General features: G+C 43.4%; 8 protein-coding genes across 9 annotated transcripts; 4 read left to right on the top strand and 4 right to left on the bottom strand.

Moving 5' to 3' along the window:
* Window positions 1–34151: 34151 nt before the first annotated feature.
* Window positions 34152–36798, bottom strand: tmem18 (transmembrane protein 18). The gene is made up of 5 exons (XM_080547192.1): window positions 36674–36798; window positions 36139–36256; window positions 35825–35879; window positions 35421–35514; window positions 34152–34983 (listed from the first exon to the last, which is right to left on the bottom strand). Exons 1-5 carry the CDS (start codon window positions 36764–36766, stop codon window positions 34885–34887), a joined length of 459 nt encoding a protein of 152 aa, XP_080403318.1. The 5' UTR covers window positions 36767–36798; the 3' UTR covers window positions 34152–34884.
* Window positions 36799–39438: 2640 nt separating this feature from the next.
* Window positions 39439–43708, bottom strand: LOC308152107 (required for drug-induced death protein 1-like; the record flags this gene model as incomplete). Its single annotated transcript, XM_080525017.1, has 2 exons — window positions 39439–39576; window positions 43403–43708. 2 exons carry the CDS (start codon window positions 43706–43708, stop codon window positions 39439–39441), a joined length of 444 nt encoding a protein of 147 aa, XP_080381143.1.
* Window positions 43709–45739: 2031 nt separating this feature from the next.
* On the bottom strand, window positions 45740–75825 carry LOC308152096 (structural maintenance of chromosomes protein 6-like; the record flags this gene model as incomplete). The annotated part of the gene is made up of 26 exons (XM_080525006.1): window positions 45740–45845; window positions 46804–46901; window positions 47220–47372; window positions 47536–47641; window positions 49980–50105; window positions 50271–50416; window positions 52856–52993; window positions 53695–53865; window positions 54003–54083; window positions 54674–54809; window positions 55051–55211; window positions 57598–57712; window positions 57913–58114; window positions 59904–60082; window positions 64522–64686; window positions 65791–65879; window positions 67739–67885; window positions 68145–68243; window positions 71239–71358; window positions 71609–71710; window positions 72637–72717; window positions 72869–72930; window positions 73370–73506; window positions 74978–75083; window positions 75304–75421; window positions 75667–75825. The coding sequence occupies 26 exons, from the start codon at window positions 75823–75825 to the stop codon at window positions 45740–45742; spliced, it is 3303 nt and encodes a 1100-aa protein (XP_080381132.1).
* A 1845-nt stretch (window positions 75826–77670) lies between these two features.
* gen1 (GEN1 Holliday junction 5' flap endonuclease) lies at window positions 77671–84504 on the top strand (the record flags this gene model as incomplete). Its single annotated transcript, XM_080524995.1, has 13 exons — window positions 77671–77831; window positions 77969–78170; window positions 78636–78812; window positions 79092–79202; window positions 79324–79397; window positions 79582–79667; window positions 80260–80410; window positions 80553–80589; window positions 80678–80758; window positions 81032–81162; window positions 81306–81367; window positions 82091–82240; window positions 83012–84504. 13 exons carry the CDS (start codon window positions 77671–77673, stop codon window positions 84502–84504), a joined length of 2916 nt encoding a protein of 971 aa, XP_080381121.1.
* A 1601-nt stretch (window positions 84505–86105) lies between these two features.
* Window positions 86106–86585, top strand: msgn1 (mesogenin 1; the record flags this gene model as incomplete). The annotated part of the gene is made up of 1 exon (XM_080547494.1): window positions 86106–86585. One exon carries the CDS (start codon window positions 86106–86108, stop codon window positions 86583–86585), a length of 480 nt encoding a protein of 159 aa, XP_080403620.1.
* A 4263-nt stretch (window positions 86586–90848) lies between these two features.
* LOC308152073 (uncharacterized protein) lies at window positions 90849–93128 on the top strand (the record flags this gene model as incomplete). The annotated part of the gene is made up of 5 exons (XM_080524983.1): window positions 90849–90928; window positions 91081–91278; window positions 91868–92008; window positions 92401–92541; window positions 93038–93128. The coding sequence occupies 5 exons, from the start codon at window positions 90849–90851 to the stop codon at window positions 93126–93128; spliced, it is 651 nt and encodes a 216-aa protein (XP_080381109.1).
* Window positions 93129–98047: 4919 nt separating this feature from the next.
* On the bottom strand, window positions 98048–101761 carry mrps10 (mitochondrial ribosomal protein S10; the record flags this gene model as incomplete). Its single annotated transcript, XM_080531252.1, has 7 exons — window positions 98048–98693; window positions 99132–99221; window positions 99786–99894; window positions 100649–100788; window positions 101213–101279; window positions 101458–101510; window positions 101690–101761. The coding sequence occupies 7 exons, from the start codon at window positions 101759–101761 to the stop codon at window positions 98613–98615; spliced, it is 612 nt and encodes a 203-aa protein (XP_080387378.1). The 3' UTR covers window positions 98048–98612.
* A 2524-nt stretch (window positions 101762–104285) lies between these two features.
* Window positions 104286–135374, top strand: tulp4a (TUB like protein 4a; the record flags this gene model as incomplete). 2 transcript variants are annotated; one of them, XM_080550605.1, is made up of 14 exons in its annotated part: window positions 104286–104537; window positions 114982–115110; window positions 115572–115733; window positions 116201–116381; window positions 123886–123993; window positions 125764–125930; window positions 126297–126521; window positions 126900–127134; window positions 128455–128599; window positions 129083–129227; window positions 130915–131008; window positions 131157–131654; window positions 131868–134716; window positions 134910–135374. In XM_080550605.1, 14 exons carry the CDS (start codon window positions 104286–104288, stop codon window positions 135024–135026), a joined length of 5307 nt encoding a protein of 1768 aa, XP_080406731.1. In that variant the 3' UTR covers window positions 135027–135374. The 2 variants fall into 2 exon arrangements, with proteins under 2 accessions (XP_080406731.1, XP_080406730.1); XM_080550604.1 differs by having other exon boundaries at window positions 131157–134716.
* Window positions 135375–144179: the final 8805 nt, after the last annotated feature.

The raw sequence follows: 144179 nt of genomic DNA, 5'->3' as shown, positions 1-144179 counted from the left end.
GTGTGTACCTCATCAGATCATTGTGACTCATCAGAGTGTCTGTCAGAAGATAATAGCCATGTCAAGTAGGATTATCAGGTGCCACAGAACTCCTCAAGCTTAGATGAAGAAGACGTGATTGTGATGTTGTCATTGGCGCACATGTTGTGTGTGTTTCCTTGCTATTAGTATTAGCAGATTAATTTGTTCTGTCGCCTTTGTGGGAAGTTTTTCCCCACATCTGCGTAGAAGATGGAGACGAGGGCTGAGTTGACTGATGCCTAACGGGCTGCTAGAGAGATAGATCAGGAGTCGTGCAATAAAATGAGACTAAAGTATTTGTTTGTTTTGACAACGTTGGGTTTCCATCCCCACCGCCCCCCGAATGTTCCGGAAGCCTGCACTCTGTCTTCTTCGTGCTTATTTATTTTGGAGCGTGGCCGAATGCAAAATAGAGACAGAACAACACTGGTTGTCTATTACAATCACAATCTATTACAATCACAATATGAGTCTTTATGGAGAACACATCTTCTCTGGATGTGCTTACATTTGCTGGCTGTAACAGGCAGACAGCAGCCATTGTTGTCCATACAATAAAAAGAAAGGTTTGACAGTTAGCTCAGGCATCAAAACTCAACCTTCTGTCCTCATCAAGTCCTGCTTTAACCCTTGACCTCTCCAAGTACCCAGGATGTTTGAGGTGTGGTTTCTCACCTTTGTTAGACATCTGTTAATCCCTCTGTTCAGGTGTGTCCAGAATAGCCACTTCGTATTGACTGATGTATAGATGAGTCACTTATTTCAGACAACTAATTTACTTGTTGTAAGTCGCATGGGATAAAAGTGTCTGCTAAATGTCAACATTTTAAATGTTAACCTAAACCTCATCAGTTGCAGAAACGCATCACCCACGCCTGGCAGGTAGAAATGAATTGACATTAAACAAGTGACGTGAAATTGAGTGCCACCATTTCCTCATTGCCATGAGAACTTGGGTTCACTTGTCAACAGGTGCGGAGCAGCGCACCTGTTACGCACGTACAGTAACATGTCCGTCAGCAGACAGGCCAACTGTGTCAGGAGAACTTTGTGTTGTTGGAGGCCAGGCTGTTACATCTTGTTTCAACATTTACATTTTTGGCATTTAGCAGACGCCTTTATCCAAAGCGTCTTACAACAAATACATTTGTCTAAGTAAGTGAATCATCTATCCATCAGTCATCGCATGGAAAAGTAATCTATGCTCGGGCCAGGGGTCATTGGCAGTGAAAATAGGAAGAAGGAAGACTTTTTAAAATTGTTTTATTTTATTATTATTATTTACAGTAGAGAAACTCTACAGGGGGGTAGAGTTTGAGTTGTGACGGAGAGGTTTCAGGAAGGACAGTTAAGGTGTAGTAAGATGGGACTTCAGTCTACGGCGTGAACAGGGGAGGATGATGGAGGCGGAAATCGGAGGAACAGGCTTATTGCAATGTGTTTGATACCATAAACCTTCCATTCCATGCATTACAATGAGCCAGTCCTCCGATTTCTACCTCCACCAGCCTCCCCAGAGACACACAGCAAGGTGGAGGTAAAGGAGGCTCTTCCCAGCTCTGCTTTCATTCCCCGAACACTATCATACTGTACTTGCTTGGCTTGGCTGGGCCCCACCAAAAAAAGAGGGTGGAAACAAGTAGGAGGGTTGGGGGTCAAATGTGTGTGTGTGTGTGTGTGTGTGTGTGTGTGTGTGTGTTTGTGGTGTATGTGCATGCATGTGTGAGTGCAAATGTGTGAGACCGGGAGAGAGAGAAAGATAGAGATCAAGAGAAAAAGAGAGGGAAAGCGAGAGAGATAGGTGCCAAAAGTGAAATAGCCTCTTCATTCCATTCCACAACGCTGCATCTCAGATTCCAAAATCGCCATGACAATAAAAGGAACATTCCTCTGACCGCCTGCCCCCATATTCTCCGGAAAGATCACTTACTGAAGAATGCTCAAGTCGCAAACAAGCGTGTCCTCCTGAAAAAAGTATTTAACCATGTGTTGATTAGTTAGCCGAATTCATCATTGATTTGGAACAAGTTAGTGGAAAACTACAATAATTGTATGAGCATGTAATCATTCATTTCCTCGAGAACATTCTTTTTCACTCCACATGTACAAGGATGTTGTGGGGGGGGGGGGGTTCATACCATGGTGGGCTTGCTGGTAAGAGAAGTCAACATGTGTCCTCTTATGAACGACCAGGCTACAGGGCCATTTTTGTGGTTTGTTTTATAATCCCAGTTGAGCCATGATTCAAAACTGCTACTGCTAAGTACAGTATCAGTCATATTTCAAGTTTAGAGTGAGTTGTTGCTTTATTTTTTATTTTTTTACAAGAATTACATGTATATATTCTACATGTTGATGTAGTCAACAGCTCCTTGGCTCAAATGAGCAGTCTACTGACACCTATTTTCACTATCAACCTCTAATGTCCGATTCAGAGCTTGTTCTTTTCAGAAATAAGTCTATTCTGTAATACTGTTCTATTGCTTGTGAAAGGCATCACCTTTCTATTGCTTTTGAAAGGCATCACCTTACAAAGCTGTTGTGGACTGCTTGGCAGTTGCACTACAATAGGTGCCAGCTTCTACTTTAGCTAAATTGTCTTTGTAATTGCTTGTTGTTCAAATGTGGAAATAGCATCGTGGGAGGGATATGTTCAGCTTTGATATGGTTTTAAGCACGTCCTTGGAAAGCCTTGGTGCTTGCAAAAGTTCTGGATAGCATCATAGTTAGGAGATTTAGGAGTTAATTTTTCTTTAAAATGTTGATTTAATTTGGTCTTCATCTTTCCCTATCTGGATTAAGCCAGAGGGGTTATCTTTAAACCATTTAATGGTTGAGACAGCCTGTTTATTATCTTATACAAATACAGCAGAGAATTTCTGAAAGCACACATTTCATTTGTTATGAAAATGCATCTCATGACCTGAAAATATCCTCATTCCTCATTCCATTTTAATTACAGTGAGCCGTCCCCCGATTTCTACCTCCTCCAGCCTTTCCTACTGGCATGGTATAATACCGCATGAGACTATAATATAATATTATGATATGAATATTATATTATGACAGCCAACCTTCTAACATTGCATAACATAACATAATACGAGAAGCAAGAAAGCAGCAGAGAGTTGTGAGGACTGATGGATACTGCAGTGGCTCTATTCCAGCACTTTCTATGTCTGTGGAGAATCCCCTTTGATATTCTCCCCTCTAAATGAGGCATGGGATTCCTGTTGTGACCCTGTGATAGGGCTGAGATGGGCGGAGGTTGTTTGCAGAGGCCACCGGGGACCGCATTCTGAGGGGAACTACTGCTGACGTCAACGTGGCTGGAAGAGAGAGGGAATGCAATGCTAAGGGCTAATTTGTCATGATGATCTAGATTCTAGAGGACCAGGCCAGAGACTGCACAGCTGGGGCACTTTACAATCATCAGCAGTAAGTACAGATATCTAGACTTGGTGAAGGCCAGGTGAAGTAAGTGGTTAATAAAAAAATACTAAATAGTAATAATAAAACATTTTAAAATAATTATATATATTTGGATTGGATCAAACATCCAATAGTCTGAAATTGGATGTTTGAGGTCATATAGCTATTACACTTCTGTCTGTGAATTTGTGTAAGAGTCTTTGGTTATTCAGTTCCCTCAGTTTCTGAGGTACTAAATGTTGTGAGTTTTTTGAGTTTTTTGTGTTTTCATTCGAGTCAGCATTGCTATAGAGCCCATTCATTCTAAACAACTCTAAAATGCCTTACAAACATACCAATCCAACCCCTATAACACTGGTATTGTGTTATAATCCATCTTTGAACCTTTGTACAATGTGATGTCATCAAAACATATTAATTCAAAAATGGATTACGGCAATATAATATGACTTTTCAAAACTCTAAAGCAAGGGATGATCCCCCCATATATTTATTTTCTGTTTATGTGACATGGCCTCCCCCCCCCCCCCCCCCCCTTTTTGTTTTGTTTTGTTTTTTGTTTTGTCTTTCTTTTGTTTTGTTTGTTTTTTTGTTTTTTGTTTGTTTGAAAAAAAGAACGAACATTCTCTGTTATTGTTTATGGACAATGTACTGCATAACGAAGTGACGAAGTGAAGACAAAACTAGTTTTCTACTCTTACATGGGACAATAACGTCCCCCACGGATACTAGTTGTTGTTGTTATGTCCTGTTGTGTACATGTCTATGTGAAATTCAATAAAAATATTAACCATAAAAAAACAAGAAAAAAACAAACAAACTCTAAAGCAGATACTGTATGATTCAGAGAGGCATATTAGTGTGGTAGGAGTTGGGATTGGCATGTTTGCCAAGTATTTTACATATTTGCTGAATTAATGGCCCCTATTACAATAATGACTCAACAAAAGTATCTCAGTAGGGGAACTGAATATCCCAACCTCAGCTAAGAAGATCCTGTTAATTTGTATTTTGGGAGCACTGTCCCTTTAAACATCACGTTTCCAATGTTTTCCTCTGTAGTGGGCTAGAGGACGGGCTGGACTGGATCAACAGCGGTACGCCTGAAGTGAGAGAGTTGAGAAACATGGCAAGATGTTATGTAACTGGTTGAATCAATTTTATTAATGTTGACATGTAATTATACTGTACCATTTGGATTCAATCCATTTGGACTCAATTTTATATAATCCACACTTGTGTTGGAGTAAGAGAGAGTGTGACACAATGCACTGGAGAGCTATTATTTGGGGTAAAAGCAAACTCTTGCTCATGAATAAATTCTGGGGGATATGGAGTAGGAAGAGAAGGATAAAGGTGCAAAGTTGGTGATTATTCACTCTTTTTTTTGGGAAGTGGGGGGGGGGGGCGGGGGGGGACAGGGTAATCTGATCCTTGATCTATACCTAACTTTTTTTTTTTAATATGTTTTTAAATCTGCTTTATTGCGATAGAGACAGTAGAGATTGACAGGAAGGATGGGTGAGAGAGAGGAGGGATGACATGACATACAGGATAATGTCAATGGCCGGAATCAAACCATGGACCTTGCGATTACGCAGTATGCGCACCACAGAGCGCTCCAGGTTGGCGTTAACTTAACCATTTGAGACACTTTTAAAGTGAGCCAATCATCTCTGTCCCATAATGGGCAGGTTTTGCATTAGCACAGTGGGGAATAACACATGCCAACGTTGGCTGACCTTGTCATACGCTTTCATAATACCACTACAATTACATTTACATTTTGGGCATTTAGCACACGCCTTATTCCAAAGCGACTTACAACAAATACATTTGACTAAGTAAGTGAATCATCTACCCACTAGTCATAGCAGGAAAAGGTCATCTATGCTCAGGCCAGGGGCCATTGGCAGTCGTCGTGCTAGAAGCTTTTATTTTATTTAATTTTGTTGTTATTATTACACAGGAGGAACAGTACAGGGGGGTAGTAGAAGCAGCTAAGGTGTATCCTGAAGAGATGGGTCTTCAGTAATACCAGTCGTGGCATAGTGCTGGGACCACATACCCGAAGGTGACCATGAGCTACACACACGTACACAAACACACACACGCGCATGGACGCATACACACACACACACACACACACACACACACACATACATACATACACAGACACAAACCTACCAAGAAGCAGGAGCAGAGCAAAACCACAGTAGCCTTTTAAATGAGTGAGTCACTCTGTAAGTCAATCAATTGAGTGTATTGGTTACACCGCATTGTTAAGAAGGATTATGTTCTTGTCTGTGAAAGCATGGTAAGAGGGTTGTTTATTTATTGATATCGAAGAAGGACGATGATGAGGGTTTTTTCCTTCTGATCTCATCCTTAGGTCACTATAGAAACTGCAACTGCATTGTGGAACAGAAGTAACTTTCAGATTTTGTCAACAATCAAGGAACTTGATGCTGTGACTGTAAGTGGAGGAGGTGCTGGAGATGTCTGTATGTTTCTATCTTTTAACTGTGCTGGAAATGTTTGGATGTGTGCCGCTGTCTGTCATGTGTGTTCTTTGTTTTTAACATGTAACCTGATTTCTTTCAGCCCCTCCCCCCAAGAGGCTTTTGCAGAAGGTCTCTGTAAATGGTCTTATTTCAGACTCCATGTATATTTCCACGAGTTCACCTCAAGGGTGTGTTCTCTCGCCCCTTCTTTTCATCTTGTATACTGATAGTTGCAGAAGCTCCCAGGAGGGCAGCTACTTGGTAGTTGGTAAGTTTTCTGACGACACTGCGTTGTTGTCACTTCTCAGAGGTTCAGTCTGATCATGGGAATGCTCTCACTGATTTTACTTCTTGGTGTGACAAGAACAACTTTTTGGATTTAAATGTATCTAAAACCAAGGAACTGATCATTGATTTTAGACAGAACAGAGATATTGTTACAGAGTGCACCATACACAATGGAAATGTATGTATGTATATATGTATGTAGGCCTACGTTTTTTTACCAATCCTTTATTGAGTCTTTTTTTATTTGATCTGCTGGTTCCAGAGCCTGCCAGTCAAAGACGGGAATAGCCTGAACAGTATTGTAAAAATCTGTTCTAAGATAATTGGAGTGAAACAGAGAGACTTCCTTCTGAAATTCCTTCTGTAACCAACAAGTCCTCCGGAAGGCAGAAAGCATTTTAGAGTCTCCTGTTTTGGCGGGTGAATTGTCTCTGTTGCCATCAGAACGCCGCTTTGCCTTTCCTGCTTGTAGAACAAACCGCTATTCCAAATCCTTCCATCGCTTCTGCGGTCAGACTGTTAAACTCGGATAGGCGTATTCATCGATTGTTGAATTGTATTATTTCAAGGTACCCACGATACCCAATGATCTTCTTAGCTCCTGGTGCACTTATTGTTCTTGTTGTTGCTGTTTGTATGCCCCTAGTGGGACTAATAAAGTAATTTGAATTGAATTGAAGTGAATTGCTGAGAACATTAGCACCTAGGTAGCCTAGGGGTTATGGTGCTTTTCCATCTGGGTCCCGCTTTAGCGCAGTACGCATCAGTTCGAGGTCAGGTCGGGTCACTTTGATCTGTTCTGGTTTCATTATACACAAACCGACCCGGACTAGTAGGAGGAGTAGACGATAGTAGGCGGAGTTACGCGTCACACGCAGCCTGGCAAAAAGCTTCCGGGTGTACACAGCAACAGCCGTGATTTTTGGGGAGAGAAAGAGAAAGAGAGAGAGGAAGCTATGTACACATAATAAAGTCATGTTTTTTGAACCCTTAAAACCACTGCCTTCACTTGTCTGCTTTATGAACTGTAGTATCATCATCGGGAAACGCCGACAAGACGCGAATCTACCGGCATTTGACTCATGACACAGCCGGAGTTATTCACAGACAAACACGGTGCCGTTTGCGGGTTAATAACTTCGGTTTACCGGGGGTTAGGATAACAATTCAAACGTGTCCGGAAAGAGGAGAAGCCAGGGAATTCAAAAGTTTTTTAATGGAGTCGATCCTCCACTCCTATCACCGTGGACACAGCGCGGAGCGAATTCCCTGGCTTGACAGCACAGCAGCAGTGGTCGGGTGAACTCCCGGTTCATCGAGTTTACGGTTAAAAGCATAACTTCTCGGGGTGTCAGCGCGGTGGTTAAGGGCTCAAAATGACCGTAGACAGATGGTGAAGTTAGCAAAGGAGTATTGTGTTTGTAACACCTCCACAGCCGGTGTTATTCACAGACAAAGCCGGTGCATAATAGCGATTTTTGTGTTGTGCTTGTTGTAAATAAAAGTTATATGATTCATTGAAATGACATTAAACTAAGATAATACGATGGTCAGCATAATTTTCCGAATCTTTATTAATAAGCTATTACAGAAAATGTAGTGACATTTTCCTAGAGTGAGTGTGGTATTTCAAGATGGCGGTTAGTGAAAAAATAATATGGGATGGGACATGGGATGACGATTTTCCATTGACCAATCAACGGTGTGCAGCGTCACACGTCACACGCAGCCTGGTAAAGAGACCCGGATATGAAATTGTAAGACCCTGCTCCGATGTGGGACCGAAGCGACCTGGAACGACGAATGGAAAAGGGGAACGAAGCGGGCTGACCTGGGTCAGCACCAGGTCAGCACCAGGTCTGCAACGTAGTGGAAAAGTGCCAGCCAGCAATCGGTAGATCGCTGGTTCGATTGATGTGAGCTGGTGACTGAAGGGTTACTGGGGTACTGCTAGGGTTGCATAATCTAAGGTGCCTATTAGGGGTGCAACGGTTCTCGGTTTTATATTGAACGGTACAGTTCGCCTTTCATGGTTCAATACACTAGTGAACCGTGGCGGTTTTCGGTTTATGCTGCATTTCATTCAAAGTCAGAGGAGTTGAGAACATGGCAACAGTTTGAGGAAGCACCGGATTGCTACAAATCTGTGTTGTGGGGTCATTTTGGCATTGAATACAGCGATGAGGGAACAATAACAGTGAACAGAAATGCGTGTCGCAGAAATGCTTCACGCGTGTTGTATATGCGCATAATGCGTATATGGGTTTCAGCTGGTACAGCTGTCATGGATAAAGTGCATTTTTACTGAGGAGGGTCCAGCTCTGGCCGGAGGCGTTCTTCAAGTCCCAACCGGTGTGAAGACCATATTTGGTTTTTGTCGTCACAGAAGAAACCGTGCCCAGTAAACCACGTGTCTGAAGGAGATTTTAAAGGATAAGCCAATCAAAAAGAAGAAGAAGAAGAAGAAGAAGGTCGAAGTGTAAAGTAGGCCTATAACGCCAAGAAAAAAAACAATGGCACATGCAGCTCAGGTGAGAATTTCGAACTTTGCTAAAATATGATTAATGATTAATGAACATGTTATAGTTTTATATATGTATTTATTATTTAGGTTGTTGGATGTGTTACACATTTGGCTGTTTCGCACGTCATTTTGTTCATAAATTAGGCTTGCTAACTGGGTAATCCTATGTGGTTTAGCGTTATCATATTAGATTAGATTTCAATTTTATTGACATTGCTGAGTACAAGTACCAACAACAAAATGCAGTTTAGCATCTAACCAGAAGTGCAAATAGTGACATAAAACAAAGATAATTATGTACAGTTTATGTAATTTATGTACTTTCACTCATATCACAATGTTCGTGTAAGCATGGTCACATGGTTATTATTACAAGTAACGCTAAGGTAAAGATGAACTATATGCTATTTTCGAACTTTGTTAATGGATTCAAGAAGTTCTATGTAGGTTGCACATAGAATATTTTGAGCTCTGGGGCCTCATTTATAGAAAGTACTTCGATCAAATCCCCCCCCCCCTCACATCCCCCCCGATGTGCTGCCACCTTGTAGTGGTGGGGGGGCTTTAGGGGGACCCTCACCCAAGGGCTCTATCGTCCTTGGGTGGGGCAAACCTGACTAAGAGCAGCACATGGCCCTCCAGAAGTGGGGGTTGCGCGTGGGGCCAACCACTCCACAGCACAAAAAGTTAAACTGGTTACGGAAACATTAACGACAAAACGAAAACATCACGGCTTGGGGAAAGAGGGGCTTCCACAGAGGAGGTATATGACGCCAGACAGCCAAAGCCGAAGGGACGCTGTAAGGCCGACCCCCCTGCTAACCCCCAGGACCATCACCAAGATCGCTACATGGAACATCAGGACCATGTTCGAGACCGGGAGGACAGTCCAGGTGGCACAGGAGATGAGGACCTATGGCATCCCTCTCCTGGGACTGAGTGAGACGAGGTGGCTGCAAGCGGGGCAGAAAAAGCTAACATCAGGGGAGATGGTGCTCTACTCGGGACACGCAGAAGAGGGAGCACACCACACAGAAGGAGTGGCCCTCATGCTGGCTCCAGAAGCTCAGCGCTCTCTAATCGGCTGGGAACCAGTGAGCCCAAGAATAATCACTGCTCAGTTTGCCACCCAGAGAGAGAACATCAAGCTAAATGTCATCCAGTGCTATGCTCCAACCAACGAAGGCACAGAGGAAAACAAAGACAACTTCTATGACCAGCTACAAGTTTACAAGATGTAGGCTCAAGCTCTCGCTAATGCTATCAACAGAATTTCATAAGCAGGCAGAAATCTCGACAGTGGGCAATTAATGAACTCCTTAATATTGGACTATAACGGGACCTCCGAACGGGAACTCCGAACTCCGAATCTGACGATGACAGATGACAACGGAATTTCAGACATTGATCTCCACATCACTTTCATGGGACAGTCGTCTACAGACAGACCTTCTGCTGTGTTCTTGGGTAAGTTTTAGTGAGTTACATGTGTTGTATACTATTTTGTATTGTTTACTTAGGATAGCCAAACAGTTATTTGTTGTTTTGTGAGTAAGGTAGATAGAGCCGTTGTTAGCATCAGTTATCAGACCACTGAAACTGCTCACCACAATTATGCCACCCCTCTACAAAACTAATGAGATGGTGGGAGGAAGAAATACGTTGTCAAAGATAAAACATAATGAATAAATACATTTGTTGCAGACCTACTAAACATGCAACATAGTGTAATATGTTTCATGCACCATTTTAGTGTGTGTGTGTGTGTGTGTGTGTGTGTGTGTGTGTGTGTGTGTACCAGCTAGCCAAACAAGTGTTAGCTTGTTAGCTAGCTAGCTAGCTTTGTTAGAGATGTAATAGATTATAGAAAAAGTAAATGCTTTTGTAATGAACGGTAATCAGGGTTTTTCCTGCATAGAGAATTTTGAGGCGGCCGCCTCCGTCATATTTCTAGCAGCTCTCGACAAAACTCTGACAGTCGTATTTTCTACGGTGGATTTCTGTCATTTCTAACTGCAATTGCGGCACTGCGCCGACGTGGTGGTGGGGGCGCTGTTTCGCAAATAAGTTAGCTTTCGTTTTTGCTAGCGAAATAGCTGATAGTTGATATTGACTGCTCAAGGAGAATACATATTTGAAAGTACAGAATGCCTGAGAGCCTTATATTGCATTATATTACATTATATTTTGATTGGTCATCTGGTGCCTGAATATTGTGTTTTCCTTTACATAAATAATGACATTTCCACCATAAGTTGATGCAGAAAGGTCACAAATTGGTGCATATCAATTCACCAGAATGCAAGAAATTAAGTGTTTGGTGCTCGTTTAAGGACCCCCAGACAGCCCCGCTTCATGGGTCCCCCCCGATGTCAAACACCACTGGTACCACCTCTGCCTCATTTTGAGGCAGGAAAAACCCTGGTAATGTTATGTGGATTTGCTTATTTATTTATTTTTTTCAGATTTTATCCCTTTTTCACCCAATTTGGTATCCAATTGCACCCAACCTAGTATCCAATTATCCCCTGCCTATTGCGTAGGATCCGCCGCACGACCCCGTGGCTGGCAGCCTCAGAGGAGATAGCCAGGCAGACTAGCTGTCTGGCTCCTCGAGCCCAACACCGTTATTCCGGCACCCCGGGGGCGGTGTTGCGCGACGGATCCTTGCCCGGAAATAGTCCTATACCCCCCTTGGGAGCGGCCGCTCAATATGCCGCTCCCTGTGGGCCCCGGCCATATCCGGATCTGGCGAGACCGGGATTCGATCCCAGTCCCCGGTGGGCAGCTTGCACTAGAGGCTAATGCTTAGACCGCTGCGCCACCGCGGGGCTGATATGTAGATTTGCTGTAGAATAATACTGTGAATTGAAATGATTTCACTAGCCTACTTCAGTACAAGTACAGTACACTGAGTCTATGGAAAACCTACACTAGAGAAGTGTCCACACCTCTGACCTGAAATGTGTGTTACAGAATGAGGAGGTGAGAGGTTCTCTCTCACCTTGATGAGAGTCACCAGCACTTCAGGTATTTGTCATTGTCATTGTATAAGTAATTCTATTTTATGAAGATAGTAGTAGGCTATTTCGTAAAAGTGGTGTTGGTAACAGTGGGCAATCATTTGAAATGTACTGTCTTCTTTTTTTATTACAGCTTTGATGCCCAGATGGGATGGGAAGGAACTACGCCTAGATGCTTTATGGACTATAATGATAAATGCATGCACACGGACAACATTATTATTTTTTACCATTCTATTATTGTATTGCTCAATTGTATCTTGCCTAATTTTTTCCATTGCCATGAATTTTACTCTCTTGTACTTGTAATGGGACGTAATAAACTTTTGGCACACATGGCAATAAAATGATGATGAATCATGAATCTTGAATAATAATAATAATAATTATTATTATTATTATTTAGCTATTTAAATGTGTCAGCCCTGCAATTTTGCTTCCTGAGGGTTAGCTGACAACCCCACTGACAGATGACAGGTAGGTAATGACAGGTAGTGTAATGGGAGAGTGGTTGTCTTGAGGGTGTGGTTGTCTTGAGGGAGTGATTAGGGTGGAGTTAACCAGCTATTGTTCCCACCCATTACCTCTGTGAAAAACGTCTCTGAAGAAGTTTGAGGCTAGATATCTCAGTACGGTGGTTCAGGGGGTATCACCATTAAACTATCCATGACTTCTTCAACTTGTTTCAGATTTCAATGTATGACACATCATTTTAAAGCTTACAATCTACCCTTTCATAATCCGGAAAAAACAGAAAAAAGATTTTGCCCTAGTTGAGGACTTTTTAACCATGCCCTGTCACATATTTTCAAGAAAGATGAATTGAAGAAATGAAATATTCAATTTAAAGGAATTGAAAGTTCTTTGGAGTCGAATTCGAGACATTCAATTATATTTTATTCTCCCAACACAACATTCCCAGATGGACAATACCCCGAGCTTGAAAGATTGGACTCGGACACTTTCCAGTTTTGCTATTTGAAAGTGTTTATTTAATTTGTTTACTTTTGAAAGTGTTTTTTGTTTAGATATATTTATATTATACAATATACCAGTCATATTTTGGAATGTGTCTAAATGTTATAGTTCCATAAGTACAAACAAAATAAAGTAAAGCAACAGTTTGTAAATTAACAGTTTCAAAAACACATACCGAAACCGAACTAAAACGTGACCCAAAAACCGAGGTTCATACTGAACCGTGGGCCAACTGAACCGTTGCACCCCTAGTGCCTACCACTGCCATTGTGCCCTTGAGCAAGGCACTTAACCCCTAACGTCTCCAGGGGCGCCGAAGACGGCTGACCCTGTGCCTAGAACCCACTTCAATGACAATAAAAGTAGAATCTTATTTTATTTTGATCTTATCTAATCTATACTGTAGGTCCAGTCTCAGCCAGCCGCATGGATTCAGACTTGTAGATGATGAAGACTCCAGACTTGAACATGATGAAGACCCCAAACTTGACTCACACATGATGATTCCTTGACATTAAAACGTTCTGAGAGTGGTCACCCACTTAATTCTCGATATCAAACCAAACCAAAAGTGGTCTAAATGTGTGTGTCCTGCTAAGGAGAAATATGGTCAGTAGTTTACTTTCCATACTATCATGATCATGACTTCTGCTTCCGATTAGCGAGTCCCCATGACTCCCCCACCATGAAGCATACTGATTTCATTCACGAAATGTTCACACAGGTTTAAAGATCTGTAAAAGAGTTTCTATCACGTCTGGGCGGAGCACTCTCAGACTCTCTCAGATCTTTGATCCAAGAAAAGGATCTACATATTATAGGTGCGGACGAGGTAAACATGACTTGTCCCGAGAGCCAAGGAGAGGAGGAGATGAATGGGACTGTTTTAGATTCCTCAGATAACCATGAGCCATGAATCAGAGACTCTTCTCTCACTTTCTCTCCCTCTCTTTTTCTCTTGATCTCTATCCTTCTCACTCCCCATCTCAAACACTTGCGCTCACACATGCATGCGCATACCACACACACACACACACACACACACACACACACACACACCCAGAGATGTTTGGAGTCATCTATTGGTTTTACTTTCACTGTTCAAAGTGCTGAGCTAAGATCTCCGACAACATCTAAAGTTAGCCTATGTACAGCCTTCTTTCTATCTGCTTCTCTTGAGAACAAATAACTTAAAGACATTCAGATATTGTAAGTCTAAGAGGGTGTTTAAAAGTGAAACTCAATTAGTCATTGTATTCCCAGCACTGCTTGATTCGAAAGCATACAGCAAGTGGGGAACAGGGAATATTTCAACGTATATATTATACGAATATTTCTGCTGAATTAAACAAGCTGGTTAGTCTCCATTCTGACACATTTGTCTCTGTCTGGACACTCAAGAGCGAAAGACTCCAGTGCCACTTACATCAATTTGGGCTCATTGTCTGACCGACGCACGACTCAATCTGCACATTCTGAACGAATCATGGAATGCTGTCGGTTCAGATAAGGTGCCTCATTTCCTTTCTGTGTGTCCCCTTTTCTTTTTTTATCGTCCAGTCAGAGTTGAGAGAACGCCAAATCAGAGACTCCACTCCTCTCTCCCACACCCCCTAATACAATCTGTTCTCTACTGACAAATCAATCTAGGTGTCACAACTGATGTTTGGAATTGTTCTGTTGTTGCTGTTACTGTTTTAGCTGGTGCTTATGTCATGTCCCTCACAAACATCAACCAATTGGTGTTGTGTGTGACTACTCTTTCCTTAACCCTAACCCTTTCCCAGACCTTCACCCCCAAAGATCTCCCACTCCCAAAATAAGATATATCTGTTATGTATGCAATTGATATTGTCAATTCTAATACCTTGTTATTCCCATGCATTAGGTGGCGATTTATGCACACTGTTAAGTGTAATTGGTTACGATGTCCTGGTGCTAATAAAGCTAAAGTTAAAATGAACACCAATGCCTCAACCTGCGTTCGTGTGTCGCTCTCACTATAAGTGTATCACTATATTATTGTGCAAACACGATACTAGCAATAGAACTTGGGGAACCTGAGGTACTGTAGGTACTGTAGGTCTTGTTATGTCTGGGGTCAGTCTTGTTAAGCCTGGAGTCAGTCTTGTTAAACCTGGGGTAGGTCTTGTTAAGCCTGGAGTCAGTCTTGTTAAACGTGGGGTAGGTCTAGCTAAGTCTGGGGTCAGTCTTGTTAAACCTGGGGTAGGTCTTGTTAAGCCTGGAGTCAGTCTTGTTAAACCTGGGGTAGGTCTTGTTAAGCCTGGAGTCAGTCTTGTTAAGTATGGGATCAGTCTTGTTAAGCCTTTACATAAACAATCTGTACCATGTCTGACTTGTGTCTGAAGTCTGAATACTTGATTTATGATATTCTGTTACTTATATGCATGCTGAGGGCAATAAAGAGCAAGCTGCAGAGAAGAAAACTCTTTGTATGTTCTTCATAAACAAAGCAACTGCTGCCCCAGACGGGTAAACTTACCAAACTAAAGCGAAGAACCCCCTCCACCCTGCAGCTGTTTGGGTTTGAATCAGACACCACAGTGCTCTGGCTGCACAATCCATGGGGTTCCAACAGTGAGATCCATAGAGGAAGAGAAGGGATGGAAAGCGTTGAGTTTACAAGTTTACACTCAAAGATATCAATTTCAAACAGCTATGCTATGCCTGAGAGAGACATGTTATTCTACTCTATTGTAATGAAGCCTTGGAAAAAAAGAAATGTGCCTGGATCAGTAATATGGCCTACGATACAGACCGCGTTTGTTAATGGCACTCAAATCCTAGGCTGTAGATACTACCAGCTCTTCTCAAATGGTCTAGTGGTCAGGAATCCTCGTTTTTGTGGTCCTATGTGTCTCATGGCGCTAACTACACTTGGGCGTACCATATATACTGAAAAATGTATGCACTCACTGCAATGTATGTCGCTTTGCATAAAAATGTCAGCTGAATGGCATATACGGTGATGCTTGAAAGAATGTGAACCCCATGTGCAATTATATAATTTTTTTGTTTTTACCATGAAATCTTTATTTAATCAGAACCAGTCTTTTTTATCTGACATAGCAGGTTTATATTTACCAATTCCATATGAGGTTTAGAGGGAATCATGCATGTAGTAGGAAAACTAAATCATAAAGAAATTAGTGCAGGTGCAAAAATAGGTGAACCCCAAGTTGCCTTGCTTAAATCAAGTAGGTAAGGTAGAATCAGGAGGGTAAATAATTGGGTACCAAAAGGAGTTGAAGGAGAGATCTTTAGGAAAGAGTTTGATAAATAGAGATAAGAAACCTGGCCAGTTTTGTGTCATCCATACAGGTGAATGCAAAACACACCATGCCGAGAGGAAAGGAGATCTCAGAGGACATCAGGAAGAGGTTAGTGAGAGCACATCAGTCTGTGGAAGACTGTATAAGATTTGAACTCCATTAGTCCACTGTGAGGCAAATCGTTTACAAATGGAGAGCATTTAACATGACAGCAATTCGGCCTAGAAGTGGATATTTTCCAAAATATCCACAAGAGCCACAAGAAAAATAACAAATCAGGTAAAAACCAACCCAAACATAATATTTAGAGATTTGCAGACCTCCCTTGCTGCATCTCAGGTAACTGTGCATGCTTCAACAATAAGAAGAACACTGAATCAAAATGGCATTCATGGGAGGGTTGCTAGAAAAAAGCCTCTGCTGTCAGAAAATAACCAAACTGCCCTTCTTAACTTTGTCGGAGACCATCTGGACATGCCTGAAGGTTTCTGGAAGTCCATTCTCTGGACAGATGAGTCAGAAATGTACCTTTTTGGTCACAATCAAATCCACTATGTTTGGCGAAAACCGAACACTGTCTACCACCAAAAGAACCTTATCCCAACAGTCAAGCATGGTGGTGGGAATGTCATGATCTGGGGCTGCTTGTCCTCCTCTGGACCTGTCCGACTCCACATCATTAAGGGATCCATGCATTTTGAGGTATACCAGGAGATTTTCTTAACAGAACTTTCAACAAGACAAAGACCAAAAGCATTCAAACAAATCTACCAAAGAAAGGCTCAGGATAAAGAAGATTTGTGTTTTGGATTGGCCAAGTCAAAGTTCTGACCTAAATCCAATTGAGATACTGTGACAGGACCTTAAGCGGGCAGTTCATACCAGACACCCCTCAAACCTCACTCAATTGGCTCACTTCTGTAAAATTAATCATTTTAATATCTCAAAACAGATGTCAGAGACTGATTTGAGGCTATATGAGACATTTATTCAAAGTTATCACTGCTAATGGAGGTGCCACAAGCTATTGACTGAAGAGGTTCACTTATTTTTGAAAAAAATCTATAATTGCACAAGGGGTTCACACACTTTCAAGCATCACTGTATTTTGTATATATATTTTATATATCATTATAAGAAAACATGCTATTTCCCAGTTTTAATGTTTGATTTTCTAAGTACTTTTTAAACAGTCTTTAAACCCCTTTTTGGATGAAGTAGAACCTTACCTCTCAGAGAAATGTGCCGTGCCATCTCAGGCTATCCTTTTTTATTTATTATTTATTTACACATCAACATGTGTGTTTCGTCAACCCTGGTACCGACATATCAATTACTGTTTAAAAAGGTTTTGAATCCATATTTAAATGGATTTGGTATACGAGTGAATCAATGAATAGACATATACATAAGTTTAAAGCAGCAAAATCCTGTTTATTTTAGCTACACAGACCACACAATGTACCTAACCTAATGTTACACTAACCCTCCCCACCCTCCCCTACCCACCCAAATATCCTTGGTCAAAATAATAAACAGACCGTTTAACATAACATAACATAACAGTTTAACAAGTGCCATCTAAAATGGTAACACAAACCCATTGGTCTCAGGATACCTCTAAGCCTACTACTTCTTCTGCTTCCTCTCTTTCAGACAGTTGCTGAGACAAACTAGCCTGTTAACATATTCAGAGCTCAAGGCTACCCTCTTTTTTTGCACTATGTTGTCTGCAGGGGAGAAAAGTCTCTCACAAAGGACAGAAGTGGCGGGGTGAAGAAAAAAGAAACGATTAAAATGTGTTAAAAAAGTTAACACGTTATTTTTTCTGTAATTAATTAATCGCATTAAAGCCCCAGCCCTAATAATAATATATTATATATAATAATATATATATTAGTAATATGATTATGTGTGCCATGTCCCATTAGCGAACCATCGACAAAGTTAGTGTAGCATAGCAGATGGCTATGGTTAGCATTGCACAGTGAAGTTGCCTAACTGAGACCTTAAGTAGTATCAAGTATCAAGGGAGTTAACTCTCTTGGTGTTGTAACTAGCACAACCAGTTTGTAGGCGGAAGGTCGTGAGTTCGAGACCCGCTTAGGGCAAGCTACTCTACCCCGCCGTTCGCTACAGTATCAAAGGATAGATGATACTGTGCATGGATGTTACATCGGTCCGAAGCTTGCAAAAAGTGTCAACATGCTATCTTTTAGCTCGTCTTTTTAACAGCAGGCTAATATTAGCGCTTGCTAGCTGGGGTGTTGTTTAAACCTCCAGTCTGCCATGTATGAACATGGCGTAGTCACAGACAGTTCCACAGTACCTTGAGTCTCCTTCACATCAATAAGGCCCTTCCCTTTCATCATGCCGGGGTGTCAACACATTTAAAAGGGAAAGATATCAGGAAAATGTCGTAGAGTCAGATCTATTAATGCTGTCATAAATCCATGTAGTTTAATAAACACTTCACATAAACCTCCAATCCACAGGGTTTCACTCATAGTGTGAGAAGAATAAACCATCGCCTGTTTTAACTGGGGGCTAAGGGGTTGAAGTGTGTGTTTGTGGTGGTGGTAGTTGGGGGGGGGGGGGGGGGGGGGCGGACATAAAGCAAAGTCCACATGTTATTACTTCATTGGTGGAATATCATTAAATCAGCATTATCCTAAATGTGAGCCAAAATGCACACAAACACTCACTTTCCACGACATACAGATTAAACATTGTGAAACATCAGAGTTTCGAAGAGATTCATCGATGGCTGATTATTTTATAAAGAGTAACATCTGGCTATGGAAGAATAGATGGAAGAACAGATAGAAGAAAAGAGGAAGTCGGTAACAAAGAGAAGTTGAGGAATACAGAGAGAGAGAGTAAGTAAGAGATGTCTAAGGTGAGTCACAGTGATCTTTAAAACTTTTCTTTCTTTGGAACACAATTAATTCTATAATGATCAGACTCCTTACTTCCTGTCAAGTGACAATGAGCTGGCTAACTCATCTGTGCTGTTCTACTCATAGACCTATAACTTTCTAGCACTTTCTATCTCACAGGTGTCACTGACAGCACACTCCAAGACCATGACACCATGACCCCAACCCCCACTGCAGCTCAATACCCATCAGAGTTGTGAAAAACCTCCATCCCGTTGGTCAATCTCATCAGTGGAAAACCTTATACATGACGTGACATTTCAACATGTCGCTGGCCAATAAAGTGAACTGAATCGAACGATGTCCCAAGTGGTGTGGGTGACAAACTAACTGACAGTCTGATCAAAGGTGATGATTGAGAGGGGGGTGGGGTTGAGGAGAGGGTTGAGAGGAGAGGGTTGGGGGGAGGGGTAATGGTAGCCGAGGAGGCCTGCTGGACTTGGCAGTCTAACCCTTGCAGTTCATCATTGTCATCTGTTTTCAATGTCTTGACATTACGAATAATAACTCAATCCAATAAATATGTGATGTTCATGGATACCCTCTGTGTAAGATTATGAAATCACTCAACACCCAAGAAAAGATCCCCCTTTACCCCTCAAGTCGCAGAGTCACATTGCCCTGAAAATGCCAGATTTATACCGTTTATAAGGCTCTAATGAGCAAGAAAAAACAGGAGAGGATTTCACAAGCCCATAGGCGCTCGCTAACGTTTTGAAACTGCTGAAGGTTGGCAGACATTTTGCCGTGAAGAAATGGAAGGTAAATCTACAACCACGCAACTGAAATTCTTGAGGCAAAAAAATGTAGGGATAAAAATAGATAGAAAATGTACTTCCATCCATTGCATCCATAAATCACACGTGCCCCACAGCGTTGGGAGTGCATGACACCCCAATGACAACAAGGGGGCACGGGTGCGGCGACCACCCGGCCACTATGCCAGGCAAGAGACAGAACTAAATGTGCTCCCTCACAACCTCCATCTACCGCTTCCTCCCCCGTTCTCTCTCCTCCCTCCCCCTCCTCTCTCCCCCTCCCTATCCTTGAGTCTCCCCAGGCCGATACGCTATACACGCAGCAGACGGTTAAAGGCGTGACGCTCTCTCGCAGCATGACTCCCCATGAATCCCAGCCCCACCTGCAGAGCTGTCCTGATCTCTTCTTGTTCTTCTGACGAAGAAAGAGTAACGCGTCAGTCTGTTTTAGTGTTTAGTTGTACCTATTTTTTTGTAAAAAGAAAACATTCCCTGAAGATGTCCAGCGATGATGAGTCATGATTTATGTTCACAGCAGGACACCTGTCTGGGCATACTCTATATACTGTACATCACGCAAGGAGGAGTACCAAGAAAAATGTAAGTGTCGGGGGCGCTTGGTGGGGTAGCACACTAAGGCTTCAGCCATGTAATCGCAGGGTCCCCGGTTCGTTTTCGGCCGTCGACCTATCCTGCATGTCATCTCTCCTCTCTCTCACTCATCCTTCCTGTCAATCTCTACTGCCTCTATCCCCCCCCCCCCCAAAAAAAGAAACTGTTAAAAGAGAGAAATCTTTTTCATGGGCTATGGTTAATCATTGAATACACATTGTAATTCTTACAAAATGTTACAGGATAGCTGCAAAAAGGTTTAATACATGATCATGTATTAAATACTCAATACTTTTTTTGTTGTTTAAAAAAGTTTCAAAAAGAAAAGAAAAATATTTGAACTTTCAACACCAAGCGGTGACTCATAGAAACAGTGGTTCTTGCTGATCAGCTTATCTCCCGACCACTGAGTAAACTGCGTCACCAGGCCTGTTTGCTGAGGTTTCCATCTTGGGTGTGGAGGAGACTCTCCCACCCTGTCCATCTTCATCAGCAGGCCCACAGGGTAATTTCCCACTACATGCAGACAGCAAACATCCACAATCCAAAATACCTCCCGGAGACACAAAGGGTATTTACCTCTCGCAGAGGGGGATGAGGGGAGATATGAGAGGAGGGATGTCGGGACCTCGGAGGGTCTTCCAATCCTGCCACCCTGTCAAGCCAAACAAAAAGAAAACCGGAACATCCTAGTTGTGAAAGACAAATCGGTGGAAACTTCACTCAAGGGTAAAAATGGAAAACAATATGAAGTTGCTTGTGTACTCAACCATTCATCAGACTCATAGAGGAGAGGCCTGGTCCTTGTCTGTCTGGGTGTTTGTGATGGTTTCCTTGTCAGTCAAAGAAACAGATTGTGTGTGTGTGTGTGTGTGTGTGTGTGTGTGTGTGTGTGTGTGCTTGCGTGCCTGCCTGCCTGCCTGCCTGCCTGTCTGTCTGTCTGTCAGTCTGTCTGTCTGTCTCTGTCTATGGATGTGCAATAGCTCCCCTTTACACAACAATAATGACATCACATGATAAATAAACTATTGTTTTAAGATTAGACCACCTGATGCATCATGCTTGAAATTACACCTTTGAAATAGATACATATCAATAATGATGTCACCCTTGGCATCATGAAGCCTATTGTGGTTGCCCTCTAATACTTCGATTTTGTGATATTACCTGTCAGATAATACAACAATAGTCATGTTCTTAGTAATACAACAACAACAACAACAACAACAACAACAACAACAACAACAAGTTACCAGAGAGATACCACAGGGAAATGTAATGTCTCTTTAAGATGCACAACTGTGTTTAAGCTGTTTCAGCGTCCTTTTTTATCAACTTTCTCTTGCTTTCATTTGTAATATTTCATTTTATTATTCATCAACCAACCAGCCAAGGTTAAGACCTCTCTTCTCTTTTCAGTGTACAGTGCCGGGCTGTGTTGTTGTGAATCTATGCTTTCACTAGTATGAATTATTGATATCATACAGTATAAGAGTCCACATGCTGATGGATGATGTTTAGAAGTGGAATCACTTGCCGCTTGGGATTTCATGTAAAACTTTATGTGGTAAGATCAGATGTATTCAATTCAATTTATGTGGTCTGATGTATTCACTTACATGTTTATCGAGCTCATCGGCATAAACTTGTCAAGCAAATGCGTCAATCAGAGAGTGAGGAGACAGCTGGTGCCAAGGGTTTGTGGAGTTCAGCCCAAAGCATCACAGCACCTCATTCTAAAATCTAGACTATCTGAGAACAAGTCAAATAGTTGATCTCCTAGTGGATCTCCTTAGCTTAGCTGTCACAAAAAGCCAGCCTCTGCCGAAGCCCCTCCCCAACCCACAGTGGATGACTCAGCTTGTTTGAAGAGAGACAAGGAGAAGAAGGCCAAAGGATTAGGAAAGGAGAGTTGAAATGGGAAGGACGGATGAGGAGAAATTAGAGGAAAGGGGGGGGGGGGGGGGGGGGAGCAGAAGAAAGAAGAACAGAAAAAATGTTGAGGAGATAAGAATTGGTTAGAGAAAAGAAACAGAGATGAGAAGAGTAGAGAGTTATAAAGGGAGAAGAGAGGAGGGGAGAGGAGGGGAGAGGAAAGGATACACAATTCCCCCCATAGACTTGACCACAGGGAATGCCGTGTACCCGCTGGTTGGAAACCAGGCGTGGTTTACTAGCATGTACTGTACATCTCATCAACTGCCAAGCGACTTGGCTGGACACCCTTGTGAAATAAATACACGAGTTACGACATGCTGTTATGTTTCGCCAGGAATTCCCTACTGTTAAACACACAATAAAAAGCTGGCATGAAAGACACTGGCAAACACCAGCAGAGGAAGGAGAGAAGCCAGCATGAGTGGCCTAGAGAAGTATACTGCTTTTCTTAGCCCTGATCTGATACAATACTGATAGCCCATATCATCAAAATAGACCAATTGAATCAGATTCCTGAATTCTGAGCCAGAAGCCAAGATGTTCTATTTTGTTTTAATACGATATGATAAACATAAGTAAAGGTAAAACTAGCCATCGTTGGAGGTTAAGGAGTAAAACTCAAAGAGGTGGTTCGCTGAGATATCTTTGTTCTTCAGCCCATGCATTTTTTATTTATGTTTGAATACATTATTCATCTTTTCATGACATTTGCTGTTTACCCCACTTCCTGAAGCTAAATGTTTTCCTACATTGTCATTAATAAATTATTTTTATTCGGTTAGTACTCCTACAGGATTCTGTGTCAAGCGTCAGTGTTTTAATAGCCTCTACCATGTCACAACTACAACCAAGTGAGGCGGCAGGTAGCCCAGAGGTTAGAGAGGTCGGCCAGCAATCTTGAAGATCTCTGGTTCGATCCCTGCCTCAGGAGAGAGCTGGATGTGAGCTGGTGACTGGAGGGTTGCTAAGGTAGGTCTAGTATCCTACCACCAATGCCGTTGTGCCCTTGAGCAAGGCACTTAACCCCTAATTGCTATAGGGGTGCCTGTCTGGGGCTGACCCTGTGCAGTAGAGCCCAGAGCTCTGTTCTCCCTAGGAGTGTGCTGTGCTGTGTGTGTTGCACATTTATGATTGTAAATTAATTTATGTAGTCAGAACCTTAGTAGAACCTTATAGATCCCTAGATATATAATAAGCCTTTTAGCTAACGTCTTTATCCAAAGCAACTTACATTGCAGTGAGTGCATTCATTTTTCAGTATATATGGTCCCAGTGGGAACTTGTTACAGCCTCCTCCCTCTCTGTTGTCTTGCTGTTCTGTTTGTTGTCTTGCAGGATGGCAGTGGGTAGAGGAGGCCTGATTGGTAGTTGCAGCGCACCTGTGGCTATGCCTATTTAGGCTGTGCAGTTGACACTCAGGCTGTTTGAAATGGCATACTAGCATACTCAATGAGTATATACTGCATACTTAATTCATAATAAGTATGCCAATACCAGCCGACTGTTCACACTGGAGTATGCTGCATCGCAGTATCCCAGAATGCAGAAGGCCGGCAGTGGGGATTTTAAATCCTCCATTTCTTTTACCTCCATGGGCTAAAAGATGTTGTAATTTTGGCTCAGTGTTTTTGGCTAAGTGTTAACATGTTAACAAGTTTTAATATGTTTTCAGGCGAGAATGTATATTCCCAAAATGCGGCCAGTTTATCAAAATAACCCGTTTATATCTTATCTGAATTTTCTTTCCTACTTCTGTTCACTAGCTACATTACCTTAGTTACTATAGATACCATAGATACCGGTAGATACCTTTACTACTTCGACAGAAATGTCGGGAACATTATAGCTAAACAAGTTGAAAATTATTTGGGGGCCAATATCTTTAGCTAGCTAAAGTAACTAGCTTACTATATTGTTGTCTTAGCAGTTGGTAAAAGAACAGGATAAAAGAGCAATAACATATAGTGCACAAGCACAATAAAAAACAACTTGTTCCTTCTGAAGCTACAATACTGGGACCATTCATGAACGTGTGTGTGTGTGTGTGTGTGTGTGTGTGTGTGTGTGTGTGTGTGTGTGTGTGTGTGTGTGTGTAAGACACGAATAAACTTGGATTTTATATATTTCAAGTGGCATCTTTGTAATCATGACGACATAGACATCTAAGAATGCATTTCACCATGTAAATGACGAATATAGTGAAAATACCACCTCTCATCCATGATCAGACTTAGCTGGGGTGCTGCAGCTGAAGAGTATCAAATAGAGTGCAGCATCCGCATACTCAAATCTGTACAAAATATGTTGTTTATTGCAAGTTTTCGGTCTCCAGGCTCTCGGACCATGTAAACAACAGCTGTATGACAAGTTTGTATGACACAGTTTGACGAGACTGAAGAGAAGCGCAATGTATTTTGGGGCAGTTGAGTGGAAATAGTATGGTCTCGATCCGTACTTAGAAATGTGGCGAATCTAGTATAGATACTATACATACTAGATTTCGCGCGTACTCAAATTTCACATACTGTAGAGTGTGAACGCACTGCATACTCAAAATCTACGTCATATCTAGTATGAATAGTATGCTAGTATGCCATTCTGAACACAGCCTCAGTCTCTCTCCATGCAGGAGCATACTTTTTGACCCTTTTGTTTGTGGCAGACCTTTTTTCTTGTGTTTACACCTTATAATTAATAATTAATAATTTTGCCATTTAGCAGACGCTTTTATCCAAAGCGACTTACAATTACCAATTACAGGGACATTCCCCCTGGAGTAACTGAGGGCTAAGTGCCTTACCCAAGGGCACACTAGTAGTGGTGTGGCTTCAGGCGGGATTTGAACTCACAACCTTCCGATCACAAGTCCAACTCACTATCCACTAGACCACCACTACCTTACAACATTCCACATGCCTACTGATCACTCGCCCACACCATTGATTGTACTGACTATCACATCCCACTTCTATTCTATTTACTTTAGTTAGTAATAAAATATGGATTATTTTCTCTACCCCTGACTTCTCCGTCTCCCTTCTTGTCCTTCCCTTTGAGCCGGGTTAGTGACAGAACTGGACCCACAAGCTAAGCTTTGTTTGCACCATGCTCTATAGTGTGTGGTCACACTTGATGCTTACTATTGCTACTGGGATCTCTTATATGCTGTTTGTTGGCATACTCGTATTGGTATTGGCATACTCGTATTGGTATTGGCATACTCATGACTCAGCATTCTCCCCAATGAATGGAAGAGTGGCGCAGCGCCACACTGTGAACTTGGCGGCCCCACTATGTAAACACTTCCAGGAAAATTAACTATATATTTAGTAACGATAGAGTAACTGTTTTTGATAGACAATGACATCATTGTTAAAAACAAAGTGAATGTGTTATGATGTTGCTCAGTGAAATTCAGCGTTTTAGCTGTGTTTTTTTTTCTTTACGCATTTTGACATAAATAAACAAGTCAGGTTTTGAGGATGCAATCCGACGCCACGCTGCTGGAATATCCTGGGAAGAACCCGTTCACTGTCCCTGGTTCTCTCCAGACAGATAGCAGATATAGCAGCTATAGATGGCAGATTTTGTTCACCTATGCCAAAGAGATCTATGGCTACGTTTTTTAGGGCATTTTTGCTTTATTGAGATAGAGACGGTAGAGATTGACAGGAAGGATGGGTGAGAGAGAGTTGGGATTACATGCAGGATATGTTGACGGCCGGAATCGAACCAGGGACCTTGCGATTACATGGCTGACGCCTTAGTGTGAGAACTACACTGCATATTTCATGTGTTGGTGAGAGACATCTTAGAATGGTCTTTGATTTTGTCACTTATGTTTATGACAGTCTTGGCAGTTTAATTTTTAACTTTTTCTGTTTAGAGATTCAGTTTCATGCTTGTTCTGGACTGTTGCTTGCATGGCGCAATAAATCTCCTTGACCCTCTTGGTCGATGGCCTTGGACACACACTAACACTAACCCATTCCAACAGTGGACTAACACTCCAACTGGAATCTGCCCCTCTGTGTTTGTCACGTACACACACACACACACACACACACACACACACGCACGCACGCACACACACACACACACACACACACAGCCTGTCCAAACTGCCCGTATCAATCACAGTTGAGTGCTGGCCTTGGCACAGAACATTAATGCTGGTGTGACCCTAGGATTGTGGCATCACCATAGGGGAAATCCTGCTTTCTCCACAACCTGGAATCAGATACTATACCCCTGCCAGGATATACGTTACAATTCCATATGAGCCAAGGAAAAACGAAGAAAACACATTGTTTCATACTATTGAATAAAGATGCCTGTTTCCTCAGGCTAGCCTGTCATAATACGATCAAGCCATGATGTACTTCATATAGACAAGCAGTAACACTACCCTCTGCATTCAGGCTATGACACATCTTTGGCTCAGCTCCTTGTTAGTATAATTAGTGTCTTTAATAGGCCAAAGCTTTCAACTGCAAATGGGAACACCTACAGTATTAACATTGTTCATTGACATTAATTGCACGTGTGGAGAATTCATCTAACGCATGTGGACGGGACAGTTTTTGCAAGAATTTACTGTGGCCCTTGGTTTATGAATCATGAATTATCTTGGAGGACAAAAGAGAAACGTTAGCATAATATGAAGCAGTGAGGAAAGGTTAAGACGTAGGTCCCCCAGTGGATCAATTGTACTGCATGTGTGTGTGTGTGTGTGTGTGTGTGTGTGTGTGTGTGTACGTGTGTCTGTGTAACATCCTACATCTACGACACTCCCCAGCTCAGCTCTTGAGTTCAGATAATTAGAGGACGTCAATAGAGTTTGTATGCGTGTGTGTGTGTGTGTGTGTGTGTGTGAGTGTGTGTCGGCGTGTGTGTGGCAGTGTGTGCGTAATGCCCCCCTCTCCTCCACCCTCTTCCTAAACCCTTGAAGAGAGGGGCAGACAATCCTATTGAAAGACCTCTCTGGCTAAGAGGGAGTAGGTGGGGGAAGGACACTCTCCAACCCCTCTAACTTAGTCTACTGTAACTCAAGGCCAGAAACAGCAAGGGCACCATCAAAGCAATTTGTAAATCCCAGAGATTTGCATCTCTTCAGTAAAAAGGGAATTTACGGCTTTCTGATTAAAATAAACATGGGAGATGGAAATGTAGATTGTATTCAAATTGGCAGTGGGCCAGGTACTCAGGGCCAGATGGGAGGGAGTGTGTATGGAAGTTCTTGGACAGAAAGTTTATCGTACAACTACGGGGCCAGACTCACACATAATCTCTTATCTGCAAGTGATTGGGTGGGCTTTCTGGCGTTTTGTTTTTTTGGCGCATGGTGTGTGTGTGTGTGTGTGTGTGTGTGTGTGTGTGTGTGTGTGTGTGTTTACTCTGTGTGTTGGGGTCGAAAGTGAGGTGGAGCTGATGAGATCCTGGCATTATGAAGGATTAATACATTTCTTGAGCCGGAGGTGTCGAGTTTGAGTTTGTGTGCGTTTGTGTTTGTCTGAGTGTGAGTAAGTGTGTGTGTGTGTGTGTGTACATTTGTGTGAGTGTGTGTGTGTGTGTGTGTGTGTGTCTGTGTGTGTGTGTGTGTGTTAAGGAGGTGTTTTATGGTGGTCATGGCCCATAAACAGCATGGAAATCTCACTCATCGCAGAAAACATAGAAACAGAACGTCTAGGGCAGATGTCACTTTTGAAAACGGATATCAGTCTGCAAGCCAGATGTAGACTGTGGAAATTGATTGTCCCGCGCATCACCTTCTGTGTCTGGAGGAGAAGCCAATTCCAGTCATCACCATCTTCCTCATAACCTACTCATTGAGACATACATTGAAACATACATGCATCAAATTGATGTTTAGAACAGATATAATACCTGCCATAATAATACCATGCATCAAATTGATGTTTAGAACAGATATAATACCATACAACAGCGGCTCTACTTCCTGAGAGTCCTCAGGAAGGAACACATCAAGCAGGAGATAATGGTGGCCTACTACCGCGGCGCAATGGAGAGCATCCTCACCTACGGCATCTGCAACTGGTTCTCCAGCTGCACAACCGCGGAGAGAAATGCGCTACAGAGAGTCGTGAGAACAGCCCAGAAGATCACCGGCGCCCCCCTCCCCTCTCTGGAAGGCCTCCAAGATCTCCAGAGACCCAACCCACCCTGGGTACGAACACTTTACCCGGCTGCCCTCGAAAAGGCGGTACAGGACCATGGCCGCAAGGACAAACAGACTGAAGAACAGCTTCTACCCCAGGGCCATCCAGGCCCTGAACACAGCAAAGACCTAGGTTCTGGGCCCTGGACAGTCTGGACGGATTGATGGCAGCTGCTGGACTGAAAAAATCAGGTGTAGTGCTGAGGCACAAATATGTACATTTCTAGCCTGCAAACTGCGACACTTCAAATGAATGTGCAATAACACTATGTGCAATATGACAACCCTAGTCGTCTATCTGTACAGTATAGTATAGTGGATAGTGTACACAGCCTTTATTTATGTAAACCAGCTCCTTCCCTTCTTGTGTTTTTTTTCAGTTTTTTTTTCTTTCCTAGCACCAGGGGAGCCACCCCTCCTAAAATGTCGTTGTTTGGTACCTGTACTATAGCAATGACAATAAAGACCATTCATTCATTCATTCATTCATTCATTCATTCATATATCCCCATAAGCCAACTAGTTGCAGGTGGCCTAGAGAGGTTAGAGAGGCCGGCCAGCAATCGGTAGGTCGATGGTTCAATCCCCACCCCCAGGAGGGAGCCAGAGGTGAGCTGGTGACTGGAGGGTTACTGGCATCATATCTAAGGTGCTGTTGTGCCCTTGAGTGAGGCACTTAACCCCTAACTGCTCCAGGGGCCGAAGATGGCTGATCATGTGCCTCTGTTCCCCCTGGGGGGGGAGAGACGTGTGCAGAACAACGTTGTCTCACTACTTGTACTGTTCAATGACGTTGAATCTTATCTTAGTTGAGGGCCACAGCGATGTATCATACATGGACAACCAACAAATGGACACAGTGTGCAGGATCAAGACAGAAATGTACCCAAGACTCAGTTGGTAGAGCAGGGCGCTAACAACGCTTAGGTTGTGGGTTTGATTCCTCCCTGGGACCATATATGTGACACGTTCTAATGCTTTGGTCCTCATACCGGCAACCAATCAAAATGTTCAGACTTTTCTTTTGAAACACGGAACTACGTTTCAACGTTGTTGAGAATCACAACACAAACTCGCTAGTCAAGCCAAAATACTGCAATGCAATGGATTCGGCGAGTAATCCCCACTGCTACCTAGTTAACTATACATAACACTACTTTGCATTGTTAGCAGGCTCACAAAACAAGCTGTGTTAGTTGACTAGCGATGTGTCATTGATTTTCAACAACGCGGAAATGTATTCACATTTTTCGAAAGAAAAGTCTGATCATTACATCGGATCCCGATATGAGGACCAAAGCATTAGAACGTGCCACATATACTGATAAATGTACGCACTCACTGCAAGGTAAGCCACTTTGGATACAAATGTAAGCTAAATGGAATGTATTACACTATGACATATTGTGCAGACAATCGCAATTGGATACGGTCTACAGCAGAAGCATTAGCCCCAATTGCCATTATGATCGCATATGGAGTAGAATCCAGTTCATTCTATATTCACTACTCTATCATAATCATATGTGAAATCTGTGTAAATGGGGCCTATATCCATTAATCATCCCATCACCACGATAAGTGGGTCCATTGGTCACTAGTGATAAGATTGAGATTAAATGACTTTAAGTTCAGTAGCAGTAAATTCTCCATTTATCATTCACTTGGCTTGTTCCTGCTAGCGACTTGATTCCAAGCAAGTGTATTTCCTGCACGTAGTATTCTACGTGCTATTATTGTCTTCTTGTTCCTGCTAGAGTCTTGTTTCCAAGCAAGGGCATTTCCTGCGCGGAGTCTGTGTGTACTATTGCCATCTGTCGATAAATTAGCCACTTGGGCGTCATCAAACGACCATAATGATCTATAACCAGAAAGATCTTCCTTTGTTTCCCCTTCTCCTCCCCCTCCCTCTCCTACCCCTCTTACTCCTCCCTGCCCTTCCTCTCTGACAGGCGGTGAATTCCTTGAAAGAACAAACGGTAGCTAGTAGTATCAGATGAGTGCCACTTTCTAGGAAACGTTTTAGCACGGGAGCAACAGCTGTGTGGTTGACTTGATGTGTATGTGTGTGTGTGTGTGTGTGTGAGAGAGAGAGAGAGAGATAGAGAGAGAGAGATAGATAGAGAGAGAGAGAGAGGCTGAGAGGGAGAAAGAGATACCTATGTGGATTAGTGTGTGAGTGCTTGTGTGTATGGCTCTCTGCATTTAAATGTACAAGTGCAAAGTGCAAAGTTGTGTGTGTGTGTGTGTGTGTGTGTCTGTCTGTGTGTGTGCGCTGCTATATCCGATTTCATCGTGGGTGAGGCTATCCCGCGCTATCATCAGAGCGAAACGCGAGGTTGTGACGGGAACCCTGGACACTCAGGTCACGTGACTGGGGAGAAGGAAGCCCACGTCACAGGGGATGATGGGAAGCGTGCAAGGCCTTGCAGTGTCACATACCATAACAAGGCAGGAAGGTGCACAATCAGCACCAATGCGGTTCACTTGATGGTAGAGATGGAGAACCCACGGAAACCCACTTACTCCCATGAACAGGATCAGTTACAACACAATAATGAGAGAGGGATATTTACAGTAAACTCAGTCGGCGTCACACACACAGCTTCCAGCTCAATAAATGGTAACACCCCCATGAAGTAGAATGCTTTCGAGCACTACTGGCCACTTTTCCCCTCTCTGACATGGCTAGGTCCGCTCTAAAGATCTTCTCTCATGCACCTAGTATCCTGAATCACTGAGTTAAAGAAGCTCCAAGTGTATAAACTACATCTAGGAAGTGCACTCATGAGAAGGTTCAAGGGATAGTGTAATTTCTGTGATGTCATTGCTTACAGCCTGTGTTAGTTGGGATCTAAACTTGGAGCCACCGTGACATGTGGTAAGAAACACAAAATTAGAGCTGTTTATCTCAAGGGGAACACAAACTCCTATAAATGTTTTGTTTTTATTTGGCTTCGTCCATCCATCACAGCATTTCAACATGTGGTTTCATAATCTTCGTAATTTGTAATTTCGTAAATAAAATAAAAAATATATAATTTCCTTCTTCTAGCACGATGACTGCCAATGGCCCCTGGCCTGAGCATAGATTACTTTTGTCCTGCTATGACTAGTGGATAGATGATTCACTTACTTAGTCAAATGTATTTGTTGTATGTCACTTTGGATAAAGGCGTATGCTAAACGGCAACATTTTAAAAATGTAATCAGTGAGATGTAAGATGGGACATACAGCGGGATATTTTGAAGGGGTGGCGGGTTGGGGAGGTGGAGGAATCTAAAACAAAAATTGGCAGAAGCCGCTTATTCCTTGTTATTTCAACAGTTGTTTTTTTTTGCCAGGGGTTTGTGAGGATGGTTTGCAGATGCTTTTGCCAAATCCGATTCACAACTTCCCAAAACCTTGGGAATTATTCTAACAGCTTCCTTGAAGCCGGTGCCGGCAGGGCCGGATCTGGGAATGAAATCAAGAAGGAATTCCCTAACAACAGCGATAGCCGAGAGAGATTGATGATGCCGACTCATTCATGATCTCGCTCAGCTGCAGGAGAACGCAAGGGTTTCGGCTGGGCATCATCAATGACCACAACGAATAAAAACAGCTGTTTAGAATCAGAATCAGAATCAGAAATGCTTTCATCACATCCAATGTACAGGTACACGGGAGTCCAATTCTTAGGCTTAGGTTCTTCGCCGTTGGCGTTTCAGTCGAGTTTCAACAAATGTATGCGAGACCACACTCTGATTTGACAGCGTGTTATCAAGCGGCTGATTAAAGCCAGAGCCAATATTGGATGCAGAGAATCCAAACGGACGAGAGTTAAAAGCACCTGCTAGAACATTCTCTCCCATTCGACTTTATACATTTGGAAACGGATATAAATGGATAAATATCCCCATATGAGCCCCATAGACACCATCACACTATTTCCACGACCACCACACCTCCCTCTCTCTGTCTGTCTTGTATCTTCTTTGATTTTACATCTCCTCCCGGCTGCTCCCACATCCCAGAGGGTTTATATAGCAGAACATATTCTACTGTTAGGTCTTTAGCATGCACGCAGGCCTGCAGCCATGGAACACCTGCCAGGCTATAGGAGGGGAACTTCTAAAGCTGCTCTCTTGGCATCACAGCTATCACAGAGGGAAAAAACCCTAAACCCTTGGCTTGCAACACACCAGAGACAAGAGCCTGCCAAGTTCAAGTCCAACTCCCCCCCCCCGCCCCAACCGCCTCCACCCGATCCCCATCCACAACCCCTCAAACTCCTCAGATGACTTTCAGCCTTGACCTTATCACCCATCAAACCTGACAGATCCATAAAGCAACAGCATACCAACACACGTCGTACACATCTGGGAAAATACATAAAGAATGATATGAATAAATAACAACGTACAGCTGGATTCAAGGAGACGTTCCTCCTCTCCCCTCTGAGATAAAGAGTGAAAAATGGGGTGCAAGTTCGGAAAAAAAAAAAGTGATCTGGGCTTTAAATGCATTATTGGCGTGTCTTTAAAGAACAGCTTCACTTTACAGTGTGTAATGCTATCCTCTTTTTCGGTCAAAGATCAGCCTGACCTGCTTTTGTCTGGTAGAAATAGAAGTCGAATGACAGGCTCATTGTAATGCATGGAAAGCAAATGGGAATGGCATGAAACACACACATCTACCTCCACCAGCCTCCCTTGAGCCTGTATAATTTCTCTGGATGTGCGCTATTGTAGCATTATCCATTGAACTATGCTGTTTATCCTTTTTATCCTTATAAAAGGCTCCTTTGCTATTGATCCTTTTCTTGTGTTGCCTTGTGGACACAGCACACAGTGCAGTCATTTGGTCACCATCGCCCTCTTGTGGACAAGTAGAGAACAGCTAGATGACTGAACTTAGAACAGAGATTGTGCATGGACGATTGCATAGAATGGAATTGGTTGGCCCACTACTTTGTTTACGATATGAAAAGCGTGCTGCTGCTGCTGCTGCGGGTAAAAGTAACCAAAACAGTTCTGCTAAGTGGCTGCTCTTAAAGTAACAATTACTTCAGAGGTAAAATCAGTAAGGTTTGAGGTTGCAGCAGCATAAGGACTGTATAGGCTTTTTCTCTCTCTCTCAGACTGTGGAGCAACATAGAAGATGGATACTGCACTCACGTGTCCTGAAACGCAGCTCTCTCCCAACAATTACAATATAAGCCGTAACTTTTCAGCATTGTCGTGTCGATAAACTGGTTCTCCGGTTGCTTTCAATAAATGTAATGCCACAAAATGCTTACCTGGAATGGTAGGCTAGCCAATTCCAAGTTGCAGAGGGCAGCTTTGGAGAAATTCTGGAATTTCAAATTGGAATACATCAGATGTCTGTCATATACTTTATTTTCCATAAGACTAACATTTACAATCAGTACATACACTTATACAGTTGCGCAGAACAAGGACCTTTTAAGGAAATAAAACAGAACAAAAGATATCAGATCAAATGGTTTTGATTAGGGGTGGGCATCGACGATCGATAATTGATCGATAAGGATCTTGGTCGATCACAAAATAAAACAAATTTTTTTTTTTTTTTTGTGATCGACCAAATGTTTTATTTTGTGATCGACCAAGATCCTTATCGATCAATTATCGATCGTCGATGCCCACCCCTAGTTTTGATATAATATATATGGATTATTTGGTCCCCTTAGTAAAATATGTCTATGCTGACTGAGTGCCATGAAACAATCGTCATAAATGACAAGATAAGCACATAATATATAACATAACCAAAACAACCTTTAATACCATCATACCCTTCATATCCAGTCCTCATCAGTTAGATCAACAACTGGAATAACAGAAGTGACTTTCAGTCAGAACACAATAATACAATAAAAGTAACCAAAACATTGTGGGGAAATTGCGATTAACCCCTTCAAGTTCCTTTTCTCATACTGCACACATTTATTGTGCAGTTCTGCTACCGATAAAACATTCAGTGAACAAGGGCACCGGTGCCAATCACTCTGTGATGCTTGCTTGTAGTGCTGACTAAAGTGGAGGTGATCCCCAGAATCACTCCCCATCTTTCGCCGTAGACTGAAGACCCAGCTCTTCAGGCTACACCTTAACTGTCCCCACTGAGACATCTACTTACCCTCTACCCCTGTACAGTTTCTCCAGTGTCATTATATATATTTTTTATTTTTTTAAGAAATTCTTCTTTCTTCTAGCATGACGACTGCCAATGGCTCCAGGCCTGAGCATAGATTAGTTTTTCCTGCTATGACTGGTGGATAGATGATTCATTTGCTTAGACAAATATATTTGTTGTAAGTCACTTTGGATAAAGGCGTCTGCTAAACAGCACAGCAGAAATCCCATTGGAAATCCATTAGAAAGGAGAGATCACTCGGTCTTCTTACTCATCTCTCTACGGGCCTTCCTCTTCAGCTGCAGGGTCTTCAGCTCTGTCATGGTGGAGAAGGTCCTGTACACCCACACAGCCTGAAGGACACACACCTTGGACAGTTAACACATACTCAGGACTAGACAAACCTAGGACACCACAGCTGATGCTGCTGCCTCTCCTTTGATATGGTTGAGAAATGGTTTGAGAAATGGTTTGAGAAATGGTTTCACTCATGCAGAAGGGTTTCTGGTTTCTGGATTTCTGGTATTAGGTTTAGTTTGTGCTTTCTTTCTAGTTGGTGTAATGGTTTGTGACATGGGATATGTTTTACTGTGGACCCCAGGAAGAGTAGCTGTTGCTGATAACAGCCCATAGGAAATCTGAATAAACGAATTAACAAAGTTATCTAATCACAGGTTGCATCACTACATCAGCCTACTGGGCCAGTTGGACAACATTATTGCGGTAGTAAATCTAAAATGATAGACTAAATACATAAATAAATGCACTAAAACATATTTAAAAGACTTACCACAATAATCATTGTGTTGCACAAAAGGGGAATGGAAAAGACCAAAGAAATGAACATCCCTTTGGAATCAAAGTACTGGAACTGGGAAAACGACCTGCGAACAAATATAAGACAATGTTTGTTTTGGGTGTTTTGGTGCAATGAACCCCATCTATTGTTGAATGCATTTTTCAGTCTTTCATATTCAAAGAAAACAATCAAATATATTGTTCACAAAAAAGTGTACGGTAATAGAATGTGCATAGTATTACTGTATTTTTGCCATTAATGTCAAGAATGTTTGCATGTGAATTAGCCTGTTAACCGTGATCTAATTTAGTTCAAGGTGCCAACTTAGAGAACTGAAAAAGCTTCCATCAAACTTATCACAACATTCATATGCTGCTGTTGGATTCAAAACTTACTTCCAGTTCATAGCTGCCAGCTCGTTTAGATATTCAGCACTGTACACCATGCAAACTGTGGAGAGAGAGTAAATGATGACGGCCAGTACCTGCTATTCAGAGTATATAACGTGGGCACATAAAGTGGGCACACACATAGGCACAAAGGTAGTCTTTTTTTATTTTCGGCGCTTATTAGGTGAAGTGAGAGAAAGAGAAAATTCGAAAACTGTATTGGACTGGGCCTAAAATACCTTTGTGGCTGCGGTGTTACAATTCAAATTTGAAGGGTAAATGTAAGCACTTTGACAAGATAACTGGATGCTTCCACTTACCCATAACCAGGAACTGACAGATTTGCACCCGGTAGAATCGACATGTAAGGAGAGTCATCAGGAGACAGACAACGTGGAACAGCAGCAGTCCCATCAGCCACGGCTCGGACCACTGCACCTGCAGCCATGACATCAGACAAGCACCATGTGTTATTTACGTGTAGCTAACAATAAAGAGCACATTAGGTTAATAGTATGGTGCGGTAGTATACAGTATAGTACACAAGTAGCCTGTTAACAATATCATCAAGTCGGAGGATCTTGGTTGATCGGATAGCATACAGCTATGCCATGATTGATTTCCCTGTTATAATGACAGCATTGATGTTGTTGTTTTTTGCTTATCAAGCATAACGCCAGTTCCTACCGTATAGTTCACTGAGTTAGCTGCACAACAGCCTGCAGTCAACTCAGTCAACCTGACAGTGTGTACGATGGGGACCGTCTAGCTAAGCTAGCCGAGGTTAGCTTTTGAGGTATGATCATGTGTAGCCGAAGTCGACTGTTACCGTAGATAATAAGAAACCAAACTTACAGACATCAAGAATGTCCATATCGATGTGATTCGTATGTTGCTAAACCCATCGATTGGAATAGAGCTGATATTCTGTACTTTTTGATCGGTCATCTTTACTAAATCTTCCTCTACGTGGAACCAAAACAACTCAAAGGAGGAACCCGGAAGAGCCTTTCCGTCGCAGCAAATGTACGTAATCAGGAGCTAGGATAGGCTGTGGCTGTGTTCGGAATGGAATACTAGCGTGACGTAATTTTGAGTATGTAGTGTGTTCACGCTGCATAGTATGGATGTGTTCGAAATGGCATACTAGCATTCTGCCTACTAGATACTCAATGAGTACTGCATACTGCCTGCTACACTCAATGACATACTGCATACTGCCTAAATTCATATGCCAATAAGTATGGCATTACCAGCAGACTCACTGTTCACAATGAAGTATGCAGCTCAGTATCCCAGAATGCACGTGTGTGTGTGTGTGTGTGTGTGTGTGTGTGTGTGTGTGTGTGTGTGTGTGTGTGTGTGTGTGTGTGTGTGTGTGTGTGTGTGTGTGTGTGTGCGTGCGTGCGTGCGTGCGTGCGTGCGTGCGTGCGTGCGTGTGTGTGTGTGTGTGTGTGTGTGTGTGTGTGTGTGTGTGTGTGTAAAACACAAATAAACTTGGATTTCATGCACTTCAAGTGTGTAATCATGATGATGTAGACATGTCTAAGAATGCATTTCACCATGTACATTCCCAATATAGTGAAAACACCACCGCTCATCCGTGATCAGACTTAGCTGAGGTGCTGCAGCTGATAAGTATCAAATAGAGTGCAAAAAAGCAGCATCCACACACTCAAATCTGTGCAATGAAATGACATGTTAAGAGACAAAAACAGCTTTCAGCCCATGGAGGTAAAGCCTGCAAATGCATTCCAGGATACTGAGCTGCATACTTCAGTGTGAACAGTCTGCTGGTAATGGCATACTTATTGGCATACTTATTATGAATTTAGTAGGCAGTATGCAGTACGTACTCATTGAGTATGTAGTAGGCAGTATGCTAGTTAGTATACCATTTCGAACACAACCATAGAAACCAGTACATCCTCTTGGGGCTGCATCTCAATCGTCTAAATTGGCGTCCTCGTCTTCTTGCCTTGATCTCCTATGATGTGACAGTTGTGCAAGGGACAGGTCACATAAGTTCCTGGAGGGCATTCATGATATATTCCGACCTATTCAGCACAAACAAATATGACTAATTTATGACAACATCAATTCCACTTGTATTTATTAACATACAGTACAAACATCAATTCCCACACAAATAGATATGCATTCAAGCCATAGAAAAGTGAACAATAAAGCAGTATTGTAACTTCAGTAATCAAAATATATATATATATGTATACATTTCAGGGTCAGACAAATAATTCACAGATTCTTTTGAACAGGAGCATGAATAACGAATGACAGATTCACAAGATAAAGTAACACACAATTAAATAATTTTTGATGCAATGATATCTTCTTGAACCCATCTGCATGACAAACTTTGCTTTAACCCCCAACACATTCTAAGACAAATCCCTACCTGTCATTTCTTTCTTAATCATTATTACATACTACATACATATTAAATTACAATAATTTCTATTATGCCAGCATACAGTATGCTACCACCATCTCAGAAAATATAATTATTTTACACACATCAAACTACTCAACTTGCCACTAACACTCAGACACAAAAAAACAACACATCATTTTCATCTCAACAACAAGGCTTGTTTATGAGAAGAAAAAAAAACTCACAGATCTCAATTTAATGATTCATTAAATTCAGAGCTGTTGTTCTGCTCTGAGCAGCGCTTGAGACTTCATCCAGAGAGGGACATGCGCCGCCCTGACTTCCGTTGGTTAGAGCAACGGACTGTCGGCAGGGTGCAAGCTGAGGCCCTCAGCCTTGATTTGGTCCCCTTTCCTGTTATGGTTCCATGCTGCTGAGGCTTTCCTGTTACTAAATCCCTTTGTTAATAAGCTCCTGTCCTGGTTCATTTAGTCTGATGCCATAGAGACTCTGGAAAACACTATGTTCTGATCATTCATGTCATAGAGATTAAACTGTCCTATCCTCTATCTCTATGTGTTTTAGCCTCACAACTTACTTCAGTGTCCCTACTCAGCGTTTCCTTATATGGTAACACACAGGGTGACTAGCTGGTTACTTGATATGAATTGAAAGATTCTAGTTGAAAAAGGCACATGTTATGTAGGAGAAGATAATTCAGAATGTGTAGGGTGCAATAAGTAACTGTGTAATTTAGAGTTTTTAAATATACATGTACAGTATCCAGAGTGATTTTAAAGTATATGCAACATTTCACAAATATATACCAATATATAACATTCCATTCATTTCAGAGTCGGCTGTAAAAGTCACTGTAAAAGTATAAAACATCTGACAAACAATACAATCCTAAATCATGACATCCTTCTGTTGTGCAAAAACACACGAAATAGCAAATCATGTTCTCAGTCTAAAGCTACTACTCCTTTTTAAGAATAAAAAATATCTACATTTAATGTCAGTCTTATAACTCCAAATAAACATGTAATATCTTACAATAAGAAAGTATTGTTTATCAGTATTCTATGGGTTATCTAAATTCATAATGTCAAAACAGAATGCGATCTCTGATTTGAGGAATTTTCTGTGACTCAGTACTAGACTCTTGAGGACAGGGTCAGAGTCAGTGAACAGTGAAAAGGATTATGGGATAATGTGATTGGTCCTCTCAGCCCCTGGCCCTGCCCGCTTGGAACTCTGGGATGAGGGTGGAGGCAGCGGAGAGTGGGGTGGAGTACCCCGCTGCGAAACTGTGAAGACCGAGTATCAAACACTTCCAGCTATAGCGAAGGGCCTTGCCGAAATTCTGCAAGACGTGACAGACAAAGACTGAAGTCAATACAATGATCAAACAAAGCAGTCATCCATAGTCCATGCAAACTTTTCACTACTGTGGTTATTTGTCTTTAATGGATTTTTTAATTATTTCTACAGAGGTTACATGATGTGAGGAAGTGTTTTTGAGTTTCTTCAACACATTTCCATGACAGAACTAGGTACAAAATATGGGATTAAAACATCAAACGCAATTTTAGACAGAGGCAATTTGAAGTAAATCTTCTGCGCCATTCTCAGACAATGGCTGAACAGCAGGGGGAAACTCAACTGCTGATGTCCTTTTTATTCCTCAAACTAAAATAAGCAGTCTTCAGTTCAGGACAATAGGCTTCCATGTTCACTGTTCAGGAAAAGGGCTGGCCACTCGAACGGACCCAGTGTCTGGCTGTGTCAGTGAAGGATGTTCCAAAAACACAAAACAAGTCCCAACTTAAAGAGATAGTTTGAATTCCAAACAACAACATCCTGCCTAATAGTAATATAACCCCCAGAAATTGACTTTTTACAGAGGCTTTTATCCAAAGCGTAATCTAGGGCTAAGTGCCTTACTCAAGGCCACACTAGTGGTGGTGTTCTCAGGTGGGATTTGAACGAATGACCTTCTGAGCACCAGTCCAACTCACTATCCACTAGGTCACCACTACCCCTATATTAACGGTTGTGTTTCTGCATGCACACACGATTCAAATACACGTCCACCAGAGACAGAAAAGCTTGAGGGGTCCACACCCCTAGAACATCCCTGGCCATTACAACATGTTTGTATACAAACCAAGGGTTATGTAGGACACTCCATTTTAGCAAGCGCTTTTCGGGACCAAAGTATTTGTAAATAAAATATTTATTTCAAGGGATCTCATTCCCTGATGGCTAACAATGAAACACAGTCAACCATAAGGAAACTTTAACCATAAGGAAGCTCACAAACAAAGAGGCAGTTAACACTGCCAAACACCCCTGTCATTCTCTAACAATAACATCTGAGGTTTGACAGAGTGCCCAATTGGCATTGCATGGTTATTCTGTTTACTGTAAATTCATGTAGTTATTCATTGATAAACTTTATTTGAAACTTGATTAAAAAGGGTTGTCTTTTATGACTTAATTGTTTGATTGTTCGATTTACAGTAAGACCTCCTCACATTTGTGTTTTTACCAAGATCCAAAGCGGTTTCAATAAAATCACAACTTAATAAACCTTCCTTGGACTTTATAGGCTCAAATGGAACAAGATAGTGTCAATATAAAGAGAGACACGTCACCAAAATCAGGTTGACGATAGAGTGATTAGATTAGATTACATTAGATTCAACTTTATTGTCACTGCAGAGTACAAGTATCAGACAACAAAATGCAGTTTAGCATCTAACCAGAAGTCCAAATAGTGATATAAGAACATGATATAAAAACATGATATAAAACATGACAATGATAGTGATAAGGATTGGCAGACTCGTTGTGATATTGGCAGATATTTTCCCAGTTATTGTATCCCCAAGAGTAACATGTGAGTGGGCAGTAAAACTGGAACTCTTTTAAGCAGATCAACACTGATAAAGCCAGGAGGAAATGCCACGGGAGTAACTATCATTAATCACCTGGAAGTACCTTAACAATAACAAAACCGGCCTTTCTGTAGAAACAATAAAGTCGTGAGAGAAGGAGACTGTTTTTGCCTACATCCCTGGTGTAGAGGGATCCAGAGAAGTATTTCAGGCAATGGGTGACAGTCTGTCTGGCAACGCTATTATGTTTTTGGCTAATCGTTACTATTCCCTATGGGCTTATCTTAGCTGCAGTACACATCGGAGAGAGTGGAGCGGTGACACTACACCAAAGCTTTAGGGATCGAGTAGGGCCAAAGCTCTTTAGTGAATCAATGGGCTTAGTCTAGCTGGGTAATTCACCAGTGACTGTCTGAGCCTAGTTGAGTTGGGCCAGTGAGCCCACACAGGACTCAGAGAGAGTGTTGGCCCACTTACTGTACATGAGAGAGGCTACTCTCCTATTCCAAGCATACTAAAGCTGCAACAAAAACAGGACAACCTGCAAAGACTATGTACTGTACACATGGAAATGGTTGGGATTAACTTTTGTTAATTCTAAAGATATTGAAAATGTTTCATTTATAATATCAGTTGGTTTATTTATTTTTGGTATTTAAATAGTGGATGTACTGTATATTTTGCCTTGAGTAGTTTTAGTCCAATAGTGAAAGGATGACTACTTTTAGAAAAATAGACAACGATAGTTTTGTTCAAATACAACATATTCTGAGAACAGTTAGAATACAGTTTTCCCAATCTCCTTTGTTATGAATGAATTATCTTTATTGTCATTGTAACAGGTACAACGAAAAGCCCTAGGTGCTAACAATCAACACAGTCCTAAGATAATAAAAAACAAGAATGAGACATAAATAGACATAAATAGGGGGGATATAAAAACAAGTGATCGGTAGGAATCTGAGAATGTATCTGTTATGTAAACGTATATACATATGAAATGGCCTATTCACAGGGGGGTATATAGACAGGGGGGAGTTAGCATGTAACTATCATTCAGTGATTCCCCTTTAACCCTGAACATTAACAAGATGTTTGCCCACAGCAGAGAAGACAAAAACAGGTGAGTTCTTGGAAGTAGTACACATCTGGAGAGTGGTCAAACATATTGTTTATGGTTTATGAGATAGAGATCAGACATGGTTGATTGATTGCATTTGGCTTATAGTTCACACAGTGTCATGTCTCAATTGAATCACAGAAACAAGGAGATTATGAGAATTTAAATCATGGAGATTATGACAATTTAAATAGCAATCTGAGATAAACTAATCATCAAAAGTAACGATCCAGAGATATAAGGAAAACATTTCTAAAATGCAATCTTCTGCGAAATCTATTGTATCATTTAAATCATTACATTGTGGTCATTACATTTCAAAATGATCTTGATTTTGTGGTTGTGATTGTTATAATTGATGTTACACATCAGTTTATATGACCAAACATACATACAGTGCTGCTTGAAAGAATGTGAACCCCTTGGGCAATTATAGATTATTTTAGTTTTTACCATGAAATCTTTATTTAATCAGAACCTTAAATAAAGTAATTTTTTTCCATATGTTGGTTTAGAGAGAATCATGCGTGTAGTAGGAAAACTAAATTATAAAGAAATTAGTGCAGGTGCAAAAATAAGTGAACCTCTTCAGTCAATAGCTTGTGGCACCTCCATTAGCAGCGATAACTTGGAGTAAACGTCTCGTATAGCCACTAATCAGTCTCTGACATCTGTTTTGAGATATTTTTGCCCACTCCAACTGGTTCTGATTAAATAAAGATTTCATGGTAAAAACTGAAGAAATCTATAATTGCACAAGGGGTTCACATACTTTCAAACATGTATTTGGTCATATAACTGCAGAAATAATCTTTAAATTAAATTTGATGGATTGTGCTGTATTAAGGGAGCGGTTTACTACTTACACAGACATGTTAAATGTTAACACATGGGAATGGGGTACAGACCTGGGGTTTGTATGGTTGAAAGAAGTATCTGCAAATTCAACATTGTCGTTACATTTTTTTTTCTGATGTGTCAGGCAAAGGGGGATATTACAGAGTAATTATTACATACTGTACATTTGACTTTCAAAGACACGATAGGTCACAGGATAAATAAATGTCCATGAGAATTGACCAAAACCTTTGCAGGCCATTAAACAAATAAACACATATGAGAGATGAATGAAACAGTGGGAGAGTGACGTTTTTCATACTGCAACCTACCTTCTTGACTTTCTTGTATGTTTCTTTCTTCTTGTTTTTCTTTTCTTCTTTCGCTCTTTCCCTTGCCTCATCCTCCTCAATTAGGGGCTCATACCTCTCCGGTAAAAAGGCGAAATGAACCTCTCTGTAAAACGTCTCTTTCTTCTTGTTCCCATTCTCTACCTGTGAGCCATCGCCAGGTGCAGTGCTCCCCAGCCGTTCCGAACTGTCTACCTGTCGCTGATACCTTGCTCCTCCTGCGTGCGTCTCACCTGACAATTCTGTGTTGCCATCAAATAACCTCGATACGACTGATTTGGGCTTCATTTTGGTGAGGGTCAGGTGGTTGCTGGCGTTCTGTGCTGCAGTGCTGGAATGAGAAGTGCCACTTCCTGAGGGATGTTGTCAACTGAAGTTATGTGCGTGAATGAGCGTGCATTCCAATGGACTGGTCTTATGCGCTAGTAGGATTTGGCACAGTGCCCTTAAAGCCACAGTCCGTCATGTTCACAATTATAGGGAAACTCAATTTAATACATATACTAGGCCTACATCTTGATTTTTATGAAGAATATGACTTACTTTATGATAGCCACAATACCAAGGACTGGTTGCCAAAAAAAACATGTTGTCAAAATGAGATGATTTAAAGTAGCCTAATTATTTAGCCTCAAATTATATTTAGAAAAGTTTATGTCATTCCTTGAGCACTGCAATGTCAGAGATCAAAACAGGCAGACAGGAAGGCAGGCAGGCAAGCAGACAGACAGACAGGCAGGTGTTCTGTTTGGTGTGGCTTTAAAGAAGAAGATTCTCTTATTGTGTTAAAAAATCTGTAATTTGCAACCCCAAATTTGTATGCACTTTGTATATTGATGAGCTGAATACAAATGTGCCTCCCCTCCCTTCAGTCCAGTAGATAAGAGCCTAAAAAATACCTCATTGTTCACTTTTGAAAGTATGCATGAAAATCAGCACATTATGTATCATTTTTCACACTGAACAAAATCTGATAGTGCCAATTTAGCCTGACCTTTTTGGAGCCTGCAGCACCACCTAGAGGTTAAAGCCAGAATATAAATGCATACAGCTTAAAAATTATAAATATTTACATTTGTGTTCCAATTTGGTATAAGAACCACTGGGAGAAGTGCTACCCTCACCACTTTCTCAGTGACCAGGACCAGCCTGGGATCGTTAGTTCTATCTATTCTAAAAAAACACCCATCATGTCTTTGAGATGTAGTAGGCTAATTGAATGGTGTTTATCCTAGTGGAATTGTTATGAGCAAAAGGGAACGGTACCTCCATCAAAAACCTCATCCCAACCTCCTTCTTCGTCTGCCCCATCCCTCTCCTTTCCCCTCCCCAACTTCCTTTGCTTTCACAGGTCAGGGGGCGTGTGTGTGGGCCAGACTCGGGCCCGCATGGAGCTTCCTCTTCTTTGCCGGCCTCACGCAACACTTCTCCTTCCAATTTCCCATCGGAATGACAGACGATGATGTGGCCCTCTCCGGGGGGTTTAGCCTCATCCCCCAACCCATCGATGTGCTGGCCATGCCAAGTTCCTATGACACCTAGGCAATCTATTTTTTATAAATAAATAAAAATGTTAACACTGAAAAGTATGTTTAATTTGATCCTGAAAAACAGCATCTGAAATTCTTGAAATTGCTCATCTCTGTATGAATGAAACTTGCTGCTATGCTTGCTGCCATTGTTTTTTTTTTAAAGTTGTTTTTTTTCTGAGTGGGTCCCACTTTCATTTTATTGACAGATATAGTAGAGATTTAGACAGGAAGGATGGGTGAGAGAGAGAGGAGGGATGACATGCAGGATATGTCCCCGGCCGGAATCGAACCGGGGACCCTGCGGTTACATGGTCAACGCTTAACCCGCTACGCCACCTAAGCGCCCCAGCTGCCATTGTAATTCATGATGGTAAGGTCATTTCAAAACAAGTTGCGCAACAATTTATTTATGATGCAATTTTCAATATAAAAATAAGAAATAAATAATAATTAACAGAGAAAGCATTTACAAAAGGAACAAAAGCATACTGTGCTTTTCATGCAGTTAAATGCATTTACAGGCATCTGCTGTACACAAAAAAACTGTACATAAACCCTATGGTAGTAATAAAACTAAATTAGACTACGGCATTAGGGGAAACACTGCACAAATACAACTAGGTAATTGTAATCATCAACGTTACACACCTGTTATACACGTTATAAATCTGCTGTACACAAAAAACTGTACATAAACCCTATGGTAGTAATAAAACTAAATTAGACTACGGCATTAGGGGAAACACTGTGCACAAATACAACTATATACATCAACGTTATACGTTCTTCAGTCTTCCTCTTCCTGGTTCCTCTGGCCAAATGGCAGTGTGGTTTGACCACGGTCAGGGTCTTTCAGGCGGAGGATTCGGATCATGTTGTTCACTGGGAGTGAACTAGGGGAAGACAAACCAGCCATTTAACCACATTTTGCTAAATGAGCCTAGCTACATTGTGCTCTCATGCTAAATTAGTCTAGTTACATAATGCTCTTATGCTAAATTAGCTTAGCTAAACAATGCCCTTATGCTAAATAAGCCTATCTACATTGTGCTCTCATGCTAAATTAGCCTAGCAAAATTGTGCTCTCATGCTAAATTAGCCTAGCTAAACAATACCCTTATGCTAAATTAGCCTAGCTACATTGTGCTGTCATGCTAAATTAGCCTAGCTAAACAATGCCCTCATGCTAAATTAGCCTAGCTACACCCCAGATATGGATCTTCTTGATGTTAAAATATATAATTGTTTACATTCTTTAACTTCTTTGAGGCAATTCAAAACCCAAAATTGTCAAGAGATGTGATGACAGAAGAAAAACAAACAAACAAATGTACCGTATTTTCCGGACTATAAGTCACACTTTTTTTCATAGTTTTACATTACCGTCTACAGCCGCGAGAGGGCGCTCTGGGCTTGTGACAACTATATGCTGCTCCTGTACCACTGAAGAAATTAACTGAAACATTAACGGGAGCTTGGTGAACTTGTTTACTGGTAACTTGCTTGTTGGACTAGCTGGCTTGTTATGTTAATTTAGCCTATTCAGCCTCCCAGGTATGTTCTTTATGCTATTGTGTAGCTGAATAACTGTTAATGTGTCACGTTAACATACCGGACACCTATTCAGCCTGTTGTTCTGTGTGCTATTGTGTAGTTGAATAACTTGCTTTTCCAGATTAAATGTCTGTTCTTGGTCTTGGATTTTGTGAAATACATTTCTAAATAAATGCGACTTATAGTCCAGTGCGACTTATATGTGTTTTTTTCTTCATGGCGTATTTTTTACTGGTGCGGCTTATACTCCGGAGCGATTTATAGTCCGGAAAATACGGTAATGGGACGTGACAGTACCTCATGGTTTGCGGGGTGAGGAATATGAACTGGCGGAAGGACTGGCTGTTGGCGATCTTCAGCATCATGTCCATGGATATCCTCCGGTTCACCATGTCCTAAAAAGTGCCAAAGACACTTTAGATCAGTTACATTAGATCAGATTCAACTTTATTGTCATTGATTACAAGTACCAGACAACGAAATGCAGTTTAGCATCTAACCAGAAGTGCAAATAGTGATATAAGAACAGTGATAGGTACAGTATGGCAGTTTAGAGGTATACACAGTTATGAGCTATGTACAGTTAATTACAGTTACAGTCAGTTAGTCCCATTTCAAATGTAGTCACATACTTTTCTCACAAATATACGCTAACACAAGATAAATGGGTCAAGACTTAAAAGCCAGTTAATTTCATGAATGTAAAATGTCACCATGTAGACGTCAAATTCATCAAGGCAGCGGAAGGGGGCTTCGGCGATGGCCCAAAGGGAGAGGACGAAACAGACAGTGGAGAAGGAGCGTTCTCCTCCGGACAGGGACCGCATGTCACTCAAGGCCGCCTTGTCACCTTGACCTGGCTGGACCTGAGAGAGAGAGAAAGGGAGGGAGGGAGCGGGAGAGTGAAGAGAAGGAGTTTATTTAGTGATCTATGTATAGAGAGGGAGAGAGATCTATCCATCTATCTATATATATAGTTCATAAACTGTAGGCTGGCAAATACATGAAGGAGCTGTGGCTTGTCCTTACCGAGATGGTCATGGTTTCATTATGGTGGTCGAACACCATGCTTCCTGTGTAGCCTCTCTGTGACAGCATGTTGTCAAAGTAATACTTAGCGCGACATGACAGGTACCTGGAGAGAGGCGAGCCACAATTGAATTCAATATCAAATTCAAATTTGATACAGGACCTTATGCTTGCCTGCAGCACCACCCAGTGACCTCTACGAGACTGTTATGCGCTTTTTACACTTTTGTGACGACCTGAACCGCTTGGCTCTGCTCAGTTTAACTTAGCTTGGGTTCAGCAGTAGGGTTGGGTACCGAAAACCGGTAACGGTATGGTACCGCTTACTTTACATTCGGTACCTACCGAATCGAATTGCAACAGAGATTTTGGTTCCTCGTTTCGGTTCCTCTCTCTCGCCCCCTGGTGTCCGAAACGGACGTTACATGCAACAGTCAACCGCCCGTTAAAATTCCACTCAGTGCGTGTAGTGGTGAGGAGCTGAGCAGTTGAGTGACAAAGAGTTGTGCCTCAGCAATAAAAAAGTAAAAAGCTGTTTAATGTTGTCGACCGTGTTATTATATAGCTACAGTGTTTCCTCTATGGGCCGCCACAAATAAGTTTTCTCCGCCACTAATTGATTCAGTCCACTAAGTCAACGTCCTCTCCTCAGGCTGCGCAACGAGAAAGGCAGCGAGGTATTATGACCGGAGAACAGTAAAAAAGCAGATTGAAGCTAGATTTAGGCCCGCTTTCAGACCTACATTTCGTTCCGATTTAGGGAGTAGTAAGTTACAATATGTTACAATGTTGCACCTCGTCTTGGTTTGTGTTCGCACTGAAGTCGAGACTGAACCGCTCTCAACACGCGCAAGGCAACGCGCTTGCAAAACAGTTTTGTGATTGGTCCGAATTTAGCGGGAAATTTGGATTTCAGGAAATCCCTCTCCCTGTCCCTCTCTCCATCACTTTAGCAACGACACAGTATTGGCAGGGGAAAAGAAGGTGAGTCGAATTTTTATTGACAACGGATTTACATGCTGGAAAAACAAGCAGCTAAAAATCAGGGAACATTTGGACAATAAGAGACACAAGGGAGCTGTGGTCACATGGTCTAATTACAGGGCAATATGCGTGGGGCAAAAATAATCTATTGCCTCTAAAATCCTCACGAACAGAACGGCGGAGGTACGGGAAAACAAGGCTCATGTCGGTGTCATCAAAGGTAAAAGTTGGTTTTCTCAGCTGATAATATGCATTACCTTGCATACCTTGTTATGTACCAAATATACCAAATGCTCCATCTGACTGTCACACTGTGATTTTACTTTTAACAGTTAGTGAGTAACGTTAGCCGGTTTTGTGCGTGTACTCTCTTGGAGGCCTACTTCGTATTGATGAGCTGATGTCTTTTCAGTGTGTGTGTGTTTGTGTGTGTGTGTATGTGACAGTTTATATTCTACGGATGTTGTTCAGTGCTGTATGCGTGTTCCCGGTTCTGTGTGTACTCTTGTGTACTTCATATTTGATGAGCTGATTATCTTTCACTGTATGTGTGTGTGTGTGTGTGTGCATATCTGTCAGTCACATGTATATTATACGGTAACCTATGTTCAGTGCTGTATGCGCGTTCTGGTGCAGCTGTAGCCTCAGGATATCTTGGTATTTGATCACCTGCTATATAAAACATCGCCGCATTAATGGCTTAACCGCAATTTATTTTTTATTTTATTTTTGCCACCCTCTAGTTTTTGGTGAAATTACGTCTTGACGCCCGTGCGCGTTTCATGCGTGTGCACGCGGAATATCGCGTAAGTGACCACCCCGCCACTAATGTGAAAAATCCTGGAGGAAACACTGAGCTATATATACTGTATTAGTGTTGTTCCGATACCGATACTAGTATCGGCATGGCCACCGATACGCACAAAAATGCTGGTATCGGTATCGGCGAGTACTTTACAAAAACGCAAGTTTTTTTGTTTTTTTTTACACTTAAGTTTTACAAAAACTTTACGAGTTTTACAAAGGTTTTGAGCAGTGCCAGACTAAGTGTTAGCAATAATGTTACATCGAGGTGAGTATGCGGCTCAAAAAACATGTTTTTTTGTTTTGTTTTTTCAAACGCCGTGGTATCGGATCGGTACTCGGTATCGGCAAGTACTGCGCGGTCCGGTATCGGTATCGGGATCAAAAAATGGTATCGGAACAACACTATACTGTATATACATTTTTTTTATCAAAAGTACCGATTTAAGTAGCGTTTCGGTACCGTTTATAAAGTATCGGTTTGGAACCATTATCGGATAAAACCCAAACGATACCCAACCCTACTCAGCAGTGTGAAAAGGGCATAACAGACTTGATACCTGTGTCTGATAGAAACACGGTGTGACATTCCCCTATCCTATCCTGTTATCTAATAGGACAAGAAGAGAGAGATGCGGTCTGTGGGATCCACCTACCTCCTCAGTGTGGTGTAGTTGGTTAGCCTCTCGTTTATGATAGTGCCCAGCATCTGGGTGAAGCGGTTGAGGTTCTTTACCTCCAGGGCCAAGGTCTTGTAGCTCAGCTGGGCCTCATGGAATTGCCTGAGGAGGGAGGAGAGACGTCATCATTGTGTGGACAGTTTCTCCAAAGTGACTTACAAATTGGAGGTTACAGGGACAGTCTCCCTGGAGTAACTGAGGGCTAAGTGCCTTGCTCAAGGGCACACTAGTGGTGGTGTTTACCCAGGTGGGTCAACAGTAGTTTACCTGATGACCGTCTCACGGTCTCCCTGCTGGTCCTGCTGGGTGCTGATCTTCACCTTCAGGCGGCTGATCTCGCTGTCCAGATTCCTGGCCGAGCGTCGCACCTCCAACCGCTCAGGGCAGATCTCAGAAGCTCTTTCTACGGCGGTCTGGAGCACACACATGCGCACACAATGTTTGGAGGCAGAGATGAACAGAGACATACAGTAGACATACAAATGGGGTGTATGCATGCACACAGCAAAACAGGAGAATAGTGAGAATGACAAGCACACACACACAGTTAGAAACTACTAAAGTGTTTGACTAGAGATGCTCCGATCAGGGTTTTTGGTGCCGATCACCGATCACCGATCACTGGAATCAGTGATCTGCCGATCCGATATCACGATCACCGATCACAGCGTCGAAAATGGCAATTGAAGCATTCTATTTATTGTGTAGCATTACTTATGTTTTTAATTATTCTTAACACCATTGACATTGTATATTAAGTATTTAAATGAAATTAGGAGATGAGAAAGTATCATGAATTGACGACCATCTGTTTTATTGAATTCACAACCACCTGTAGCTTACTTCAGGAAAAACAAATAAAATGTGAAAATAAAAATAATAATAAATAAAATGTACACTGTCACATCAAATGTGCAACATTCCACTCGAATGAGAGGAACTAGGGGCTCTTAGAGAACTTGGAGCTTATACTGTATACTGTAGCTTTCCTGAGGAACAATAAACATACCCAAACTAAACTGCAACATAAACAGGCTATAGCCAAATATAAAATACTGTTTCAAGCCAGTCAGTTTCAAGTCATATTTAGGAGGAGATAAGACAGCAAGTCAGCAATAATCAATAAAACAAAAAAACAAAACATTGCACCTAAGGAGATTTCAGACTCAAACCTTACTTCTGATTAAGCAGCATCACTGACAGATTAGCCTTGAGAAATACAAGCATCTCAGCGTTTTTGGCACTCAGCCTGTTCCTCTTATCATCTAAAATATGTCCTGCTGCTGAAAAGTCGCTCGCTATCTACACTTGTGCAAGGTGCACAGAGGAAGACCTAAAACTCACGCGCTAATAGTTGTTGCTATGGGCCAAGTGACTTCCTGCTCGCGGGGTCACATGACGTCGCTGCACACTACCTACACTACGCTCGTGAAGTCGCGCTGGAACTCTGACCAGCACTCGTGGAACGCCTCTCGTCCAATCAAAGCATTCGGTCCCTTTATGACGTCGAGCCCAGTGTGCGCTTCGGCGCTCTCTGAGCGAATCGACGAACGCAGCAAATGCCGTATGATATTCGTGGTATTGAAAGACCTTGCGTGCGTTCCTCCGCGAGGTATTTCTTTTGAGCAGACATTACAAACGGCATATTTGTTGTCTCTTTCCGACACTGTGTAATATTTCCAGACTGGCGACGCCATTTTGTAAACTGATCGGTCGTGTTTGATCGGCCGTTTTGAGAACTCCGATCAAAACCGATCAAGGCCATATCGGCCGATACCGATCGGCGCCGATCAGATCGGAGCATCACTATGTTTGACGAACACACACAGGCTCCGCACACACACACACGCTCAGGAGGAGGCACACAGAAGCCATTAAAAAGGTTTATTTTGAAAGTCTCACCCTGCGTCTGACTCTGATATGATCCTGTTATAGAAGCAGCATAGCAGCAGGGTAGAAGCTAGGTAAAGGGGTACGCAAGCCAGTCTAGGGCTGCGTTCGTAAATTCGCTCTGAGAGCGCCGGAGGGCACTCTGGGCTCAACGTCATAAAGAGAACTTTTAAGTAATTTGATTGGACAAGAGGAATTCCATGACTGCTGATCAGATTTCCAGAGCGAATTTACGAGCGCAGCCTAGGTATAAACCATTCGCAGACTAGTTTTTTTTTCATAACACGAAGGTTTTAAAGTACCCACTCGATATAATAAACAACAGTTTAACGATCAAATTTGTGGATTGGATTCACTATTCTCGTTTGCCATAGGCTACTGGTAAGGGAAACTTTTGTAAATACTTCCGTTTTGGGATGTGTTAGTGTTTGGGGCTGTGTGATCATCTAATTATGTGTAGTTATGTGTTTCTAGCATGTCGATGTTCTATCAGCATGTTGTGATGTTATCAAAATTAAGAAGATGAATGGCTGAAATGGCGCAAAGCGGGGAAAAACTAATACGACATCTAAAGTCTGGAACGATTATATTTCAAAACAACGCTTCCCTTTAACTCCCCGAGGGCTCAGACTACTGCCAAGTCTATCTCTGGGTTTATTTGCAAAAACCTTTGCCTGTACAGTGTTGTGGAAAATGAAGGTTTCTGCCGAATGCTGCTAACACTGAAACCACGTTATGAAATACCAGTTAACACAGATATTGTGATGTATCGTTGATGAATTGTCTTACAATGTATCGATTATCGCAAAATCGATTATCTCAGAATCAATGTACCGCGATACTATCGATACGGGGGGCAATATATTGTACGGTTATCGATACGTGAGTTACCTTGCGATTCCCACCCCTAGTTATGACGGTATTATACAAGTGATGTTGACAGGTAAAATACTTGGTCCTACCAAGAGCTCCTGCTCCTTGGCCTGCATGCTGGTCCAGAGGGCCTGGATGCTGTTGATGTGGGCCTTGCGTCTCTCCTCGTAGTGCTTCCTATGGTGCTTGCTCTTCTCCACCTCCTGGTCTGTCCTAGCCAGCTCCCCCTGACAACGCAGAGGGATGGACAAGCCATTCAGATTAGGATTGAGAAGTCCTTCATATAGTCCAATGGCTGGGCAATTTGGTTGCAGCATAATATGAAGGAAGAGACATGAAGGATATCACTGAAATCCAATATTTTTGTGGATATATAGATATCACAATAGATAACGTGGCGAAACAATGTTTTCAGGGTTTAGGTGTTTTCATAGTAATCTAACTAGAATTAACACCTTCCGTCTACAACACATCACTATAAGCCTTATCTAGTAAAAGTCCTCCTGGGCCGTTTTAAAAAACCTGTTTGAAGCTGGATCTTCTCGATTACATCTGTTTTTTTTTTGTCTCTCGTTTAATGCTTTTAAAAACTTGCATAATTCCTTTTTACAATTCCAGCAGAAAAATACAAAAAAACATATATCAATATTATGACTGTTTAGTATCTGTGTGGTGCACATGTCAGGGCCAGTTTTTGGCAGATTTTAGAACCAGAGGCTGACATCATATAAACATCCTGTATCACTTCAACTAGTTGTAGAATTTACACACCTTAATCCATCACAATTAAAGGCAATCTAAGCTATAAACCATCTTTCACACTGAATGCAGCCTGAAATGTCCAGAGTTAGCAGATCTAGCACCTGTTCTACTGCCATTCTAGAGAACTAAATTTCCCAGAATGCTCAGAGGCGTTGGTTAAACTGACCGTGATGGGTTCGGCCTCCTCGGTCACAGCGGTGATGGTGTCTTTGTGCTGTCTGTACCTCTGCTCCGCCTCCTCGCTGGAGGCCTTCAGCTGGGCCATCTGGACGCAAGCGGCATCCTTCTCAGCACGCGACACAGAGATCTTCACAATGATCTCCTGCAGCTCTTCCTCCTATAGGGGAGTGTGTGTGTGTGTGTGTGTGTGTGTGTGTGTGTGTGTAATACAGAAGAGATGTGGAGAAAGTCCATGAGTTCCATCCAATCTGAGACACGTCATAAGAACAGACACTGATGTTCATTACGACCCACCAGTGGGTTGAGGTCCTCTGACTGCGGCTCCTCCACGTTCTGCAAGTCACTCATCTCCATCTCCAGTCTCCGGAACTTATCCTAGAGGAGAAGGAAAAGAGAGGAGGAGAAGGAGATGGGATCATGAGATGGTGTAAAATCTGTTAGTAGTACAGTGCTCCCTATCTGGAGGAGCAGAAGTGCTAATCGAGTGACTATGTATCCTTCAATGAGTTCAGGGACTCGTTAACTGCAGGAAAAGGAAGACAGATGTAATGGTTGTAGAATTCTTCCGCAGCAACAGGTTTCAGGTCTTGCGATAAGATGACATAAGGAGAACTGAGGTCGACATCATTTGGAGAGGACGTGTTTTATTTGATGTTACAAAGAATTTATGTTAGATTTACATTTTTGGCATTTAGCAGATGGATTTATCCAAAGCGACTTACAAAAAATACATTTGTCCAAGAAAGTGAATCATCTATCCATCAGTCATCGCAAGAAAAAGTTATCTATGCCCGGACCAGGGGCCATTGGCAGCCATAACGCTAGAAGAAGGAAGAATTAAGTTGCTATAGTAACCAGTCCAGACCATATATACTGAAAAATGTATGCACTCACTGTAATGTAAGTCTCTTTGGATAAAAGCATCAGCTAAATGGCAGATAGTGTTATATATTAGGTGGGTGTACCTTAGCTTTCTTCCTGTCATCATAGGCCCTCTTTAGGAGTCCCTGGTTCTGCCTGACGTCCTCATCCACCCGCTTCATCTGCAGCTTGAAGCGATCTATGTGGGCAACCTGGTTCTCTATTTCCCCCCTCAGGTGCCTGGTATTTTGGAGGGACGGAGTAAGGGGGGGGGGATAGAAGAAGAAATGGGGTGGGTAAAAGGGGGAGTCAAGAGGATAGAGAGAGAGAGAAAACGTAAAGCAGAGATTAAAAATGGGGGCTCAGAGAGAACAAGTATGAGGGATCTCTTCAAAACTAATAGATCTGCGAATATGGTATGAGTTACATGCAGTCATGAATGTACACGTACACACACACACACACACACACACACACACACCTGATTTCTTCCTCGACGTCTCTGCTGAGGTAGGAGGCCCTCTTCTGATCAGAGGAATAGAAGCGGTTGTTGAAGATCTGATCTCCGTCCTTCGAGAAGGCTTGACTGCAGTTCCTAGGAGGCTGTCTGCTCTGCATCACATTGCGAGCCTCTGCGCTATTCTACACACACACACACACACACACGCACACACACACACAATAAGGTTTTTCTTATCTTCCTAAAAGCCAACGTCAGTAACATCACAGAGGATATGGTTTTAAGATGTATTGCTTTTAGAATGCAATTGTCACTTCGCTAAAGTAGGGGGACACATTTCACACCTGTGCGTTGGTGTGAGCTAACTTTAGCCTGCGGTTCCTGTAGCAAAATAAAGAGACCCTAGTCATAGTTGCAGTCACTACTGGCCCATGGGTGACTTGGAACAGATTTCTAACATTTAGTTTATTTTTTGTTTTGTTTTTTACATTTAGGGAATTTAGCAGACACCTTTGTCCAAAGCGACTGACAACAATAAAAAAAAAATACTTTAATCAAATAAAAACTAGTACTCAGTCGAGATAAAACAACAGTAACATATTAAAACATAGGATAAAAGCTGACAAATGTACACTAATAACACATAATAGCTGGTTTGCACAGAATTATAATAGTAACCTACCGTATTTTCCGGACTATAAGTCACGGTTTTTTTCATACTTTGGCTGGTCCTGCGACTTAGTCACGTGCGACTTATATATCAATAATTCATAATTCCTCTGACTGACATGAACCAAGGAGTAAACATTACCGTCTACAACCACGAGAGGGCGCTCTAGGCGTGTGACAACGAGTAGGCCTACCACTGAAAAACTATAACAAATTTACAACTAGACAACTGATGACACAAACAAAATGCAGTCAAAAAGAAAATCCTTTTCTGCAGATTACAAACTGCAACTTGTAAAATATGCAGCCGAAAACGGTAATCGAGCAACAGAAAGAAAGTTTGGAGTGAGTGAGAAACTTGTGAGGGACTGGCGAAAAGCAGAGGTTACTCTCACTGCCATGAAGAAAACGAAGAAAGCTAATCGCGGGCTGACAGCAAGATGGCCAGAGCTGGAGGAACGAGTCCACAGATGGGTGGTTGAACAACGTGCTGCCGGGAGAGGCTTGTCAACGGTACAGTTACGTCTCCACGCCCTGGCAGTGGCCAAGGAGATGGATATAAATGACTTTGCAGACGGGCCTTCTTGGTGTTACCGCTTCATGCAACGTAACCGCCTCTCTATCAGAGCGTGGACAACGGTGTGTCAGAAACTGCCGGCAGACTTCCAAGCCAAGATGGACAGTTTCCGTGAGTTCGTAAAAGAGCAGGTAACTGAACACAACGTGTCACCGGCTCACATCATTAACATGGACGAGGTCCCGCTCACGTTTGACATCCCCATGGGCCGAAGTGTCGCAGAGAAAGGGGTGAAAAGTGTCAATATCGTGACAACTGGTCATGAGAAATCACACTTCACAGTGGTGCTGGCATGTTGTGGAGATGGATCGAAATTGCCACCGATGGTCATTTTCAAACGGAAAACCATGCCAAAAGAGGAATTCCCCCCCACAATTGTCGTGGCCGTGAATGAGAAAGGGTGGATGGATCAACACATGATGAACGTTTGGCTTACGAAGTGCTACACTAAGCGTCCTGATGTTTTTTTTAAAAACACGAAAAGCCCTGCTTGTGATGGACAGTATGCGAGCACACATAACGCCACAGTGCAAAGAAAAAATAAAAGCTTGCAACTTGTCATCATTCCTGGAGGTTTAACCAAAGTACTCCAGCCACTCGACATCTCAGTGAACCGGAGCTTTAAGGCAGTCTTGCGTCGCCTGTGGGAGGAGTGGATGGTGGATGGAGAGCACAGCTTCACGGCAACTGGAAGGATGCGCCATGCAACTTTCCAGCAAGTCCTTGGATGGATCGACAAAGCATGGACTTCAGTGACAACCGGAACCATCCTGTCGGGATTCAGTAAGGCCGGAATAACTGGAACTGATGCTGAGTCTGACGACAGCCCTGCAGAAGAGGAGACGGCGCTTCATCTTCCTCCGGAGTTGGCAGAGTTGTTCAGAAGTGACACAGAGGATGACGAATTCAATGGATTCAGTGATGTGGAATGAGATCGGGAGAACTTGCTTGTTGGACTCGCTGGCTTGTTATGTCCGTTTAGCCTATTCAGCCTCCCAGGTAGGCCCATGTTCTTTATTAATGTGTTAATATATATATATGTATTATTATTAAAAATTCATCACATACCGGACACCGGTATTCAGCGGCATTCAGCCTGAGCCTGTTGTTCTGTGTGCTATTGTGTAATTGAATAACTGAATGTTTTTGAGAAATACATTTCTAAATAAATGCGACTTATAGTCCAGTGCGACTTATGTGGTTTTTCCTCTTCATGCCCCATTTTTTGACTGCTGCGACTTATACTCGGGTGCGCCTTATAGTCCGGAAAATACGGTAACCCTTTAACTGTGGCTGCCAAGCCTGTGGTGCCACGCTCTTACCTTGATCAGCAGGACGGTCTCTATGCTCCTCTGGTCGATGAGGCAGTTGGCCACTACTGGGTCCTCTATCTCCAGGGCCTGCAGTACTGAAGGGTAGTCTGGGTGGTAGACTTCCCTGGACGGATGGATGCATGGAGAGATAACAGACACACACACACACACACACACACACACACACACACACACACACACACGGTTACATGAGTAATTAATATACATATAAACTTTATTTCTTTCTGTTAAGCCCATTGTATTGCATCGGTGTATGAAATGTGCGTTACACAAATAAAAGTTGCCACAAACAGGTAAAACAACCTCCTGCTGGTGTCGTGTTGGTTGGGGAAGAACTGGCTGGTGATGATGTTAGGCCTCCTGTCTCCGGCGTAGTATCTGCTCATCAGGCCCTGCAGCACCCTCTCGTCCTCATGGTTGTCACAGGTGAAAGCCATCATCAGGGCCTTCAGACACGCCTCCACTGCCAGGGCCAGCTCTGGGTCCTTCAGACGGAAAAGGTAACCTGGAGGGAGGGGAGGGAGCGAAGGAAGGACAGTTGAGGAAGAGAGAACTAGTTCTTCATCCAAGATGCCATGTGGACCATGTGAATGAGACAGAGAGAGAGAACTATTTGTAGATCTAGCGTAAGACACAGAGGAACGGCAGGGTTCTTCCCAGGACATATGTGACAGCAGCTGGTGAAACCGGGAACAAGTCAGCAACCAATCAAAATGTTCTGACTTTTATTCAGAAAAAGTTAAATAAATGTCAACTTTGTTGAAAATCAATTACACACTCACTAGTCAACTAACACAGCTTGTTTTGTGAGCCTGCTAACAATGTAAAGTAGTGTTATAGTTAACTAGGTAGTAGTGGGGATTACTCACCGAATCCATTGCATTGCAATGTTTTGATTTGACTAGCGAGTGTGTCATTGATTTTCAACAACATTGACATTTATTTAAATTTTTCAGAATAAAAAAGTCTGAACAATTTTATTCATTGCCGACTTCTTCCCGGTTTCACCAGCTGCTGTCACATAATGTATGTATAATGTAAGGTGGCGCTGGATTTCTTTATCAGAACCCGACTTGCGTTTAATTCAAGTCAAAAACTACAGCTAAAAACACTGAATTCATTGAGGAACATCATAACGCTTTCACTTTTGTATTTTACAACGACATAGTGGTGCCACCAAGTTCACAGCGTGGTGCAGCGCCAGTCTTACATTCTTTGGGGAGAATGCCAAATGGTATTTGTGGTAAATATATTTGGAAACCTAGAGAAAAAAGACTGCTGATGTGAGATGGGGACAGAAAGAGCCAGAGTCAGAGACACACAGAGAGAAGAACACAGAGACACACAGAGAGAAGAACACAGAGACACACACAGCCAAACACACACACAGAGCCACACACACACACACAGTCAGCCAAACACACAGAGCCACACACACACACACACACACACAGCCACACACACACACACACACACACTCTTAAGCCCAATTTATACTTCTGCATAAAATCTACGCCGTAGCCTGCGTAGGCTCACGCGCACCTCTCCAAAAATGTAATTACGCGGCACACCTACGCAGACCGTAAGAACTGTGATTGGTCCGCTTGGTAGCACATGATTCCGACTCTCTCGAAGGCCTAAATGCGGAAGCCTTAAGAAATGTCATTTACAGTGCCCCGCGGTGGCGTAGCGGTCTAAGCACTAGCCACTAGTGCAAGCTGCCCACCGGGGACTGGGATCGAATCCCGGTCTCGCCAGACCCGGATATGGCCGAGGCACACAGGGAGCGGCATATTGAGCGGCCGCTCCAGAGGGCGGTATAGGACTATTTCCGGACAAGGATCCGTCGCGCAACAGCGCCCCCGGGGTGCCGGAATAACGGTGCTGGGCTCGAGGAGCCAGTCAGCTAGTCTGCCTGGCGATCTCCTCTGGGGCTGCCGGCCACGGGGTCGTGCGGCGGATCCTACGCAATAGGCAGTGGATGCTAGGTTGGGTTCAATTGGATACCAAATTGGGTGAAAAAGGGATAAAATCTGAAAAACACATTTATAAAAATAAAAATAAAAAGTCATTTACTTTTTCTGTAATTACTTATTAATAAAGATTTGAAAAATTATGATAACCATCTTATATCTTAGTTTAATGTAATTTCAATGCATTATAGATATTTTCTTTACAACAAGCATAACAAAAAAAAATCGCTATTATGCCGAACTATAAATTGGGAGAGCCCTTGCATAGGCTACGGCGTAGCCGCGCGTAAATTCGATGCAGAAGTATAAATTGGGCTTTACCCAGCGGTCCCAGTGGCTTCTTCCTGAACTGGTGCCTCCTGTGGGCATCATCTATGTCAGCCAGTAAGGCGGGCATTCTCTCCCCGAAGCGCCGCAGCCGGTCCGAGCGACTGTCCTCCATGGTGCGTAGGTTCCTGTGGTTGGCATCCACAGACTGCCTCAGGTTCTGCTCCTCCGTCCTAGGTTGAGACAGACAAACATTCAGCTGTCTCAGTTCCTAACCCTAACCCTGCATTTCTAGTGCCATGCTCTAACGGTACCAATTAAGCCACGCAGCACCATCTGACCATCTCTGATATGTTTGTAGGTAGGTGATTACACAAAGTTAAGTTAAAGTAAAACAATATGAAAATGCACTGCACATCAGGCAAACGCTAGTTGGCGGTATTCAATCCCAGTTATGTCTCTTTGTGAAATTGGAGCCCCCAGCGATATATATTGCGGAGCCTGTTCCCTCAATACTCAGTATACTCACTAGCCTGGGGACGAAGTTAGTATACTCTTCTTCCTCTTATGCCATTTAGCTGACGCTCTTGTCCAAAGCGACTTACATTGAAGTGAGTGCATACATTTTTAGGTATATATGTTCCCAGCGGGAATGAAATCCCCAACTAGGGATGTCCCGATCCCACTTTTTCACTACCGATACCGATACCTGGGCTTCAGGTATCTGCGATTCCGATATCAATCCGATATTTGTATTTATTTTTTTACTCCTGAATAATAACAAATACTTCCCCATTATATAGTCCACAACAACAGTTGGCTATTAAAGACTGCCAGCCTTTATTGAAGCAACAAAAACAGTACTCTGCAGTACTCAGTGACCAAGTTAAAACAATTTAGCAGCATTCAGCATTGTAAAAAAATAAATAATTACTGTCTGATTTCTAGTTTTAGTGCCTTCAGGTTTTTATTCTATTTATCTTCTCTTACAAATGGCATGCAATTATAGCACCCTTTTTTAAAGTGTAGCCTGGTGACACCCGCTGGTGAGACCCTAAACCAGTCGCATAATCGAAGGGGTCAAAAAGTGAAACTTATTGTGTCAACATCTGGTTTTCGTTTTTTTTCATAACAGGCAACTTGAAGTTTTAAAGTAGCCACTCAATATAATATACGATCACGTTTAACGATCACTACATTTGTGAATTGGATTCACTGTTCTCGTTTGCCGTAGACTACCGGTAAGTGATAATGACTTGTAAACATACTTTCGTTTTAGGACGTGTTCAATTCAATTCAATTCAACTTTATTCGCCATGTGCAGTGCACTAGGAACATGACTTGGTATTCTCCATGCTGAACAAGCTACAGTACATACAACAGCAAGACGACAATACAACAATACTCAAGACAATATATACAGTACCAATATGAGTGAACAAATATACTGTACAACTTAGTGCAAGAACATGTCAAGTGCAAGGTGCAATGATCAGGAGTTATTGAGGAGGGCTATGGCTTTGGGGAAGAAACTGTTCAAGTGGCGTGATGTTTTTTGACCTGATGGCCCTGTACCGCTGTCCAGAAGGGAGTAATTCAAACAAGCTGTGAGCTGGATGTGAGGGGTCAGCCTGATCTGGAGCTATGGAGGTCTGTGATGGGAGGCAGGGGGCAGCTGATGATCCGCTCAGCTGTCCGTACGACTCTTTGTAGCTTGGCCTTGGATCGGGCAGACACAGAGTCATACCAGACAGTGATGGAAGATGTTAGGATGCTCTCTATGACGGCCCTGTAGAACTGGACCAGGATGTGACGACTGATGTGAAGTCTCTTCAGCTGACGGAGGGAGAACAAACGCTGCTGGCCTTTTTTAACTAAATGGGTGATGTTGTTATCACATTTTAGTTTGTTGGAGATGGTAGTGCCCAGAAACTTGAATTCATCCATTATTGTGACAGGGGAGTTATTGATGACCAGTGGAGAGTGAGTTTTTTTCCAGAAGTCCATAATCACCTCCACTGTCTTGGTGTTGTTGAGTTCCAGGTTATTGGCTGCAGACGAGGACACCAGGCGGCCTACCTCCTTCCGGTAGGCAGTCTCGTCATTATTAGTGATGAGGCCAACCATGGTGGTGGTGTCATCTGCATATTTGATGGTCTTGACAGATGTGTCACCAGAGGTACAGTCGTTGGTGTACAGGGAGTAGAGCAAGGGGGAGAGCACACAGTCCTGAGGAGCACCGGTGTTAACTGTGCGGTGCTGAGACAGGTGAGGGCCCATCCTGACATACTGTCTTCTGTTGGTGAGGAAGTCAGATGGAGGGGTGGCTATTCAGCTGGGCCAGTTTATTGTGGAGGAGGTCAGGAATGTTGGTATTGAAGGCTGAACTATAATCCACAAACAGGACTCTGGCGTAGGTGTTTCGATTGTCCAGGTGTTGCCGAATATAGTGGAGCGCAAAAGCAAGGACAGTGTGTTCATCTAATAGACCTATCGCTAAGCCACGCCCCAAAATAGAAATTGTCCAATCATATCACAGCAAAAGTCAAAACAGGCAGAAAACTCGGACAAACAACTTGCAAATATCTGATGGTGAAAAGCTTCTAGACTAAATATTCTTGTCATCTTTAAAAAACATGTCTATTACTTCAGACAATCAGAAATGTGCCAACTCCCACCATTGTAAGTCAGTGAATGTCATTCAGTCGCGGTCGGTCAGTCAGTCACTGTCAGTGAGGCGTTGTTTGTTTGTCTGAGTTTTCAAAGGGGGTGTGGCTTAGCGATAGGTCCATTATTGTAGTTGTGTGTTTTTAGCGGGTCGATGTTCTCTCAGCATGTTGTGATGTTATAAAAACGCAGTTAGACTTTCGTAGCTATGTATCACTGTTAGCCGCTAGCTGTTAGCCGCAGCGTTTGTTGTTGTGGTTTGATCAGTCACTCTTCTCCTGTCACATTCTCATTCTTGAGGTGCACCAACAGTCAAATACTCATGTCGTCTTTAATGCCGTGGATCGGATCGGGACATCCCTACCCCCAACCTAAGCGTTGTTAACACCATGCTCTACCAACTGAGCCACAGAGGACCACGTCGTGAGGTATACCGTATTTTCCGCACTATAAGGCGCACTTAAAAGCCTTTAATTTTCAAAAAAAACGACAGTGCGCCTTATAACCCGGAGCGCCTTATATATGGATCAATTGGTTCATTGGTTGATCCATACTGGTTGTACACGGCGCTCAAGGCGCTCTGTCAAAATGTTTCAGTACGACTGGTAAACTACAAAGCCGCACCGCTTGCAGCATTACGGTAATCAGTAAACACCGGTACTGTGCTTACTCACAGTCCCACACCACTTGTGTGTGTATAAAGACCCCAAGTAAAGAAGACTAAACAGAGTTTCCGAGGGAACAAAGCGAGATGGCCACAGTTAGAGGACAGTTAGAGGACAGTCAGAGGACAAACTCCAACAGTGGGTTGTTGAACAGAGAGCCGCAAGTAGAAGCGTCTCTACAGTCACTATTCGAATGAAGGCAACAGCGCTAGCACGGGACATGAACATCGATGAATTTCGAGGCGGTCCTTCTTCTTCTTGGTGCTTTCAACTTGAAGTTTTAAAGTACCCACTCGATATAATAAACAACAGTTTAACGATCACTAAACACTTATAATTTGTGTATTGGATTCATTATTCTCGTTTGCCGCAGGCTACCGGTAAGGGAGGGTTGACTTGTAAACATACTCTCGTTTTAGGACGTGTTCAAAAGCAAGAACTGTGTGATCATCTAGTTATTTGTAGTTATGTGTTTTTAGCATGTCGATGTTCTCCCAGTATGTTGTCATGTTATTAAAATACAGTTGAGACCTTCGTAGCGATGTGTTTTGTTAGCAGCGTTCGTAGCTGTGGCTGCGTTCAGAGTCCCTTTTCTCCCATTCAGTGTTTGAGGTGAACCAACATTCAAATACGCCTGTCGTGTTCAATCTTTCTCTGATTTGAATGTATGACACATCATTTGAAAGCTTACAATCTGTAGTTTAAGCATGTGTAAAAACTGAAAAATTACGTTGCACATTTCACCAGGAGCTGTCACATATTGGTTGTTGGTTATAATTGTATAACCTATTGGTTTTTTCTGGTGTTGTTTTCTTGTTTTGCTCTGTTTGTAGTCTACTTGATGTATTTTTATCAGCTGTTAAATCACCACAGCGGTTAATCCACTAATAGAGATAATACCAGATTGAAAATGCTTGTAGCTAACTACTCTATATCTCGTGGTCGCAGCTATTGCGAATTGCTATTCACGCGAGTCAGCTGTGAATCACCGCAGGTCCTTGACGCTTGTTGCAAAAATGGATGACGAACGGCTGATACTTGAGGTGGAAAAATATATATTTTTGACAGTGGAGCAGGTAGAACGTTGACGGTGACAACGCTCAGGTGGAGCTTGGACAACGGGAAGTTGACACAACACCGATGGAGAGGTGACGCAACGCAGTAGGTGGAGCTTGGGCGTAACGCAACCCCAGTCAAACGTTTGACTGCAGTATCTTCTATTCTATGCGCCTTATAATCCGGTGCGCCCTGTATATGAAAACAGTTCTAAAATAGGCCATTCATTGAAGGTGCGCCTTATAATCCGGTGCGCCTTATAGTGCGGAAAATACGGTACTCACAACATGCGGGTTTGCTCCTCCTTGGCGCGGGCCACAGCCCGCAGAAACTGGTCTATCTGCTGTTCCAAGGTGGAGTCCTGGAAGTTGAGAGCGTCCAGCTCCGTCTGTAGCCGCTCCATCCGCTCAGCACGCACCTGGGTCTCTGCACCCGAAGCCTGGCTGATACTGGGGGTGGGTGACAGGGAGACAGAAAAGAGAAATTGGAAAGATAAATTCCAAGTGGTCACAGAGTCATTCCCCTCCCCTCCCATGCCATGACATTAAATGAAAGAAACTTTGAAAGCAAGAAGAATGATTATAAGAAAATGTGTGAAAGGTAGGGATGCACCGATACCGATACCAGTACTCATATTCGTAAAACTCGTATTTGTAAAACTACCGATACATCCCCCCTGATACCACTTTACGGTGTTATGCCAAATTACTCTCCCGCAAATTCCTAGTACAGCAGGGTAAACATTCACAAAACATAATATATATGAATTAAGATTAATTTGGAAACCATAATACGAACAATGTTTTTTTTTTTTTTTCAGCTGACGTTATGTGAGACTCTAGAATCATGGGCATCATTTATTTTGTAAATAGTTTGTCAAAAGTAGCTTATTATTGCCTATTAATGCTTGTACTTTACTCAATATCATTTGTTATATTTTTTAATTCTCACTGATTATTTTGGTGAAAAATGTCAATTATTATGACAAAAATTGGCGGACCCCCTGCAGTACCTCTGCGGACCCCCTAGGGGTCACGGACCCCCGGTTGAAGACCACTGCACTAGAGTGTCTGAAATAAATATACACTATTTTGTATGAAGAAAAATAGGAAAACACTTTCTAAACACATTTTCTTACTACAAGCTACTCTGTTACTAGCATAGAAACGGCCACAAAGTTTGAGCATTAACAATGGTATTACGGCACAATAATGGTATTACTGAAGCTGTTTCACATTGTGAAAAAGTACATCAACAGCCTGTTTACTTTATTTTATGAAGTGATTTGACAATAGACAATAGATTCATTCTGACAGTCAGACTAGCTTGTCTATTACCAGCTAAAATATTATAGTTATAATTATATATTAATATATGTTTTCAAAGTCATTGTTAGAACTGTAATGGTATTATTAAGTACTCGGTAACAGTATTTGGTATTGGCAAATACCCAAAAGTAAGACTTATACTTGTAATCAGTCTGAAAGAAAGTGGTATCAGTTAAAGGAAGAATGTGTGAAAGGTAAAGGAGAACGGGGGGGTGGAAGTGCTACCTCAATTTGAGCTCATCAATTCTCCTGGAGAGCTGATCCTTGTCCTTCTCCAGGTCTCTTAGGTTGGTCTTGGATCTGTGCACACTGGTCTGGGAAAGAGTCACAACAACTAAGACGATCAAGCGAACAAGAGAGGGCCAACTCCTGTGTGTTGATAGAAACCCCCAAAGGTCTTGTTTAATCTATTGTAGTTCTTAAGGTTGTAGTTCAAGGGATTTGTAGTATCGTCATAAGCTACGGATGGATCCTAATGGCTAGTTACAGCTTGGGTTATGGTTACGCATATTACAGTGCTCTCATCTCAACGATCATAGCCCTAGGGGGTATTCCACGTACGTTGATAACTACATCAGCGATTCGTTGAAAAAGCCTGGTTCAAGCTAATCTCGATTGTGATTTAAGACTCAACTCGTTCCAATAATCCAGTTCCGGCTTGTCTCGTCAATGGTAACTCAGTTCTGGTTTGGAAATGCTGGCTTTAGTAGTAATAAGCAGCCCAGAACAGACGATTGACGAAAAGAAGATACTATGACTGGAAAATGACAGCTCAGCACTCTACTTATGGAGCTTTATGAAGACGAAGATTAAGAAGTAAAAAAGGGCAATATTGCCACAATTAACGAGGCGAGGGAAATGGCTTGGCAAAAAAATTGCTGACCGATTAAATACGTACGTACTACTAGCCCCTACTAATTGTTTTATTTGATTTTTTTCATAAATGAACATTCACTATTATCACTATCATTAGCAGCATGCTATGCAGGATCAGATCATCAGGATGGCATTGAGTGACATTGAGTGGTATTAACTGCTGCCGTCAGATCATAGTGTTCTTTTAAGATGGGGGTTCAAATCCCCCTGACATAACTACAATGGTGTTTGAAGCCTTTCTGACTAGTAATGATGTTCTTCTAGCATTGTAGCTGGCCCCTGAATTTGGCATAGATAATTATTTCTTATGATTACTGATGGATAGATGATTCACTTACTTAGACAGATGTATTTATTGTAAATCGATTTGCATGAAGGATTCTGTTAAATGCACCCCCAAATGTTAAATGCCCCCACACATTAAATTAAAGTCAACCACTCTCTCCAGAGGCAAGGATCGAACCAGCAACCTTCTGAATGCTAGCTGCCTTAACCCCTGTGCCAGACACCCCGCTCTGCTATTTTTGATGCAAGCTGATACAGATACCTATCTATGTATAGCTTTTTTCTCTATCTATCTATCTATCTATCAAACTATCAATCTATCTAAAAAGGTCAGACATAATGTTTCCAAAAAGTCTCTTAACGGAACTGTCTTTCGGGATTTTGTTTCCGCCTGTAAGACATTTTTAACACACATCAGGTTAGTTCTGAGGCATAAATTGCCATGGTAACTCAATAGCAATTTCTTTCAGCCACATTCAGGGAACGGAACTCCGAGTGAAATTATCGGGAATTATCAAAACAAGCCTGGATTTTCCTTTATCAGCGTTCATGGAATACCCCCCTGGTCATCTCAGCTATCATAGCCCTTGTGGTCGTTCTGTGCTCTGGTCTTGTTACGGCAGTTGTTGTTGCTGTGTTGTTGTTGTTGTTGTTGTTGCTCTGTGCTGTTGTTGTTGTTGCTCTATGTGGTTGTTGTTGTTGTTGTTGCTCTGTGTTGTTGTTGTTGTTGTTTTGGTTGTTGTTGTTGTTGTTGTTGCTCTGTGCTGTTGTTGTGGTTGCTCTATGTGGTTGTTGTTGTTGTTGTTGCTCTGTGTTGTTGTTGTTGTTGTTTTGGTTGTTGTTGTTGTTGTTGCTCTGTGCTGTTGTTGTGGTTGCTCTATGTGGTTGTTGTTGTTGTTGTTGCTCTGTGCTGTTGTTGTGGTTGCTCTATGTGGTTGTTGTTGTTGCTCTGTGTTGTTGTTGTTTTGGTTGTTGTTGTTGTGGTTGCTCTATGTTGTGGTTTAAAGCTCACCCCAGCGATGTTGGAGAGCTTGCTGCTCTTCTGGGCCTCGTTCTTCAGCTCAGTCAGCTGGGGCTTCAACTCCTGCACCCTCACAGTGATGGACTCCAGCTGGTCTTGGACCTCTTTGTACTTCCTCTCCGCCTCCACCACCTTGGCCTGGACAGGAATTGAGGTGAACAAGAGCACCAGCGATTACAATCAGTGGAGGGAAAAATGGCAATGAGAAAACATAAACCAACAGGGCAACCCATCACTTTTGGTCTAAATAATGGAAAATACTACCAATAACTGTAGGTTTTGAATATTGAACTGGAAGGTTAATCAAAATGCCAGACCAAGTTGAAATGTAGGACCACAGGTTTGGAGCCATAACTCGTCTTAGGGTTTTGGCCTGTAAATAAGAGGTCGACCTTACCTTCCATTCGTCCACTTTTTGATCGTATTTGGCAGTGGACTTCTCCTCTGATTCAATCCTGTCCTTCAGGGGCGTCACCTCCTTCTCCATCTCTGTCACCTGGCACAGAGGGACACAAGTGGTGTCAGTAAGAAATCACTGAACACTAGGACAGCCGTGCCTTTTTTACCTACTATAAGAACCGCCTCTGGGGTCAAATGACCATAGTCTTTACAACGGGAAGCTGCTATTTACATACAACGACCCCTAGTTGGCCGGCTTGTAAATTAGCCTGCCTCCTACATAAAAATTGTTTTATCGAGTGCAAAGATATAACATTTATTTTACTCACCCACCCATGGCTGTTCTATTGTTAAGTAGGAACTGGACCTGGGTTTCCGTTAACCGGTAATTGCCGGACTTTGTCCGGTAATTTTTTTTGAAGTCCGACAAATTGAAAAGTCGTCGGACATATTGTCCGGACATATTCTTGTCCGGACATATTGTCCGGTGAAAATAATTCCCTTTGAATACAATTCGCTAAAATTCTGATTCCTTCTATTTTAAAAAAGACGAATATATAGGCTATGTATTTCTTTTATTATGATATGATTTGACACCGGCATGATGATGACTCCTAATGTGTAGGCCGGCCTATGCGAAACAGCGCACAGGTGCCACATGGGATTGATGCCAGATGGGATTACAGCTTAACCAGTCTATTACCGCTTAAACACAGTAGCCCATTCGGCGGTAACCCATGCCTATCTGGCAACCCTGCCAACCCGTCCACCATAGTAATACGCAAACGTTGCAGCTCAAAGTGCACCATAGCGAGCGATTACATTAATGGAAAGATGGCAAAACAAAGTAAGCTTAGGAATTATTTCATGAAGCCAAGCAACAATGAGTCTGAGCCTGAGGAGAAGTCTGACTCTGAAGCGGCACTAACACAGCTACGAGATGCCCCAGGCCCAGAAGAAGTGAAGTTCCAGGCGGACTGCCAAGACGGCCTGTACAATGATGTCAGAGTGACACATGTAGGTGACCGGTCCGTTCAGGCGTTTAAAAATGCCCGAGCACGCTACATCCAGCATCTAGTAGATGCACTACACGAGCGATTCCCCGAAGATTCCCTAGATGTACTGAACAGCTTCGACATCCTTCTGAACCCCTCCCAATATCCACAGACGCAGGATGGTAAGTAGAAGCTAGCCTGTTTAATTAAGTTGGTTGCAAAATGCATAGTATAATTCTTAGGCCTATCCTTTTTGAATAACCTAAAATGCTTGTCTAAATTGCGAAATGTAGACTATGGCCGCCGCCCATCATAGGCTAATAATAATTATCATCATCATAATAACAATAATAATTATTAGGCTATAATAACAACAATGATGAAAACAACAGGATAACATTTAAACCTTCCTACTTTTCAGTTAATCTGGCTGTTGATGTCATTTTGTCATAAAAAAAAATAGGCCATCACTGATTCATTATCACTCATTCCGTCCCCTCAGCGCTTGAAGAATATGCTAAACCGGCCATCCAGACCATCATTGGTCATTTTGGCCAAGAAATGACCAGCGATGATGACTCAGCACCAGCCACAGCCCCGGTCATCGATGCCACAAACGTGCAACGAGATGCCATCGGTGTCATGACAGCGCTTCGTGGTTATGGGGGCTTGCGTTTCTCAACAGCCTGCGAAGTCCTCATCCGAGACTTCAGCGAAATTTACCCAGAGTGGGCCACACTGGCCAAGATAGCCTGCTTGATTCCCGTCTCCAGTGTGCCTGCAGAGAGAGGATTCTCTCTGCAGAACCGAATTAAAACTGCGGACCGAAGTCGCCTTGGGGAGGGCAAGGTCACACGGCTAATGCGCATTGCAAGTTGCGGAGAGACACTTTGCAGCTTTGATTTCAAGTCCGCAGCTGCACGCTTCAATGCTGCCAAAAAGCGACGTAGGCCTAATAAGTACTAGCTGAATTATATGAGCAGCCATTGTTATTTTCAGAGTTTTTACTCTAGGCTATTTTATTTAAGGCTATCCCCTATCTATCTGAGAAAAGGCATAGGCGATAGGCCTAGGCTGTAACATCGAACGGAAATTAGCCTATACATACGCATTGCAAGTTAATTTAAAGCCTATTTATTTTCAAAGAGTTTTATTCTATTTTATTTTATCTGATAAAAGGCATATGAACGGAAATTAGGCTAGCCGTGTCACGCCAGAAGCCTACATGCTTGCACTGTTACTGTTCAATAAAATGTTATACATCTAGACATTGTGGTATTTCTTTATATACGTATCCCAGACTGCCTATCAATTGTTTCTCAATAAACAGTTATGTTCTCCCCATTGTCATACTCCCGAGCTAAACGAAATGCCTTCCCAAACAGCGAGACCTGGTTATAGAAATGACGTTGTTTTATTGATTTAAAAAAAAGGGTAAAACTGGAAAGAGAAAATAGAGAACTCACATTAATCCCAAACAATTTAACAAACTTCAGTTAACGTAATGTGGAGTCCGTTCATTGATCGATGCTGTCTGTTCAGTTCCCAGTGAGGCGCCCGTTCAGCGCTGGACCCGTTCAGCGCTGGATTTGACGCATGGCATAGCGCGCATGCGTCAAATCATGTTATATTATTATATAGCTCGCATCTAATCGTATCGGATGAGAAATAGACATTAAATGGCATATATAGGCCGCTACACAACAGTAATCACCGCGACAAACAGCTATATTAGATTTGGAGAAAAAAAAGATGATTTTGCAAAAAAAAATTTTTATTATATTTTAATATGATGACCGGAATATATCACGTTTGTCCGGTAAATCGAATTCTTCCCGGACACGATGTCCGACGGCAAATTTTTCTAACGGAAACCCTGAACTGGACACTCATATTTTGCATAGTGTACTACTAGATTTCTCTCTCTCTCTCTGGCAAATCGTCTCGGTACCAGAAAATAAAATGTTATTCTTAGTATTGTTAGTATCATAGGGATGTAGTTGCTTATTAGCCAGTCTAACACCATCTGAAATTGTGGGACTAGAGTTTAAGTTGTTCAGTTATCTCTATATTTCTATTGAAGGTCTATGATCTCACCAGAGCCCAGGCCATTTGGTTCTTCAGCTCGTTCAGTTTAGTGTGCAAGTCTTCCAGCGACGCCAGGCTTTTGTACCTATCCTGTTTTTCCAAATACGTCTTTCTGAGGTCGTCCAAGTTCTGAAGCACAGGAGCACACAGACAACACGGAATGTCAACACAGTTAATAGCTCTCAGGCACAAATGTGTTTTTGTTAAGAAACATTGATTTGATCAGGACCAATAGGTGGCTTAGATTCAAAGCTGATTTTTGATGAATAGATGTACGAGAGAGAAAGGATTGGTGACTGTGTGAGATGCGGAAAGACATAAGCGTACACACACACACACACACACAGTCGATCATAAATCAAGTCAAGACAATGCCTACCTCCTCTTGTTTTGCTATTGTGATCACGGTGACATTCTTAGTCATCGTGACGTAGTGGTAATCCTCCTTCATCTGTTCCAGCTGTGTGACTTTCATAAAGAACTAGGGACAAAAACACAATCAGATCACCAAGAGTGGGACTCTAACTAGAGATCCACACGCTTAAGTTGGATCATCACGCATACTTCCCATTGACATCAATGCAAGATTTACACAAATCAAGTCACCACAGGAAGGGTTAACTTAAATTACTGTGACCTGTACTGTATTTGCACTGAACTGTTCTACTGCTGTAATTCCCCATTGTATGCGGAAGCATGCTGAATGGAAGGGTTGTGTGCAAAACACATGTCCTTGAGATGCGCAGTGTCCTTATTTGGAGATTGTTCAAGAGTGTTGATGTTACCCCTCAGCCTAATATCATAACTGCTGACATCATAACTGCTGATATGAAGAGTCTTGTAGCTTCAGCATCTTGGGGATCATCTGACCCGTTTTGTATATCCTGTTGTAACATTAATAGTGTACATGCAAAACTAATTGTATAAGGGGGCATGCCACTGATGCTCATGGGGACACTTGGGGCGTGCTTACCTAGTGCGACTTAACTGTGCTCCCTGCTGCAGCATTAAAATAAAGCTTTTAGAAGTTTGCAGTCATTTGTCAGTACTCTCTTCGTTGATAAGAAATAGATTCCCACACCAGATTCCACCCTAACTATGTAACGGCAGTTTTCTATTGCTAAAGGAAAATCCAGGCTTATTTTGGTACATCTCGCAAGATTTCTTTTTAAATCCAGGCTTATTTTGAAAAGCTTGCAAGACTCAAAAATAAGCCTGGATTTTCCTTTAGCGACGTTGATGGAATACGCCTCTGTTCTCATTTCAAACTCTTGAAATCCAGTGGTAAAAAACCTAGGAAGTCTTCTACCCGTAACAAAACATTTGCATTTCACACTGCTATAACATTTGCATTGGATATCTTAACATGTCAGTGGTATTACTATTACTGAGGGCTTTGGGTCATACCTTGTACTTGTCCCCTTCACCTTTGGAATGCAGAAAATGCTTGCTCATCTCTTGAGTTAAGATAGTTATAGGATTGTCCACCTTATGGGAAAAGAAAAAGAACAACAACAAAAATATTTGTAACGTGTAAAATAAATACTCATCGACTCCAGTGTCAGTGATACAGCGTCATCAAATAATTTCAACACATTATAATAGGAAGGTAGCAGGTGATGAGCAAGTCATACAGTACCTGGATGTTGAAGGTATCCAGAATGTTCATGAGCTCCTCCTTTTTCGTGGAGACCACCTGACCTGCAAGTCAGAACCCAGTGTAAAAGTTACATCTGATTTTCAGTAAATGAACGTGTGGAATGCATTACTATCCCAAATGAATGGTTATATTTTTTCTGAGTGGGGCAATCGCACTCTGATATGTCATTTTTATTGGATAGAGATAGTGAAGATACACAGGAAAGTAAGGAGAGGGTATGCCAGCAGTGCACAGGCCGGATTCAAACCCATGCCGACATGGACATAATGTGTGCACTGTAGGCCGTGGTGCTAGACCACTGGACCACCCCGGGCCACACTATCCCAAATTAACCCTGTGCTACTCACAAGCTTGGTGCATTGATTTAAAGGAAAGATTCACACTGAAGTTACAAGCATATATCCAGTGACTTCAAATGCGTGCTTGAATGAAAGATGCACAGACTGAAGAGGCGTATCCCTACATTTTTGGGACATTTACCACTTTTATTTTTGATTTTGTAAGTCCTCAGACCCTCGCGGGTTATCTTGAGGTCCACAATGATGGCCGAGCCAAACAACTCGGGTTTGTGGGCGTCTTTCCCCCTGTTCCGCAGTGTGATGGAAACATCGGCAGAGCTGGAAAAAGAGAAGATGACAAAACAGGGTAAGCTTTTATTTATTTTTTTTCACAATTAAGATGCCCTATTTCAAGGACACTATGTAAAAAAGGTGTTGTTATTTTGTGACATCAAGCCTTTTTTGGTGGTTACAAATTGACGGCGACCCTAAATGCCAGACCATGGGACTAATAGAGCTTCTGATGCTGACTAAGGCATTTTCAATATGATCGTGCATTATAAACATGGCACCCCAAAGAGGCACGCTTTTCTTAGCAAGTGTGATGGTGTGGATATGATGTTACGCAACACCATTGCAGCTCAGGTGACCTACTGTATGACTGAAAACACCCAAGGCAGTGATTCAACTCGGACAGTTGCCAGTTATGGGTGAATGTTTAAAAGGATAGTTCATCTACATGACATCATGATACATTAGGTTCCTTATCATGGACAGGCTTATTAGAAGGTTTTAAATGATATGCTGAAACGCAGAAAGTTTGGAAGTATTTTCACCAAACTGATGAATTCCATGTGCAATGCAAATTAAGTGATATCAAGCTCTTCTATCAGTGCACGCTCCATAAGAAATCATACGCTCTTCAAGCACAAAGAAACACTCCCAGTGGGGGACAAGCAGCAGCAATGTCGCATCAGATATTTTGCCAATTCAAAGCACCGCTGTGACGCCCACCAGAACCGAACAGGCAAAAGCTCAATGCCTCAATGATAAGCCAAGATATATTGCCTCTCAGCTTCGTGGAGGAAGAAGGCTTCAGAGATTAGCCAGCCCCTCTGATAGGGCTTTCACACCGGCAAGGAACCGTTCCCGTTTGCGTTCTGAAACCTCCGAACCTTGGTGCTGTCTGGCGAACCAGCCTGCGTTCATACCAGTGTAACCAGAACTATCCGCGTCATCAACGATGGGTGATGAAGGGGCGGGATAAACAAAAATGTCACAACTTGATGGCAGCTACTTCACGGAAAATGAGGATAATATCTTCCACTACACTACAGTATCTGAAATAAACACTATTTTCTATTAAACAAAACAAGACACTTTCTCCATGCGTTCTCTTACTAACCTCTCCATTACTGGAATAGAAATGGCTTACGAAATGTGCGTTCGCGCGTGTGCGAATGAGGAAACTTTTTATAATTATTTTGATCACTAATGATTAGATTAAATTACATTTTGTCTCCTTCCTTCTTGCTGGTCTTTGCAGCCTAGAATATGACACACCCACTGACGAGTGACGACGTGACTGTTCTACGTTTTGGTTCCCGCTTGAGAACCACTATTTTCTGGTTCCCGCTGCGAACCAACTTTTCAGGCCCCCGAACCAATTTATTTTTGGTCGGAACACACCTGCCGGTTCCAGACGTGGTTCGCGAACGCGATTCCTTGGCGGTGTGAAAGCCCTATTAGTGCTTCTGAGAGATTTAGGGTTAGTACTGATTTAGTACTGATGACCGGGTGAGAAAGTTACCTTTCTCCTTCTTTCACAAAACATTTCAGGGAGGATCCTCTGTTTGTGGTCTGTGCTTTTCCACCCAGGGCAACTATAAGGGCAGTGAGAATGGCACTTTTTCCACCTGTCAGTTTAAAAACAATATATTAAAAACAAATGGAAGTGTGCAACACAGAGGACACACAACGCAAGCAATCAAACCAATCAGTGTGGGATTACAAGAAAGTAATACAAACACAGAAACATGCAATACAATAGTAGGTGGAGAGAAAATACGAAAAGCGTCTTGTTGTGACATTCAGGATGGACAACAATGCCGTCATGGGAGCAAATGATAAACTCACTCCCGTTGTTGCCAACAACAAAATTGATATTGGCTCCGAAGGTGAAAGGTCCCAGCAGAGAGTGACACATGAAGTTCTTCAGGGTGATGCTCTCGATAATACCCACATCTCCAGATGACTTATAACAAAACAGAGAGAAGAATAGTCAAAACTGCTTATTGCTCAACATGTAGGCTAACATATGTACTCCAGGTGATTATTTTACTCTACTCATTGTATCTGACATAAAGCCAGTACCCCTTAAAACGAATAGTTTTTTAGCATTAAATAAATAAACAATAGTTTATGTCAGTAATGTATAAGTACAATCTGAGAACCGAGAGTGCTCCTCATCGTGGAAAACATAACGTCACTGTCAACTACCTGCAGGGATGTAGATGGCAATGGTAGGCTGAGATCCACTGTGCCACTGGCATCCACTATGCCACTGTCATCCACTGTGCCACTGTCATCCTCAGGTTCCGGCTCCGCGGTCCGAGCCCGTTTCTGGGGGGTTTCAAGAGTGCTCTTCCTCTTCGACATCCTGCCCCTGGCCAGGTCTGTAACATTATGATAGCTTCAAAATAGAGCATGTGCTGTGCTGGCAGGAAAACGAAAATGAAAGCAATGGAACTGACGCAATAATAGTAGTAAGTAGTATAGCATCAAGTTTTTGAAGTTAGTATGCATTTAACCAGATATAAAACTAACTGTAAGTGAACCAAAACCGTATAATAATTCTAATAATAATAATTATTATTATAATAATAGCTAGATGTTAAAAGCGCCTCTCTCAAACTCAAGGACACTGTACAGGTGACAGAGAGAAGCAGGACAAACAACAAAAACATCAAAAACAAACCTCAACAAACAAACAAAAAGAACAGAACAGAACAAAGATACGAGCAAGCTGGTAGCCCTTCCTCAGAGAAGACAGCACACTAGCTGGTAGCCCTTCCTCAGAGAAGACAGCACACTAGCTGGTAGCCCTTCCTCAGAGAAGACAGCACACTAGCTGGTAGCCCTTCCTCAGAGAAGACAGAACACAAGCTGGTAGCCCTTCCTCAGAGAAGACAGCACACTAGCTGGTAGCCCTTCCTCAGAGAAGACAGCACACTAGCTGGTAGCCCTTCCTCAGAGAAGACAGCACACTAGCTGGTAGCCCTTCATCAGAGAAGACAGCACACTAGCTGGTAGCCCTTCCTCAGAAAAGACAGCACACTAGCTGGTAGCCCTTCCTCAGAGAAGACAGCACACTAGCTAGCTTGAAACTAGCTCCGTTAGTTATAGCTAGCTACACTAGCTAGTTGGCGCAGTTCACGGAATCAGAGAATGAAAACACTCGTTGGGGTTTGTTTGGCTAATATCGTTAGACAAGCTTGTCCACAACCCAAAAAACTTCTCTCACCAACGTTAATGGAAGTTCTGGGTATATTATTTCATCGACTAATATACTTTTAACTTGCACGCTGACTGAAGCCCGGCTGCTTGTTGCTTAGAGACTCTCCCGTGGATTTCCGCGCGCAACGTCAAAAAATGACTGTCATGTGATCTCCAGGGTTGCCAGATTGGGCGGGTTATCACACTGGGCTGGAAAAAAAGAAATTGGGCGGTTAGGGCTGAATAAATAGCATTTAGGCATCAAAATGTCAGTGCCTGAAAGTTACAAAATGCGTGAAGTTTTCTTTGATGTAGAAAAAGCATATGATATGATATGGAAGGAGGGGCTTTTGAATTAGAGGTAATGTTTTTATCTGGATTATGGATTTCTTTAATAAAAGAACCATCCAGGTAAAAGTAGGGAGTCCAATAGATGAGGTGGGAAATGGAACACCGCAGGGGAGTGTGATGTCCTACACTATTCTCTATCACGATTAATGATATCTTTGGAAATATTTCGGTAGATATGGGAAGATCATTATTTGCAAAACCAGCGGTTTTCTAACAATATAGGATTTAGCGGTTGACTGTGGTTAGGCTGGAAATTGACAATCCAATCTGGCAACCCTGGTGATCTCGCGTTCATTGGTGTTGGTAGTAATCATGTGTGTATAATAATGAGGTATGAAGAAGATGGTCTTTCACCAATGTCTTTTCCACATTCAATACCCTCGAATGTTAATATATCTCGTGTTTTCAGAATATGTAACGATTTAATAAGAACATAAATATATCCGTTATAAATGGAAAATATAATAGGGGAAAAAAATACTCAGAATCACCGGAAGTACGGGATGGGGGATTCAGAGCCATGCAGGAAGTGCCGCTAAATTCAAAATTGTCAACAACAAAGGTGCTGCTGTCTGCTCAGATATCGGTAATATCTTCTGCTAGTAAGTGTGGTGTCCTGTCCAATTAGTGGTCCTCCTTCCTGACTGAGTTGGAGTGATGGGTGTGCACGACCTGTGGTCCATCCTTGGTCCGGTTCGTGAATCGGTGCCGCTGTATAGCCTCGCAGGAAAGACCCTGGCCGTGGACCTGAGCATATGGGTGTGCGAGGCCCAGCAGGTTCAAGGGATGATGGGGAGAGTCACCAAACCTCACCTCCGGTAACCGATTCCCTTCTACCCGTACATACTACACCCTTTTGTATTCTACACCAGAAAACACTCTGCAATGCACATAACATCACATAGCAGATTGTGTGTAATGTTATTAATGCATTGTTTATTTCTGTCTCTCCCAGAAATCTGTTTTTCAGAGTATCCTCTCTCCTACTGATGGGGGTAAAACTAGTTTTCGTCATGGAAGGAGAGGCCCCTAAACTCAAAGCTCAGACCATGAACAAAAGGACAGAGATGAGATACGGGGGTTCTAAGAAGGCTGCCCCGAAAACAGTAACTACCAAAAGCACCAACAGGGGGCGCTTTAATGCTGTACTAAGAGAGGTTGGTTGACTGTAGTATGTGTATCATTCAGATCCAAGGACTGTGAAGAGGTGACTGACTCTCACTCTGTCACTCTCTCTCTGTCACACACATGCACACACACACACATGCGCCACTTGACTTTATTTTAATCCCTTCTGAGAGGTGTGTGCGTGCGCCGTGCGTGGGCCAGGGGCGGCTGTGGTGCAGGAGGTAGAGCCGGCGTCTAATGATCGCAAGGTTGGCAGACCGGCGGTTCGAACCCCGGGTGGCCACATCTCGAGGTGTCCTTGGGCAAGACACTGAACCCCAAATTGCTCCCAATGAGCAGGCCTGTGCCTTGCATGGTAGCTTGCCGCCGTTGGTGTGTGAATGGGTGTGTGAATGGGTGAATGAGAGGCCATTGTAAAGTGCTTTGGAATAAGGCGCTAGATAAGTCAGTCCATTTTGGGTGTATGTGTCACTTTCTTTCTCTCTCCCCTGCAGTGTGCAGAGATGCTGGACAGTCTGGGCATTCCCTGGGTAACAGCTGCTGGGGAGGCTGAGGCCATGTGTGCTTTCCTGGATTCCCACGGCCTTGTAGATGGCTGCATCACCAACGATGGAGACGCCTTCCTCTACGGAGCTCAGACTGTCTACAGGAATTTCAACATGAACACCAAGGTAATACTACGAGTGTATGTATTTGTTGTAGTAAAATTTAAGAGACTGCCACAAGAGAAATGATGTGAACCTTTTTCAAGTCTACTAATAAGAACACCTGACAGATTTTGTTTATTTGAGAGTCTACTTGAGCCCTCTAGTGTCACAAACGTGAAATGCACCCACATCTCTGAATGCTGTAAATGTAAATGTGTCTGCAATGGCCCATAACCCATAGGCATACAGGGGAAACTCTGACTTTGTTATCATGTAATTCATTATGTTAATGTCTGATCTCAGGACCCTCAGGTAGACTGTTACAGGACGCCACGCATACAAACAGAGCTGCATTTAGCCAGGGAGACACTGGTTGGTCTGGCCATCCTGCTTGGCTGTGATTACATTCCCAAGGTATGAGATTGTGGGGAGGCTAACTTTTAGCTTGTGCTCTCTGGGAAAACACACCATAAATACAACAAATGTGAAATATATGAATATATAAATGAATAAAGGACTTTCTCCCCCCCTATAGGGTATACCAGGGGTTGGTAGAGAGCAAACTCTAAAGCTTATCCACACATTAAAAGGACAAACCCTTCTACAAAGGTCAGAAACAAACAAAATGTCTGAAATTATCAACATTTTCACCCTCCTGTGCTCACTACACAGTGGAGAGGGTAATAACCGTTGATACAGAAGTTCTATTAAAGGTCTCATTCAATCAAACGATATCCACAGTCCCTAATCTTGCCTGTGCTAATCTCCCATACCCTCTCCTTGACCATGACAGGTTCAGCCAGTGGAAGGCGGAGGGGGTCAGTGTGTCAGAGGGGGTGGTAAAGAAGGTTGCTCACTGCCTTGTCTGTCGCCATCCTGGTGAGTTTTCAACTCATCTCATCCCCTGGTCGTGATAAGAGGTGTAAACCAGGAGGGGTGGTGTGTGTCTGTGTGGAGGGGTGGTGTGTGTCTGTGTGGAGGAGGGGTGGTGTGTGTCTGTGTGGAGGGGTGGTGTGTGTCTGTGTGGAGGAGGGGTGGTGTGTGTCTGTGTGGAGGGGTGGTGTGTGTCTGGGTGGAGGGGTGGTGTGTGTCTGTGTGGAGGAGGGGTGGTGTGTGTCTGTGTGGAGGAGGGGGAGGGGGAAGGGGGTTAGGGGTTTCCTGAGACAAGATGATGACTCGCATATAACTGATAAAAACCATTTCACATGCTGTCCTGATCAAGCCACCCAGCCTGTGAGATGCTTTATTTTTCAAATATGTCTTCGGTGTTGTTCAAAATAAACATGGGAAAAAAACAAATGTTTATAAAAGTGTTGTATGGGAATGTATTATGTTGACTGCCATCAGCCCAGTCACCCTAAATGTACCCCTCTGTCTCTGTCTTTTTACTGGACCATCTTTCCATCATTCCCCTTTCCTGGTCCTGTCTTCCTTTTCCCTGTCTCTATGTGTCTCTTTCGCTATCTCTCAGGTTCAGCAAAGACTCACGAGCGCAGTGGCTGTGTGCTGTGTGACAGTAAGCACTTCTGTGAGCCCCAGGACTATGACTACCAGTGTCCCTGTGACTGGCACTGCTATGAGCAGACACACAAGGCCTCCTCTGCTGAAGCCAGCATCAGGAAGTGAGTCCCTTTTTTGCACCAAATGCATTTATGCCTACAAGAATATACAGTATAGAATAAACTATATACTCAAGTAGTTTCAATGAAAAGGTGAAACATGTTTTGTTTCTTTATACCTCATCTGTTCTTGATTTCTTTTCAGGAAAACACTGTCATGTGATAAATTCCCTTTTACAGAGGTAGAGTAAATGCTTCGTATCATCATAGGTCAACACATTAACAGGTAAACGATTGTGCTGTTTGTAATTTCCTACTTTTGTGTTTCAGATTATCAATGAGTTCCTGGTTGACAAAGACAGGCCTGTTCAGAATTTCAAAAGAAGGAAACCAAACATGCTGTTGATGCAGGTTAACGATTTACTGTATCCAGAATTGTAAACTATAGTCAAAAATATTTGTTTAATTGTATCCGTTCAGACTAATAAATAATGTATTGCCTAATTTTGCTCTTAAGTAGTTTGTTTGTAATAATAAATAATAATAATAACTTTATATTAGATTGATATAGTACCTTTCATGGGGTGGTACAATTGAATTGATATACAGTATATAGATAGATGGATAGATGCATAGATATCTATATATATGCTATTGTTATATTCCGTCTTTTGTGTTTTCCAGAACTTTGCGTATGCTAAAATGGAGTGGCCTAAACACTACACTAGTGAGAAGGTGCTAGTCCTGATGACATACACTGAGCTGATGAACAGAAAACATGGAAGAGAGACGACATCACAGATAAAACCACTACGGTCGGGCCACATTTAGTAACACAACAATGCAGTACAGAATATGGAAATTAGTAACATATTTCTGTCCATGAAAAGTACATATTTAGTATGAATAAATGTTTTTCTTTCTAACATGTATTTATTTATTATTCTCCCCAATACAGGATATGGAAGCCACGAGTGAGAAACACTATTGCCTGCTTTGAAGTAATCTGGAGTAAACCAGGTCAGCTTGATCAACTCGAACATTCTCTATAGTCTTTTCTGTTACATTATATCATATATATAGTATATTAGATTGTATGCCTTCTCATCTCAAACAATGGCAGCCATAAAATAACGGATCCCTTTTATTTTTTATCCCTCACATATTATCTTATGCTCAGCACTCCCCTGTATCATTCTCCCCAAGCCAACTGACATCAACATTTGTAAAGCGTTCATTTTGTGACATCAGAGTTGCCTCAGTAAAGGTTAGGGTGACAGTGTTGGCCCATGCAGAGTCCCCATAAACCTGGCCTGCTCGTCACCGTGTTGTCTGTTAGTGACTTGCTGTGAGGTGGGGTTCAGAGGGGGGCAGAGGGGGGGCTGAGGTGACAGAAGAGGCAACAACTGCACCAGGTGCTAAATTGACTTCCTCCCCAGGCTGGGAAAACTGTCATATCAAAGTCTCCTCCACTAACGACACCGTCTGATATCTCATTCCCGTGTGGGCCTCAATCAACTAGTTGAATATCATTAAAAAAAAAAAACTTTAGAATATTATTATCCTGGGTGGGATATTAAATTAGTTATGCATTATTATGGGCAATAAGGATACTAAATATGCTACATTATGTGTAGATTAGATGTAAAAGTTTAATAAAAGTTTAAAGTTTAAATACATTTTGAAATACAAAATAACGTTTTTGTTTCTGTGATTAAATTGATTGTGCTGTGTCCCCTGCAGAGCACTATGTGTTTCCTGAGGACCACCCGATAGAGGACCAGGATGAGGTGAGGACTGTGGAGGAGGAGGCTCTGTTCTGCCTGGCATACCCAGAGGTGGTGGGCACGTTCCTGAGGGAGAAGGCAGAGGCTGAGGAGAACAAGACCAAGAGTAAGGCTGAGAAACTCATTGGTCTAATTTCCCGTACCCTGGTTAAGCGTCGTCCTAGACCTAGACTAAACCCTATTGGCTAGTTTCCCGGTTCTGGACTAACTAAGCAACATTTATTCTCAATAGAACATTCCAGTTGATGATGCATTTCAGTCTGGGATTAGGTTTAGTCCACTGAAACAACGTTGTAATCTAGGTGTAGGTTTAATCTGTGGCCTGATATGTTATTTAGCCTATATACTGTAGAAACACTTTTCAGAAGTGTGTTCTTCCATGAGAGAAACAGGACCCACCCAGGTAATATTGACAGGCCCAACGACTGGTCACTTAGGCCCGCCTGGGGTGTCTGGATCAAAGGAACCTGGAGTTTTGCAGTGTTTTCGATAGTCTCTCTTATTGGGCCTCTGACACCTGAAAATGCAAGGTTTGGCAGCTCTGCTTGTGCACACCAAAGGCTTTGAAGCAGAGGTGTCTGTCACACAGGAGCTGCTGTCACTTTAGACGGGTTGAGGGACCCCCACCCCCTCTGTACCTCAATGCTGTAGATTTTCACTACTTCAGGGGGTACTTGAACATGAAAAGAAGACGTGTGTGTGTGTGGGTGTGTGTGTGTGTGTGTGTGTGTGTGTATGTGTGTAGACTCAAATAAAAAAAGAGCTCTAAAGTTAAGTTCAGGCTATGGTGCAGAGAGAAATACATTTTGTGTGATTTTCCTAATGGGTTATCGATCTTGTGTAGTTAAACATTCTGTTTTTGTTGCTTCCCTTTCAGAGAAGAAACCGAAGAGTAAGAAAGAGAAACCGTCTGAGGATCCCTTTGATGGAGTCTCAGATCTCCTGGCCCAGATGTCTTTGCACAGTTCTACTGCTGATGGCAACACCCAACAACCCTCAGCAAGGGAACCAGTACCTACTGTCACAAACACTGTCACCCCAGCACCTACCATCACACACACTGTCACCCCAGAGGTAGCCCCGAAGCCCCCAGGAATCTCAAAGCAGAGTCTTGTATCTGATGAAGACCACCCTTGTTCGGAAGCTCGTCTCGGGGCCCAGATAGAGGCAGCGGTGTATCCCCCATCTCCTGCTTTGTCCTCTTGGAAAATTCCGGAAACAGCGTCCGCCTCTCCGTCCACTTCCATGGTGATCGACCAGCTTCACCTCAGTGACATTGACTGGGAGGCGTTGTCGTTCACGTCCTCCCCGCCCCCGCAGGTCGCTAGCACTCGCTTCATAGACCCCAAGAAGTCTGTGGAAAGCTCAGATGACTTAGATGTTAAGGGGAAGGAGATGGACGCAATGCAAGGCTCCTTAACTGATCACAGGTCAGCTGAGGCCAGACCCTTGGTGTCAGAATCATGTTACTCAGAGTGTTCGCTGAGGGACCGGGTCCTCATGAGGAACACCCTAAAGTGTATGAACCCAGCGCAGCCACACAATGACGTCACAGCACACGTACCGGTGAACACCCAGGCAGCGCATTCAAACAAACAAGGTCCCAAGCCAGCAGTTCTCCAACTGATCCCTCTTATTAAAGGCAGCAGTGACTCCAAACCATTGGAACAGCCACACAAGTATGGTAAGAAAGCTCTGCTCATTGATAAGGGCCAGAGGGTGACCAGTGAGCTGAACAGCTGTCACAACTCAAAAGCCGGCTCAATCTCCTCAACACAAACCCGAAACGATAAGGAACATGGTATCGGTGGGCCAAAACCTCCTCAGAAGTATAAGTTCGTAAAGACCGGAATTTCCTCTTCTTCAGCCCCACCACAGAGGAGTCACTCTGATCCTGGCCACGGAGGCCCTGTTGGGGATGACAGGAACAGGACGTTGCATCAGACCATGAAGAAGAGCGTGTGCGCCAGAGTATGCTCATCGAGCGAGGACAGCGATGCGGAGAACCAGCGACGGGGAGTTCAGAAGAAGACTAAAGTCAAGCCCAAATGCAGACCCAGATTCCACTACCTCACAGAATACTCATTGAAACCCATCTCTAAACCCACCACAACCACAGCCACCTCAGACACAGCCGAACCCCTTAGACTTAGGGCTTTGACTGTAATCGTAGGTGAACAGATACAAGGCAGCTCTGTGTCGAGCAAGGGAAAATACCAGGATGTCCCAACAATCACAGTTGATGACAATGTGTTCATTCCAAGCCCTGTTTCCCCAGTAACTGTTTCAGATAGTGATGACTCAGTGGTTTGCAGCGAGAGCCCGCTGCCATTGGCCGAGAGACTTAGGCTGAAGTTCCTAAAAAATTGATCTGCTTCAGTTGTTAATCCAGGAAAAAAAGAACATGAAAAATATGTGTTGTTGTTTTTTTCTTCTAATGTTTTATTAAAGCTTTATTTACTTGGTTGTGTGTATTCTATATTAAGTGTTATTTGTTTTTTGTTTTCAGTATTTTTCGTCACCTGATTCTTTAATCTTCTGTTTAGTCAAGATTAGGTTTTGTAGTGTAGCTCTATTCATAACACGTTTCAATCAAGGCCTTCATGAGAAACGGGCCATAACGATGGTCTTGAATGGGATACTCTGATGATTTAAGTAATATACCTGATGTGTTTTAATTAAAGACCTATATTTTTCAATCTTCTCTGTTAAGTATTTATTTTACCATTTCGCAAATATATTAATTCATCAGCACTACTTGTGTAGGCCTGACTTGGAATGCAAAACAACAACTCTTTGAACAAGGCTTTCTATTCAGCTTGAAATGCCAATATTGATCAATTAAAGGGACATTACTGGCTTGTATCCCCCTCATTTGCCAAAAGAAAGAACTTTTGCCAGAGAATAAAAGTAACAACACCGTCCTAATAACGGCATAAACGGGCAAACGTGTCGCTTCCTATGGCAGAGAGCGCGAGGGGCGCGGTTCTCGCCGTCACTGACCCACCAGCGGGCAGAGCTCGCGGCTTTACGACCTGGGCCGTGTTCGTTCCCCTTGATCATTAGTGACGCGTTGCACACCTTCCCAGACATGAAAGGCCTGTCATGTTAGTGCGTCTCGCGGAGGCCCGGTGACAGCTGCATCCTAGGCTGCGTTCGTAAATTCGCTCTCATGGAATGCCTCTTGTCCAATCAAATGACTTGGTCCCTTTATGACGTTGAACCCAGTGTGCGCTCCGGCGCTCAGAGCGAATTTACGAACGCACCTAGTCGCTCGTGCGAGTCCACCAGCATCGGCTAGGCTACTTAAGATTTGCTGAACTAACCCAGAAATTCAAAAACTTTAACTCAACCTTCCTCTCTTTATTAAGAAATATAATATGAATTGGTCTATAATGTGTTATACTAACGCACGCATAGGCCTATACACATACGCACAATACATGTGATACTTGAAACACAACTTATGTCTGAGGCTAACTTTTCTTCCCCCTATTTTTATTTTGTAATTCCATCAATAGTTTACAATAAAGTAGGCCTATGTCTATATTTCTTCCGTCCAGACAACATAGTCGTAGCCTGTTTGTCTTCTAGACTAAAGACACACGTCCATGTCATGGCAATGACCTGTGAAAAGCCCAGGTGTAACAGCATCCTTTCATTCCTTCATTAGACAGATCACATCAAACTGATAATTGTTGTCATGGCTCGCTAAAACCCATTTCCCACAAAAGAGAATCTAATTATTTTTCTTTCTGTTACACATTATCCGTCTATTTCGCCGTATTCGCACCTCGGTGACAACGACGTCCTTCGGGAAGGTCGCATTTTGGCGCTTGGGTTTTCTTTGAACCTTCGCCTCAGCTGTGAACTCATAAAGTGCATGGAGAGCTCCATCCATATAAAACAGTTCGCCAACCCGTCTTTCATAATTGACTCTCCATCCACCAGGATACCATCGAATTGAGGGTATGGAGAACCTTTCTGAGGATATTACTAACATGGATTCTGACATTGATGGTGTCACCACTAAAATACTCGCTCAATGGGATTGGAAGACTCAGGAGAGAGCTTTTGGAAACGGCCACGATTCGCTTCAGTCCACCTCGCCTGAGTCATCATTCGACTCGATGTGCTCTTCACCCGAGATGTCCTCAAGCCCAAATGGGGATCAAAGCTTCGGGAATTTTTGCTATGGTTTAGCAGGTCACAGACCGATCCCGTGCGCAACGCAGAAACAGAGCAAACCAAAGATGTCCACCAAGAGACGCATGAAGGCGAGCGAGAGGGAGAAGATGCGGATGAGGAGTCTTGCTGAAGCTTTGCATCATCTTCGCGATTACCTGCCTACGGATTACAGTACAGGGGGTCAGCCCCTAACTAAAATCCAAACTCTCAAATACGCCATTGAGTACATCAAAGAACTGTCGGACATCCTGAACCACGCGTAATGATGTGCGTAAAACTGATCACTTTGGGAATGAAGCGCGTTACGAATAATGGGGTTTGATGTGATGATCTCTTTTGGGAAGGGGTTGTTATTTGTTTTTACCTTTTTGATTTGAAATTGTGCCACTGTGGATAATAACTTAATTTTGATATTCTATTTAGATTCTCCTGCCCCCCACCTGGTGTAAATAATTGATCTTCTGTGGGCACTTGACCAGTGTGTAATTTTCTTGTATATTAATAGGCTATTGTTGTTAAGGATTGGTGACATTATCAATTAAACAAACTAGTTTAACAAAAATGTTGTTTGCAACCTGGTGTGTGTTATTTATTATCAGTTATAGTTTATAGCCAGTGGGCCGCCCTCTGCCGCCCTTACTACTCAAAAGACAGCTGTCTTCTCATATATTGCACATTCTAAATTATTTCACAAATCACTAAGCTAATTCAATAATTTATTATTATACCCAAACATTCTGTTAATTTCATTTTCATTTAAAATTAATTAATAAATGGTCTATTAGTACATTGTTTGTAAACAGAAAAATATAGCAGGGATAACCCAAACATGGGTTTGAGCTGTCAATGTTTTCTCTACCAACCACAATGTCCATATTCTTGATGGAGGCATTGCAAGTACAGCTATCAGCCAATCAGATAGGAACTCTGTTTCCTGTGGGCGTGTCACCACACTACAATGTATCATTGACAAAGAAATCAGAGTTGGATCTATCGGTTCGGCTGAAGCCGCCATTTCAAAGAGAGATTGGCGACAGTATAGAGAATATAGTATTTTTTACATTTTTTTTTTCTAAATATATGTATTTTTCATATTATTTAGAGTAAAAAATCTCGTTAGTTCTCTTTCTGGACTTCCCTCGCCTTCTGCCATTGATGTAAGTAATTTCTTCTGCATATTACAGCAACAGCATTAGTGGAACCCCTTTGCAATTATACCTCCTTATTTAGCCATACATCCATGTTTGAATAATCCTATGATGCATCTACTCGATTCTAGACTACCTGTAACTCCATAAACCATATCGCAAAAACGTATGAATGTCTACATCAGTATACTTTTTAATCAACTGCAAAGACATTCTCATCCACCGCTCAAAAGCATGAAGTCGGTTTGGGCTATACACAGGCAAGCACAGATGATGTCTTTTGAATTTACTGAACCGGACAAGAAGATTACGCACGTTTGGCAATATTTATATCATGAATTTTCAAATATAAAACTAAGAATAATAATTATGAATTTGACTCCGAAAGTAAACATTCCATGCTATTCTCGTCATAATATTGGTGGTATGAGTATAGGCTTACGCCCTATAGGCTACGGAATTTATAAACATAGCTCCAGCTATATTTGGTAAGATAAACAGGCTCCGTGACGTTTATCTCGACATGCAGTCAATGTATTGTGTGTGCAGCTAAACAATTTCAAACACGCCATGTACAGCTCTACCGGGACGTGCTCATTGAGCCGTGGCAAATTGGATCTATTGAAAGGAAATGAATCATCTAGGCTAATCTTGGAATTATTATTGAATGGAAGGAATCTTATTTGTTAAGGGAACACGCAACCATATATCCAAACTTCTTACACTTCTTATATTCTCCCATTTCATTTATGATATGCGCTGTGCACAATAGGGATGAGGTTAGGCGCTGTCCAAAGGAAACAGTGCTGAATAACTTGAATCATAACAAGTGTCACTTTGATAAGTGGTTTGTGTACGTTAAAAGCCCGTGGAGGACAGACATCCTTATAAGTTTCCTCTTAAATCAGCATGCTTTCTTGAAGAAAATTCTAATGCATTAATCAAATTCCTCCCTTTAAGCTGTTTCGACTCCAGGCATGGTACATATCTGTCAGCTGTGTGTGTGTGTGTGTGTGTGTGTGTGTGTGTGTGTGTGTGTGTGTGTGTGTGAGTGTGTGTATGTGTGTTTGTGTGTGTGTGTGTGTGTGTGTGTGTGTGCGTGCACGCGAACGTGCGTGCGTTTGTGTGTGTGTGTGTGTGTGTGTGTGTCTGTGTGTGTGTGTGTGTGTGTGTGTGTGTACACATATCTACAGCCATTATTTCACAAGAGATGACTGAACGTAGTCACAGACAGAAACCATTATTTAGGTACTCTAGCTGGCTAGCACACTATCCCTGGGTTCAAGGGATAGTCTCCACATCTCCCATCCCCCACCCAGCCTTTCCCCAACTCCAGCCTTGCAGTGGTGCAGGTGTTACATTTTACAGTAGGGCCCTTTGCACTATTAATAATCTCTCCCCAACGCCAGCTTTGTCAAGCCTCACTTCGTGCAGCCATTCTGCTTAACTCCTAAAGCCCTCCTTGGCTTAGCAGTCCCTCTTTCTGTGTTAGAGTCTTTACTGTGCCCAGACAGCTAAAGGCCCAGTACAGCATGTGACTGGCGCAACCTATGAATGTCCTCTTAGTTTCATACGTCATCGATTGACTGAATGTGTTCATGATTTTGGCATGGGTCATTGGAGCATAGTACTCACCCATTCCAAACACTAGCAGAGAGTATAGATATCAGTTAGTATATACATATACTGTATATCTTGAGTATAGATATTGGTTAGTATATGTCATGAGTATAGATATAATTTAGTATGTATATCATGAGTATAGATATCAGTTAGTATATATCATGAATATAGATATCATTTAGTATGTATATCATGATTATAGATATCAGTTACTATAGTTAGGGTGGGGGGGGGGGGGGGGGGGTGAGGATTTGTATTTTGTCTGTCCTGTGCTGCACAAGAGGTATATATTGATTATGGCAGGATGTCAGATATTGCTTACACCCGAATGTTGCTCTGGTGTTGTTTTTCATCCAAACGCTGCACTTTTTAGTCTTGATAAGTCTTCAGATCTTCAGATCAAACTGACATTTGTCCACATTATGCCTGATTACCTTGCAGCTGCAGGCATTGCTTAATTTATCTTCGTACTAATTTATTAATTTAGCTATCTGTATATTCATGCTGAAGTTATTCATACGGAATGTATTACATGACATCTGTTAGTTATAATTAAATTATTTAGCTGACAGAAGCAATTACATGTCATGCAGTGTTGATTTCTTTTATGCTTTATTCAAATGTGTATTACATCACTACGGTCTGTTGCTTCAAATATCCCTTGGATTATTAGCTACATCAGTAAAAGTCCTGTCTGATGAAGAACACATCAGAAATACAGTTCAATACTGAACAATTCATCCCTCTTTAGGTAGGCTATGTCTTTGTTGTAAACAACTAACATCCATTGAGGGTCTATTCAACACATGTTTGACTTCTAAACGTAATTCAAATGCTATTCCCAGTTCCTACCATCTTTTAACATCATTCTTGTTACATCCCCTTCAGCATTGCAGTAACTGGCCCTGTCCAGGGGAGTTTCAGTTTTTCAGAATTGTGTTAACTTGTGTGATACTCCTGTAGGATCTATTGTGTAGCCCCTGTGGCCCTTTGACTTTTACCCTAATTTTAATGTGTTAAAAGGCCTGCCACCCCGAGCAGATGGTAGATGGCAGATTAGATGACAGCTGAGAGAGACGACGTCCCCACAACGCTAGTGTGCGATCGATTTCACACACACACAAACACACACACACACAAACACGCATACATTTTTTCAACAAAATCACTCAGGGTTGTATAACGTATACCTCTTCAACTGTGTAGCGCGCCCTTGACTGTATAACCTGACCAGGAATTTAACCCTGGTTGTTGTGCATATTCCTCTCAAAGTATCGAGGTATCCCCGAGCCGAACCCCCTATACTAAACTCAAAAGCTAAGCTCAGGTAGATGCTGTGCTTTGGTTACTCTTTCCTTGAGCCCAGGGATAGTGTGCTAGCCAGCTAGAGTACCTAAATAATGGTTTGTGTATGTGACTGCATTCAGCCATCTCTTGTGAAATAATGAAAAAAATGTTTTTAGGGCATTTCTGCTTTATTGGAATAGAGACAGTAGAGATTGAGAGAGAGGGGGGATGACATGCAGGATATGTCAATGGCCGTAATTGAACCAGGAACCATGTGATGATATTGTATGCCCCTTAGTGTTCTACGCCACTTACGACTAGATATGACTGTTATTACATATTGTGTGTGAGTGTTTTGACAGCCTTGCGTAAGCCTTGTAAAAGAGGGTTCAAGACACTTCACATCAGGTCATACGCTTTGTTCTGATCTGATTCCGCTACAATGGCTTTGTTGTTGTTTTGTTTCAGATGGAGACAGAGCAGGTGACGGAATACACAAACAACTCCCAGGATGCATCTGAGGAGCCCATATCAGAAAACAAGTCCAGGTCGGTCATGGGATTATTCCATCGGAGGATGCGATTGGCCAATTGTCATTGTCATTACACTGCGTTAGTGTTATTGTTTTTGCATACATGAGCAACCTGACTGTAGAAACATTGTAGGCTGTCACTAAATGTTCCTTACTTCCTCTCCACAGGGGTCGTGGGTTCAAAGGGCACGCCCAAGGGGGTCCGAGGGTGGGCCGAGGGGGGCGGATGGGCCGTGGCTTTCGTGGTGGGCGGGGCATGATGATGAAAGGGTTTGGGCCCCCCGGGCGTGGCAGGGGCAGAGGAGGACGGGACGGGGTCATGAACGGGTTTGGACCCATGAGGGGACTCATGAGGGGACCCATGAGGTACTGGAGACATCAGCTGATTATCTGTTTACATGTGTTTTGTCAGCATAGGTCAGAGTCTGTGTCAGCATATATATACATGTATATATATATATATCTATATATATATATACTGTATATATGTTACGGTACATGTGGGAAAACGGTACATGTGGGAAAACTAGGGTTAGGGTTAGGTGCTAGGGTGCTACGGTTAAGGTTAGGGTTAGGATTAGGGGTAGGGTTAGGGTTAGGGGTAGGGTTAGACATGCCAGCATGTACCAAGTAGACGTAGCACCTAACCCTAATCCTAGTTTTCCCACATGTACCGTATTCCCACATGTACCGTAACATATATATATTATTACATAACTCCAATAGGTGGGTGTTAGTTATTATTCTAAATCACATACAAGATATAACAGATTGGGAGAAGATTCTTGCGTAATCATTGGATGGGATGGGGTCAGTGTATTCAAATATTATTTCTGTAATTCATGTTCATAATTTCCATCCGAGCATTCTCTTGTTTTTCTGCATGGCTTCCGAATGGGATGACTCACACCGGATGACTCATCCTCCCATGAATCCTCCTTCCCTGTCTCTGCAGGAGAGGGATGGGCAGGATGCGCCCATACCCAGACATCATCAGGGGCAGGCGAGGAGGGAGGGGTGGACCTATGGGTATGGGCCCTCCCCCTCCCCCACCCCCGCCCATGCACATGAGATGCCCCTTCCCACCCATGCACAGGTAAAGCCCCCCCCCCCCCCCCACTGTCATTGCTGTTATCGTCCTGAGGCTATTGCGCACAGCGCATATGAGCCTGGAATACCAAAGACTCAAACCTGGCCTGAGTGAGAGTGAAGTGTTATTATTTGATTTCAGTGAATCACACGGCTGTGAGGAGTAGATTCCGAATCACAAATGTTTGAGAACGAGAATCTGATTCACACAGGGAGCCTATTAGGATCTAATCTACCTCAGCAATCAGAATTGGCTCGAGGTTGCATGAAATCACAATGAGACATGGCACCTTTGAAAGGCCAGCAGCGCACTTAACAGCACCCCTCTGTGGACAATCAGTCATCCACTCCGCAATGTCTTGTTCTTCAGTTGATGAGTACGTTGATTTCCTCCCGTAGACACGGCCCCCCTCCGCCTCCCCCCCTGGGACACCCAGGCTTTAGAGGGCGTCCCCCACACCCCCGCGGGCGAGGCATGCCCCCCGGACCCCCACGCCACTTCCACCTCAGAGGCCCCAGAGGCCCTAGAGGCCCCAGAGGGTAAGATGTTTGTTTATACACACACACACACACACACACACACATGTATGTATACACACATACACACACAAACACACACACACACACACACACACACACACACAAACACACACACTATACCCTCCCTCTCTTCTTTACAGCTTTGTTCTAACACGTACGGCTTGACTTTCTTCCCCTATAATTCTCTAATCCCTTTCTATCAGTTAAACGCCTCTTCGCGCTTAACAACAGTAAGGTTAATCACAAAGAATCGAATGATGATATACATATCATATCATAATATACATGAGGTAAATGCCCATTAATGAATGCTCATAGATCAGTAGATCATGCAAAAAAATTTGGGAAACAGAGTTTGAAATAGTGCATGTAACCTTCATAGATATAGGAAAGACAATACAGACATAGGGGGACGACGACAACACATTCTTATCAGAATGTGCCCCCTAGTGGCAGAGCATGAGAATCCAATATGTGATTTTATCCTTTTACACAGCTACCACAATGGACCAGCTTCTCCTCCGCATCACCCCCCACCTGGCAGAGGCCAGAGTTGGCCATGGCCCCCTGGTGGCCGACGCTTTTAACGCAGCCTGCCCTAAAATAATTACAGAGCATAGCAGGGGGCCTACTCGGGGTAGTCTCTAAATGTGTCATAAAAAAACCTCTTCCTAATGAGACACCCTGTAGCCAAATGTCTGGATATTGATATTATATACTGGAGGAGAAAATGTGAAACAAATATAACAGCAAATGACACTTAAGACCTTAATTATAAAAGCATTTATCACTTTCATTGTCACTTATGTTTTCAGAAGGAAAATATTCTGTTGGTATTAGGACAACATTGTATAGTGTTGACAAAAGGTTATTTTAAAAAGTTGAAAATCTGAAATCATTAATAATTAATTGTGGGTATTATAAATCGTGGGTATTATACTGTAAGTCCTTTAGTCCTTTAGTGATATGGGTCTTGTGGTGGTCCCTGTGGACACTTACAGAGATTTTTTCTGACCTGTAAGCAAGAATATTAGTGACACAATGTGTGCGAGTGAGAGAGAGAGAGAGAGAGAGAGAGAGAGAGAGAGAGAGAGAGAGAGAGAGAGAGAGAGAGAGAGAGAGAGAGAGAGAGAGAGAGAGAGAACCATTTTAATGAAAGAAAGAAAGAGTGCACAACAGCCCTCAAGCACCAGTGTTTCTTACTTGGACTTCCCTAACTTTCCCCTTTGTTACATGGACATACTGTAGTTTGTTACATGGACATACTGTAGTTTTGTATTACAACATCACCCAGCAGTACACAATGACAGCAAACGCTGTGTAGACTCACTTACACAGTGAAAAGACAATATTTTAAATGTCAGGTATTCATGATTCTTTTACGTGACATTTTTATATAATTAATGTGCAGCTATTTTAAGTTCATGAATATTGCTGTTTGGAACAATTCATGTTTGTGTTCAGCAATCTATATTGTGGAATGACTAAAAGAAAACAAATGAACATAAATGGATACTACATTGAAATAATATATACAGTATACTATATATTAGCATTTATATTTTAAAGCAAACTACGAAACAAGTAATTGCTTCAGTTTAGTATTAAGATACTATTATTCACTGTGTGTAGTTTTTAAGTGTTATCATACCTTTAACTAACTGTAACTGACCTATGTGGATTTGTGAATGTACAGTCAACAGTTATGACATAGTCGTGAAGGAAAGAAATAATAAAAGTAAAACTAAACTGAACTCCTCTCTTTTATCATTTTTTTTAAAGTCAAGTCTGAGAGTTGTCTTAACATCAGCTTGACGCAACATTACAACTTTACAACATAACTGTAATTTATTGAAGAGAATGGACCTAAAAGTACATTATTTGTATACTGTATATTACAGTATTATACAGCTACAGTAGCTACATTGCTGTTAATCATGCCACTTGGCTGAGTATTCTCTGAAACACAAACTGCACATTATGAATGAATATTGTTGAACCATTTTGAAACTATTTTGCTGCACACATACACATGCTATAACATATTTTTCATAACACCATATCATGTTTTGACACAAAGCTTAGACCACACTGCCATATATGCTACAATGAAGTTGGAGGACCAAGAATCGTACTGGGAAATAAAGTATTTACTGTAAAAAACAAAAATGGGTCACGATTATGACAATTTGGAAAAGATGACTGAAAGAAAAGTATTTTATAGTCATGCTGAGGGCTGAAAGTTATAGTTACTGTATATCAGAAATGACTTGAATAAAAAAGTGAAAATATATACAGTATGTGTATCTGAAGAGCACTGTATATACAGTATCATGTGCCTTTGAAACATGGAACTCTCTCTAAGATGGCACAGAGCCACCAAGTCTATCAGGTGAGGTTTGACTGTCGGACACACCACTCTAGAATTGTACCGCGTCGAAATGATTCCCCAATAGAACTCACACCCAGAACTACAACGGTAGTCTGTTTAAGAGGAGGACATCGTCCCCCCTAGGATATATATCATCTGTTACATCATCCCCCCTAGGATATATATAATCTGTTACCATTTTTACAAATTAGAGCATGCTGTACCATAATCGTCCCAGAGGAGAACAGGGGATGGAGAGAATCTTATCTTCTACACAACAAGCAAACAGCCACTGTCTTCTACTTCCGATAAACAACATGTCTGCTCAAATCCTTTTTCTCTCTTCAGTGTCATGACTTCATCTCTATCCCAGTCTGTTGCAACGCATGCAGTCACATGCAAAGGTGCAATACCTCATACTGTACATACACATAATAATTCATTTAAAAAAAATAAAAAAAAACTTTATTTTGGCAGGGAATCACGTTGAGAGCAATGTTTCTTGCACAAGGGAGCCCTGCATCCACACAATTTACAGCCATACATCATTCAAACTATTTCAACAATATAAAACACAGTCAGGAAAAACAATCAATATTTTTCAACAAAGAGATCCTCGATCAAAGTATGTAATTGCACGAGAGGCAACAGAACAAGCAGCTGGAATGTGCTCAATACATATTGTAGCCAAGGGAGAGGAAAGGCCTCTTAGGGTTATTATTATTTAATAGAATATTGATTGACAGCACTATGCGGCAGACTACGCTGGATGCTGTTCATGGTCTTAAGACACACCCATGCTTTCGCTGAGGTAACCGAATCAGGGATATTACGAATAAAAGGAATCATTTCATTTCTATGAATTTATTCAAATGTTTATTCTGTTTGTTTTGACATGATTGGATGGTGTTCTGGTTCTATCTTAATAGAGGCACTGCAGCAGATTTAGTGCAGACAGTTAAAGAAAAGTAATAGATATGTCGACTCATACCCTGACGAAACATTTATTATTGATATGCATCCAGCTGACAAACAAGGACATGGCATTACCTAGCAGGAAACAATGACATGCTCCATGACATACCACAGATTTGTGGATTCTCCAGACAGGGCAAAGTATAAATCACCAGTGGCCCTTCCACACCTCTGGTTCATAAGATTTATACACACATTGCCTCTGCATTACATTTTAAATAACTTAAACAAAAGCCTCATAGGCATTGTAACTGCCAATGGCCCCTGGTCCTATATTACTTTTTCTTATGATAACTGATGTATAGATGATTCACTTACTTAGACAAATGTATTTGTTGCAAGTCGCTTTGGTTAATGGCGTCTGCTAAATGGCAAAAATGTAAACGTAATTGTAAATGTAGGCAGGTGTTGCACCTTTCCCTGCTTCTCTCTGTCCATCTCTATCTCCTCTACCAATGAGTCTGTTCTTCTCTGCCGACCCTCCCTGTCTTCCTTTGAAGTCCCCTCCGCTGCTGCTTTACAATAATGATGATGATGATGATGATGATGATGATGATGATGATGATGATGATGACGTTGAATGTTGTCCCCTGAAGGATGGGGGGCGGGGGGTGTAGTAGTCAACCTTCAGAAGGCAGCAGTAGACCTGAGGACTGTGACACCACACCCCCTCCTCTTCCTCCAAGGTGAGCTTCCTCTTGTATTCCAACACCCCCCCCCCCATCTCTCCTCCTTCCTCCCCCCTCCTGCCCCTCCCAGAAGCATGAAGATTCTCTTTTACAGGATGGAAATGGAGAGAAGGCCCAAAGACCATGGTCAATCTATAATCCATTGAAACAGGTGAGACGGAGAAGGTTTTTTGTTTATTATTACTGTCAATAGAGAGGCTTTTTAGAATCAACGTCGCTAAAGGAAAATTTAAGGCAAAGAAAGTCCAGATTTTTTCAAATAAGCCTGGATTTTCCTTTAGCAACGTTGATGGATTACCTCCCAGGAATCACTTCTGATTTGTTTGCATTCATAATGTAAACAAGCACACACACACACACACACACACACACACACACACACACACACACACACGCACGCACGCACACACAATATGCATCATGTAGTAAACAAGATGTGCAATGGCAACAATAGGAGCAGGTGTTCACATAATTATGGCCTATTGGTCTTAATGATTATAATCACATATGAGAGGGTTTAGTTTAGAATAATTAATTGATTGAATTAATTGATTGATTGACTGACTTTTGACTGACATTTGGTCACTAGTTAAAAGTTAATCCAATAGATTACTATCCAGGCATCCATTCATTGCCTACTGTTGATGTTAGTAAACTTAATTATCCCTCAAGGGGAAATTGGCTTTGCAGCATAATCATCCATAATAATACCAATACATGTGATCAATACATTTTCAAACAAAACATACAGCATCTTGGTCAAAGGTTGCAGAAGTGACCCTAAACAATGCCAGTGTCATAGCAATGCAGCAAAGAATCCCTACAGTATGTGTACCAAGATTCCTCATTCTCATCTCCGCCCCCGAAGACGATAACTCATGAAGGGGATTATAATGAATGCCTGAGCGTTGTCTTGGTACATACCAGATGATTCATCTTGACCCAAGGAGAAGGGACGGGGGAGGGGGTGGGCCTGCCATTGGTGAGCTTTATATAGAGCTGCCAGAGGAAGTATCCATGTTGATAAAGTGAATTGTACTAGAAAATGAACTTATATAACCAGCTCCAGTCCTGGCAGTCATCATTAAGTTACAATGAAGCTATATTTAGATTCACAGAGTCAGTAGTCTAGAAGGATCGATGTTAAAATGTAAAACTTTTGAAAAATAGTGATCTTATCGTCCAGTGTGATTCTTTCCAGTGTTGTCGATCAGTTGTGTGCGTCTGTTTCCTACAATAAACACTTTAACGAATTTGCTTTGTGTGTTTGTGTTTTTTCTGTTTATTCCCAACAATGCAAACTCGTCATCAACCACCAGAAAAGTCAGTCAACTACAGTGTTCCATGTTAACTACACAACGTTTCTCATTGTTTCTCAGGTTACAATCACATTTTCATTGCAGGCAAAACACTGAGATGGTTATCATGCATTCTAAAAACTATTGCTTTGAAAAGGTGAATATGTGTTCAGAAGTTGACTGGTGACACCTCTAACTGACTGCCATTGTAAGCCCAACATACTAAAACATGGTACAAATGTTCAAAACGAAACAACATATCTATGTAAGACTGGAGGACCAAAAGGACAGAGGAAGGACTTTAAGAGTGATTTATTAACAAAACATAGCATAATCATAACATAATCAATTCATCCTGTAGTCTCCCACCATAGACATGTGGACATTACAAGGGAAAGAGGCAGATGCCAAAACAAATTAGCTGGATGTGAGTCCAATTCAAAGGTTAACTGACAAATTATGAATGTCTCACTGGAAATAGTAAGTGTACATTTTTGGACAGCATTTCTGGAGGATGCCCTTTTTTGTAGAAAAGGTTGCTCTGAGCTTGGGGCTCAATAACTATGATAACTATGGCAATAGCTAACCGTTTGGAAGGTCAGGCAATGCGTATGTTACATAATCTTGTTCAGATCACCCCCAAGTCTTTTGACCTTCCTATGTTTTGAAAGTTTTCTCATGTTGACTGGCTGCTGATAACAGCCAGTGGAAGAGCAGCTTCTGTCTGTGACTCTACTCTCATTGGCTGGGCAACTCCTCAGTGGGTGGGTCTTTCCACATGGGTTCCATGATATGCTCGGGGATCTTGTCCATGGAAGTCTGTCGAGATGGAAAAAAATATGAACAACTTTTGTGCATAGTCAAACTCTGTGTATAGACTTATTAATCCTTTATTTTGCCTATAACAGACCTAAGCAAATGATTGATGTCGTATTAATGTAATATCAAAACACAACATCATACATAAAAAAAAAGTATTATATTTATTATACAAAGGATCTTAACCAGACTCTAAAGGCCAATGCACACGGCGTGCGATTTTGTCGCACGACAACATTCGATTCTCAATTCACACCACCGAAGTGTGTGGGTGTGAATGGAGAATCGAATGTTGTCGTGCGACAAAAACGCATCGCATCGCACGGCCAATGCCGTGTGCATTGTCTCATTCAAAACAATGGAATCGAATTCGGCGGTGCGACAAAATCGCCGCCGTGTGCATTGGCCTTAAGGCTCTGTGACATCTGTTAATCATACCTTGGTCACCTCCATGGCCACGCCCTCAGGTAGATTCCGCTGGATGTATTCCAGGTACACCTGCGCAGTGGAGCCCGTCAGATGAGACAGCTGGAGGAGGAGCAGGAGAAGGACATGTGACCCTGAGTCCCTGACCATTGCATAATAGCCCATTGATTCTTCCCTAATCTGTGTTTAAACTCCAATTGATTCGGTTAACTGATGAGATCACAGAATAATATGAGGTGTGAATGTGACATCCATTAGAAAAACCAGAATAATGCCATAATAATCCATCGACTTCACCATTGGCCATGTTGCATACCGTGATCTAATCAATTAACCGGATCAATTGGAGTTGAATCCAACACAGACTGCATAGAGAGCAGAAAGGCTGCAGCTCAAATCTGGGAAATGAATTGCCCGTTTTGTCTGTTGTAATTCTGTAGGAGTAATCACAAGGACTTACGGGTTAAATAATAATGCATTTATTTTGTACAGCGCTATTCTCAGGACTCAAAGACACTCCATTTCATGGAAAGAACAAGAATAGATAGATAAATAAAAAGTAAAACAAAAGCACAGTCTGTAAAAACAACAATAAAAATGTGTTTTAAAAGCAAGTTTAAAAAGACGAGTTTTGAAGAGGAGAGCTTGCTGACTTTGGTATCTCACCTCAATGCAACGGTAGAGCGTCCTCATCTCATATTGGACTCTGTGCTTCTTGAAGATGTGGACAGACTTGAGGAGTGTTAGCCTTTCTATGTTCCTTGGAGGTTGGAAACTAAGGTGGAGGAAGAACAAAATAAACAAACAACCTATTGAGTTAGAGAGTATTACTCCCACTAGAGGGCAACACAGACATAAGGCATTAACGTAAAATCAGAATATTACTGCTGTAAAAAACTAATATATAGCTTTGAGATGTGACCGCTGTTTAGTATGTGATGTGAGTCAAAGGACAGGTCAGCTTAGCCGGGAACATGGACTTGTGTGACTGATAAGGACAGTAGTAGTAGACAGTAGTAGTAAATACATGTCGGATCCTCACTCAAACGTGTCACAACCCAACCCATTCTCCAAATTATTATTACTAAATTATGATTAAAGTGATTCTCTGTGGTGCAGTTGGTACAGCATGGCACTAACAATACTTAGGGTGTGGGTCCGATTCCTGCTGGGACCATATATACTAAAACTTCTACTTCTCCCTTGTACTGTTTCTCCAGTGTCAATATATTTTAAAAATATACTGTATATATATATTTTAAAAATATATATATTCTATCACGACAACTGCCAATGGCCCCTGGCCTGAGCTGGATTACTCTTCCTGCTACAACTAGTGAATTGATGATTCACTTGCTTAGTCAAATTTATCGATTGTAAGTCGCTTTGGAATAAGGCGTCTGCTAAATGCCAAAAATGTAAATGTAAGAAATGTATGCATTCACTGCAATACAAGTCACTTTGGATAAAATGTGTCAGCTAAATGGTATATTATATTATTATTGTTATTATTATTATCATCATCTCACACTTTGCCCAGAGTGATGCCCAACTCTTTGGCAGCCAGAGTGGCGAAGAACTCATAGCTGTCCAAGACCGCCTTGTCATGACCCTTCACCAGTACTGACACATTCTGATACAGCGTGTCTGGTTCCTCTGTGACTGTGACCTAAAATCAAATAAAGAATGATTCATTAATGAAAAATGTCTGCAGAATAGTTTCATCCAAGATGTATACGGACTGTAAAGAATACAGACTACAGAATACACACCAGGTACAGATACAAACACTGGAAAATGTAGATAATGTAGCTACTATAGACATACACCTCCGAAGGACAGTCTAATTCTGCATTTGGGAGCTGACCTATGCTGTCAGATGTAGTATTGAGTCTACTGTCATACTACTAATAGTGATGGGGTATCAAAGACCAAACGGTGTGTGTGTGTGTGTGTGTGTGTGTGTGTGTGTGTGTGTGTGTGTGTGTGTGTGTGTGTGTGTGTGTGTGTGTGTGTGTGTGTGTGTGTGTGTGTGTGTGTGTGTGAGAGAGAGAGAGAGAGAGAGAGAGAGAGAACGTGTAAATAATACTCACCGATGAGGGGACAGATGCATAAACCGTTCCGGTGTGGATGCAAGCTGTTGACGTCAACTGGAGGGGGCTGGTGTGCGACAGAGGGAAGAGAGGGGAATACATTCTAAGGCAAAATACAGCATTCACAAGAGAGATATGGTTCGTGTGACGCACACTCGCACAGCCAACACAAATGTGTTTTTTTGACTTGACACTGACTCTTATTGGTTTGCCATGGTATGATAAAGTAAACATAGGCACATTACCAAATTATTCGAGATCTCCCATGATTTCTGCAAGCATCCGATCCTCTAGATCCCTAAAAAGAGAATAATAATCGACTGTTATAATAACCTTACTGATTAACTAGCTGACGTTAGCTCTCACGCAGAAGATAATCTGTACGGTTTCCTGAAAAACAAGCACTGTTAAACAAATCATTAGTAATGTGACAGTCGAAAATGCCTATCTTAAATGCGGTGACGTTAAATACTGTACCGATTGTGAGACTCCTACGAATATCCTTGCTAGGGTGCGAATATTTCGACCGAGGACCATGGGGGCAGCCATGATGTTAATGAGGGCGGGGCAGTTCTTCTTCAGCGATAGATGGTTGCCAACCAAATGGTACAAGGCTGCCCCCATCTGGACAGGGTGTTCATTGCAGATGTGATAGCTATCCTGGATAAACTATACGATAAGTTAATTTATCAAGAGCTGCAAAAATAAAATTGTTTTCTTCCAGTAATTGTGCTAGAACTATCTGTGCAATAAGAATAATCAACTCTGTATAAGCCTCACCTGGTCTAGTCCAGCGGCTGTATGAAAGTCAACCCGGCATTCAAATCTATTTGAATTGCAAAATTTTCTGCATTTCAAAGCAATTTCAATTCGATTTTTTTAGGATTTATTTAGGAGCTTTCCTCCTCTTTTTATTTTATTTTAAACCCAGCAGACAAAAGTGATGTAGGGGACCGAATCATGTGACCATCACGTGATACAGTGGGTGCGTTCCTAAATTTGCTCTGAGAGCGCCGGAGCGCACACTGGGTTCAACGTCATAAAGGAACCAAGTAATTTGATTGGACAAGAGGCATTCCATGAGTGCTGATCAGATTTCCAGAGCGAATTTACGAACGCAGCCAGTAACAGGGCCCTCCCGTACAGTGGCAGCAACAAGAGAGAAGAGAGGTAAGCGGTTGATCATTGTCCATTGATATTTATCCAGAGATATTGATGTTAGGTCTCATATGACTCTGTCCAACTACTGACAACGGCACCAACCCCGTGGCTGTTATTATAGTTCGTCAAATAAACAAATCTGTCAACAATTAAAACGATAAACAGTGGGTTGCTAACGGTTGCTAAGCTAGCCATCAGAATAACCGATGCCAACCAAACCAACCGAGCGTTGTTGGCTAACTCGCTACCTAGTTGTCTGACATTTATGTGTTAAATGTCCATGAAAAAGAGCTTCTGTCCCGGTGACTCCGTAGGCAGCTAACGCAGCTAACAGGTCATTCAGGCGTTAGTTACTCAGCTGCCTCAGATTGGCATCCAGCCGAAATGATGCCAATTCTGCTCCGAATGGAGATGCTGTTACATTTGGCCACGGCAGCTTTGTGTTGTCTCCCCTATCTGTTCTATTTGTGTTGTAGTTGTTGGTTTCTGGCTTTCCAGAGAAAGATATAGCTAACTAATATTGTTAGAGTTGACTGCTCAGTCAAGAGATGCAAGTATCTAACGCGTTAGTAGCGAACTGCAATACAGGTAGTGTAACCTTATGTCACCTGTTCTGGGCAAGGGGATGTTTAGTGGAGTGACTAATGTGGCCCTGAACTAGTAGCATCCATTTAGGATCAAAGACAAATCGGTGATATGACCAGATTGGTAACAGTCAATTGGCTTTGCTTGCCAATTTGTATTCGATGTATATGTATATATACATATATGTCCTTAGTAGCCTAGTACTTACTAGTAGCATAGTGTAGTGGTCTTGTGTCCATTCGCCCACGCATCCCCCCCTCTCCATCTCTCTGTCTCTGTCTCTCTCTTTCTCTCTCTCTTTCTCTCTCTCTGTCTCTCTCTCGTGTAAACAACGTATTTTGTTCGGTCTCGGCACATGTATTGTCACATTATTTACCCCGAGGTATGTGTCCTCCTTGAGATAACCCTGTCAAATGGATGTTTCCTTCCCCTCAGCAGCACTCCTTGACGGGATCCCCGACGTGGATTGGAAGGCAAGCGGGGTGACGTAATGACGTCGCCGGGAGAAGCGGCGCTCCCCTCGGCTGACAGCTGATGCTCAGAGGAGTCCCTGACTCTGTTCACACCGCGCCGGGACCACAGCCGCTATGACACCACGGATTCAACTAGAATTGGATGCCTCAAATTAAAGCAGTATGATGCCTCTGTAGTGGATTGTTTTCAGAGCTCGGACGCCGGTGCTTTTGTCATTACTTCATAGTGGATTTCTCTGTTTTTTTTTTCTTCGGGGCAAATCAAGGCTACACGATGAAACGATTTTGTTCAATTGTTGCACGGCTGAAAGTTGCGCAGGCATAATGACATTTTGTCCAATTTTTTGTATTACCTGGTCCGTGATCGATACTGTATCGAATTGATACAGTGCGCCAATTAGGCAAGACTAACTTATTGAACACGTCAAAATGTCCTGAATGTGTGCCTTTTTCGTTTATGCAATCGTCATCGATATCGCCCCCCCCCCCCCCCCTGGCCAACACCATTGTACTGTAGATGATCGACAAACTCGCTCGAACAAACCTGAACAGCGTCTTGTCCCATGAATCGGACACGCACACACTTCCGCTCAGTTATATATATATATATTTAAAACAATACTGTAGGTCGGGTGGCGCCTTGAATCCCCTTTAGAAGCCCAGATAATCCAAAGGAAACGTCAAATACTATGCAGCGTGGCCGCAGATCGCCGTCGCCTACAGCGGAGGTGAGGCGCTCCTAACGGGACCAGCGGGACCCTCTCTCCTCCGAGACGCGCGACCCGCAGAGACCACTGAGTCATTTCATTGCCGGCTGTGAAACGAGCCGCGGTGGTCGCACAGGGGCAGCAGGCATGTTCGCCGCGGTGGAGCACGGACCCGTCCTCTGCAGCGACTCCAACATCCTCTGCCTGTCGTGGAAGGGTCGGGTGCCGAAGAGTGAGAAGGAGAAGCCGGTGTGCCGCCGGCGCTACTACGAGGAGGGCTGGCTGGCCACGGGGAACGGGAGAGGGGTCGTCGGAGTCACGTTCACGTCCAGCCACTGCAGAAGGGAACGGACCACCCCGCAGAGGATCAACTTCAACCTCCGAGGACACAACAGCGAGGTACAGAGAACCGTTTCCGTCCTAGACAAGTCAACATATTGCGCGAATGTTTGTTGGAAAAAAAAAGCCTAAATGTTTCATAAGTCAGTTTGTTAATGATATCCTCATGACATAAAACGTGTACACATTTGCTTGTCATTTCTGTATTGTAATCAGCACCGGAGCTACTATTACCAGACGTTATATGCTACAGATTTATGTAGGCTACTGTAATGAAGTGAAGTGTAAGTGTCACAGCTTACTGTTTATTTTTTGTTGCTGAGAAAGAGACATTGTGTGTTACGAATCTTCCTTATTAGTATTCCAACAGTGCTGGTGCAAGCAAAGCAGCCCCACACACCACATTGTGTTTCCTCGTGAGTGAGAGTGGATGTGTAACTATGGGTCAGATGGACCAAGCTGCTGTGTCAGCATTCCATAAGGCAGCTGACTGGTAGGGGAACCCTACAGTGTGACTGGAGCACAAGTGTTGGCCATCGTTCATGTACAAACACAGGACAACATAGCTCCATCACTTACAGTGGCACAGTGTAATATAGGGGGGGGGGGGGGGAGGATTGTCCACTTTTCCCCCCCTTTTTATGTAAAACATTTTTTATGCCCCCCCCTATTTATTTTAATTTTAAAAAGTTACTATTTAGCAGCAGACGTTTTTACCCAAAGCAACGTACAATTAGAGCTTACAGGGACAGTCTCCCTGGTCTCCCAGTCTCCCTCAGGGCTAAGTGCTTTACTCCTGTGCACACTAGTGGTGGTTTTTACTCATGACCTTCTGATCACCAGTCCATCTCACTATCCACTAGGGCCACCACCCCTATTACAAAGAAGATTTTTTATTTATTTTTTACCCACTTCAGTCACACATGTAGAGTAGAACACCGTTTCCGCCATTTTACCATTTCCTCCCTTTCTATATTTCCCTCAGTAATGAAGTCGATAATGTAGTTCCCTGGCCCATATTTGATATAAAGCAATAAATAAGCGGAAAGAGGGGAAACGTAAAATCCATCATTTGGTCGCCTGGCGCATAATTCGGTGTGTGTGACAGTCTGGAAATTACGTCGCTTAATGAATTCTGTCAGTTCATGACGGATGTGCTCACTCACTCACATGACAGCTCTGATGACTCCCGAACAGGAGAGGCCCATTCGAGCAACCAGGTCTCCCGTTTACCGGTCGACGAACTTGAGAATTAAGTTAAATGACATGGGCGGGGGTGAATGTAATGGTGTGGGTTTCCGTGTACCTTCTGATGATGGTGGGAACATGGGGGGGGGTTCATCGTTTTATTGTTAACACTTTAGAAAAAACACTCACCCCTTCTTCCCCGACGTCTAAACCTGCCGTCTCAGTGGTTGTGGGAAGAGCGTCACTGTGCTTTAGACGTCAGTGCCAGCCTTGGTTGATGTCGATACCATTAACGCCCCTTTAGCGGGCATCTCCGAAATGAAACGTGAGCTCATATCCCGTCGGGAGCACAGCGAGGCCAAGGTTAACAACAGCGACTGCAGCGTCTGTACGATGGTCATTATCGTCGCCAGCACAGACAAGCTTAGTTTAGACCCTGAGTGTCCTAGTGGTCTGATTGGAGAGAAGAAGGTTTCAGTGGATGAGATGTTTGGACGCTGGCCAAATATGGGTGGTACTGAAGAGAAAGGGCTTTTATGTCGGCAGGCTTTTGTTAAGGACACAACAGGGGCGGAGGGAGCGGCAACAGAACGCTCAGCTGTGGCTCCCCCACCAAAAGTAACACGTCTATCCTTCTATTGTTAGGTTGAAGATGTCTTGTTGAGGTAATGACAGGGTTTTCAAAAGATCTGCTGGACACCACTGATGGAAGGTCCCCCCCCCCAGTCTATTTCCCCCCTCAGCTGGGCCCTAAGCTAATTACAAGGTGGTAGCTTCAAAGACACTGTGACTGTGTGTGTATCTGTGTGTGTGCGCGTGTGCATGTGTGTTTGTCTGTGCGCACGTTTGAAATGTGACACCGGGTATAGATATGTGCCATCTCATCTGGGTTGTTTTTCTCTCTCCCACACCCTGCACTTCATGGGTGAGAAATGGGGTGAGAGGGTGAGTGGGAGAAAGAGGAGAGGCGAGGAATAAGACAGAGGGGGGGGGGGGCTAGAGGGGAAGAGGGTGTTGAAGTGTCAGATAAGGGGAGAAGGAGAAGGGGAAGAGAGAATTGGACTTTGGGAGGAGGGAGGGGAGGGGAGGGGTGGGGGGCGGGCAGAGAAGGTCTTGAGGTAACAAGGCAGTAAGGATGAGCGAGGGAGATGAGACGTATGGATGAGAGGGGCTGGTTATGGGGGAGAGATGGGGTGTGGTTATGGGGAGAGGTGGGGTGGTTATGGGGGGGAGAGAGGGGGTTGTTATGGGGGAGAGAGGGGGGGTGTGCTGCAGATCAAGGAGCAGAAGGGGGTGTCTGGGTCTAGATTAGATGAGGTCCTTGTGTGCGGTCTCATGACAGGTGTGGCTCCAGCACTGGTTCTGTGAAGTCAACTTCAAAGCCAAGAGATGTGAGTGTATGAGAGAGAGAGGTAGAGTATGAGAGGTAGAGTGTGAGAGAGGTAGAGAGAGAGAGGTAGAGAGGGAGAGAGAGAGAGAGAGAGAAGACACAGAGGTGGTTAGGAGTGGCCTAGGTTGATTTTTGGTGATCAGTGTTTTTGTGAAGATGATCCATCTCTCTCTCTCTCTGTGTCTGTGTGTACGTACACGACAGTGTGTACAAGGCCATAGACGACAGTGTGTACAAGGCCATAGACACACCCCACAAAATAAAAAAAATTAAAAAATAGATTACGGTAGCTGTGATTGTTCCTGTCGGCTTCCAGATTAGTTTCGAGCGTCATCTCAAAGAAGCAGACCCTCTGTTGTAGGAGTGTCTGTCTACTAATGTAGAAATTATAAAAATAGCTATAAATACATGAAGGCAATCAGTGGTCTTCCTGTCAATCTGAGTCCTACTCCAGTACAGCAGTTCGTAATCCCACTGGGACGAGGCCTATTTTATCAGAACAGATCAAACCTATGGATGACAATGCAACAACACAGTGGTGTGTGTGTGTGTGTGTTTGTGTGTGGAGAGAGAGAGAGAGATGTAGGAGCATTATTAACAGTAACAATCTCAAGGGGGGTGTTTTACTTTTGTGGCTAAAAATACTTTAAAACAGGACTAAATAATAAAAAAAGATTCTCTTTCGTGGACTGTCATTGGAGAATGAGAAATTAAGGGCTTTGTAGGCACAGCAGACTTCAAAGTGTGTATGGGCTGTTGTTGTGTGTGTGACTCTGTATGTTTTGTGTGTCTGTGTATGTCAAGTCTCAAGGATGGCATTTGAGGCGGTAACGCATCGTTTCCAGTCCCCCTGTGGCAATTCAGAAGAGTACACACACACACACACACCAGTGTTTCCCACAGGATTTTGTGAGACTGTGGTGGGTTGACCACGTATTTAAAAATAAAATATATATTTCTTTATCCTGGCGGAGACAATTTTCAACGGCCCGGGTTTGGTGGGAATACAGAAGATCGTGCCGTTCACTGGGGGGGGGGGGGGCAAACTCCCTAGCGTTGGCCTTGCCGTGAATCTGCTCGAACACTTTCTCGCCTCAGCGCGAGCAGCACTGAAATATAGAAGTAGTCTAAAGTGTGTGAGCGTGCAAGCTTCCAGCAGCAGGGTGGCAGTGAGAGACGCTTTGCTGAAACAAGGGCACAAAACACCACGTTACACATCCTTTTATGTTATCATGAGGAGTGTCAAAATATTATGTTCATATATATTATATTGTTATGTAATATATATATTATATTATGAAACTGTGGCAGGCCAAATTAGATTAGAGGTATCGAGGTAATTCTTGGGAAACACACACACACACACACACACACACACACTTCCCATGGGTTAAGTCTCGAGTCCTGCCTGTTTTCCACCCTGAGGTGGTTAAGAGTCTAACTCTCCTGATAGACCTGACCCCAGGGCATTGGTTTCTGTTAACCTGCCGTCATGCCTCTTCACACACAAACAGGTCTGCCAATAATGACACACACCTGAGGTCATATTTGGCACCAACTGGATCACACTAAGAAATAAAAACTGTTTTATTCCAAGCCAGGAGAACTAATGTAATGACCTCAAAAGACTTCTCCATAATTGCCTATAAAGTTTACTATGATATCACATGTTGATATATTATGATTTAAGTTCGTTATTTTCTGTTTTATTTTAGTGTTTTTTTTGTTGTTGTTTTTTTGATGTGCCACTGCCTTGTGAAACTTTGCCTCAAACCCAGTAATTTCTGGTGATGCTTGATGCTGTGGCCTGTTTGTCAGATATTGCATGATGCATCCCGACTTTACTTTATTGAAGACCAAGCCCCCCCCCTCTCTCTCTCTTTCTGTCTCCTTTCCTCCCCCTCCCTCTCTCTCTGTTCCCGATGCCCAGATGAGCAGTGTGACGTACTGTCCACACGTTAAAAGCGGTTTCCTCTCTGAGCCTCATAAATAAGTCAGCTTACAGCTCCTCCGGTGGAGAGTCCCGGGGCCGAGAGAGTGAGCGTGCGGGCGGGGGGACCTGCATCATAGCCCGGTTAAATGAAGTGGCCGTAGCGTTGCCGCGATGTGGCATGTAGCACAGGGCATCTGTACAGTCTTAATGGGTCCCTGTAATGGATGGGAGGCCGGGCGAAACTGAGTGCTGCGGTTTTGCAGTTCTCTTCACAGTGTCTCAGAGTTGGTGTCGCTACAGTTGGCTGGTCTAGATTCAGTGTTTTCTCCTGGCTTGACTAGTAGCAGTAGGCACTATAGCATCTCTCCTGGGCCGTCTTCTATATCTGTCGTCTCTCTTTAGCATCCCCCAGCCCCTGCCCCTCACCCCACCTCTTCGTTCTCCATCTCCCTTGTCTGTAGCAGGCAGTCCTCCCCTCCCCTTCTCCATCTTCTCTGTTGAGTACTCCTCTCATCACCTTCCAAATCCCTCCCTCTTCTCTTCTCTCTCACCTCTCTGTTCTACCTCCTCTTCTCCTTTTGAGAGGCCACCTCAGGACCGAAGCGTGTGTGTCACCCTGTGTGTGCTGTGTTGGAGTGTCACAGGCCAATGTGCTTAGTGACAGCTTTAGTGTGCTAAGCTCTCCCTGGAGAGGATATGTTATGTAACACACACTCTCTCAGGTGTGTGTGTGTGTGTGTGTGTGTGTGTGTGTGTGTGCGCGTGTGTGTGTGTGTGTGTGTATGTTCGTTCGTTCGTTCGTTCAAGCAGGTGTGTGAGTCAGTGCTGTCTGTCTCCCTCCCTCCCTCTTGAATCAGCTATCTATCATTGTACACCGTCCCAATTAACGTGGAAAGGGAAAACCATTCAGTAAACGTGAAGTCTTATCCCTTGTTTTTAACCGTCACTCAATCATCATCTCCTTAGTAAGACACAGTAGAAATCCTGTCAGCAGCCCAGAGGCTTCAACTCCCCTCCTCCAGTCCTTAACTCTCCATTATGACCAGCGTCTATAAGCTATTATCAGATATCGATATTTAATAAAGCCAAGCTCCCTTTCCCGGGCCTCATAAACCGGGGCCTTTTCCCCGAAGGTCCCGTCTGGCTGCCCCCGTCCGGCTGCAAATCACGTCCCCCCCGGCCCCCCTACCCGGCCCCTCTGCATCGGTCGTAGCGCAGCTCTTTTCTCTAATTGAGTTCTGGGTCTGATTTAATGTCATGTCAGACACTAAGACAGAGGAGTGCAGTGGAGGAGGAGGAAGGGCTGGGGGTGAGAGAGGGGGAAAAGAGCGAGAGAGAGGGAGAGAGAGAGAATTTGTCTTTCTCTGTCTCCTTCTCTCTCTCTCTCTCTCTCTCTCTCTCTCTCTCTGATGGCCAGTCTGCACTCTTTAGGACACTGGCTGTATGTCTACTTTATTCTCAGTTGATCCAGACTGTCCTGTAATCACAGCTGCTGATCAGATGCATACGTGGCTAGAAACCTGAACTTAAAACAGGTTTATCCACATCCCTTCACAAGGCCTGTTCCTGGTTGAAGTCAGACGGCCCTTTGGCTCTTGACCTAGGATCAGCTGAGCTGACCCTTCCTTCACCAGTCCTAACCTCCGCCACCAACGTCAGGGGAAGACTTTGAAATTACTGTCAGAGTCTTACTGTATACAACACACACATACTGTTCACAATGTTTTGACCCGTCATCCACACTTTGTGACACGAGCCGGGCGTTAGTCAACCCTGCAGCTAGCTGGCTAGCGGGACCCTGCCTACGTACACTGGAAGTGACCGATTTCCCGTCCCTTCGTAGCACTTTGTCGTTAGCGGTTTCTACACACAGCTAGGCAAAGCCTTAGCCGCGGTGGTTCTGGTCGCTCTGCTCTGTGTTCTGTTCTCGCTCACTACCCCAAAACCCTGCATCGACACCCCCCCCCTCTATATCTCTGCAAAGAAACACTCATCCTGGGGTCACTTAGCGGCGTAGCACACTAATGCGCATACCATATCATCATCATACCATATCACACCGTGTGTGTGTCTGCAGCCATTATTTCACAAGAAATGACTGAACGTAGTCACAGACACAAACCATTATTTAGGTACTCTAGCTGGCTAGCACACTATCCCTGGGCTCAAGGAAAGAGTAACCAAAGCACAGTATCTACCTGAGCTGAGCTTTTAAGTTTAGTAAGGGGATACCTCGATACTTTGAGAGGAATATGCACAACTGGTTCAATTCCCGGTCAGAAAAAAAAAAGAAAAAAAAAAGAAAAAAGAACACTCGTCATCCTTTTAAGGACCTTGGCTACTGCAGACCATTGTGACTGGGCACACCTCTCTGCTGTGCTGGTTCAGCCCCCCCCTCCACCCCCAAATGCTGACTCCAATGCAGAGTCCCATGGTTTGATTTAATTGCTGGGCCCCTCTGCTCTGCGAGGTCGTGCCTGCCTGTGCCCGCCCGTGCCCCGGGTCGTCTCTGAGTCAGGGGCGGGGGGCTGAGGCTGAGGCCGGGGCGACGACGCTGACACGTCGGTCGGCCCACCGCCAACTTGGAAGGTGGCACTGCACCAACGTTCCAGGCCAAAGTCGTCAATGGCCCGGAGATGTCAGGAGAGCCGTCAGTGTGAGAGAGGGATTCCAGCTTGGCACCTCTCTGTTACCTTGTGTTAGTGTGGGGATGAGAGACAACGTACGTACGTGTGTGTGCGTGTGTGTGTGTGTGTGTCAGTGCGTGTGTGTGCGTGCATGTACGTTTCAAACTAGGCTTAATCTTTGTGTTTTATTTTATAGAGCTCAGAGTGAGCCTTAACAGTTCATGAATAAGGCACGGTTCATATCCATGATGCATTATTCATTTATCTAATAGGCTCAATTAATGTCATTAATGTGATTAATATTCATGAGATAAAAATCCTGCTGGTGCACGGGGCAGGCTGTACGTGGCTTTGAATGACTGTACCCAAGGCTCCCTGCACAGGGCCTACACTGAGGTGTGTGTATGTGTGACGCTGCGGATGACATGTATTCATCCCGCCCGCCGGGTGACGTGTACTCAGCTGTCGCTCTCCTGGGCCGCCTGACCAGCTCACGCTAATCCCAGCACAAGCCCTACTGGGATATATATACACACACATATACATACGGGGGTTTCATCCACGTGTGTGTGTGTGCGCGCACTGCTCTATCATATACAACCTCACATCGTAACAACTCTAAAACACCATCATGACAACCTATGAGCCATATGGGGGCCTATATCGTTGTCTCCTGTCTCACACACACACACACACACACACACACACACACACAGATAGATAGATATGGGCCTTTGCAGTGGTGTGTTTGAAGTGTGATCAGCCCACAGAGGCCTGTGCTGCTGCTGCTGTGTCCTCCAGGCTGCTCTCATTGTGTTGGTTCCCCTGTGGGTCTCTGGTGGGGACAGGGCTATTGTACCGCATTAGGATTTATGTCACCGGGAGCGTGGGTGGGGAGAGCACTGTAAATCTACCCACCACGGGACACGTTACTGCACAGGGCTGGGAGGGAGGGGGGGAGGTGAGTGTTATGGTAGGCAGTGTGTTAACCCTTTTGTGGCCCAGTGCTAAAGCAGAGTGGTCCTTCAGGAGGCTAGTGGCTGCAGAGCTGGTGGTGAGGTGTTGGTTACGCTGCTGCGTTTGCAGAGTGTTAGGGTGAATACTGGGGGGGGGGTCACTCTGTGTGTATGTGCGTGTGCGTGTGCGTGTGCGTGTGTGTGTGTATGTGTGTTTTCCAAGTCAATGCATTATCATGTCACTTGCTGATCAAAACAGTTGCCACCATCTGAGGTCACCACCCCAAACAGGTGACGTGTGAACTCTGACCTGAGAGAGAGAGAGAGAGAGAGAGAGAGAGAGAGAGAGAGAGAGAGAGAGAGAGAGAGAGAGAGAGAGAGAGAGAGAGAGAGAGAGAGAGAGAGAGAATTGTATTGTATTGTAGTAATCTACTTCTGAGCCCAGAGCCAGGGGAGCTGATCTGATCGGCGTGCAGGCAGTGTAAGCTCTGATAAACCGTGTGTGTGTGTGTGTGTGCGCTCAGGGTAGATGAGAGGCTGGGATTATGCCTCTGGGAATAGGCAGAGTTAGGGATGCTCCGATCTGGATTTTTGGGGCCGATACCGATCACCGATTTGTTTCCTCAAGATCAACCGATACCGATACCGATACCGATTGTTTTAAAAATACATAACTGACTGGATAGCCTAAATATTTTTTGCTTTTTAGACAAAAGTTTTGATCCATTAGGCACCAAGCAAACGCAGACCCATTTTTATGGCATAGTAAAGGTCTGGCCTATCACCCAGTTAGGGCCTGAAGCCCAAGTCAGTCGATATGGCTGTATAAAAGACATCATAAACGTGGCCTTCATGGTTTACATACTGTTACGTCCTCCTATGTTTTCTGTTCAGTTATCTGTCTTCCCCAGATTTTTTTTTTTTTTCCCCCCCCAAAAAAATCGGTTTTTGCGATCGGCCATTTTTGCCGATCACCGATCGAGTCATTTGGAGTGAAATCGGCCGATTTAAATCGGTGGCCGATAAATCGGAGCATCCCTAGGCAGAGTCACTATAGAAGACTTGACAGAGGGAGTGAGTGAGTGTTTCAGATGTAGCATCATGTAGAAGCAGGAGGAGGGTGTCTGAAAGAGAGAGGTAAAGAAAGAGTGACTTAAAGAAGCACAGGGGCATGAGAGAGAGAGAGAGAGAGAGAGAGAGAGAGAGAGAGAGAGACTCTTTCACTCACAGAAATGGCCTCTCTCGTGTCACTCTTTCAGTCCCCATAGGTCAGGGCCATGAGTGACGCAGGTACAGTGTGACTTTCTTGTCTTTCTCCAGTGATCTCTGAGTCGGTGCAAAAGCCCATATAACACTGAGTCACTGTCAGTAGGAGCCCATCTAACACTGAGTCACTGTCAGTAGGAGCCCATATAACACTGAGTCACTGTCAGTAGGAGCGTCTGTTGTCTTTAGGCTTTGTACACTCGCTTTTACTCACCCCTGTTTCTCTACCTCTCACAGTCTCTCCCCTTTCTCTCTCTCTCTTTATTTCAACCTTCCTGTCTCTCTGTCTGTCTCTGTCTCTGTCTCTGTCTCTCTCTCTCTCTCTCTCTCTGTCTCTGTCTCTGTCTCTCTGTCTCTGTCTCTCTCTCTCTCTGTGTCTCTCTCTCTTTCAACCTTCCTGTCCTTCTCTGTATCTTTCTTTCTTGCTCCACCTCCCTCTCCAGGGTTGGGACAATATTCAACGTCAGCGGATATTTGGAGCCTATTGCGATATTGTTCACTTACAGAAAATAGTCTGCAAATGTGTTTAGATACTATGCGCATAACTGCAAGTGCAGTGTCCTGCTTTTTGGCAGGCAAAGCATCTCTAGCGGTGAGAATATGTCTCACTCTTTCCAGCGACGCGCTCTGTGTGCTGCAGCTCTGTCATTTCTACTCAGGCTGCTGATGTCCCCCCACTGTGTTTCTCTGAGAGAAACCGTACATTTGTGAGTCCTCGACTCCTCAAAGTAGCCAACCATGACCCATCCACACACCCGCCACCCCTCTCCACATTGACTGGCGTTCGGAGAGAGGCGTGTGTTCCAACTATGGAGGAGCTTTTAAGAGTGTTACACACACACTCACACACACACACACACACACACACACACACACACACACATTCACACTGACTTTTGTGATGATAGGAAGAGGAAAATGATATAAATTAGAAACCCATTATCTGAGACACTCCAGGATATTAGCACTTTCTTTTTACGTCACTGGTGAAATGAGGTTAACCTACTTTCTGATTGATTTTCTTCCAGAGCTCCAAATTTAGCTCTCCGAAATGTGCGCTTGTCTTCTTGTTCTGAGTTTTCTTTTGTATTTTGTGTGTGTGTGTGTGTGTGTGTGTATGTGCGTGCTTGTGCGCGTGTTTCAGGTGGTGCTGGTGCGATGGAACGAGCCCTTCCAGAAGCTGGCCACCTGTGACACAGACGGAGGGATCTTTGTGTGGATCCAGTACGAGGGCCGCTGGTCTGTGGAGCTGGTCAACGACCGCGGGGCTCAGGTGATACACAGCGCTAACACACACTAACACACACCACTGGAGCCAATACATGGACCAGAAGTTGATGCGGACATAATGTAAGACCTCTGAATTATGTGATGAATACATAAAAAGATTAAGGCAATAACAACAACAAACAAATCAGACACTGGGAGAGGAATTAGTTGATAATGGAACTGTCACAATGCCGACTACAATCAATGCGTTTAGTTGTGTGTATTTATGAGTTGCACATACACAATAACAGATAAGACATAATGAAAAGGAAAGGCAAATTGTGCAGGGGAAGTGAAGTCTTAGGGCTTGTCGAGAAGCCTCCCCTAAGAAAAAGAATATGAAAAATCATATTTCCATCAAATGCCCACATACTGGATCTCTGTTGCCATAGACTATTCCATCTGAACCAGAACCAGTGGCGCTGACCTGTTGTTCCTGTTCCTCTGGGCCCCCGGTCCGTCTAGGTGAGCGACTTCACCTGGTCCCACGACGGCACGCAGGCGCTTATCTCCTACCGCGACGGCTTCGTGCTGGTGGGCTCGGTCAGCGGCCAGAGGCACTGGTCCTCAGAGATCAACCTGGAGAGCCAGATCACCTGTGGCATCTGGACCCCCGACGACCAGCAGGTCACATCCCACATCCCATCATATCTATACAGAGGTCCCACATTAGGGACACTACAACCAACATTATTTTGGAGGCTAGTCAAGACAGACAGATTTGGGAATCATTTTGATTTGGTATAATAAAAAAAAGAAGGAAGGGAACAAAAGGGCTTGGCATTCAAATACAAGAGAAGGGCCCTCTAGGGTGTGGAGTGAGTGTCTGTCTGTCTGTCTCACTAGGGTAGTTTTGTCTGAGTATATTTTGTGTGGTGCTGCTGCATGTCAGCTCTGGTTAGGTTGGGATCTCTTTCTTTCTGTCTCCTCTCTCTCATGTTCCTCTCTCTCTCTCTCCTCCCTCTCTCTCTCCTCCCTCTTCCTCTCTGCCTCAAACTGACTTCTCTACAGTCTAATCACATCATCCACTTGAGTGTTCCAACCCCCCCCCGTTGTATATAGGGTTCTTAGTCCCGTGCTCTCGCCTCTTGCAGGTGTTGTTTGGTACTGCGGACGGCCAGGTGATCGTGATGGACTGCCACGGGCGCATGCTGGCACACATCCTGCTGCACGAGTCGGACGGCATCATCAGCATGTCCTGGAACTACCCCAACTTCCTGGTGGAGGACAGCAGCGAGAGCGACACCGACACAGACGACTATTCCGCCCCGCAAGGTACGGTTATACACCCTACACCCCCCCCCCCCCACACACACACACACACGGTACAGTTAAATCCTCCTGCCCAACCCCCCTACAACCACACCTCCCGTAAGGTACAGCAACCACCCACTTCTCAACCTCTTCTCCAACGAGTCTGAAGGTAAACCCCCCCCCTATTCCCCTTGATGTCAACAACCCCCTGCAGAGTATAATAAGAGAGGGGTGGGGGGGGCGGTATAGACATTTAGTGGCATGTAAAGATTGGCACACAGACTCTCCCTTCCATCCTGGACTGATGTTCTCTTCCGTCATATAATGCCCTCTATAATCTGAGAGGCCCTGGAGGATGAGGGATTTTAATCTACTCTGTCATGGTCAGTCACATTTTAATCTATAATAGATTGAGCTCCTGATAAGACGTTGTGCGCGACTACGGGGAGCAGAATTCCAGCGGAGAGAAGCTGTCCAGCTGTTCCTGTCCCTCAGTCGTACTGTGGAGATGAAAGCAGATGTGTAGCCATCTGTCCTATCCTCCACTTCCTCCTCCTTCTCTCTCTCTCTCTCTCTCTCTCTCTCTCTCTCTCCCTCTCTTTCTCCACCTCATCCTCCTCTCTCTATTCCTCCTCTTTTGGTAACCTGCTTTGCTCCTCTGCTCTAGAAAGAGGAAAGAAAGAGAGAGAGACTTTGTGATTGAGATGTGAACTAGAGAAGTATTGGCTGATTTGTCTGGGTCTGGTTCTGGGTTTGTCTTCGTCAGCGGGTCTTGTAGTTAGCTACGTTGTGTTGCTTTCGAGTGTGAGAGAGATATCTGCTGTTGCGTCGTGTGTTCTATCTACACGACAGGAAAATGCATGGGCAACAGTACACTCTGACACTTGCTTGTGTATGTGTACACACACACACACACACACACACATCTCTAAAGTTTTACAGTCCAAGAATGGAGGTTTTTATCATTTGGCCAGGCTTTAGCGAAGTGTTCAGTATAGTTAGCTTCATTTTCTTTGCTGTCCAGTTTGGAGAAAGTGATTTCATCACGTACTTGTCATATGCCATGCTCATTTCACAGGCACACTCTGTACCTCCTTAAAGCACCACTGCTCCGACTGTGGGGGAGTGGGTCAAGGGACTCAAAGGGCCACTAAAAACAAATGAGTGTGACTGGAGGGAGGGAGGGAGAAAGAAAGATGGAGAAAGAGGGAGGGAGAAGGAGAAAGAGCGAGGGAGATGGAGGGTGGGAGGGAGATAGAGATGGAGAAAGAGAGAGGGGGAGAGAGAGAGAAAGAGGGATGGGATGGATCGATGGAGGGAGGGAGGGATGGAAAGGAGGAGAGGACACTGTGGGGCATGTGTGACATTGGGATGACTTTGCCACAGCGACTCCTAATTGCTGACTTGGTTTCTGGGAACAGTGGCGTGGCAGCTGTCACAGTCTCAAAAGCACACGTTACCGGGCCGTTGTTTGTGCGTCACACTCCGTTACCCCTAGTGACCGCTAATCAGGGCTCCTTCCCATAGAGATGACAATGGCAGAGTGGTTCTCAGTTGGGTGTGTTTTACATGGGCCCTGGTTTAATAATTCACTGCCGGGGCGTCTAGGTGCCATAGCACACTGAGGCGTGCGCACATGGCATATAATCGCAGGGTCCCTGGTTGGATTCTGGTTAACGACCTATCCTGCATGTCATCATCCCTCTTTCCTCACCCATCCTTCCTGTCAATCTCTACTGTCTCTATCCCAATGTAGCAGAAATGCTGTAAAAACTTATTTAATGTATTCTTTTATATAAATTCACTGTGGCTACCTAGAATCAAATAGAAGTCCAAAGACTTCAGAGACCTCACCAACATGGCTGACACAGGCCAAACACAATGGAAGTGCCTTTGTTGTGAATTACTACTTGACCCATTTATATTCTATGGCAACAGCTTGTGTCAGTGCCTTCAACTACCCTGTTCCTCCTTCCCTCCCTCCCTAGAAATGACCTGGAAAAAATGGTCCCAAAATGTCACAGATTGAGCGCAGGTGGTGCCTACGTGACGCAGGTAAACTCCTGTTTATTTGCTGTGAACAGCGCTGGCCGCTCTCCCCTGGTCTTTGGGAAGCAGCTCTCGGGGTGCAACATGACTTGGCGTCACACTGAGGGAGTGCTGACGCGTGTACCCCCCACCTCCACCCCCTCCTTCAACCCCCTGCTGTTTCACTGCGTGTACCAGCTCATGTAACAGCCTAGTTTTTTGTGCCTCCTCTTTTTCTTTTTTCTTCCCTCCTTTTCTTTTTTAACTACCGCCAGTTGCTACGGTTGCGTTGACGACTAGGCCGGCCTCTACCCCAGCGGTGGTTTTACAGTCCTGCGTGTAGTAAAGCTGAAAAGTGCTTGCCTTAGCGGGAACAGTGATTATGCTCTAATTCGCTAATTAAATGAGTCGATGGTAATTGATTGGCTCTGAGGAATGATCTGCGGCTCTCTCAAGACGAAGGCTCGGACGGGAGATGCCAGGCCTTCTGCTCCTCGGGCCTGCCAAGATCCCAACAACCCGCTGTTGGAGTGTTTGGGTTTATTACTTTTCTTTTTTTTCTTCTTTTTTTTACTTTTGTTCGAGTGTTCGGATTGTACAACACAACACATCACACAAAACAGAACAGAACCATTTCATAACACATATCACAACTAGGGGTGGGACGATTAGAAAATGTCATGTCACGATTATCGTGGGCAAAATAATCGCGATCCACGATATTATCGCGAGAATTTAAAAAAAATAAAAATAAAAATTTGATGCCAATAAAACACACTGTAATCACTTTAACTTAGATTTTGTTGTATTTTTAGGACATTTTAAGTCAGTAATTCAAATTCAGATTCTAGTGGCACATATCTCTGGCCATAATCCGGGTCCTTAATGTGGTATATGAGGTCAAAATCCTAAGTATGACAAAAATGGCTCAAATAGCCCCAGCCCTCTAAGGGTTAAGAAAGAGCAATTCCTTTTCGGCCAATCAGCACCTTTCATTAACGTACCCAAGGAAGTTTAAAGAACGCACTCCCAGTGTTGCCAACTTCCAGAGCCCCTTGGCGACTTAATTAGTCAAAAGCGACCAGTGACAAATCTAACTTCCTTTTCTGGTCATTTGGGGAATTATTGTAAAGCATCTAACATGTATTCCACGGTTCACGTTACAACCGAGCTCAGGAGAGACGAGTAGGGATACAGTCTATGGCGAGCGAGGGTTGCCGTCTCCTCTCTCCCTCAACACTCACTCCCGCGGCCAGTCTGATAGCAGCCGCGGGGAGCGTACCGTTGTGCGTGCGGCTCATGTAAGGAATTGCAATTATATTACAGTAACAGTCACTAACTTGACTGCAAAAGTAATGTAGACTAGGCTGAAAAATAGCGCCAGATATTTGTTAAACACAGTTTATTCATAACATACGATTATGACGATTATTCAAATAATAAAAATTCTCCACGATTAAGTTATCGCGGGTGTTTTTATCGCGATTAACGATAAAAACGATAATCGTCCCATCCCTAATCACAACACACCACATACGTACTAGCAGTGTCATGCACGTGGAGACAGTATGACCACAATGTAAAACGAGAAAACCAAGTTTGATTTTTGCTCTGAGATGGGTCGGACAGAAAGGATCTGTTTGTTTCCCGGGCAAGACTCGAATGCACCGTCACTGAAAAGTTTCAATTGAAAGTGGTGATTTAGTCCTTGTGTGATTTTGCCTTTAACCCATTAAGGCCTAAAACGAGAATTTGAATAACCCCCTAAAACCTGACGTTTTTCTGGAAATTCAACAAAAGTGTCAACACCTACTAAATAAAATATTTCTCAGCCTCTGTAGCAGATAGAAACGAAATTCAAAAAGTATTTAAAAGCTTACACCAGTGGGATTTTTTTAAAATTTTATTTTAAATTTTATATAAAGTTTATTATTTATTAAGGAGTCCAAACCTTCATTAAAATAATTTAAGCACTATTTTCAATGAAAAGAAATAAAAAATAAAGTGTGGCAGTGCAGGCACAGGGCAGGGACAGAGGGCAGTCCCCTCACATAATCCATGTCAGCTGCCTGGTTGTCCTGGAGGTGTAGATACCTGAAAATCCAGATATAGATTCATGTTACCTTGGATGAAAGCAATACAACACATTGGAAGAAATATAAATAGTTCTCATTAGCCTACTATAATAATAATAATAATAATAATAATAAATGTTATTTATATTGCACTTTTCAGGGTACTCAAAGACACCTAAAGTAATAGGAGACATAAACATAGTCATTTCTTATTATACTATCATCACAATCAATTAGTATTATTATTGTTATTACCTCCAGAGACAAATCTGTCCCGGGACATGTGCTTTGGGAAATTGGTCTTGAAGAGATCTTTCTTCTGTCACCAGTAGTCTCTCCGAACTGACAGTATAAGAAGCCCCATACTGATGCACAGGCCAATAAAAGTCTTCATCTCTGTCAGACTAACGTCAGCCCACTTTGCTCTGGATGGAGTGGTTCTGGTCTGGGCACTATAAAGGTTTGTCTCGGTGACGAGACGTGCCAGAGTTCCTCTGTAAAATTATTTTCAAATACCTGCATCGGTGTTGCGTCTGCAGGTATATTATATATATTATATATATTATATATATATATTGATTTTCACCCCCGGGGTGCGGTTGAAACGCCTCCTAGGATTACGGTGCTAGTTGTCCGTCTTCCATTCCGTTTCAAAGCCTTCTAAATCATCCGAATCAGTTATAACATTGTCATAATAATAATAATAATAATAGTAATAACTTTTATTTGTGTAGCGCTTTCCCTGCAAACGTTGCAGCTCATCATCAATATCGCTCCCTTCAGAACTAACTTAAGAAACTTCTCCGCTGTTGCCAAGATATCGTGAAAAAAATAAAAAATAATAATCAGCACGTCTGTAGATACTCCCACATGTATATGTTGATGCATTTCATTGGCCAAGAGACCAGAAGAATGTGAAAAAAATACAAATACTACAAAATGACGTATCCGCTTTCCCGGCTTGAAAGGTAGAACAGCGCAACAGCGCCCCCGGTTTAAATGGGTTAATCTGTGTCCCGGAAACTGGCCCATGTATCAACACTGCGGATCGCACAAGCACATTAAAGTCAAGGACAGAACAGGCCGCTAATAATTGTCCCTGGTGTTCCTTACAGGACTTGTTGAAGAAGCTGTCCGAAGGTTGATATTGTGGACAAAGTAAAGGTTGCTGTGTTATGAAGCTCCGTTATTTATAGCTTTGTAACTTGTCACCTTGTGGCGAGTAGATAGATAGATGGTGGTAAGGTGAGGGGCTGTGTGTGTGACGTGTGTGTGTGTGTGTGTGTGTGTGTGTGTGTGTGTGTGTGTGTGTGTGTGCGTGTGCGCGTGTGCGTGTGTGCGTGTTGAACAGGACACAGTGGACTCACTAGCTAAATCACTTAAAGCAGCTGCCAAAGATACAGAAATGTCCTTGTCCCCCCCCCCCCCCCTCCCATCACATCCAACCACCTCAAGCACACACAAAGTCTCCCTCACTTGCAATCTATTTTTATGGCCCACTTTGGAAATGCATATTGATCACCCCATCCCCTGACGTAGTTGCTAAGATGTTTGCCGTATAATACAGTGAGTGCTTAGAAATGGTGAATTTCTGAAATACTGGAACTAATATACAATTTGTCTTGGTTTTTACCTTTGAAGTAGAGTGGCTGCTATAGTTGACTGGTTTCGTAATGGTCTCTCTGACTTACTCTGACGGTAAATAGGAAGTAGTTTTGAGGTTGTACTGAGGTAGTTTTGAGGTTGTATTATGGCTTGTATAATTGTGGTCTGTTCTGTTTGTCCTTATCAGATCTGGTAAGGTTGTGGTCTCTCTCTCTCACTCTCTCTTTCTCCTTTTCTCTCTTTCTCTCGTTGTGATCTTTCTCTAACTGTCATGTTGTGGTCTCTCTCTCTAACACGGCCATGTTGGGGTCTCTCTCTCTCTAACATGGTCATGTTGTGGTCTCTCTCTCTAACACGGTCATGTTGTGGTCTCTCTCTCTAACACGGCCATGTTGTGGTCTCTCTCTCTAACACGGCCATGTTGTGGTCTCTCTCTCTAACTGTCATGTTGTGGTCTCTCTCTCTAACACTGTCATGTTGTGGTCTCTCTCTAACACGGTCATGTTGTGGTCTCTCTCTCTAACATGGTCATGTTGTGGTCTCTCTCTCTAACACGGTCATGTTGTGGTCTCTCTCTCTAACATGGTCATGTTGTGGTCTCTCTCTCTAACACAGCCATGTTGTGGTCTCTCTCTAACACGGTCATGTTGTGGTCTCTCTAACACGGTCATGTTGTGGTCTCTCTCTCTAACATGGTCATGTTGTGGTCTCTCTCTAACACGGTCATGTTGTGGTCTCTCTCTCTAACATGGTCATGTTGTGGTCTCTCTCTCTAACATGGTCATGTTGTGGTCTCTCTCTAACACGGTCATGTTGTGGTCTCTCTCTCTAACATGGTCATGTTGTGGTCTCTCTCTCTAACACAGCCATGTTGTGGTCTCTCTCTAACACAGCCATGTTGTGGTCTCTCTCTAACATGGTCATGTTGTGGTCTCTCTCTCTAACACGGCCATGTTGTGGTCTCTCTCTAACACGGCCGTGTTGTGGTCTCTCTCTAACACGGCCGTGTTGTGGTCTCTCTCTAACACGGTCATGTTGTGGTCTCTCTCTAACACAGTCATGTTGTGGTCTCTCTCTCTGACACGGCCATGTTGTGGTCTCTCTCTCTAACATGGTCATGTTGTGGTCTCTCTCTAACACGGTCATGTTGTGGTCTCTCTCTAACACGGTCATGTTGTGGTCTCTCTCTAACATGGTCATGTTGTGGTCTCTCTCTAACATGGTCATGTTGTGGTCTCTCTCTCTAACATGGTCATGTTGTGGTCTCTCTCTCTAACACGGCCGTGTTGTGGTCTCTCTCTAACACGGTCATGTTGTGGTCTCTCTCTAACACGGCCATGTTGTGGTCTCTCTCTAACACGGTCATGTTGTGGTCTCTCTCTCTAACATGGTCATGTTGGGGTCTCTCTCTCTAACTGTCATGTTGTGGTCTCTCTCTCTAACACTGTCATGTTGTGGTCTCTCTCTAACACGGTCATGTTGTGGTCTCTCTCTAACATGGTCATGTTGTGGTCTCTCTCTAACACGGTCATGTTGTGGTCTCTCTCTAACACGGTCATGTTGTGGTCTCTCTCTAACACGGCCATGTTGTGGTCTCTCTCTAACACGGCCATGTTGTGGTCTCTCTCTAACATGGTCATGTTGTGGTCTCTCTCTAACACGGTCATGTTGTGGTCTCTCTCTAACACGGTCATGTTGTGGTCTCTCTCTAACACGGCCATGTTGTGGTCTCTCTCTAACATGGTCATGTTGTGGTCTCTCTCTCTCTAACACGGTCATGTTGTGGTCTCTCTCTCTAACACGGTCTCTCCCTACAGTGCACAGCCTGAAGCCTCTGCTCACGGTCAGTTTCACCTCTGGAGACATCAGCCTGATGAACAACTATGATGACCTCTCCCCCACTCTCATCCGCACAGGCCTCAAGGGTACGTGTGTGTGTGTGTGTGTGTAGGTGTAGTACCCTTTAACCTGTCTGTGTGTGTTTAGCCACCTATAATCTACCCGTGTGTGTGTGTGTGTGTGTGTGTGTGTATGTGCTCTCTGTATATGTTTGTGTGTGCTCTCTCTTTATGATGTGTGTAGGTGTAGTACCCTTTAACCCAGCGGTTCCCAAACTTTTTCAATCAGGCCCCCCTTGGGTAATTGGAAATATTTTCAAGCCTCCCCTAACCCGGTCCCCGCCTAGATTGATATTTCAATTGTATATAGTTGTACAAACATAACATTTTCTCTACTAATAATAACAAGACACACATATCCAACTATAGTTTTATATTTTATTATGGGTTGAAAGGGAACAAAAGTGCTTGGCAAATGATCCTGTGCCACTGTGAAATAATTAGGCCTAATTGAAAATGTAGCAGTAGCCGAGTAGGCCTACTTAATTTATGGAAATAATATTGATCAACATTAACTAATTTCTACTGCATCACTATTCTTATTCCACACATTCCTATCACAATACGATCAGTGACTTGTGTGTGCTTGCTTTGCCTTGCAAATCTTCTCAAAACGGGGTCGTTGTTTTGAGACTGCCACTCTCAGTTCATTCTCAATGTTCAACTTCGATCTGTATTTGGTTTTGATAACAGAAAAGCCTATCTCACACAGGTAAGCTCAGGTATTGGTCTTCCATTGTTTATCACTTGCTGTTTCGATTGAAAGTCCAATTTTTAGACATCTTTAAGGTTAGATATATTAGATACATTACATTTTTTAATGTAGCTGGAAGGAGGGGGAGGGAGAGCGTGTGTGAATGACTTGAATGGAGCCCCACTGGGCTCACCCCCCCCTCGCGGCCTTTTTGTTACAGTTTGTAACAGGAACACGCTTATGGCCCGCGCTCCATTCAAGTTCTGAGTTGTTGCACAATCAGAGGAGGTTGAGCTTGTCGCTGCGCCCTCCTTGCCTCTCCCTGTATTTGCAGCAGAGCTGCGCAAATTTGGCAATTTTGACAATAAAAAGTGATTGCAATCATAATGACATTCATAACACAAATCAGTGGGAAGCGTGTCATACCTGAATGCTAAATCTAACACAAACTGAAGTCAGCCGCTTTAACAGACCTTCATACAGTTTCCTATGCATTTCTCATCTGTCTAGCAAAACTAAAGTATGCATATAGTGACTAAAAATTATTCCAAACAGCAGACACTGCGAAAAGAACTGGCCACCCATCTCTCGTTCAACACACGACGATTTTTTCTACTTGCAACTCAGCAGCAACTCAGGTTATCGAGGGGAGCTGCAACAAAATTAGCACGCTAGTATACCCGTGTCACAGTGTGATGACGAAAAAAATAATATTTTTGAAGGGGGAATATAATATAATAGTTTGGTTTTATAAAAATTATCAAATGTTTATTTTTTTTTAATTACAAATACATTATTGGTGAGGTTTGCTTGATGTGTGCACTTGTTGTTACCCTTCGCAATAACACTGTTTTAATGTAAAATCGTCCAACGCCCACTACACCCCTGATGGTAACCTTAAGCAAGCTGTGTTTGTTTACAGCTCTTGTGTGTGTTAAGCCCCCTGTAATCTACCTGTGTGTGTGTGTTTGTGTGTGCTCTCTGTCTATGGTGTGTGCGTGCGTGCGTGCGTGCGTGTGCGCGCGCTCTGTCTATGGTGTGTGTGTGTGCTCTCTGTCTATGGTGTGTGTGTGTGACATCTCCCTCTCCTTTCTGTGTGTCAGATGTGGTGGTCCAGTGGTGTTCCCAGGGGGACCTTCTGGCCGTGGCGGGGATGGAGCGAGCCCTCCTCCCCCCCGACCCCTCCTGCCCCCCCCTCACCAGGAACGCCATCGTCAAGTTCTACAATGTCTGCGGGGAACACATCTACACACTGGACACACCTGCACAGGTGATTAGCAGTACACTCACAAACACATACAACACTTTGTCAGTCTCACATACGCCTACACTGGCATCCACAACACACACACACACACACACACACACAGACACAGAATGACACAGACACGCAACCACGTAACATAAAGACAAATCCAATAGTTCCTCCTCCTCCTCCTGTACATTCTCTTTCTCATATACAATGTTAAGTAATAAAAGAAATAACAATGATAATCAGTATCATTCCCCTCCCCCTCTCTCTCCCTCCCTCTCCCCTGCCTCCCTCCCCCTCCCCTCCCTCTCTCTCTCCCTCCTTCTCCCTCCCTCTCCCCTCGTCCCCTCTCTCTCTCTCCCCCTCCCTCCCCCCTCTCTTCAGCGGCCCATCACCACGCTGTGCTGGGGTCACCGGGACTCTCGCCTGTTCCTGGCGTGCGGCCCGGCGCTCTACGTGGTGCGGGTGGAGCACCGCGTGGCCAGTCTGCAGCTGCTGTGTCAGCAGGGCATGGCGGGGGCGCTGAGGGAGGAGAAGGACGTGGCCAAGCTCACTATGCCCTCCCGCCTCTGCACCTACGTCACCGCCGCCTTCGCTGCCACCATCAAGGTGAGGGGGGGAGGAGAGGGGAGGGCAGCGCATAGGGGTTTTAGATAATTGGGTGTGTCTGTAATGAGGTGTATGGTATGGCTTGTGCTTAGTGCCCATGTTGCATTGTATTTTTTATTTTTTTTATGTGTTGTGTTGCCAGAGCTTTTAAGTTGTGCAAGACAAGTTTGGCAAGGACGTTTCAGTGTTCTATAATTCTATTCTACTGTATTCTAGATTAAGTGCGGGGACTGCCCGTATTTGGGTGTATAAGGCAGCAAAGCCAAAGCCATTTGCTCATCATCCCACAGGCCAAACAGACTTGCTACTTTTTAATGCAGCTTTACACACCTGTTCTGCTTGTGAATCTTGAATCCTGTTCTCCTCTCGCCCTCCCAGCCTCCCATCCCAGACCCCAACAACATGCGAGACTTTGTGAGCTACCCGACTGCGGGCAACGAGCGTCTACACTGCACCATGAAGCGCACGGAGGACAACCCAGAGGTGGGCGGGCCCTGCTACACCCTCTACCTGGAGTACCTGGGCGGCCTGGTGCCGATCCTCAAGGGCCGGCGAATCAGCAAGCTGCGCCCCGAGTTTGTCATCATGGACCCCAAGATGGACGGGAAAGCAGGTGAGAGAGCTTTGTGGTTAATACCGAACAGATGGTGAAAAAAGGCCTTGGATGTTTGAGTGGCATTTAGGCTTATTCTTCGTAAGTAAGCCCCGCCCCATCTATATGGAAGCTTTCATATTGGCTCCTCCTCGTTGCGGGGAGCTCCCCTTGGCCGTATATTACATCACTCAGGTAATTGCTCTCTACTGGGAAATACCGCATTAAACTTCCACCCTCCTATAACCTTTACGATGCCTAGTTAATAGTTGCCATTGTTTTATGGGCTGTTGCTACTCCCTGTTTGGCTCTGCCCTTCACTCCCAATATCCTTGTACAAAACCGTGCAACAACCATGGCAATGGTCTTCTTTTCGATAGTAACATCAGTGACGTAGCACACTAAGGCGCATATCATATCATCGCACAGTCCCTGGTTCGGTTCCGGCCATCGACATATTCTGCATGTCATCCCCCCCTTTCTCTCACCCATCCTTCCTGTCAATCTCTATCCCAATAGAGCGGAAATGCCGTAAAACATACAAAACAAAGAAAAAGGAAGGCAGCTACCTGGCTGTTACCTGGATGTTACTCTCCCCAGTACTTTTCCGCTCATGTCCGCGTAGGAAGAGTGCTATAAAGAAGTTCCCCGGCTTGGCATTGAGAGAGAGAGAGAGAGAGAGAGAGAGAGAGAGAGAGAGAGAGAGAGAGAGAGAGGGTGTGTTCGTCACATAGGGGCAGACTGTGCCCATGTTAATTAAAAGCTGCTTAATGGGGACTCTGATGGGCCCTGGGCTCTCCATAAATCAGCCCCGCTGCCTCTCCACACAGTGATAAATGAACCCAGCCATGAAATGTATGCAGCCCCATTCACACTGTAATGCCCATCAAATAAATTAGCTCGACCTAGACAGGAACTGCCCCGGTTCACGGACTCCGTTTGAAAGAGAGTCTGTCCGTGTAGAGGAGATTTCGGGAAGTTAGTTACTGGGAAACAATAGTCTAGACTAGATATGTAAAAGTTTCAAGGTGTTTTCAGTCCCATTTCCTCGCTAATCAGAGTTCAGTGGCGCCCCCTGCTGTCTGCACTGGGAATAGGTGGTGTGAAGGGGTGTTGCAATGAGTGAGGGGGGGGAGTAAAGTGGGTGGTCCTCATGATGGCTAGGATGATTATGTCAATCATTGACTTATATTGTCCTGTTCAAAATGTTACTGCAGGGTTCTCAATGAGTCAATGCTCATAGTTATTCACACGTTTTAGATGCCTCCATCACTTCCTCAACACACAACCTCTGTGTCAACATGCCTGTCTTTTTCTCTCGCAATTCTTCTCTTCTCTCAGACGAGGTGTATGGAAACAGCCTGATCTCATCCATGATCGACAGCTGTAACTGCTCCGACTCCAGTGATATTGAGCTGAGTGACGACTGGGTGGGCAAGAAATCCCCAAAGATATCAAGAGGAAGCAAGTCGCCCAAACTCCCAAGGTAAAACACAGTCTTTTACACTGCAGTTGGAGAGAGAAAGATGCTATGAATGAATGAGTGATGATCTTTATTTGTGTTTAGTTTACATTTCAAATGTGTTGACTTCTTGGCACTGATTCTATTATGTTATGCTCGGTATTCTCACTGTTGCTGAACTACTAGGCATTCACATAGGATCATTGTTATTCTGGAACATAATGTGTTTTGTGAAGCTAACATTGATTTCACAATGAAACTCTTGAAAATATTGTTCTAGGGACAAAACACTGACCAAATTAAGCATGATGCTGTACTAATGTTGATATCTTAACCTGCATACTACAGTATTACATATTCCTTCTATTAACGCTGTTGCATTTTGGAGAGCAGTCATGAATGTTGTGTATCTTACTGTATTGTTTTGTGTGATTTCGCTGCATGCCTAAACTTCTTTTTCATTTGCTACCTTCTCTGTAGAGACTTAGTCTGTCCCTTTACCAACAGGATCAATATTGACCCCCGAAAGTCCCCCAAACTCTCCCGCACTACACAGGAGATCTCCCGGTCACCACGGTTACCCATCCGCAAGCCCTCCATTGGCTCCCCTAGTCTCACTCGGAGAGAGTTCCCCTTAGATGACATTACTCAGGTAATGGCCCTCAGCTATGAAGTTTAACGTTTTACTATAAAATGTCCTTTTTTTTTTTTAAATGACCAATGTCTTAATTTACTGAAATACAGTTAGGTCCGTAAATATTTGGACAGTGACACAATTTCCATAATTTTTGCTCTGTACACCACCACAATGGATTTGAAATGAAACAATCGACATGTCATTGAAGTGCAGACTTTCAGCTTTAATTCAAGGGGTTGAACAAAAATATTGTATGAAACGTTTAGGAATTGCAACCATTTTTATACACAGTCCCCTATTTTTAGGAGCTCAAAAGTAATTGGACAAATTAACATAATCATAAATAAAATGGTCATTTTTAATACTGTGTCAAGAATCCTTTGCAGGCAATGACTGCCTGAAGTCTGGAACCCATGGACATCACCAAATGCTGGGTTTCCTCCTTTGTGATGCTTTGCCAGGCCTTTACTGCTTCATTTGTTGTTTGTTCGTGCGTCTTTCTGCCTTTAGTTTTGTCTTCAGCAAGTGAAATGCATGCTCAATCGGATTGAGATCAGGTGATTGACTCGGCCATTGCAGAATATTCCACTTCTTTGCCTTAAAAAACTCCTAGGTTGCTTACGCAGTATGTTTTGGGTCATTGTCCATCTGTATTGTGAAGCGCCACCCAGTCAACTTTGCTGAATTTGTCTGAATCTGAGCAAACAGAATATCCCTAAACACTTAAGAATTCATCCGTCTGCTTCTGTCTTCTGTCACATCATCAATAAACACTAGTGACCCAGTGCCATTGGAAGCCAGGCATGCCCATGTCATCACACTGCCTCCACCGTTTTTTACAGATGATGTAGTAAGCATCGCATCATGAGCTGTTATCCAAGCCTTATCCATACTTTTTTCTTCTAATCTGGCCTTTCTATTCTTGAGGCTTATGAATGGCTTGCACCTTGTGGTGAACCCTCTGTATTTGTTCATGTGAAGTCTTCCCTTTATGGTACACTTGGATAATGATAGACTTCTCTTCACTTGGCTGGATGTTGTGAAGGGATTTTTCTTTACCATGTAAAGGATCCGGTGATCATCCACCACACTTGTCTCCATGGACGTTCAGACCTTTTTGTGGTGCCGAGCTCACCAGTGTGTTCTTTTTTTCTCAGAATGTACCAAACTGTTAATTTGGCCACTCCTAATGTTCCCGCTATCTCTCTGATGGATTTGGTTGTTTTTGCAGCATAAGGATGGTCTGTTTCACTTGCATTGAGAGCTCCATTGTCTGCATGTTGTGCGTATACAGAAACATCTTCCAAATGCAAATGCTACACTTGGAATCAACTCAGACCTTTTACCTGCTTAATTGATAAAGAAATAATGAAGGAATAGCCCACACTGGCCCATGAAACAGCTTTTGAGTCAATTGTCCAATTACTTTTGGTCCCTTGAAAAAGAGGGAGCTACATATTAAAGAGCTGTAATTCCTAAACCCTTCCTTCAATTTGGATGTGAATACCCTTACCCTAAATCTGAGAGTCTGCACTTTAAGCCCATATTCATTATATAACTGTAACTTGAAGATATTTTGGTAAACAGCTAAAATTCCCCAAATTCTGTCTGTGTCCAAATATATATGGACCTAACTGTACATATTCATTTGAAGAAATATGGGATTGTGAAATGTTGTTGTTGGTTTTCTGTCTTTTTTCAGCATAATTACCTTGCTCAGGTCACATCCAATATTTGGGGAACGAAGTTTAAGATAGTGGGGCTGGCCACCTTCTTGCCCACAAATCTTGGTGCAGGTAAACACCAAATAGCTTACATTTTTTAAACAAACAATACATGTAATTATATTCACATAACACTATGTAGCTTTTCAGTATGATATTGATAACAAATCCTTGCTATTTCTCTCTCTCTCGACCTGACCCCATTCATCTTCCCTCTCAGTCATCTACAAGACGAGCCTGCTCCATCTACAGCCCAGACAAATGACCATCTACCTGCCGGAGGTGCGTAAGATCTCCATGGACTACATCAACCTGCCTGTCTTCAGCCCCAACGTCTTCAGCGAAGATGAAGACGACCTGCCGGCCACCGGGCCCTCGGGCGTAGCCGACGACAACCCCGCCTGCACCGTCAACATCCCCATCGCCCCCATCCACAGCCCTGCCCAGGCCATGTCCCCCACCCAGAGTATTGGCCTGGTCCAGTCCCTCTTAGCCAATCAGAATGTCCAGCTGGATGTCCTGTCCAATCCTACGGCCTCCTCCACCTCGGCCGCTGCGGGGGGGTCGGATCAAGGCCAGGAGACGATCTTGACAGCTCAGTATACGGTTCCTACCAGGTACTCAAGCCCTGGACAGGTGATCTTTGGGGGGCTTGAGATGAGCCGGCTACTCGTGGGACCTCCACCGTCTCATCACCAACAACAGCATCAACAACAAAGTCATCATCATCAACAACAGCAGCAGCAACATCATCAACAGCAAATCCAACAGCATCAACAACAGCAAATGCAACAACAGCACCATCAACAACAGATACAGCATCAACAACAACAAATACAGCAGCACCATCAACAACAGCTGCAACAACAGCAACAACTACAGCAGCAGCAGCATCATCAACAGCAGCTCGCACAACAGCATCAACAACAACTACAACAGCAACAGATGCTGCAACACCAACAGATGCAGCAGCAGCAGATCCAGCAGCAGCAGCAGCACATCCAACAGCAGATTCAGCACATGCAACAGCAACAGCAGCAGATACAGCAACAGTTACAGCAGCAGCAACACCAACAGGCACTCCAGCAACAACACGCACAAATGCAGCAGCAGTACCACCAACAACAACAACAAGTACAACAACAACAACAGCAGCAGCAGCACCATCAAATGCAACATCAACAGCAGCAGCACCATCAAATGCAGCCACAACAACATCAACTTCAGATCACCTCCCAGCCCTCGGGTGCAACAGTCCACCAGCTTCAACAAGGGACTCTGCAGATCCAGATCCCTCACCCGTCTGGGGATCTGGTGGTCGAGAGGGGGCTTGGAGGAAGTGAACTTGAGCACCTGCTGAAGATCAAGCCCTCAATTCGCTCTGCCCCCCAGCTGGCTGAGGGGGACACGCTGGTCTTCAGTGCCCCTTTGGAGCTTAGCAAGATGAACCCCCCGCCCCCCTATCCCGGGACAGTGGCTGCCGCCGTTGCAGCTGCCGCTGCTGCAGCCGCTGCCGCAGCTTCCGGCGCAGCCTCTAACGCGTCCTCCGGACAGGCAGGGAGCAGCAACGGCACTCCGCCGCCCACGGACCTGTGTCTGAAGAAGGGCGAGTTTACCCTGTATCCCCCTGGCCAGCAGGCGGCGGCGCAATACCCGACACCGCTGGGCTACGAGCGGATAACGACTTTCGACAGCAGCGGAAACGTGGAGGAGGTGTGCCGCCCGCGAACACGCCTCGTCTGCAACCAGAACGTCTACACACTCCAGGGCCCCGGGAGCTCTGCCACCCTCAGGGTCACTTCTTCCTCCTCCTCCTCCTCTTCCTCTGGCGAGGGGAAGAAGATCCAGCTGCCCTATGCCTCGGCCACCCTCAACAGGCTCACTGTGCCCAGGTACTCCATACCTAGCGGAGACCCGCCCCCATACCCCGACTCGGCCAATCAGAACAACTCAGGAGGGGGGAGGAGCCCCGGGCAGAGGCTGGACAGCGGTCTCATCCACGCCACACTCCGGAGGAACAGCCGCGAGGCAGCTCTCAAAGTCTCCCAGATGCTGGACCCACAGAGAACTCTACCCCCTAAGGCCAATAAAGCAAACAACGCATTGGCGGCTTCCTACCAGCAGAGGGGCCCCACGGCGCTGTACACCTGTAGTCAGTGTAGCAGTAACAGCAGTGCGGTGGGGAGCGCCAGTAGTAGCGCTGCGGGAGGGGCTAACGGAATAGCGGGGGGTACAATCATTAGACAGGACTTCCCTCCGGGGAACGGAGCCCCACACAGCACGGTGATCGTCCACTCCAACAGCGCCTCACCCCTGACCTCTCAGTCCTCCTACAACCTGCTGAGCGCCCTGGATGGGAACAGCGGCGGGAACAGAGACCGGGCCGACTATGTCAACTCGGCTTTCACGGAGGACGAGGCGCTGAGTCAGTCGTTGAGGCATCTGGCTCTCGGAGGCACCGACGTCCCCGGACTGGCGGTCAAACGCCCCCCTCCGTACCAGTGGGACCCAGCCACCACGGAAGAGGTGTGGGTGCCTCAGGAACGGACTGCTACCCTATCCTCCTCCGCAGGGCCCCCTCTACCCCACAAACCGCCCCCGCTTGTCCTTGGCCCGGCCCAGCACCTGGATGTGTCCCGGCTGCCTTTCGTCCTCTCCCCTAAGTCCCCCACCAGCCCCAGTGCCGCCTCTTTCCAAGCTGCCGCCGCCGCTGCAGGCTACCAGATCTCCCTTCAGTACACCCCTGGCACCGGGTACACTGGGGCCCAGCTTCAGGCCATGCCAAGCTCGCCCCGGCCCTGCTCCCCCAAGGAGGTGGTGGCGCCGGTCCCCTTCTCCCAGCAGCAGGAGGCCACCCTGGTCCTGCCACCGGGCTACCCTCCCAATCTGGCCAACCTAGCCTGCTGCCCCCTCCCGCCCATGTACCCAGGAGGGAGCTCCTGTGCCGGGCTTCCCATCCCCCCCATTGCCCTGCACACCCCCTGGGGCACTTACAACGCCTGTCCCCCCATGCCCAGTCCCTCAGGGACACTTCCCCCCAAGACTTCCCACATGATAGTGGACAAGTCGCTCCTGTCACCCCCTCCTCCACCACCACCACCTCCCCCCCCTCCCCCGCTCCAGTCCGAACTGCAGGGCCACGCAGGTGGCTCCCCGGAGGCCATGGCGGAAGCGGGCGAGGGCTTCCAGGAAGTCCTCTCCCTGAACGAGAGCCCTGTGCCTCAGCGTGCCGACAAGTTCAGCAAGAAGAACCGCAAGAGGGCGGACGGTCGGGCGGAGGAGGCGGCCAATGTTCCTCCCGTCGCTGAAGGGGGCAAGTCGAAGAAGGAAGGCCGTGCCCTTGGCGACTTCAACTCCCTCATCTCCAGCCCGCGGCTGGGTGGGAGGGACAAGAAGAAGCCCAAGGGCCAGAAGGAGCAGCAGCTCAAGGCCAAGAAGCTGAGCAAGGCTCCCGCCACCACCAGCGAATTCCAGGACAGCTCGGAGAGCGAGCCCGAGCTCTTCATCAGTGGCGACGAGCTCCTCAACCAGTGCCAGAGCGGCAAGAAGGGGTGGAAGAGCAAGAGGAGCCTGCGGGCGGCCAGCGAGCTGGACGAGATCAAGTGTCGCAAGGCCAACGAGAAGGAGGACCGCGGATTGGGAAGCCAGGGCTTCGTCTACGTCATGGCCAACAAGCAGCCGCTGTGGAACGAGGCCACCCAGGTCTACCAGCTGGACTTCGGGGGCCGCGTCACGCAGGAGTCAGCCAAGAACTTCCAGATTGAGCTGGAGGGTAGACAGGTGAGAAAGGGGGCTAGAGTTTTCACTCACACAGTTAGTTTGTTGTAGGATTTAGTTGTGTGTCTTAAGTTTTAATTGGAATACATTTTTTAATTACTTTTCATAGGTAAGCTGGTGTATGAAAGTGTTGGAAGAGTTGTATTTGAGCTGTTTGTGCATTTTCTCTAATCCTGGTTTTATTTGTGTTTTGTAGGTGATGCAGTTTGGCAGGATTGACGGCAACGCCTACATCCTGGACTTCCAGTACCCTTTCTCTGCTGTGCAAGCCTTTGCTGTGGCGCTGGCCAACGTCACTCAACGCCTCAAATGAGAGGCCCCTCCCCTTCTAAGCCCCAATCCAGGGCTCTGAACATTATCTGCTGAAGGGATACACTTATTTAATCTGAAGTTACTTTATGCTTGGAGAAGAGACTGAGGTCATCTCTGATTGCATTGCCAGAGAGAAAACTAATATAGTGGCACTGCACTGCCCAATGCTGCCACCAGAGGGTGTAATAAGCATGGGATGCAAGTGCCAGGGGATGCGAAAGTCTGTCTGCCTTGCCAGACAGTCAGTGGTCCCCTGTACTGCTTACAGGGCCGTAGAGCTCAGCTTTCTGTAGTCGTCATGCAAATAAATGCTGCTTTAGCGAAAGGAAGCTAATCGAGGCTAGCGGAAACAGACACTTGACTGATTGGTTTCCTGTCAGCATGGTTACACAAGAGGATTTATCTCTGTGCGGTTTTAAAAAGGAGCAGCAGTAATACTTGAAAAAAAAAGAAAAAAGAAAAACTATCTCTGGAGATTGAAGATGTCATTTTATTTTCTTTCCCAGAGCGCACAGGTACTACTGGGCACTGAAATCCGTTGCTGTATGAAACTTAAGTGAAACCGTTATCACTTTATTACACTGCTTTTGCTTTTAGGTTTGTACACCTAAAAATAGAACTTTCTGGAAGAAGAAAACTTAGGCTTTTTAAAAATGTTTTCTTTCTTTTTTGTTCTCTTGCCATCTTGTTGTGTTACAATCCAAATCCATCTTGGCTGGAATTGAGGCTTCAATATATGCACTGTGTTGTTGAAACACTAGCACACAGGAATGCGCAAGTTGTCTGATTTTCCTGTTGTCCTGAGCTTGGAGAGGTAAGGGAAAAGAGATGTGTGTACTGAACAGCAGTCCCTTTTTAAAGGTTTCCTTGGAATTTGAAGGAAAAAAAAGATCATGTAACTTACATGGATTAATTAATTTATCAGTGCATTTGTTTTTCTCTTGTTACAAATAGGTCATACATTATTCTGATATGAATTTTAGCATTGTAATTGTTGTTGTTCATATTCATGTTCTATCACTCAATCTTAGTACCTTGTTTACATGGATTTCAAGATGTCTAACTTTATTTGGGAGACAGGAGACTAAATTGAAATATTGTTATGTACAATTGAAAGAATTGGGAGTGGGAGGGATGTACAGAACAGAGGTGACCGACATATCCTGTACTTTTAAGTATCCCATTTCTCTGTCATGGTGACATGTTGACGGGGGCACAAAAAAAGGTTGCAGAGGTCAGGGTTCAGCAATCTGACCTTTTTGACCTTTTTTTCTCTGACATTAAGTGATTTGTCACTTCTGTGAAGTGAGTCTGTAAGGGTGTCCTACTCTTAAGCCCACACTGTACGTGTAAGCAAGGTACAGGTAATATTTTTGTATATTTCACCTATGCCATTTCATACTTTTTTTTTTAAAGTAATGTAGTAAATTGCTGCCACATATCATTTGTTAATATTATAAAGAGACCTGGTGGAGTGACAGCTGTTTTATCGTACTCCACTGTGTTATAAAATGGATTGGAACATAGCAGTAGTGCAGTGTATTACAACTACTGGTCATACACTACAATCACTTGAAAACCTGACATATTTCCGTTCCTGTCAGTCTTCAAAGTGAAATCCACAATGAAGGATAAAGCTATCTTAACTTTCCAGAGCTTGGCGAACTGAAACAGAAATATTTTAAGCTGATGGTAGTAGTTTGCTTTCAGACAGTCAGCTTAGGTTCTTTTTGCCCACTGAAAAGAAAAGAAAAGATTGGGTTGGAAAAAAGAAAGAATTATTACCTAATTAGATAATGTTTAGAATTACTTCCCCCCCCCAAAAAAAAGGGTGTGCCAAATGAATTGCTAAATGAAATGAAATTGCTAAAGATGTAAGGTGAATACAAAGGGGCCTAGAGAGAGTTTTGAGTGCGAGTGTGTGTTTGTGACGGAGGGAGCGAAAGAGAGAGTGATCACTGTGCTTGTGTGTGCGGCACGCGCGTGCGAGTGTGTGCGTGTTTCTGACAGAGGGAGAGAAAGAGACTCCTGGGCAGATCCACACACGTCATGTTCTTGAAAACAATGAGATTATTAGATTTGAATAAATTTTGGGGGGTTGTTGAATCCATGTGATAGTTGGGTATTGGAAATCAGAATGACCTGATTAAAAAAGGTTTGAGGTTTGACAATAAAGGATCTGTTTCTGAGTAGCCTAAACCTTGAAAAGAAAAGAACATGGCTTTGAAAATATCCATCAATGTTCATTTTGTATTGACAGACAGTTTAGTTGTGCAATATTTTCTAAAGGAAGGTCCTTCTTTCACCATCATGTTTGACAACACTTTAACACAAGTAGTGTGGAAAAACTATGTCTCTTTTGCTGGTCTGTACATTTTATTTATGAGATTATTTCCTAAACTAAAGGCTGTACATAACTTGTGGACTTTGCTGAACATTTCTTTGTGTTGAAAAGGGTTTGTTGCTGGTGTAGCTTGTTTGTGAGATGGGAGGGGGTGGGCAAGGTGGGTTGGGATGGGGCAAATTTTCAGTGTTACGTGAAGTTTGCAGTGGACGGAGAAGATGTGAATGAGTTAAATGCCCTATTGTTGAGTGTAGTTGGTAGTCTAGTCGTTACGGACGTATATGTCAAGTCAAGTGTGTCTGTGTTCAATTGTGAGGTCAACCGATTCCATCAGTGTTATATCTATTCTGTCTTCAATGCGTGTATTTCCACCACGTCCCCTTGAGAAACACTTTTCTGTTATTACCCTTTTATTTTTTTCTCACCATGCAGTGAATGGTCATGATGTTGACTGGTCAAATTTAGAATTTTGATTATGTATTTTTTCCAATACAACTCACATCTGTCCACATGACCGTTTGGAGAAAGCACTGAGAGCATCATCGAAAGGGCCTGTGGATATATGTTCAGGTTTCTCCATCATTAATTAATTTGATGAGGTGACCTATACTAGACATTGTAGGATTTGGCTTTTCGTTTGAGCAGAAATGTGCTTTGTACATGTAGACATATATAGGAAAAAAACTTGAAAAAATCGAGTCTGATTTGGTGACTGAATGTTTTTAGTGAACGGTAGTAAGGCATGCCATGTAAATTATTTTGCAATTGTATATGTCACGCATCTTTTGAATAAAATGTCATTGTTTCTGAGGAAAAAAAAACTGATTTGCCTCTGTATTGATACTTTTTACTAATTCAGTTTCATTGTGTTGCCTGATTGAATAAATCAACAAAACCGCCACTAGGCCCAACCCCAGGCTTTTGCCACAGTGCATATAAGCCTGCAATAACAACGGGTCAAAACGTTGTTTTAATTTACCGAATCACACAGCATCCTACTGGTAGCTACTGACCTTTTGTTGGTGGATTCCTATGTGAGATGACAAGTGGTGAGAGATCTGATTGGTTTGTAAAGAGATCCGATTGGTGGCGCCAATGCTGTTCCTAAAGTAGAGGCGTGTTTTTATTATTTTTGGTAGTCCCACTCATATTTTCCATTTTATTGGATAGAGATAGTGAAGATGGACAGGAAAGTAAAGAGAAGAGGGCATGTCACCAGGGCATGGGCCAGATACAAACCCAGGCCACAAATAAAGGGCTGTGTACGAAAACCCTTCAGAATTGATGGAACCTGTTATATTGTACAGTGGTCCATATGGAAGTAGTTGATCTCTTGTGCTTTGTTGAACATTTCACTGTAGCTTATGTTGAATCCTTAGGGCATGGTCAATATAGGTATATGAAAACAAGAGGCTGAAGTTAGTTTACACAGATTTATTGCACAAAACTGCAAGTAACACAACTTTGACGACTAGTGAACCTGGATGGTCATAATCTTGGTTGTTGTCTTGACTCATTTTAAAATAAGATAATGAATCGAAATCATTCAGTATTCAATAGGGATGTCCCGGTATCTGTGCGATATTTGTCCAGAATGCTGGATCGCAGATCAGAAGGGATAAAAAAATAAGCTCCGATCTGCGCTCCCGATCTGGCGTGTCACTCACGTGATGACAACAGTAGTAGTCAGTGGTCACGTGGATGAGAGTTGGCTAGTAGCTGTGTATAATGAGTCTGATAATGTTATGATGCCAGCTTGTCATAAACCATTTGCCTAAGTAACTTTTCAGGTTTTTTAAATAGTCTGAATCTGAAACTACAGATTGTAAGCTTTCATGTGTCATACATTGAAATCGGGAAAAAAGCGTGGAACTACAAGCCAAAATTGAATACATTGTATTAATAAACAATTTAATTTGTCATAACTACGGCTCATGTGTCTTTTTATTGTACAAACTAAATAAATGTAAAAATGCAGGAACTGAATCGCTATCTCCCATAGGCTGGTTTTCCCCTGCTTCGGCAAGCTACTTCATCTTCGCAGAGGTAACTACGGTTAGCTACGAGTTAGTTGTAACTTACACCACCTTAGGGCAGTGGAGGCTGGTGACTTCCAGAATTGAGGAGGCCAAATTTTTTTCCGCTTGCTCGCTTCACTCGCGATGGAATGTTCCCTGTTCTTCTTATCTGTCTTTGTTAAAAAATTATTAATTTGTGTTTGGCGGTACTGAAGGGATTGGGACACTCTCAGGATGGTGGATGAAGCAGCTTTTATTGCCTGCACAATGGGTCATCAAATAAACAAAACAATTGGCATGAATCTCTGGTCCGCCTGCAGCAGCTATTGTCCCTTCTGCTCAGGCTCACAACATTCACCACAACATACTACATACAATCAATGACATGTCAAAAGCACTCAAACACTATGTCAATCAGACACACAATATACAATTCAGAACAATACTTCATCCATTTCTAATATTTATCCTGCAGAACAGCACTCATACACGCGTGTGGCGGAAAAAGGTACTACACGTGGAATGCAACATGACGTTACTGACTAGCCATGCCCTAGCTCGCGAATGCTAGCAACACCACGAGTGGACTCTTACAAAATGCACCAAAACATAGAACTCAAACAACATATGTAATAAGTTACCTGCACAATGGGTCATGGTCCGCCTGCAGCAGCTATTGTCCCTTCTGCTCAGGCTCACAACATTCACCACAACATACTACATACAATTATTAATTATTAATATTAAAAATAAAACTGTTCAATAAATCCTAAATGTTGTCTACCTATTCGATGTATAAATCGCGCCAGAATCTCGCCGACTTCCGAGGTCATTTTAAGCAAAAGTATTTGGCCAAATGAGCTATTATTTTCAGGGATAATAGCCATGGGTGTTCTAGCGTGTCCTGCACTGAAGTGACTGGCGTTCATGTGATTGGACGAACAAAATGTCAATCTTTCAGCCCTGGACTCAATGCATGGTGAGGCCAGGCCTCCTGTGCCCACCCATTTTCAGTGATTTGGCCAATCATTATTGCCATGAAAAAAATTGCATTACATTGACTTCTATGAGAAACCACTTTCCGACAGGAGGCCTGGACTTTGCCTCCTTCAATAGAAACGGATAGGGATTCTGGCCTGTAGGTGCTTTACAATTGCAATATTGGGTTTTAGCCATGGAAAAATTCAGATTTATGAACAAAACGGAAATAATATTAATATAATATAATATGTTAAATAAATAAATAAATAAAATAAATATAATTATTGCTTTTTTAAATCTCTCTCTCTTCTCTCAAATTATTGGGGAGGCCAGGCCTCCTCCACCTCTATGGAGGAGCCTCCACTGGGGTGCACATACAGGATGACCTGTCCTGGAAGATCAACACAGCAGCCATCATCAAGGAGGCACAACAGCGGCTCTACTTCCTGAGAGTCCTCAGGAAAGACCACATCGGACAGGAGATGCTTGTGACCTTCTACCGCTGCGCAGTGGAGAGCATCCTCACCTACTGCATCTGCGTGTGGTTCTCCAGCTGCACAGCCGCAGAGAGGAATGCGCTACAGAGAGTCGTGAGATCGGCCCAGAAGATCACCGGCGCCCCCCTCCCCTCTCTGGAAGAGCTGTACAACACACGCTGCCTCAGGAAGGCCTCCAAGATCTCCAGAGACCCATCCCACCCTGAGTACGAACACTTTGCTCGGCTGCCCTCGGACAGGCGGTTCAGGACCATGTTCGCAAGGACAAACAGACTGAAGCTCAGCTTCTACCCCAGGCCCATTCAGGCCCTGAACACAGCAAAGACCTAGGTTCTAGGCCCTGGACAATCTAGACAATTTGATGGCAGCTACTAGATTGAAATCAAGTGCAATACTGAAACACAACTGTGAACATTTCAAACCTGCAAACTGCGACACTTTAAATGAATGTGCAATAACACTATGTGCAATATGACAACCCTCGGGTACATAAGGTTCAGAGATAGGAAATAATATAATATATATATAATAATATACCTATTAGAATAGGTATAGCATAGCATAGAGTACAGCACAGTGTTTTATTTGTATAGTATAGTGGATAGTGTGTACATAGCCTTTATTTATGTAAACCAGCTCTTTTCCCTTCTTGTTTTTAGTTTTTAGCACCAGGGGAGCCCCCCCTCCCAAATTTCGTTGTTTGGTACCTGTACTATATCAATGACAATAAAGACCATTCATTCATTCATTCATTCATTCATTCATTTTCGGCTCAACCTACACATCATGCTAGCAGACTTTCTCGCCAATGGTACATTTGGGACCCAAGTGACAATCCATCGCACGCACCTCCATCAACTCTTCCTCAAATTGTCTTCTGTCAAGTCCAAATCTGTCACAAACGGTGGCACTTTTTGTCAAGTCATATTCGAAGGTATTTGACAGAAATGACATGAAAGATTTCACCTCGTCTAGAACTTTCCTTTTTGCCTGCATCAGCGGGACCAGCTTTGTCTGCTGCCTATCAAAATCAAAAAATATTTTTTGTCGTTTAAAAACAAACAAAAACGGAATGGTTAAAACCCTTAATATGTAATAACCAACGTGATACAAGACAGTCATAAATAAAGTATTTATTTTAAATATCGTTTTTTATTTTCATATTTTTTTTTTTTTTTAAATGTCCTCGGCGGGCCACCTGTAGATGCTCTAATCTGATTGGCCGCCACTGATGTGTGACATCTCGCACAATGTATTATGACGTATATTAGAGTGTACCACTATAAAACCACGGTGCGTCTTGTCATCAATCACAACTTGGTAGACATCTGATATGTCACGTTGTATAATAAAACAACGAGAAGATTGAGAAGATTGAGAGTCAAAAGAAACCAAAAGAAACCAAGAAAGGTAAGAATACCTATTTGAAAGCACTGTCAAGAGTAATAAGCCTATTCATTGTTGGAATAATGGAATTAGTATTTGTCCAAATTTAGACAAAATACAACATGATTTAGTACTGGGGACGGAAAAGGCACCGTATAAAAAAATGCCCCATATGTCATGTGCAATTAGTAAGCTCACCAACAGTAGCCTAAGTTATATTAAGTGGATGCAATGTATTGTGTAAGAATAACACTATTTACAGCGCTGTCAATTTCAGATTACATTTAATTGTCATTGGCAGTACAAGTACAGTGACAACAAAATGCATTTGGCATCCAGACAGATTTTTTCAGATCACAGACATGATTTCACCTCGTCTAGAACTTTCCTTTTTGCCTGCATCAGCGGGACCAGCTTTGTCTGCTGCCTATCAAAATAAAAATAAAAAATAAAAATAAAAATAAATGTCGTAAAAACAAACAAAAACGGAATGGTTAAAACCCTTAATATGTAATAACCAACGTGATACAAGACAGTCATAAATAAAGTATTTATTTTAAATATCATTTTTTATTTTCATTAAAAAAAAAAAAATGTCCTCGGCGGGCCACTTGTAGACGCACAATGTATTATGACGTATTAATTAGAGTGTACCACTATGAAACCACGGTGCGTCTTGTCATCAATGACAACTTGGTAGACATCTGATATGTCACGTTGTATAATAAAACAACGAGAAGATTGAGAAGATTGAGAGTCAAAAGAAACCAAAAGAAACCAAGAGTCAAAGAAACCAACAAACGGTAAGAATACCTATTTGAAAGCACTGTCAAGAGCAATACGCCTATTCATAGTTTGCAGTCATGTGACTGGCGCAGAGCCCTGGCGACCTGTCATTTTCCCACCTGTTTCAAGCAACGATTAATTAGATCACCTCTCAAAAGAAGAAAAACAAAGATATGTCAACAAACTACACATTTTGGACACTTGCGAATTGCGATCCATATAGAGCACCCGCCGCAGTATTTCAATCAGTAAAAACAGCGAAGTCGCTGCCAGAGATGCAGTTCGGTGATGTTTACATATATCTGGTGGAGAATCCTTCCCCTCACACTGCCGCCAGGATGAAAGCGTACGAAAGTACAGACACTTATCTGTTTTTTCCATCAGGATGGGTCAATAATGCTAATGTTAGCTAGCTAGCTAAAGCACCTACACAACCAACTCCAAGCTGGTAGCGTCCACAAAAACAAACCATGTCAGAACGATTATGCAAAGATAATGACTACAAATAGAATAACTAGGCTAGTCAAAGTCAAAGTCAGCTTTAGTGTCAATCCAATATATGTACAGACATGGATTATATGTACAGTCAATCCAATATATGTACAGACACAAGATTAAAAAATAACTATCTATACCAAAAATACCAGATAAAAGATTTGAAATGTGCGGTACAATGTACAGGGGTGGAATACAATATGAACAATGACAATAGTGGTAATTGGCTCAGTATAATAGAGTAAAGTGGCTAAAGTACGTAAATAATTAAAATAATCAGTTAACTTGAGCTTATCTTTGAAATGTTCGCTGCAGAGACGTGTGTGTACTTTGATGGTTTGCCCTCCACAGGGACTGATCGAGACACGTCTAATAGCACAAATCCACAATCTTCTCTCTGGGTTTTCTTTTTCTGAGGGAATTCTGTAGAAGCACAACCCAGGGTCGTCTCCTCGTCGGTTAGTGCACCCGATTGCATAGCAACTATCCAGCATTTTGTCAAACAACTAATTACTTGGTAAAAACCTGATAAAATAGCTGGCAGGCAGCGGAAGAAAGTTTTGTTTCGCCAGGTGGGCGTTCCCCTTATGCCGTGACGACACGTGCAAACTAGCACGGTCAAGTGTAATCAGGGTTGCCAGATGGGA

This window comes from Nansenia antarctica (assembly GCF_963989245.1).
Source record: "Nansenia antarctica genome assembly, chromosome: 1".
NCBI classification, from domain to species: domain Eukaryota; kingdom Metazoa; phylum Chordata; class Actinopteri; order Argentiniformes; family Microstomatidae; genus Nansenia; species Nansenia antarctica.
The sequence above is the reverse complement of the archived record's forward strand: the minus strand, read 5'-3'. Positions and strand labels throughout refer to the sequence as shown.

Coding starts and splice junctions, on each gene's coding strand:
- tmem18 (XM_080547192.1), bottom strand. CDS start 36,766: ATGACCGATCAAAAAGTACAGAATATCAGCTCTATTCCAATCGATGGG. Junction 36,257..36,673: donor TATGGACATTCTTGATGTCT/GTAAGTTTGGTT, acceptor TCATGGCTGCAG/GTGCAGTGGTCCGAGCCGTG. Junction 35,880..36,138: donor CTGTCAGTTCCTGGTTATGG/GTAAGTGGAAGC, acceptor CTCTCTCCACAG/TTTGCATGGTGTACAGTGCT.